This window comes from Centroberyx affinis, unplaced genomic scaffold, assembly GCF_046629955.1.
Source record: "Centroberyx affinis isolate AG114_WGS23_722 - 3 ecotype Tasmania unplaced genomic scaffold, CSIRO-AGI_Caff_v1 ptg000067l_1, whole genome shotgun sequence".
NCBI lineage: Eukaryota > Metazoa > Chordata > Actinopteri > Beryciformes > Berycidae > Centroberyx > Centroberyx affinis.
Window position 1 is genome coordinate 1 of NW_027278778.1, and position 123,971 is coordinate 123,971.

Genomic DNA, 123,971 nt, shown 5'->3' on the forward strand with positions numbered 1-123,971 from the left:
CACATTACTGTTGTCAAGTGATGTCCAGTAGATCAGTGCTCTGCAAACTTTTCTCCAGAGACGCAAATTTTCAAAAAAAAAAAAAAAAAACATCCCAAAATTGATCCTGCAGGGCTTTGTGTAGGCTAACAAATTTTTTTTTGGACTGCTGATGTAATAACCTGCAACATTTTATTCAGCCTAGTTTATGTCACACTTAGGAAAGTTCCGACACTGCATCGCCAATTCCATTTAAAACTAAATCGGGGACCAAATTGAATCTCCCAGCGACCCCCGCTGCAACACCACAATCGGCCGCTGAACTGCTGACTCCAGATCAGACTCTCACGAGTTAGAATGGGCTAACAGGGCAGACAGCAGCCAAGAGGAAACCCATCTTGATAGTTCTCACTCTAAAATAGGTCAAATCAAAGTGTCAGACGCTCCCCTCCAGCTCCCTCAGCAAACTGATCTATTGCCATTGATGCCTACAATTTCTTTCTTTCTTTTTTTTTTTTTTTTAAGTCGTTTCATTTTATTATTTCAAGCAACAGGACCCCCCCCAAGACCCCCCCCCCAAAAAACTTGCAAATGTAGCTTTGATTTCTCTTTTGACTGATGCTCGTTTACATGTAGATGATTTTCCGGCTTTGCTAATTGGGTCTTTTTCATTTAAAGCTGTGTCCTTCTCCTCCGGCATGCATTTCACCTCTGTGTCCCACTGTACAGTATAAAGACATGGCAGTATACCGCTGAGTGTAAATAGCGAAAAATCCATCTGCGGAAATGTAATGTAACTCTTGTTCAAATGAAGAGGGGCGTAAAAAAAGGGAAGAGAGAGAGAAAGAAGAGGGTGGGAGGGTCGATGAAGAGAGGAGGGAAATATGTAAATAGTCTGTAAATTATTATTATTGATGCTCAATGTCTGCAGTTACATTGAAGGTGCATTCCCGCTCCCCTCCGATATTTACATAATCATCAACTGCTTCTCTCTGCCTCCAACAATACTGAATTATCATAGGATCTAGAGACGAACAGCCAACTGTTACACGGTTATCACTGCTTCCTCTTCTTCTTCTTCTTCTTCATGTCCTGAGACACTTCCTGTTCTCGCGCACTCGCAGCCCCCGACACTTTGGAAGTCCAAGGGGAAGGGAGGAGTGCTCTCATTTTATTATACATTCAGTTTCTAAGTAGACAAAAAACCCTATTGATGTAAAACTAGTACTGTGACCATGTTGAGAACGCAAAATAAAACGATATACTGTAAAAAAAAAAAAAAAAAAAGGCTGCTTTATTGACTAAGTCATGAACTTGTGGTGTGTGTGTGTGTGGGTGTGCATAGAAGTGTGTGTGACTGCTCTCTCGGTTGTAATCTATATCAGTGATTCTCAACCTGTTTCATATCAAGGACCCATAATTTAGTCCACAATAGAGCCACAAACTCCCCATTCAATGACATTTTTATTGTTAGATATGATTTTGTCCAGAATTCCATGACTATCTGTATTGTAGGTAGAGAGATAACAGAGAACCTATGATCAAAATAGTCATTCTTCTACATTCTCTGATTGTGTTAACTTCTTGTAAATGAAATAATGCTGACGTTTAACAATTTATCAATTTGTTGGGGGCCCCCCTGGAACCCCTTCAAGGACCCCTGGTGGACCCCGGAACCCATGTTGAGAACCACCGATCTATATCCATTGCGTACAGGCCGAAGCATTCTAATTACATGCCGCATCGATATTTTCTGAAGGTGATGACTCCCATCGAAGGACAAAACAGCAGCTGGATTGATTTCACATTCTTCCTGGCCTCTGACTGCATCATCCACATTGTTATTGTAATTCTAACCCGGAGCTCAGCAAAGCACACTTGGGCCGGCCCGTCTGCAGCCACAAGCTGGGCGAGAGTGAGGCAGGTGGTCTGAGTGACAGTTTGTCTGTCTGTAGCCCTTGAGGTCTGGAGCTAAAAATAGATCCCCCAGCTTTGAAGACCACAGTCCTCAATGTCAGCGGGACTGCGTCATCAGGCTGATGGGAGGGACAGACTGTAGGCCTGGACCTTCATTATTTACCACCCAGGCATGATGTGCACTACAGCACTGCCATTCAGGTTTGTCCATTCATTCAATAATATTTCAATAGACATTTATAGACTACAGTTTGATGTATTTGTTTTCTGTTTTGTTACTGCCATTCATGGCCACAATAATACTACAGTGTACATTTATAGGTTTTATTTATAGTTCTCCCTCTGTTTCTATATATTTTTTTATTTTGAAGCTTGGGTGATAGATTGTTCTTAAGTAAATAACGCCACCAAGTGGTGTGATGGCAAAGTTGTAATGCTGCCTTCACGTGCTGTCGGAAATATCGTAGGGTAATTACCCGTTCAGCGCACATGAAAGGCCCGGCAAAAGCAACAAATACAGCCGGGAGATTCTGAATTTTCAACAACGTTATGTTTTCCTGCAAACAAAATTCTCTTCAGTCTCCTTTTGTTGTCACGTTTTGTTTGAATAAATCATTTAAAATATCGACAACAAGCCTACTGCATATTTTTTTGACTCTTCATTCTTCCGCTGTAGGACAAAGTATCTCTGTGAGGCTTGATTTAAAATAAAAGCATATAAAATAAAATAAAACAACACCCATCAGAAAAACTACTTTTGCCACATCATGGTTCATTTTGTTATTTCCAACCAAAAGCGCTAGAGTTTACGAGGAGCACTTGAAGGCAGCATTATCTAACGTTCTCTGTACGTCATCAGCATGAGACAGAATCAGGTGAAAGGTACCTACATCGTAACCCCGGGGTGTACGAGTTAGCAATTTATGTCAGAGCGATGAATATAAACAGAATTATCGTCCTTTCCAAACCTGTTCAACTCGGAAAGCGTTTACTCACCTGTAATGTCCGGCATACAGGGAAACAAGTCTTTCAGCTGCAACATCGTCGGACTATTAAAACCCATGCAAGGAACCTCGCATATGCCAAGGATTTGTTCCTTGGTCAAGTAAACAAGGTAAGTGTTTTTGTTTTGTTATTTACTAAAAGACGAATGGGCTTATCGTAGTTTATATCATGCTTAAACTAGCCACGACACATTCCGTTCTCTCTTGAATGGAGAGAACTGTTAGCCAAAGTCCTTCAAAAATCTGTCAGTTTAAATTTGCCTTACGTTTCGGCAAAAGGTACACACCTCCTACAACATGACTTAAGGCATTTTACCAATTAGTTGGATCCACTCTTCGGTTCGGCGTACATTCAGTACAACAAACAGCACTTATTTCAATAAAATTTCAACATTTTGGCTTGGTTTGCCTGCTATTCCCTGCTATTATTTTCCTCTACTAAAATACACCGTATTGGGCGGTAGCGGGCAGTGTGAACCAATTATAAAAGCTGAAATTCTGTTAAGTTCCCTTGTATGCATAAGGATCCCTTTTATGCCGAAATTACCATAGGACCCTCATAATTCCTAAAATGGTCTTAATTAGGTTCTACCATCTTTGCCGACAGATTTTTGAATGGAATTTGGTTTGACTGTCTCTCCATTGGGTATGAGGTATGGAGACAAGGACATATTCATGTTGGGTTTCCCGAATTATTCTAACTGTCAGCATTGTGGAAATGTAACTTATTCCCTTTGTCAAACTCTCCCTCTGGTTGTCAGTAGAATGAAACAAATGTAGAATTCCAGGCTACTTCCTGGTGTAAATGATGTCACCTACACTCAGATTTGAATGAATGCTCTGATTGGTCGACAGTTTGCATTCAGCAGGCTTATTCACTTCCACTAGCATTTAAATCAAAAGATCCCTAGTTTCATTTGTCAGAGTTAATTGTTAAGTTAATCAGTGGCTCTAATGATAAGAAATCTTGACTGCCAGAGCTGTTTTTTTTTGCATTCTTTTGCATCCTTCGAGTGTTGTCAGAAATAGAGTTGAGTGCACATAAACAACCCAACAATGTGGGACACACAACTGGGACAGTGGGGAATTTTCTATGACACCCGAGTTGCTGAGACGTGACATTTAGGTGATGGAGAGCGTCAAGGCAGTGTCACCAGTTGCTAAAAGTGAGGTATACAACAACTTTTGGCTATTAAATTAAGTAAAAAGATCAAGATGTGAAATTTCTCCTCTTCAGTTTGCCGCTGCAGCACAAAGTAGCTTTGTGCCACCTGATTTCTACAATAAAACAACAGCCAACTACTAACATTACTTTTGTTACAGCGTCCATTTGTTATTACTTTTGAGCAAAAACACTTGATGGCAAGTTGTATTTATAACTTCCAAACTCTGAAGGAAGAGCTTACCAGGAACACTTGAAGACATCATGTCCTTTGAAGCCCAGCAAACTACCCCAAACTTTTCCGTTTAAGAGCTGTTTACATTTCTTTAATATTTAATCTCTTCCAGGCCGAGGTCTTCCCTTATCCAGAAATTGGAAATGAAGAATTGGAGGAGATCAATCAGTTTGTCGCCCCGGTGGAAAGATTCTTCAACGAGGATGGTGAGAGAGGAGACCTCGATGAATGCAAGAGTTGCATGAAAATAGTGGGAGGGTTTTTGCATACATCCGCCTGGATAAATTTAGGTCATGCAATCTATGCCCTTTGATGAATTTCATGATTTGGCGATGAAAGGCTGGTCTTTGTGATTTCAGTTGACTCGAAAAGGATTGACCACGAAGCCAAAATCCCTCCAGAGACCCTGAATGGGTTGAAAGAGCTTGGGCTGTTTGGAATCCAGGTTCCTGAGGAGTATGGTAAGGTGATTTACACATATGCAATATATAAACCCTGGAAGACTGTCATTTGCTCTTAGACGCTTCAATAAACTCATCAAACTGATACTTGTTCATTGGAGAGTAGCGTGCTGTAATATTCATGAGCGGAGAGACACAAGTGACAAGGCAATCAGAAAATGTTACAGCTAGATTATTGGCTTTGAACGCCTCAGCCACTTTCAGTAAGTAAACTTTAGAAAATGCTCTAGCCTGCAGCCTCAGTGGTATCACCTATTTCTGTACTAATAGACTTGTTCTTATGAATCCACACTGTCATTTCTCCCTTATTTTTTTTTACCCAGCTGTTCTCCCTTGCTGTCATTTCCCCTGATGCTCTGCAGTTAATTTAGCTATTAAATGTATTGAATTACTGAGACAATTATCTCACTTTGTTCTCTTATTCCATATCTGATCATCTGGGTGAGGTGGGCTTTTGCCTATTCACTTGACTTGATGCACATTAAGTATTATAATAAATTGATTATTACACAAATGAACTAAGAATGCAACTATTCTTAAGGTATTCCAATTATGCATGCACATGTTCCCCGCACACAACCCCACCAAGTTAAAGGAATAGTTCACCCAAAAATGAAAATTCTGTCATCATCTCCTCACCCTCATGCCAAATGAAACACAGGTGAAGTTTGTTAGTCCATATAACACACAGGGAGGTTGCCAGCACAACTTGGTAGCAGCCTTCTCCAAAACAACTGAAGTCAATGGGGACCTGTTCTTTAGAGTTCCAAAACAAAAACAGCCAAACAATCACACTGTGAATAGAAAGACCTATACACCATTATTTGTTGCAAATCAATCAGCTGTAGTTAAGATTTGCACTAAATGATGGTGTAAATATACTGTAGGTCTTTTTGGAACTCTGAAGAACTGGTCCCCACTGACTTCAGTTGTTTTGGAGAAGGCTGCTATGGAGTTGTGCTGGCAGCCTCCCTGTGTGTTATATGGACAAACTTCACCTGTGTTTCAACTGGCATGAGGGTGAGTAGACGATGACAGGATTTTCATTTTTGGGTGAACTATTCCTTTAAAATGCCACCGCAAATGTTTCTCTCACGCGCCCAAACATGACAAAAATGACTTTGACAGTCTTGTCGTGTCTGTCAGCCCCAAGTTTGAAGTCAAAGAAAACGGACATTGTCTTTTTCCCCAGGGGGACTCGGACTGTCCAACACCATGTACGCGCGACTGGGGGAGATCATCTCACTGGACGGCTCTATCGCCGTAACACTGGCTGCACACCAAGCCATTGGGCTGAAGGTAAAACTAAATAAATAAGGTTTTTTTGCTCGATCGGCAGAACATCCATCACGCTGGCGAGCACACGGCCTGAGGGGTTGAGAGTAGGAGGACGCTGTAGTCTTTGCTAGCGTAATCGCTATCTGCAACGTTTAATTAGATTATTCGGGACGAGGCCCCCGATGTGATTTGTTAACAGGTGTTTGGTGTTCCAGGGGATTCTGATAGCGGGGAATGAAGCCCAGAAGCAGAAGTATCTGCCCAAACTGTCCTCAGGAGAACACATAGCAGCCTTCTGTCTGACAGAGCCTGGAAGGTAAAGGCCTGGAAACCCTGCTTAAGATTGTCCTTAGTCACCATTTCACAATCTCTTCCAGCAAACTATGTCATTCACTGTGCCACTCTGTTTCTCTGCATCAGTTACGCTCATGCATGAGTAATTAGGATCATTTGGCCCTATTATCTGCTTCGTAATATGTGTCTGAATGTTTTGCACAGTACGCATAATTGCATTAGCTCATCTTGTAATTGTGTGTGATGGTTTCAGCGGAAGCGATGCCGCCTCCATTCAGACCCGCGCCACTCTGTCGGACGATGGAAAACACTACCTGCTCAGCGGCTCCAAGGTGAGAAGCGGCATCGTCGCATTTTCTTGGGTTATTTTCTGTTTGCTTCGAACTTTCCAAGGTGTTGATCCCCAAGTTTTTTTTTTTCAATTTGTGCTATCAGATTTGGATTTCCAACGGAGGCATGGCGGATATAATGACGGTCTTTGCGAGGACCGAGGTGGTTGACAAAGACGGCGCGAAGAAGGATAAGATTTCCGCGTTTATCGTGGAGAGGGCTTTTGGGGGCATTACCAGTGGCAAGCCTGAGGACAAACTGGGCATCCGGGGCTCCAACAGTAAGGCCTTCTCTCACTGTCGGATAACATGGCAGACTCTTGGAATAGTCTGTTTTTTTTTAAAATGGTTGTAACCTGTTACTTTGTTGTCTTCCAGCTTGTGAAGTGACCTTTGACAGCGTCCCAGTGCCGGTGGAGAACGTAATAGGGGAAGTTGGTAGTGGATTTAAGGTAACATTTGTCTCGTATTGTACATTACTGCATATATGCAAGGTTATGGTGATTTTAACACCAAACCACCACAACAACAGCTTTTCTTATGGCATCATGTCTCTGGACAGGTTGCTATGAACATCCTCAACTCAGGGAGGTTCAGCATGGGCAGCGCCGGGGCTGGAATGATCAAAAAACTCATAGGTAAAGACGAGTTGCCATTACTGAACAAGAGGATACATGTGGCTCTAAGCGAATATCTGCAGTTTAGTGTTGTGTCTCTCTCACTTTTTGTAGAACTGACAGCAGAGTACGCTGCCACCAGGAAGCAGTTCAACAAACGCCTGAGTGAATTCGGTATGATTCAGGTATGCTCCGCTTGCCCTTGCAGAATCCAGAACAAACGACGCTACTCGGGTCTGGTCTAGAAATGAACACGGTTTGTCCTTGCCCTGTTCCCTATTGTAGGAGAAGTTTGCAGTGATGGCCCAGAATGCCTTTGTGATGGAGAGCATGGCTTACCTGACAGCGGGGATGATGGACAGACCGGGGGTGCCAGACTGTTCTCTAGAGGCTGCCATGGTCAAGGTTAGAGAACTTCGTCATCAGTGTAAAACAAATACGACACGACGAATCTAGCTATTGGAGAAAAGTTCCCCCAGAGGTCTTGCTATGTGTTTTCTCAGTCTTTTTGTGTCGCTGTGTGGCAGGTGTTCAGCTCGGAGGGAGGCTGGATATGCGTCAGCGAGGCTCTCCAGATCCTCGGGGGTCTGGGTTACACCAAGAACTACCCCTACGAGCGCTACCTGAGGGACTGCCGCATCCTGCTCATCTTCGAGGTATTCCAATAAAAGCATTAGAATATCAGGCACTGGAGTTTGTTAAGGCAGCCTGTTCTAGAGGTGGCCACCAGAGGGCATATGACTCTTTGAAATACTGTATGTCTCTTTTGTCTCAGATTACATGAAGTAAACTGGTGACTCTTTGGTGGTTCAGTCTTACTCCCTGTAGTCCGGGAATAAAATGGACTGAACAGACAAGTAGCTGATTGGCTTTCCTTGAGCAGATCTGCAGCTCATTGCAACATTGCCTGCAACATCCTCCTCTCTATATGTGTGTGATAAGGTGTAAATCAAACCTGAATATTGAAGAAAACTTGCATCAACCAAATTTGGTGATTTTATAATGTAATTTTGCATGGTTTTAGGACAGTTACCTGCTATTGGTGAGGTGGCCATTTTGAATTTTACCAATTTTGGCATGTCACTTCCTGGTAGAGAATAGATATTATTAGACATCTCCTAATAAGCAAGTACACCATGTAATTTTTATCTATTGTTTGTCTACAGGGGACCAATGAAATCCTGAGGATGTACATTGCTCTGACTGGAATGCAGTATGCTGGCAAAATTCTGACAGGGAAAATAAAGTAAGAGGATGAAAGTTGCACCACTCAATAAAACCTCAAGAAGAATCTTAGTCAGCCAAGACTCTTCTGGAAGTTTTTAGACTTTTATTTTATACTCTTTAGTTCTTTCGACTTCAGGTCTCTGAGACCTTTCTCTGCTCTGCCCCCAGGGAGATGAAGAAAGGCAATGTGGGTCTGGCTTTGGGCATGCTGGGGAAGAAACTGAAGACCTCTCTGGGAGCTACGGTGGACCTTGGTCTGACTGGCAAAGATGGAGTGGTGCATCCCAGCATGGCGGTAAGAACTGGAGAAATGCCCTGCTAGCCTCAGACGCACGCTTTTACAAACACACCAATTGTTTTCAGGCGGCCCAATACTCATTCGAAGCACCGGGCCACACATCAAACCTCCTTGACACGTCTGCTCTGAACTTGATTTGGTTTTGGAGCATCAATAGAGGACTAAAATAACTCTTTGTTGAGAGGTTTCTAAGTCTGTAGTGACCACTGACCTATTTTTAGGTAAAAGGACATGACGCTACTCAGGATGTTTAGGTCAAGAAGTAGCCTGCAGGAAGGCAAGACATGGATGAGGAAAAGCTAAGGAGCAAAATCCTAACAGCCCTGTAATATATGAGCAAACTAATGGGGTAATTTAGCTAGTCGCATATAATTGTTCAGGAGTTTGAACAATATGAGCAGGATGTCAGCTGGTCTTATAGCAAATATATGAAGTAGGAGGTAGAATCGGGCATGGAACAGAAATGTCATACAATTGCTGTGTAGGAATACAGGAACTTTCTCTTATCATATCCAGTGTGTTTGAGCCTCCATGTATCAGTGGAAAACATCGTATTCACTGCAAGCTTACCGCCCTCTGCTCTGTTCACAGGATAGTGCAAAGAAATTAGAACAAAACATCTTCCTTTTTGGATCAACTGTGGAGAGCCTGCTCTACAGATATGGAAAGGTAAAGTGATTTATTTTACCTTTCCCCCTTTTTAGCACAGGTGGAAAAAAACGGCTGTGGGATTTTCAGCTCCTGCTCAAATATCAAAAATTCCCATTTGTGTCACATGGATGAATGCACAATATGTTTCTTACTCATTGGGTCTCTACTGTACTGTTTTGTACAGTAGAGACCTATTCACATCCTCCACTCGCTGTATCACTGAGGTAATGTTCATCTGCTGGACAGCTGGTCCAAAGTGTCCTTTTTTTTCTCCCTCCAAATGAGCTTCTATGTGACTGCGCTATTGTAATCAAGGCCTTCCCAGAGTAGCAATAAACCGCTTGGAAACACGTCAGGTTTCCAAATCTTGTCTTCCTGTGTGATTTGACTGCATTTTGATCCATTACATGGGGGGTTTGTCTTCGGAAGGCTTTAATCAAACTGGAATCTCTAGCAGCTGAGGACCGAGACCTTGAACAGTTTAGTTAGAAACGCTGAAATACGACCAAACACATCCTGTAAGCTTAATGGTTTTGGTTACAGGAATGCATGTAAAACAAGAGAAAGAAAGAAATGTCAAGAATGTTTTTTTCTTAAAATCTGCTATTCAAGCGTCAGTATTAATCATGGAGTCCTAATGTTACAAGCTTGAAGAAGGAAGGGTTTTGGGTGGTTGGACGCAGGGGTGGGGGGTAGACTTATTGTACATGCTGTATTATAATATTATAATTCAGTTCCTCCAATGGATTCCAGACCAAGGAGGCACACTGAATTAGGGGATTTTATATTTAGTCATTGCCGATGCTGGAGATGATTGATAAGTGTCCATATTTTGTATCCATATATGTTGTCAGACGATAGTGGATGAGCAGCTTGTCCTGAAGAGAGTAGCAGATGTGCTGATCAACCTCTATGCCATGACGGCTGTCCTGTCCAGAGCCAGCCGCTCCATCAGCATCGGCCTCAGGAACCATGACCATGAGGTACACACACACACACACACACACATACACCCACCAGAGCTTTGATCAAGTGCTAAAATTTGGGCCCAGCTTGAACTGGCCTGGGAGAAGTGAGGCCAAAGCACGATCTGCCTCTAATCTTGTCTAAAACATAATGGGCCTAGTTAACAAAAAAAACAAAAAAACATCCAGTGTGTACATTGTTCCAAAGCAGTGGAGTGAAGGAGTAGAGGAAGTTTGTCCTTATAGGCCATATGGGCCCCCTTTACACCTGGTGTTAACATGCATCCCGTATCCACATTGTGTCTAGATCTGATGTAGCTGACATGCCTTCATCACCCATAATCCATACTGCTCCATCTTTCATGGAGAAAGCATTTTTTATCAAGAGTGAATTGAGGTGGCTCTGTGGGGGGGAAAAAAGGTTGTGAACCCCTGGATGGCAGAGAGTAAACAGTTACTATAGAACGGTCCTGTATATAATCAGAAACACTCATGTAGAACAAGGGAGAGAGCAAAAAAAGAGAGATTAAAGAGCAGCAGTGGATGCTTTGTGTTATACTGTTTTGATTCTCTTCTGTTTGTTTAAAATGGACAAGCCTGAGCTCTGTCCGTTCCTATCCTCAGTGGCTTCGGGCGTGTGTGTCAGGCTCCAGCAAACACAACAGAGAGCCACCTCCGCATTTTATGCAAAACACACACTGCTTGTTCTAATCCTCTCCAGCAGCCCTCCATTCCATAGATACCTCTCCTTTTTCCTTTTTAAGCCTGCAATGTTTTGCCTTAGGTTCACTAAGTTACATGAGATTCAAGACAAAATCCATTTTTTTCTGAAGCAAACTTTAATGCTCTCATCTAATTTAGTTCCAATGTGGTTAGAAACTGTTGTTTTTTGCCAATTGAGATGTAATATACAAGTGTGTGCTTGTACTGCGTATATATATATGTAGCTTTGAATTGGGTATATTGTTTCAAATTTGTGTGTGTATGTACCCGCAGATCAAAATAGAATTCAACATATGGTTGCAATTGTCTCACTTCACATTTGATTACTTGTTGAAGTTTATTGCTTTTGCGTTTGATGCCTGCGCCGCATTTTGTGTTCATTTCTCTCAGCTCTGTTTTACAGTTGGGTTCACGGGGCTGCAGGTTTTGATGAATGGCTGTGTTCTCCAATTTTCTAGGTGCTGCTCGCAAACACGTTTTGCAGCGACGCTTACTTCAAGAACAATTACTTGATGACTCAGTTGCAAAAACGTAAGTACAACACAAAACGGTAATTGGGAACAGCCCCCGCGCCCTTTTTATTGCATCTCGGTACAAAAGACTTGCATGTGTTGCGGAATTTCCCCACTAAACCCGCATACCAACAGCCAGGCTCCCCCGTTGCGTTCGAATTGCACATTGTGGGAGTTGTTTTAATTAGCGGGACGTAATGCACAGTTATCCAGAGAGGGGAGATGTCACGTTTTCGTATTTGACAAATGGAACCGGCTCGTTTTGTAATTCAGATTCCTATCCGTTCCAGATTCCCCGGAGAACAACGACGCCAGCATCAAGAAGATTGCCCAGGAGGTCCTGGAGAACAGGGCCTACATCTGCTCTCACCCTCTCGACAGAACATACTGAGCCTCTCCCAGGCGACCGTAACACTCAAGTCTCCTGCGTTCCGATTGGACGAGGCGGGGGAAACCGCTCCACATCCTGTACTCTTGAGTCCTAATGGTTTGTCCGTTCTAAAGCAGCACTTGTTTGGCATTAATTTAATGATGTACATTCAGTTTCTAACTTAACATACAAGATCTGCTTTAATAGGTATTTTATTAGCCATGGCGTCAAAGATAATAAACAGAGGTCGTCGGATACTGGATGTTGGGTCTCTTCTAATGGTATTATATTAAGTTCAATCCGAAGTGCACCTTATCTTTAGCAGTGTGGTGTGATATCGCACAAGCCTCCACTTGAGTGAGATATAGAGGGTTTATTGCTTATCGGGCTGTTGAGCAGACACTGGGCAGTCTTCGTTGGTTCTGACCTCTACGACGTTTCTGAACGGTCGGACAGCTGCATGCGTCTTCTCGTTAGGAGCGTGACTCTGAAACGTGTGGATGCTCCTCTCCTCCTCTGTCAGGGGCAAGGCTGTCCGCTTGTACCGGAGCGACCGCTGCTCACAGAATCCCCTGCAGAAAGCAACACAACATGCCGTTTTAACGCACCATAACTTTGTTTTTGTTCTAGTTTTTTTTTTTTCTTTCAATAAAAGTTGCTAAGTCGAACTGACGTGAAGTGGTACTTCTTGTACAGGGAGTTATGTCGGGGGATGGCGTTGTTTTTGCAGGTGAGGTTGCGGTCCACGAAGGGGCCGGGAGCCAGAGCGACGCTTTCCTCTTTCTCGACGTCGTCATCATCGCCTGAGTTGATCACCGACAGTACAGGCAAGGGCTGCAACACAGAACACAGCCGGCTCACCACCTAAAGGTTGTTACACTGTATACTGCAATTAGAATCATGACTGAGACTAGAAAGATTTCATGAGGTAAGAAAGTCTTCAAGCTTGTGAATTGGAAAATAATCCCGTCTGTTGGGGTGGAAATTAGCATATGAAATGCTGAAGTATCAAGATAGGTTACACGTTTCTACATATTATTCCACATTTTAGACTTTTGGCTGCATGCTAAAAATAATAACTACTTAGAATAAAATCTTAAACTGCCGGCTAAAAATGGATATGTCCCAAAATACACTTCAACATTGTCATCGGGTCGTTTCACATCCAAAATATTGGCACAGAGTCAAAGCATCTGAAAATGTGCTGCCGTCCAAATATTCTTGGGGCTCATAGTGTGTTAAGTGCGTGTCCATTATGTCATCTGCACTACTCAAAAGCTAGTCACCACTTTGACTGACTGACTGACTGGCCATACCTTTAGCACCATGCCTGGTTTCCTCAGCGTATACTTCTTGGGTTCATCTTTCAGTATTTCCTGAAACTTCCCTGAATTTCCTCCCATGTGACACTTGAACTCCGGGATCTGGCCGCTGCCTGGTGGGGCGCCGCTGCCTGGGAGCAGCTTCCTCAGCCACCGATTGTGCTGAGCTCTGGCTGCCTGGAGCTGTTCCTGCTGCAAAGCCTCTCCTGAGGATGAACAAAAGAGCCACACACACAGTCGACAACTCTAAAACATCCGGAAGTGTTTTAGAGAGAGAAAAGCCCAGATGATTATCACAGCGTTTGTTTTGCTACTCATAGGACTGATGAACTAAACAGGCATGTGAGTGTTTTTCCTTCAGAGTAGGGTTAGACAGATATATCAAGCTGATATTGGCTTTTTGGTATTACTACTTATTAGTATTATTCGATATCGTGGAGGTTCCTCCCTGATCGAAGTGTGAACTCCTGTTTTGGATGGGAGTACTGTATGTAACTCAACAGTTTCGGGGGTGTCAGCCTGTAAAACCTGCCTCGCCCTAAACGTGTTGTTTTGCATTCTGGTCTATTAAGGCTAATGTTGATGGAAAAATGGATATTTCTGCCTCTTCTACGATGGATTTCACCCTGTATGGTTGTTGAACATCAGTGCAAAATGGTGAATCTTTGATTCCCAGGGGCTGACACCAACACCTGATGTTTACTATTGATGTTTTACAAGGCTAAAATATTTTTTGCTATCAAACTCCATTGTAGCTGTGCTGGAAATATCTCACCGTGACATGACATTGTCTATGGTTTGGCCAGTACACCACCAAACGACACAATTGGTCCAGAAATGCAAGACACATCACTAATAGCTGTTTTCGAACAGTGTTAAAGTGTTCTAGAGTAGATTTCCCCTTTAAGAGTTGATGCAGTACAGCCTAACGTAGCCATACCAGCCAGGTGAATGGTGACAGGAGCCGGGCTGAAGAGATGAGGAGGTTTGCCGTAGAGCAGAAAGTCTTGGGCGCGTTGGCCCCAGGCCCATGTGTCCCGTGTCAGCATGGGCTTCAAAGTGTTGGCATGTAGGATGTTCTCTCTCCATGGCTGGAGGCACACCAGACAGTAGTATTATCAACACCACCGTTTACAGCCCGTCAAAAATACTATAAACACAAGCTATCATTGGATACTTCTGGAGAATAACCAGATGCTTCAAATTGTTTTAAAGATTTGCTTTTGCTGCCATGGGGGCAATAAATTATTGCGCGGCCACAGCAACTGAGGCAACAACAAGGCTGATATTTTACAGCTATGAATCAATCTATATTAGTCATGTCATATTATATGCTACTCTATATCTCCCTTAAACTCAGTGGATCATAGGTGAAGAGGACCAAGTAAGAAAACAGCAATAAAACCCAATCCCTGTGCCCAGATTCTAGGAATGCCTATAAATTTAACATTCCTCTACGGGGACTTAGGTGAAATCCCACACTGCTGGAGGTTGAAGAGTGACATCACCTTCCTCAGCTCTGCCACACGTGCTTCGTCTGGGCGTCTAGGGTGCTCACCGGGCCTGTTGTTGCTCATGCTTGTGAACCAATGGGAAGGGCCAGTGGTGGATTGAGACCCATGTTTATCGCCTGGCTCCACCGTAGCACTGTGATACAGCTGACTGTAGGTGAACCTCCGACCTGGCACCTGAAAATATGTCCAGAGAAGCTTGATACGTTAGAACACAGTCATTGTCTCTACCTACTTAATCCCTTTCAGGGTCATGGGAGATTGGAACCTGTCCCAGCATACATTGGGCAGAAGGGGAAACACAGAAAGACTCACATTTATACCTATGGACAATTTAGAGTGTCCAATCCACCTTACTTGCATGTCTTTGGAATGTGAGAGGAAACCTGGTGAACGCAGGGAGAACTTGTAAACTTCACACAAAAAGGTCTGGGAATTGAATCCAGGTCCTTGTTGCTCTGAGGCAACAGTGCTAACCACCCAGTCACCCTGTCCCCTAGATGCATTAAAATGTCTGTAAAAAAGTACATCATGCCCTGCAAAGCTTTTCAAACCTGGGCCATCTCCTTGCGCAGCAGTTCCTTAGCTTGCTCGTTTGAGTTGAAGGTCTGGATGCTGTAGTTGTGGGCTGGCTTGTTTGCAGCCTGTTCAACCCTCAATACAGTGGCCATTGGCTTCTGCAGCAGCACACTTGCCTTTTCCACGTCTTTAATATTGGCCTGCAATATTATGTAACACATGAGTGGCTATATGTATGGAGTTAAATCAGATCATAGTCAATCTTATTTAGGCTTACAGACCTGAATGAAGTCCTTGGTGTGTTTGAGTAGCAGCTGCTGGTTGATGTGTTGCTTCCCTCTGATGAATTCTCTGTTGTGTGTCTCAAGTGGTATATGTCTTTTCTCGGAGACAGGCGGAGAGGACATGTCTGCCTCCTCCTGGGTGTTTGCTTTGAGCTTTTGCTCCCACTGCCCAGGCACTGTGCCAAATTCCTTGCTCATGCTGAGAACCATGTCAGCGGAGGGGAACAGGTTATTCCGCACTACATCTTTGAGTTGCCTCACTTGACACAGCTGGCTTAACCTAGGAAAAGATTGAAGATGCTTCACAGAAGAGAATTGTGACAGTGGACAGGAGAATTATATCATACCCATATTACATATTTTTACCTAATCATAAGCATGGGCTTTCGTATAAAAAGAAAACTAGGTCTTTACAGATTTATTCAAGAGCTTGAGGCCACTGTAATCTCACTGTGTATATAAATACCGTGACAAAGCTTGGAAGCAGGAGTGGGGGACCATGTCTCTAACATAGACCAGAGGCTGTTTCATGATGGTCTCCAGGGACTCACAAAGATGGACAGGGCTCAGGCCCGCATCTAGCGAGTCATAGATGCGCTTGAAGAAACTCAGGCTGGAATTGTAGAGGACTATCACCTGCTCCTCCTCACTCCCACTTAGCCTGCAATACATCACAAAACCACTGGTTTCTCATTGGAATTTGACCTCAACACTCTAGCCAAATGGACAGCACAGCTGAAAACTGTTAACATGAGCTGTTAGGGCAAGATAGTGTTCATAGGCTTACTTCATAGGAACTGTCTCCCAAAGTCTCTTCACTGCTTTATGTTTTAGCCCTTCAAGAACAAAGACGTGCATGCTCTTATCTAGCATGTGGAATCCTGTAACAAAATCCAGATCCTTGCTCTCCCCCTGCTTGAAATTCATTTTGTAATTTGATAGGACTCTCGCAGTATTTTCCAGGGAGTGTGAGCCTAGATGGAAAGCTGCCGCGTTGATTCTCAGAATCTCTGCCCTCAGCTTGGCCATCACAGAGACATTGCTGTACCTGAAGAGGTAGATGACGCGTCCAAACGGACCTTCTGAGGAGCCCAATTCACAGCTATCACTCGCAACATTCAGTGGACAAGCTATTTCAATCTTGACTTTGAGTTGAGAATTGGCATCAAAGTAATGGCCCTGTTGCATGGGCTGTTTGCTGGATATATAAGCAGCAGCTGGCGTGTTCATCATCTTCCTCTCCCATCCACTTATCGCCCTATCCAACAGGTGAGGTGGAGGGGAGCATTTGATCGCTAGGTGTAGCTTGAGACTCCGCTGCCCAAGCAACAGCTCAGAGAGGTTGAGGCTTGCAATACCAAAGGAGTTATATACCTTCGTCTTCTGTTTCGAGGGATTATAATCGCTGCGTTTCCCACTGACCAGCGTTACATTACTCGGCTTGTCATCATCTGGCCCCGTGCCGAGTATCGAAGTGGTTTTGGATGGTTTCTCCACCTTCTTGTCGCGATCATGAACTTCTATCTCCAGAGGAGGACCTGCGAGGAACTCCTGGAGTTCCCCAGGACTCATCAAGCCGGTCAGAATCACATTCACATCCTTGAAGTAGACATTGGCACCATGCTGTTGATAATTTGTCCTGTGCGTTTTCAAGTTGTGGAACTTGTACTGGCAATACACAGGCAGACATTTCTCCTGGGAAAAAGAATACAATATTTAAACTGTGTCTTACATCGAAGCATGCAAATCAAATTGTATCTAATTATTCATAACATGTAAAGTATGTATCACTGTAACTTTGCTGCTAATGAGATGAAATTCACACCTCCAGGACATCAAAAGGGACTGGCGATGAAGGCATTGAGTTGGCTGACAAAATGGTGATGACCAACGGATTGAGCTCAGCCTTCAGTTGATCAGATATTAATGGTCTGTCCAGAGAGATGTTGCACATGGCCTCGCATACCCCGGATGAACATATAGAGAAGCAGTCAGTCAGTGAGATCTCACCTGGTAGAAATAACAGACCACATGATGGATGTTTGATCTCATGGATAACATACGTGTAAAAGTGTGAAATTTGTGTAAAATGCTATAATCTCACAGTCTAAATATCTTTTTCCCTTGTTTCTCAGTAATCCTATAAGTAATCCCCTACATTTTCAAATGCATCTTATTACTTCCTCCCTAACCTAGATGGCATGCTGCTACCTATATAGACAGCATGGTTGATTCCTTTGGAGAGAATTCCTTAACATTTGTTTTGGATGCTGTGACAGCCATCAGCCGCATTTGACATATTTTTGGGTTAATAAAAACCCTTACTTTTTGCACTTTATTTTTGCCTCTTGTGTCCTACCTGCTCAGTCCCTCACAGATGCTATTCGTGTAAATAAAGGGTTGACTCACCTGCCAACAAATGCATTGGACTGATTTCAGCTGAAGCAATGCCATTCCTTTTGATATTCTCAAGGTCAGGAGCATCGATTGTAGGTTGTTGGAAGCCTCTTTTCTTCGGTTCAGCCAACTTTGTGTCCATGTCCTTTGTGTCTATGAAAAGTGTTGTTTTAATATCTTAGAAGCACGTCAGTATGATGGCTGGCACAGATATAAAATCAAATAACTTGTGTTACTTTAAATTGCGTAAATCAAAATGTCATTACATACAGATGACTGTTTTACCGGCTGTGACATGATTCTTCTCTTGTTTTTGAGGCTTGTCAGGTCTACTTCCATCAACTGAGCACAAGTCCTGTTCCAGTCCAGTGACAGATCTGAATAACACAGGCTTGTTGATTATGCATTACACTAATCAGAGTGTACTGAGAGTATCATTCATTATCATTTCCCTGTCCCATTATTGGTGGTATACAAAATGATTTATACTGTAATTTACAATTTCTCTCTCAACTGGACAAAACGTGTTCAGACGGAATGCATGTCTAGTTCTTCGACATGGATTATTCCATGAAAAACTGCTAAATGGTATGATAAATAGTGTTCAAAAGGCCATAAAATTCAGCCAAACTGTCTTCTCTTCAGTGTCTTAAAGAAAAGTATTGAGCAACAATCTGATCAATTTACACTGAGATTTGATACACACAACAAGAGGAAAGTTGAGCGGCAGGGTGGCCTGGTGGTTTGAGAGACAGCTTTGTACCCAAAGGGTCATGTGATCAATCCCCAGCCAATGTCTCCATCAGCTGTGTACTGTCTTTAGAAGAGTCTTTGAGCCAAGACACTCAGCCCCTACCTGCTCACTCTTTTTAAGTCACTCTGAGTAAAAACAGCTAAATGGCTTAATTTACCTCGCATGCACAGCAGTGGAGGATGGCATCTTCTCATTGGCTGCCAGATCTAACCTTGAGGCTTTGGGTTCAGCTGCTGGTGAGGCTTTAGGATCCACTGTTGGAGGTTAAAGATTGGAGTGAACAGAATCACATTTGTGTGAATCACATCTTACGATACCTTCATTGTTGCAGTAAAAGGGCCTGCTTTACATACAGAATTGGCTATGTTTGTCATGCAGTACTATATAAGACAAAACATTTTACATTTACCTGTTGTGGTGCCCGCTTCAGGATTGTGTTTCAACAGCATTGCATTTCTGTGCTTTTTTGATGTGTTTGATTTCTCCTCCTCAAACACAGTTCTCAGCCTGTATACCATATTCTTGATACCACCTTATAGGGAAGATGTCATTTTGTATTTCATGCAAGAAGCACCAAATGGTTATTATTTTTGTTGGCTTTTTCCAAGCACAAAGTGGCACAGCGACACGCAATTTGATCTTTTTTTTTCCTCAATATGGCGATTTTCACAGAGCTCATATACTATGTGATCAGTGATTTCCTTTAAAAAAAATAATATTTCACTATTAGAATTAGATGTGCATCAGAATAAGGATTGCATACCAAAGACTTTAAGAATCCAATCTGAATCACAAATGTGATTTAAGCTGTCATGTATATTATATTTGATTTTTACTTCAGTTTAATATTACATCACACCTCATCCAATGCACAAAAAACCCCCAGAAATATCATGGCATAAATACAGGTTTGAGTGATATGGGGGACAGCAGGACCTGATGCTCACCACACATGTGCGTTGCGTCCTCGGATTGAGCCTGCGGCAGCCTGAAGGCCTTGGGTCTGTCATACCGGGCCTTGCTGGACACTTTGTCCTTGCCGTTCCAGATCCGGAGCCAGATCTTATGAGAGAGCAGCTTGATCAACAATTCTCTGTCGACTCTGACATCGAAAGACTGAGTCCAACCGACCCATGTCCGATCTCCCTCGTGCCACGGTCTCAAAATCTGTCCGAAAGTTCACACATTTATCATTAGATCTATTCACAATAGGACGATATATTGAAATTCAATATATTGCAATACAAAAATGTAAATGAATGGTGATATTAGCTCCATTTTATTCCGCTGTAGTAATCACAGATGAGACGCTTGACCATCACAGTTTCACAAGCTCTCCATCCAAATTATATTACTGTCACTTTGTAATGACATTTTTAAATTGTTGTTTACATTCTAGCGAGCCAATGGCATTGCTAGAAAGATTTGTGGCTCAGAAATAAACGGAATTCTGCACAGTCAGACTTTGTTGTCACTGATCATATCGTGAGATAAGCATATCATCCCATCCCTAGTGCTATGTAAATAAAGTTTATTATTATTATTATTATTATTATTATTATTATCATTGTTCATGCAGGGAACACACACACACACACACACATCTCCATCATCAAGTGGTGGTTACCTTCGACTCATTTTCTTTGTATATTTTTGCTGCCGGCCCAAACATCACTAGGTCCACTTTGGCCTTCTCTGTGTCCCCCGGCAGCAGAATGTATTCAATATGATAGTAGCCTTGAGCTTTGGGGTTTTCCAGCAGAACACTGGATGAGACTTTCTTCAGCTTTTTCTTGGCTACATGGCTCTCCTCTTCTTCTTCTTCTAAAAAAGAGAATATATCTTTGTGAATGAGATCGAGGATGAAAGCAAAGCTCTGATGTCTGTTACTAAGATTATGAATTAGAATATCAGCAATTCAGCACACTGATCCTGGTACAGTGATGCTGCCCACACCCAGATCCTGCGCTCACAGACAAACTCGTGTTCGTCTATCATACATGAAATATGGGAATTTACCTCTTGGAAGAGCTATTGCAATGTAAACTGTCCATGTGACGTTATAGGAGCCATCATCGAGCTCAGCAGGTGGACTCGATCCATTTGCCAAGTCCTGCACCACAGATGGCAGATCAGTCTGAGAGAGAAGGATAGCTTCTTGTCCTTTAGCAGAAACGCCACTATCTGTGTCACCTCCAATATCACACTCTGACCCTGAATTACAGAGATGCTTCTCTGAGATGCTTGTCCTGGGGTCTGATTCCACTGTAATGGTTTCCATAGAGATCACTATATGAAAAAAGATAAAGAAAAAGGATGCCATGACTTTCCCTTGTGCAGAATAGCACTCTTTTAGACTAAAAACCAACTGTAAACCTATATTCTGCATTCATTTTACAGTGATTCTTAACAACTGGGACAGAATGTGTCCAACACAAAAGTTAAAAAATAAATAAATGATGAAAAAGTGACTACAATTTTACAACAGGGAATTTTGCTCTGCATATTTCTTTCTTTCTCAGATCTTTTTATTGATTTTGCACCAGTGTTGTAGACAACAAACAGTGACATATCCAAGATGTATGAGTGAACTGGTTTCTGATTTGACAGACAAGACATATAAACAAGAACGTGAACCAACCCTCAGTTCTATTAACTCCTACCCAACCTTCACATACTCATTAACCCTTCCCACCAAAAATTCCTCCCACTTGCTCTGCATATTTGTTTTTTCGCCATAATATTGGATTTGAAGTCTGGCCCACACACGTAAAAGGCTATTAATCACAATTTCAAACTTTCCAAACAAAAAAAAAAGTTAAATACTTCATAGATTTTGTAATTGAATATATTAGGTGAGAGAGAGGCATGAGCAGTAGCCTAAACTATAAATGCAGTGAATGTTTATGGCTCTAGAAACATACTATAGCCATGAAATCTCAACTTCATATTGGTGTTTCACGCCATAACACACATCACTTTACGTTTCTTTCTGTGTGCCCACCTTGAGTCCTGTTTGTCTGGAGTGTTCAAAGTCCTCCTGAACTGGACAATTCAGTGTGAACGGTGTCGGATAGTTCCAGGATTTAGTTTAGTTTCAGTTTGTTTAGCTGAATCGAGTGTTGAATCAAATGTTTCGCATTAAACTCTTTAAACCCATGACTAAACTGCTGGAGTAAGCCAGGCTGTCACTCGGAATGCAATGCGTCGCCATGGCAACCACTGTCCTGAAGAGGAAGTGAGGTATGGGTATGTATGGGTCGCTGCCTTCAAGTGCTGTTGGAAATATCAGCATTACCCTCGACCTCACCTGAACGATCCGACAAAGTGTCTAAATTCAACGGGGAAAATCGGATGTTTTTTATTGACAACAAAACAAGTTCTGAGTACAAAAAAGTACCAGGTAAAACAATTTATAAATATTATATATGCCCTAAATCAAAACTATTCAGCCTTTATTTTATTCCTTGCCTGCCCAACATAGTGCTGTAATGTTTAATTTCATTAATAAAATTGTAAAGTTAGGTTTCGAGTCAGTCCATGTATTCTTGCGGATATGGAAATTTCCTATAATTTTTTAATAACAGTTAAGTTATCAATATGTTTATGTAGGCTACAAAATAATTCATTTCCAGATGTATTATCAGAATTTAAAAGTTGCCGAGATGTGACATGGTAGCGTGGGTAAAAGTTATGTATTTTATTATTAGGCTTGTTGTTTGAATTCTATATAAATAATGAGTAGGATATTGTTGTATGTTCCTGTTTTCATGCTTTGTTGAATTTCTTGCTGTCACACATTTGGTTTTGATACATGAATCAAAACATCAGCTATTCTTAAGTACTTTCTCTCTCCACTTTGTTATTCATTCCAGCCAAAAGCACCGTGTGCTATTTACGACCCCAGCAATTCGGAGAAAGGAACTTACGAGGAGCACTTGAAGGCAGCATAGTGCACCGTGGAGCGATGCTGAACTTTCCATTACTTTAGTAAAGTTTTGCACTGATAGATTTCCACGGAGGCAGACGGCCTACAAGCTCCATGCACATTCATTTGAATGTTAATGAGCTGAAAAGTAGATAGACTAACAGGCTATTAACTATTGAGATGAGTTATATAGTTATAATATATACTGTAGATAAAAATCGAGATATAGTGATCGCAAAAAGCAGAGAGTTGGACATAGCAACATAAATAAAGGTGCTACAATGCTACTTACAGGTAAACTACAAGGTTGTTTTACCTGATTCACATAAGTAGCCTAGCCTATACATTCCAGTTCAAAGGCATGTATGCAAATGTGCATCACTAACTGTTCACAAGTGACTGTGGCCATATATAAGGAACTTGTGCAAATAGGGCAAACTGTGCAAATAGCCAGCATCAAAATATGTGGGCCAGAGAAAAATAAATGTTTCATTCCAGCTTTCAGACCATGCTGTAAAAAAAAAAAAGCATCTTAGGCAAATTACATCTTAACAAGATGAATGACAAAAGTAACATGGAGCAAATAGCTGTGGTTTACACACCTGGTGGCAATTAGGCTCGTGCAAACAGCAGTTCGAGACCGTTATATGTCTGTGTTATTGAATTCTGGATAGCACCCCTACTTTTGGATTTGGGGGGCAGTGCTAAAATTCAAATGTGCTCCGTGCCCAGCACACGCCTCGTTTCAGCCCGAGCCGCTCTCAGTCTGTGGAGTGCTGCTGGGAGGATGGAGATGCGAAGTACACGGTGTTGTTAAAAAGAAAGAGGAACTGTCATAAGTTTGCGGAGGTAGAATAGGATGTTGCTCATTGGAAATAATGGATAAAGCAGACTTCAATGATCCATACGGCCGACCAGCGCGCAGAACACAATGGATAGTCAGCACTCTGGCGTACCATTACGGACTGGACCGGGGAGTGGAGAACGAAATCATAGTTTTGGCCACCGGACTGGATCAATACCTACAGGAGATTTTCCATCATATGGACTATCAAGGAGGCGGCAAGATCCCCGTCGAGGACTTTAACATCTTGTGCGAAATTCTGGGTTTGAACAAAGACCTGGAAGACTCGGAGTGCGCCGGAATTTTGGACAGTTTACCCGGCGAGTTCACCTTCAGACAATTTCACGCCAAGCTGTGCGGGCAATTCAGCACCAAGGCGGGGTGCCAGTATGAGAACGGCAGGCTGCTGGTGGGGAAAGAGAGCGAGCACATCGAGACCCAGATCCGCCTCAGGAGCCCGCTGAGGCGGCGAGAGAAGCTGCTGTCCGCCGGGGTGAGCGGCGGCTCCTCGCCCACCTCGGAGCGGCACGTCTCCGGCTGCAGGCTCGGCTCCTGCACCAGGGAGTGTTACGAGGAGATAGTCGCACTCGAAGAGGCCGAGGACAGAGTGGCAAAGCTGGAGGACGAGAACGCAAGTTTGAGGGAGTTGATCGAGGACATGCGCGCCGCGCTTCAGAGCAGCGATGCCCGCTGCTTGGCTCTGCAGGTGAGTCTGGTGCTGGTGATGCTGGCACGATTGCGTAGCAGTGTGTGATGTTCTGGCAGATATAGTGCACACCTACAATCATATTTAAGCTTTCAGTGTGAATCACATGGGGAATGTCTTTATATGGGATGATGTTATGCACATATCACAGGAAAAGTAAGTACAGGATTATTATAGGGCTATTATAAGAATATTATGGTGATATCAGTTGGATCATAAAAGTCCCTATTGGGTTATTATAGGAATATTACAGTGATACCATAGGAGATGAAAAAGATACCAAATATAAGGATACTGTAAACTCATTATTGAGTACCATAGGTACACCATAAGTCCCTGTAGGAATATAAAAGGAACAGTGGTGCTGCTAGGAATTCTAGGCTCCCTGACAAGATGTGATGTGGGCCCCCCCATCCCACCCCACCCCACCCCTGTGAATCTGATTTAGTACAGTATCACATCACCTGTCTGAAGGGCCTCATCTTGCTTGGGACCCCCTATAAGTTCTCTCTTCCAGTGATTTTTCACTGGAGTATATCTTCCATAGCCTGGTTTCTGATGCAGTCCCTTCTCGTCACCTGCTGCTCTTTACTTCAGGTAGGACTGTGGAAAAGCCACTCCAAACATAAACCAGAGGAAGGCTGCTTCATCGCCCACCAGAAGCAAGCCGCCCAGAAAAGCATAAGCAACGTGAAAAGCAGTGCCTACAGCGACCTGCAGAGTCTGCAGAGCATCATCCACGAGATAGAACTGCTGCGGAGCTCCAGAGACCGGCAGGTGGAGGAAGCTATGCTCTGTAATCAGAGACTGGAGAAGGAGCTGCGGAGCTCTAAGGAGGCCGTGGTGGCTCTGGAGGACTGCAACCGAGCTCTGAAGAGAGAGCAGGTGGGGATGAGGAGGAAGGTGGAGGAGGCCAGGCAGGCGCTGCTCAGCGGCCTGGGCAAGGTGAAGGAACTGGAATCCAAAGCCAGTCACGTGCCAGCACTCCAGAGACACGTCCTCCAGCTGGAGTCAGAGCTCCTCTACTACAGGTAAGAACATGGGGTGTTGGCTTCAAGGCTTTACGTGTAGCATTTTAACATAATAAATCATCACCACATTCATTTTGAGACATTGGTATGATGATCGTACACAAACGAGACCATCGCTGAGAAGATTGGCAGCCTCTACTGGCCTCTATACTGTATTTTACATTAGACTGCACCCTATACTTCCACTGGACTATCTTGACATAACAGTTATGACAATTGTCGCCTCCACATCAATTCATTTGGATTGACATATCATATCACAATAGTTTTATGTGATTGATATAAGTGTATTTGTTGTATGGCCATTTGGTAATTCTTTAATCAAGAATTGTTTAATTCTTTTCAACTTTTTACACAGGAAAAAAGATACAGCTCGTACATTTTTCTAATGGTTTTAGCTTGGTGGTGTTGACACAGGAATACTGCGCTATGGTCACAGAGGGAGCAGAGTGTATTCTCCTCTTACCTATCCATTAGGCCCAATCAGCCGTTAAACCCAATGCAAAACAAGTGGTCAGAACCGTGTTTGGCTGTGTACGGTACAATGAGAACGAAGGGCTTGTTTTGGCAACTTGTTGCATTAGGAAGGCCTCTGTGGCTAGAATGAACCATAATGAATTATAATTCCTCCTGGAATAAAAAACGACTCCCTGTTTACTTCTGGCTCCGTGCCTGGAAAACTCTGCCATGCTATTTATGAAGGTTTGATGTGGTTAACTATTCCAATTTTCAGCCTTGTTTTGTTTGGGTTTGTTTAACAGGCGTCGTGTGTGGCAAGCCGGTCCTGCTTGAGCTCCGCTACCGTCGGGAACTATTCATTTTCATGGAAGCTTAGCTCTTCAGGGTGTAATTGGACATTTAAAGTACAAAGCCATTGGTTTAATGTTTACCTTTGTGTCTGTTGTGCCTGTTCTCACCATATAATCAATGTCTGCAGGTCTGGCTTATTTAGATAGCAGATGTCTCTAAACGGTTGTAACATCTGAATAGCGCTGTTATTATAGACTCTAAGTAAGACCTGCGAGACGCGGTCCTGCACCAGCAGAGCCAAAGCCTACCTATGAGATTATAGTCCGCCCTAATACCTGCTTCAAACTGATTCCAAATAACAAATTTTGCAACCACAGTGCCACTTCATAACCCTAAACTCGCTAATCTATGCAGACTCTGAAGACTGTTGTTGGAAAAGTCTTTTCACTAGCCGTCCATTGATACCCTAATGCCAAATAATTCAACGCCACAAAGGGTCTGACTTGTCAAGAGAGAGCTCCATTGAGCGAGGACCTCAACAGACTGACCATTCCCATCAATCTCCACTCTGTTCTTTCACTCCGGCCCACGAAGGAACAATACCAGATCGGCACCCCCGTCCTATGGATCTTAGCAACCGGGCTCCATGAATATTCCCACTGAAAGCCTCAATGCTTGCTCAGCCACGTCTCATCGGGGGGCGGGGGGGTTGGTGGTGGTGGCATTGTTTTAACATTTCTATCCTCAACGAGCGCTATAATATTATTCATCCAAACATGAAAAACCCCAAACTCTATATACTCAGGCTGTTCATTACGTTCAAAGACCCAGCTAGAGCAAGGTGTCAGGGGAAGAACTCAAATAAAAATGTCTCAATCTCATTTCATATTTGAAGGATAGAGGGTTTTTTTTTTCCATATCTCATTTTACCTCTTGCTCCTAAGCTGTCTCTGATCTTTGCTCATCACATAAAGGCTTGTCTTGTTCTTTTCCCCACAAGTAAAAACTTTAAGTTAACTGAAAATGAAGTCGTTACTGTTTGGACATGCTGTGTCAGTGTCAGATGGCTGGGATTCTAATGTGGTCGATCTAGAGATGCAGCAGTCTGTCGAGGGATCTGGTGAAATTATCGGCCGTAACCTTATCTCCGCGGCTTACTTTTAAACCGCTGTGAACGGTAATGGGATTAACTCTGAGATGTTGGTCGGATCTCAGAGATACAGAGTTACAAAATTGGAGGGGGGGGGGGTTCTGCTTCATTGGATTGCACACAGTGGATAGTGACAGTAAAGATGGCCCACAATAACAAGAGTGTCTGGTATAAGCCTTAACAGGACGCCCGTGAGAATATTATCAAAATGTTTGCTTTCCTTTATTTTTTGCATCTGTGTGCTTTGATGTAATCCAACGCTCTCGTCCAGGAAATCCACCGATAATGCATTTCTCAGTTCTCCATCATCGTCCCGGTGGAAGTCGTTGTAAAAAAAAAAAAAAAAAAAAAAAATGTGGTCTTCGGCCTGAAACTCAAGATGCGGGGGTGTTGTTGCATAACGCGTCTGTGATGTCTTTGGACCGTATGCTGCAACGGAGCAGAGGGCAAGACTCAGATGGGAGCCGCCCCCCCCCCCTTCCAACGGGACCCGATGAGCGCAGGAATGAACGCCCAAGTGCACTGCCATGAAAAACCTGGACGGTCGACCAAATGTTGCTCTTAGTTCTGTCCTTTATTTTTTGGGAGGGGGGAACTCCAGAAGGTAAAGGGAGTCTAAATCAGTCACTGTAGCCTATAGAGCTCTGTGGGCCAGAGGCGTAGACAATGGGGAGCACAGCGAGAGGAACAAAAAGAGAAGAGGGGGGGAGGAAAGTCTACCATCTGGAGGAAGAGGCAAACACCCGACTGTTTGTTCACGAAATGACAGACATGTTTTCCGAGGCCCAGAAGAGAGGGACGGCCTCATTCGTCTTTCTGTCTTTCTTTTTGTGCCTCGAAGAATAGATACAGAGTGGAAATACAAAATCGCTCTCGGTGCCACGAAAACAACCCGGGTCGCCTTTTCGTCTAGGATTCTTTTTTTTTTTTCGTTTTATTCCCTCGCTTGAGTCCGGGGCGTCTCTCTCGACATACCCCAGCTATTTCCAGATAGCACATACGAGCACATGGTTAAAGCGGGCTGGTTTAAAACTCGCTTTTTTTTTCGTTTTAACAGCGCCTCTGCAGACATCTCCTCTGTATGCCTCTAACCCTTGGCCCTCTGATGCCGGGCCCCGGGGGAGGCATAATCTCCCAGCCTTTTCATGCTCTCTGCGTGGCGCCCGAGAGAGAGAGAGAGAGAGAGAGAGAGGGTAGGGGAGGGGAGGGGGACGAAGGCCCTGCAGACCATTTATCTGCCTCCGCACAAGAGCCGGAGCATTGTGAGGAGCAGGTGCTGCCACGGCATTCCTGCCCCTCTTTTAAATAATACGGAAAGGAAAGGACACACTCGAGGGACGTCTGGGACCCGGCGCTCCCTCTGCCGCCTCGCTGTTGTTCTTGAACAGCCTTCCAAAAAAAAAGCCCACACTGCCAAGTGGGCTCGTTTTTTCGCTCTGAACCGCCGCCCCGCTCTCCCTCTCTCCCTCTCTCTGGTTTGGAGGTATTCTCGCTCCGCTGACATCAGCAGAACTACATCACACACAAAATATCTTCTGAAACGTATGCCACCCACCCTCGTAGGAGGTTGGAGCTCTCTTCCTCTACTTTTAATCCCCCAGTGTGCTTTACTTTCGGGGGGTTTCTTTGCACCTTGCTCACTCGGGAAAGCTTAACCCCCCCCCTCTGTAAATGTTACAGGCCTCGTTTTTTTTTTTTTTTTTTGGTGGATTAAGCCCTCGGCCTTTACTAAATAATCACCAAATGAGAGGCACCTCGCTTCCCTGAAAGCACAGTCGCTTTATGTGTATCCCAGGAACCAGCCCATTGTACATAAGAGGACTTGATTAATAACCGTCAGCTATGTAAACACCCCCACCCTCCCCCATGCTGCGGGGCACCCACAAAGCAGGGAACTTCAAGTTCAAGCTCAGGTCTACTGCGCGCCCTGGTTTTTAACCTCTGCAGAACAGGAGACCTGTCATTGACCGATGACACCTGAAAGAGGAAACTACTCTTTGGGGAGTGTGGGAGGGGGAATGGTGATGGTGGGTGAGTGTGTGTGTGTGTGTGTGTGGATGGAAAGTTCACTTCAGCACTGCGCTGTGATAAACACAGGAAGTACTCTGGGTGTCCTGACTCTAACCACAAACAGCTGGACTGCCCCCCCCCCCACCCCCCCCGCAGGCCAAAAGAATGGGTTCAGACTGTTGTTAATAGGGCAGAATACAAGATCCTTTTGATTACAAAATATCCTGACATAGCACAGTGGAGCACATCATGTTTTAGATATAATTTGACTCCTTCGTGTGCGTCTTGAGGAATGTAATAATGATTAGGCCTACATTACACAGGCTAGGAATTGCTTCCACACATTAAATTATGCTATTAGTGCATTTTTACTGCCAACAGCTTAAAGGTCCCATATTGTACAAAACAGTTTTTTCCTTGCCCTTCCATGTGTAAGCATTTTGTCGTTGTATCTAACAGCCAAGATCATGTGAAATCTGAAACTCCTCCCGTTTTGCCATAGTTTCCTTATTTAAAAGTCGTGTGATTCTACAAGCCGTCTGGATTTGGAGCCATTAGTGACATCACTCGCTGACAATCTGCATTTGACCGACCCAAGGTGAATAACCACTCCCACAGCCGGAAGCCCAACCTTCCAATGAGGCGGCCAATCAGAGTAGTGGTTCATTAGCATAAAATCAATAGCCACAGAAAACAGCCTGTTGAACACAAACCACAAAAGCTGGATTTAGGTGGGGTTTTTTTGCTATACACTTCACAAATGTTTTATAAAGACCACAGGGAACTGTGTTAAATTGCTAAGAAAGAATAAAATATGGGACCTTTCAATGGCAAGTTAATATCATACCAGGCTAGGAGGATAGCTCCCTCCTCAGTTGTGAAAGACAGTGTAATATATAATCACATGCAAGGCAGCCTACAGAGAGAGTAACTCAAATACTTCTGTTTTCCACAATAAATGCTGTCTGGAGACATGATGTTATCCTGAAGGGCATAGGGTTCATAATTTTGACCAGAGATGAGCCAAGAGGTTCCTTTGATACAGGAGCCAATGGAATCTGAACAAATTGAGAGGGGGGGGGCATACAGACAGTTCAGGAAATGTTAAATTGATTATCTAGGGCTGCCCAGCTAGTATGGGACTCCCAGGATAACAGTAGCTAGAGTGGTCCAGAAATCACGGCTTTGAGGTCAGTTTCAAGTTTCCTATAGAACATACAGTATATCAGTAAATTCAGAGGTATGCCATAGAAAATCAGTTCCCAACAGTCTGTTTAAAACAACGTTCTTACAGTATGCTGCACCTACTGAATGGGACAATATTCAAATAACACAAAAAGTCCTTTCTGTGCACAAAATGGAAATAAGGATCATCTTACTAGTTTGTGGGAAAGATTAAAGATTTTCATTGGTGTGTATGGTGAACCTGTGCAATATGCAAAGATAGATTCTGAATCCTACTTATGATTGTCATTACAGTACCTAATATATATATATGATATGATACCTGCACTGATGGAAGTGGAGTTCATACTGTAAAATCACTCATTAACATTGACACACATGCAACACATTCAGAAGTTCTTAATTAACCCAAAACTATTGCAGGTTTCGACGATATGTAAAAGCGTTTCACCATCGGGGTATTTAATTTTCTCCCATTCAGCAAAATAAATAAATGAGCAGATATTTTTCATCTTCGCTCCAAAATCCATCCGTGCTGCTTTTCCATTGGTACGTTGGCGAGAACTCCGGTGCCTGTCTCATGAAAACACGGCTCGAATTTATGTCTACGTCTGCTGTATCCCGCAGTCCACAACCACCGTCCAGGATGTCTGCCTGGAGTACTTTCAGGTGTCTGTGCTCATCTAGCTGGATTTCCCATGCTCAGCACCCACCGCCGAGCGCGTACTCGCCGCTCCCAGTCACTTTCACCGCTGAACCGTGAGATGAGGTCCCCGCCTCGAGCAGCATTAATCTCATACACAATCATAATCCCCCCCCCCCAAAACCAGTTTTCACGACAACCGCCAAGTTCGTTTTTTTTTTTTTGTCTCTCGAGACTAAAAGCCGGCACCGTTCTTTTCACCTCCATGTCAAGAGCCGGAGCCAGAAGCCGCGGCCTTGATACAGTATTCACTGGACCCAGGCTACAACTTCGGTCCAACCACTGTCAATTAAAGTGCAATTAGTCACACCAAAGCCCCCCCATTTGAAAAAGCCCTCCACCAGTTCATTCCAGAGTCAATGCGTTTCCACAGCAACCAGCAAGGTTTTTTTGTGTGTGTGTGTGTGTGTGTGTGTGCGTGCACGTCCGCGCCCCACTTGCACGTTGCTCCAATCGCAGCTGCGGGTCCTCATGAACCAGCTCCCTCTCTCCTCCGCTGTGGCCCCCAATAACTTAAACATGTCTCCCCGTCCTCTCTGATTGATTGCCTGAAACCATGCTGCAATTATTGACCTTCACTGAAGTCACTATTTTCAGCCCCAGTTCTGCACAAAGAAACCTATAGTATACAGATGCAGAGTATAATGTTGTCTTACGGCATAGCCTGCCTCGCGCCAGCAGGATATAAGCATGAGTGCTTCTTGACTGGATTTTTTTTTTTTTTTTTTTTTTGCAGTGAGCCAGGCTGGTGAAAACCTTTTTCAAGATTTTCTTCTTTTTTTTTTTTTTTTCTTTTTTTTTTTTCCCCGGCAAGACATCATCATCTGGAAACACTTATTCTGTGATTTACGAAGGCCCCCTATCGGATTTCCCCCAACACAAAAGACCAGACAGCAGGAGAAACCTAGAAAATTCAAACCATTAAGAAACGATTGATCTGCACAAACTGCAGTCTCAGTCTTTTTGGAGTAACAAATGTTTAAACGTGTCTTAGACGCAAAGGAAAGAACAAGACAAATAGACCTGCGCGTCTTTTCATCTGCAGATCACATTAGAAGAGCGTACGAAAAAGTGTTCACGCACTCGACATTTTCCCTACTCTCATTCTGCTCCAACCAATGTCAGTCAGTGTGTTTTACCTCACATCTTGCAGGCTCACTCCTGCAAACTAATAGCGCCATTCTACCACTGACCCACTTTACTGTGAAAATGCCTTAAAGATGCAATGTCTGGCTTCAATTACCCCTCCCAGATTTGGCGTACTATATCACAGGCTTCTATAAAATTATCATGGTGGTTGTAGATGTGGCTTAATATGCACTGCCTCATGTTACTCGATACGTTCACTTTGATGTTGGCAATTGGCTCGGATTGAATAGTTCTTCCTCTGTGCAAATTTGAAGAGCGCTCTCAGTCCCTTAGGCAGTGTCAAGTTTGTGCGCGGATAGATTCATAGCAGCGTGAATGAGGACATGCGCTCGGAGAGAACGTGCTGTCAAGCGGCTAAACAGGCCGTACTCCCTTTCAGGTCAGAGGTGTCCAAACTACAACTCCCAAGCAGCACCAGGGCAGAGCAGCGGTCGATCGGTGGGGGCGGCGGCGGGCCGGGCCAGAGTTGCTGCTCGGACTCCCAGCGTGACCGGCGTTCCCCGACGGGGCGCGCCGAGACGACCCCGGACAAAAGTAAGACGTCTTCCTCATAAAAACCACAGAACGCTGCGCTGCTGTCCAAGCCGTGACTGTGCAATGATGAGGAGGATTATGAGGTTGTTGAGGATTTTGCTTTTTTTACCCTTATTTATCTAGTAGGGATGGGACAATAAAGGGATTTCGTGAGATAAGCATATCGTCTCAACCCTATTATCTAGGGCAGTGGTTCTCAACCTTCTTGGCTCGTGACCCCATAAAACCACTTGATGCCTACTGGTGACCCCCGTTACAGGAGCATATAGAGGAAGAACGATATAAAGGATGTTTTATCTTTTTTCAGCTTGTTTCAATGAAAGCTGTTTAGTATTTCTGCTTAGTTTAGTATTGCTAAAAAAGCAAAAAAGTTGACAAAAAAAAAAAATGAAAAAATAGACATGATAATAATATAGTATCTATGTAGTATGTATAGTAGAAATAGATTTTTTCCCCCCTATCCCATAAATCATCTTGCGACCCCTGAAAATTATCTCCCGACCCCCAGGTTGAGAACCACTGATCTAGGGAAAGCCGAATGAGCAACGCCTTGCTTCACATTCTAACAGTTCCACACATTCACACTGGGAGCTGCCCAGTACAACCACAGTCTACCGTTGGCCACTGAGCAGCTCCACTGAAGCAGGTGGGGGGGGGGGTTTCAGTGTCTTGCTCAACAGCACATCGGCAGTAGTCGACGGAGACTGTTACTCGTTCACTTTGCCCCACCACATTTTCCCCCACCCGTCTGTTCACAAGCACGCGTCTCGTCTCTAACCCTCTGGGCTTCCGCCACCCCATGATAACGGCGATGGCTGATGATGTGTTGTGTGGTCTAGTGGAGGAGCAGCTGTTCCGCTCGGTGGAGGGCCAGGCGGCGTCCGACGAGGAGGAGGACAAGTGGACCGGAGACCAGCAGAGGCAGGTAGACGAGGTGAAGAGGATCCTGACCAGGCTGTCCTGCTGCGGGGAAAGGTACGACAGAGGCATCTCGTCACTGCACCGACTCGCGGTAGGCTAGTTTGCGAACAGCTGCACCTCCATTCATTGTCTTAGAGGAACGATAATCGAGTGCGCATGGCATGATGGGATAGGTAGTGATGTGTATCAGGCCTGCGATGTGGTGGGAAAGGTTTGCATTCATCTTTGAATAGAAGATGAAGGAAGAATTACTACTAGATTATTACGAGAATGTCTCAGGGTTTCACAAATTACATAAATGAAATAAATACCACATACACAGAGGTGAAACTACTAGCCTTCTTACTACTACTAGCCAGGCTTCTTGTTGCCCAACCATGAGTTGATGAAAGACTATTTGCCAGAAAGTTGGTGTATACCTTTAATACTGAATATGATCACATGTACACGCAACAGAAAAGCTATAACTGCTCCACCCCACAGACCTTCTATCTCTTAAAATGTGTCCTCCATCAGGTGCGACGACAAGGCGTTCAAGAAGCTGATGTCTAATTTCGGGAGCTCGAGGGGCGAGGAGAGCCGCAGCGCCGTCATGGAGCTCCTGGAGCGGGTGACCCGACTGAATAAGCAGCTGGAGCTGAAGGAGAGCCAGGCGGAGATAGACATGGACCAGGTACCAACCGCCGCGCACCTCCGTCCCACCCGGGTGGGCGACCATACTCTGCCACGCTCTGCCGGACCCATTTACACAAGACCGTTTCTCCCTGGACAATGTTTTGTCTCGCTTTACATCACAAGTACATTTCGAGGCTGTGTGTGTGTGTGTGTGTGTGTGTGTGTGGTGTTCAACTAGATTAGAGAGGACTGGTGAAGGTTGTAATGAAAGTGGAGGGCTTCAAAGGGAAACCACAGCTAGTGGCACGGCCCTGGAGCTTCCACTTAACCAAACCGCCAGCAGAGACTCCCTGTGTGTGTGTGTGTGTGGGTGCAGCTGTTTCTCACAGGAGCTGACCACAGAAACAACCCCCCCCACCCCACCCTTGCCCTGCATGACACTTAGGAATATCATAAATTAAAGCTGGCCTGTTACAGTCCAGTAGTATTTTCAACAACACAGGAAGACGGGCAGATGGGGGACCGTGACGTAACGCGTTCCCAGAATGTCTCAGCGCTCCGAGAGGAAGGCTGAAACTAAACAAACTCATCACTGTGAGGCTTTGTTAATGTGCAGGACGTATGGGGTGAGACCTTTGTCCTCGAGTCCTTTCTGACGTAATGACACGCTGCAGGGATTTCCAGCATTTTGTTTTTGGCAGGCGAATCTATAGCGTGGTCAGAAAAGTGTAAAGACGATGTTTTTATTTATGACAGAAATCCAGCTGCTTTCATGAGGCTGTCAAACTGTTGGCTGTGCACTGCGAAAAATGCCGATATTTACAACATGATTACATTTAATCTTGTCTTGAGTCCTAGTTTCACGTGTTTCAAGAATTCAGTCAAGGGTCTTCTTGATGTCTTCTTGAATCAAGTGTTTTCTTGACATGAGTGGAGTCTGGCTCGTCCAATGCAGACATTTACACTTTGACATTTGACATTGTCAAACTGCATTGGAAGCAAGTGGAATTATCTCACCTCAATGGCACAATTGTTCACTTGTCTCAAGAAAAATAAGATTCGACTCAACATTAAATGACTTAAGATGGATATTTTTTGCATCATAAATTAAACTAACAAGCTAGTACCAGAGTCTAATTTAGAGTGACTGGACTTTTCAAGGGATCGCGCGTTAATGTGAGGGGAAGAGACCGGTACCCTTTAGGCTGAATGGCTGTGTTGGGTCTTCCAGATGAAGGACTCTCTGGTGCAGGAGCTGCAGCAGAAGGCGGAGGAGACGGAGCTGCTTCAGATGGAGCTGCAGATGCTGGAGACGGAGAGGGTGCGTCTGTCCCTGGTCGAGGAGAAACTCCTGGACGTCCTGCAGCTCCTCCAGCAGCTCCGAGACCTGGTCAGTCACAGTTACACCGCTCAGTCGAGTCCGATGTCAACACCTTATTAGAAAGAACTCTTATGAAAAAGAACTATAATAATCCTATAAAAGTAAAAGTTATATAATATGCTATAGGAATATAAATGTGATACCAATAGAATTTTTTTTAAAATGCCATAAAGTAGGATAAAGTGACTATAAAATCATTATTGAGTAGTGAGAGGGTTGATTGTTGGTTCAACCAATATAGGCTGAAAATACCAGTGTTTTTGGATTGAAGCTTCTGATAGCAAATATTTTGTGCCGATATTCAATATCTTTACCATTTTCAGGAACAAAAATTAATATTTTTTTTATTCTTGGCACAGTGGAAAAGCCTCTGGAACAGCATCTAGACCATCATGTGAACTAAAACTGTCCACTAAAGCCCATAGTAATGAAATTCTTTTTGCTGGGTTGGCAGTTGAGTAAAATCCTCCCACACCACACTGGAATGATTTCTCTGGTTCTCCGGTCAGCCATCTTAAATAAAAACTTAGAATGAAAACATATTCACTAGCCGCGGTCAGGGAGGAACCTCCATCATATGGACAACATCGACTGGCTGATATCTCATTTTGAAATTAAAGGCCCATATCGGCCCGTTATACCAGCAAACCGATATCTCGGTCTAACCTACCGTAGGAATATTCTAGACGTATTATGGTGATGTTTCATTTTGATTTTTTGGATTTTGTAGGCTACATTATTCTGATGGCCTAGGACCAGAGAAAAGCTTTCATTTGTCTCCTAGCGCTAACAATGTTAATGATTAGGGATTTGAGAGCAGATTTGTTTCACTTGTTGAACATGTGTTAGGGCTTTTCTGGTTACAAGAGTCTGATTGCCTGTTAATTGCCTGACAGCCATCTGAGAATAGCTCTCTCTTGTTTCAGAATGTCTCCCGGAGGTCTCTGGGGAAAATCTTGCTCAGCACTTTGGAGGCTTGTAGCGACCCGCAACATGGTTAGTAGAACTCACACACACCCAATAAAATCAATAAAGTGTGTCTGTGAAACGTGATAATGAAAATGGACAATTACGCAGGGGCGGGGGGGGGGGATTGGATTAAGTTCTCGTAGGGTCGTCTTTAACGCGATTCCCCCACAGCGGTCACATCTGTTCCCTTTTTGCACAGGGAAAGCCCACATTCTGGAGGTGCTCAACGCTCTCTACCATGAGCTGGCAGCCTGTGAGGTTCTGTCCTCCGGTGGCCCTCTGGAGCGAGCCCAGAGCCACCAGTCTCTCAACGCCCTCATCATCTCCTGCTGAACAAGCCTGCCTCCTGCTGGGCCGAGGACGCTCCAGCACGTCTGTGTGGGAGTCAACAGCTTCTCTTCTTCATAGAGGACACTGAATATGAATGGCCACAACAATAACACAAGACAAAGGCCATTTGATTTTTGTATATAATGTATCATACTGTAGCTCATATATTCCTCAGGCCCTTCATGTCTATAAAGTGAAATGACTTCTTCCTCTTTAGCCTAGAATGTTAATTATTGTAGGCAAGGGCTTGACTCCTCATAGAGAAGATACTTGCTCTCATATGTTTGTTTTTTTTCCAGGGCGTTTATTGCACATAACTCTGTATGGTCCACTATGGTAATATTTTCTGAATTTGTCGCAATAGAGTTCTGAATGTGAAAATGTTGAAATAAGCTTAAGCTTAAAGGGGCATTAAGTAATCTATGACCTTACCAATAGGAATCACAACATTGATAGAACTCGTCTCCTTCTACAAAAGCCTCTACCACAGCCTCCCCTCCCACTGATCATTTCTGATCATTTTGTGCTAAAATCTTACTTAATGCCCCTTTAAAAATGGTTGGCATTGTCTTCGTCTGGGCATGTGTTTCTATGTATGTACAGTCATTTACGGCATATAGCTATACTGCTGAATTATGAAATGTGTTTGTTTCAAGGGAACAAAAACCCTAACGCTTTGAATGGTTTAGGAAAGGAAGTTGAGTCATGGCTGGTCTCAGATCACCAAATGTACAAGACTTGTGCAGCCTCCGGCCCACACAAGTGCAACAACTGTATTATGTTATAAACTATAATACAAGTTAACACATGGTTACTGCCTCACAACTGAAGGCTCATTTTGAAGCAAGAAACTCATTGCTCTCTTGAAATCAGGATGTTGACATGACAAAAACTAGTGTTGAGTCATGCCAATAAAGTCTTCAACTTAACCATTCTTGTTTGCTCTGCATTTTTATTTAGTTATGTCAATGATGAGACTGCAGCGATTTCTTTCATTCATTCATTTATTGATGTGTATATACACCTTCCCAACATTTTAGCCGTTAATCAAAGTTTGAAAGGTAACAAATATCAGAATAGTTAAAAATATGACAGTGAAATAAAGGGAAAACATAGATAAGTTTAGTAAGAAAGTGAAAAGAAAACAAGTAATCTAGAAGTTGGCAGACATCTTGCTGATATCTTGGTTCAGGTCCACAATGTGCGTCTCGATTCTCTTGTGTAGCTCATCCAGCGAGGTGGACACGTTGTCGTACAGAGCCTGGACACAGTGAATGAAATGGTTAGTCTCCCATCGCGGGTGCAGCAATAACAGATCTGGGCTGCGTGCCTGACATGTTGATGCAGAACCACCCTCCTACCTGTGCGTTCTCTGTCTCTTTGCTGCAAACGTCCCTCAGGCTCTGCATCTTGGCCTTCAGCTGCTGGGTCTCCCTGGAGATCTCTTGGATTTGGTCGGCCATCTCCTCACGCTTCTGATGGACCTGGTCACACCGCCTGAAGGACAGTTGGGTGAGGGCGGGTCCATGAGCGCGTTTCACGAGAGCCAGTTCAATACATGGGACACAATGAAAGCAAGTTCCCATTGTGATTTTGATGCAAAATACCTAGACTTATACGTGACTTTCCCTAACAATGTCGGAGCACTTTCGTGACCAAGATTTTTTATTCCTTCCTGGTTTGTTAAAGCTGCGTTAGACAGATTTTTATGTAAAAACACACCTGTCTTATCAGCCTAAATGACAAGGTGGGGCTACAACAGAGAAGAGCGTCCCATCACCCCTAATTGAGATGCCATAGATTCACCCTATTTGCCAAAGTGATGGTGTTGGATATGGTCACTTCTCCACCCATAGGGAGTGACTAATTGCTGTTTAGGAGACAGTTTGGATTTCAGTGAGCAGCGCTCCGTCCAGAGAAAGCTGGACTCACCAACGTTAGACCTTTTGTCTCTCATTTTGTTGGTTTCCTTTGGAATTAAGCATCACAGACCAGTCAGGTTGGAAAACATGAGTGTGCTGTGTGCAGTTTACTGATGTGTTGTTAAGTGATTTCTGGGTATTGAAGTTCAAGCAGTTTTCACAACAAACAGCTACTTCTCGCTGCCATTTGAAGCCACCAACATGCAAAGTATACAATGAATGTGTGAAGCAAGTTGGAAAATACATTCTAGTAGAATCCTGTAAAGTGACCCATTTGTAAAATTTCCTGATAATTCCTGATTTCCCTGTCTGGAATACACCTTCAAAATTCATTCCGTGACCAGTGGGAACCCTGTGCAGGACAGCTACTCTAGGCTACTTCAAGGGAAGATTCTTCATCTAGAAGAACCATAAGTTATGTCCTCTGTGTAACAAATAGTAGAGCATATTGTATAGTATGCCACTGAAGTAATACCCCAACACATCCTGAACGTGATGCTCCTTCATCTCCTTCTTCTTCTGCCTGCGGATCTGCTGTTTGGACTCCTTGTCCAGCTTCATGCCCAGAGCCCTCTTTAACTGGCCTTCCTCGAGGCCCAGGTTCTTCAGCTCCTTCTGCTGCTTCTCATACTGAGCTGCCAGCTCTTGGACCTACGCACACACAGGAACACACAAGCGCATGCATTAATGTACAATGAAGAAACAGGGCTTCTCAAACGTTTTCATTTTTGAATTTGGTAGTAATTGGGCAGCCAATCAGGAGTCTGTTTGATACAGAGCCATTGTTTTGCTTTGATTTGATTGGCTCACAGTGTACGATGGTCAGCAGGGACAGAGTTTGAGAACAGGCAAAAACCAAAGACTGTATAACTGAGGCATTAGCATGTTATCGTCTCAAAAAGTGAGCGGCCAGAGTGGCGGGTGACCCCTATTGATTTATCCACCATAGACAAACTACTGGCATTTGGTGCCTGGTGAAACCTAGGATTAGAACAATCCTTCCTATACATTCTCTCATTTAGATCATTTCTAATGAATTAACGCTATCAAGCTATGGACAGTTTCTGACTTAGAGGGCAGCCTTCATTATATTATTGGAGTTCGAGACAAACTTTCATTCCACTTCCACTCTCCCCACGGCGGTGCTGTCTTTTACACACTGCTCTCTGAGCGGTTTTCCTCCCCACTGGCAGGAAAAGTTGGTCATGTCCGATCCAATCATCGTCACGCTCCCCGTCGGGGTACAATCACAAACCGCTCACTTCTCCATCTCAGTTCACTCACCTTTCGTGTCAAGTCACATCAATATCACCGCCTCATTCTCCTCTAGTTGAAATCGAGTACAGTGTGTTCTGTGTTCACCCCACTACTGTAGAACCAAAGATGATACATGTGTTGCATTTATAAACCTTACCCCAATAAGCTAATTTACAAACTAACATGTTCACTTTTTTAGCTACTGCAGAACAAGCACCAGTTTCAGTTGCTTTGAGCTGGCCCACATTTCACCCAGAATACGTACTGCATCTAGTTTTTATTATTCTATTACTTATTTAGAGCTTCACCCTTCTTCTTGCTCGCTACCTCATACATACTTGATTACAGAACTCTAATTCAAGAGTTTTTTGCTAGTATACTAGTAGTTTTTTGCACTAGTATTTTGAGTCTCTATATTTAAAGAATGGAAACCTTTTCAAGTATTTATGCTAAAAACTCTTTTTTTATATATACTGTATATATATAGGCTACACACAATAAACACTGAATAATACTGAATAACACTAAAACTGGAGAATACGCCATTGTGTATATTATGCAAATAAAAACAACAGGTGCTTATGGCTATACCTGTTTCATTCTAGGAGTTGTAAAATACATGGTGGCTTATGGAGTTCATATTTATAGACTATTGTATAGTCTATTATAGACTAATATAGACTATTGTATGTATTACTCAGTCAATCTGTATGCTTGAAATGATCTTCACATTTCAACCTGCTCTATGTGGTACGGTGCTATGGAGCACCAAAAACGCCCGTCTTTAAGGACAGGACGGCAGTTGTGGTACTTATGCCTAATGCTTCATTTATCACATGCATGCTCCACTCCAGCCTTACTTCTACTTTAATGTATCTACAGTTTTCAGAAAGCCAAATTTAAGACATTTTAAGAGCTCTTTTTAATGCCAATTATAATTGAATTTAAGACCAATTAAAAACCACACTAAAGAAACAAAGCTGGCAAACCAGGCCATTTTAATTGAACATTGTTTAATGAAACTTTTAAATAAGAGCACTTTAAAAAAAAAAAAAAAAAAAGGTATAAGAAAAGTATAAAAAGGACAAAAATAAATTCTGTTTACTAAAGCAGACACACAAAAAAATTGCACCTAAACTTGTTCTGTATTGATCTAAGAGTGGGCATGCAGAGAAAAAAGAAACTTTAATACTTTTTAAAGCCTTCAGGTTAGATAATTTATTTTAAAACTTGTTTCCGTTTGTGGATACCTTGATTTTTTTCCCCTTCGAGCTAGTCAGCATCTTTTTATTATGAAGCCAAACTTGAATATGCCCGCACATTCTGAATTTGATGAACCTATACTTCACTATATTATTAATTTTGACTCTTAAAAGTTGAAATAAGTAGGATTTTTACTCTTCCATAGCACATGACCATAATACATCTGCAGGGGAGTTTGACAGGGTTGTTGATGTGTCCTTATCCTTTAATTTACCCTATTTAATATTGCGCTTCAAATACTAGTTATTCATTCTCCTTTTCTGGTCCCAGGTTTTGAACACAGAGCTGGACACACAGCAGTAGCAGGTTGTTCGTACCTCCTCCTGTCGCTGCTTGGTGTTGTTCATGCCGCTCTGCAGGTCCTGCAGCAGGTTGTACATCAGCTGGATCTCGGCCTCGCTGTGGGTCACAACCTGCACCGCGTTCTGCAGCTCCACTACGCGCTCGTCCGTGTGTTCCTGGTACCACAAATACAACCGGTTAATAACGGTAGTGTTCAAAGACAGGTTTCAACCGGCATGGGTTTTTCAAAGCCAGTATAAGACTTTTGGATTGTAGCTGCTGATATTAGATATCTTTAAAGTTGACCATTCTTGTGCCAAAAACTAAAATTAAAAGTATTCTGTGTTTTACCCCATAACTTGTATTTGTGGAAAAGCCTCTGAAATGGCATTTAGAGCATGGGACACTAAAACTCTTCATTGAAACCCAGGAGGAGGAGGAAGAGGAAGACAGAGAGGAATGGGAGGAGGAAGAAGAGGAAGAGGAACAACAACAACAAATAATTCAGGTATGTGGATTCTGTTCAAAATGTTGCATTAGAAGCAATTCAGGTTCATGGCTTCCCATAGACAACCAGTGTAGTATTCATTAATTCTACAATAAATATGTAATCACACCATCATATGAGAGGTGGACGACATTGACTGGACCAGATCTGATGTTTAATACACGGCCAGCAACGGCCCGATACATCTGTCTAACCCTATATATGAAAATGCCAGGTTAGGGGGCCAAAGATCTCCCCGTTTCCTTTTCTACTCACGATGGAGATCTTGATGTTCTTCACATTCTCCCTCATCTTCTCCATCTGGCTCTTCAGCTCCTCCGGAGACTCCACGATCTGAGACTTCAGCTTGCCGATGTCTTCCTTCAGGGTGCTGAGGTCCACCTTCAGCTGGGCCTGGCGCACACATTCAAACAGCACTGAACAGTGTTGAAAAGGCCTTGCACCGATTAGACTGCCACTGGTGTCCGGTGTTATTTCATGGTGCGTACTGTGCGTATTTTCGTTTTGTCTCCCAGAAACTATGGAACATGATTTCTGCGGCTTGGGAGTATTTTTGTGGTCCGGAAACAATATTTTACATGATTAAAAAAAACGATATACATATAGTCTGCATGCCAGAACAAAGTCCCATATAATATTGCATGCAATGAGATAAAAAAGCAGTTAAATACACTGCATCACCATCACATACCACTTTCTGAGTCCTCTCTGCAATTGTGGTTTTCCACTCCGCGATGGCGTCGTTTATTCCATTCTGGAAGGAAATATGTTTGTTTCAGCCTGACTGACAGCACAACACAAGGACAGGGATCGTGTGATGATCATGTGGCATTTTTTTTTATCACTTCCTACCACTTCCTGGTATTCGTGCATGGTGGCGGTCTGGAGGTCAGAGAGCGCGGCTGCCAGCTCCTTGGCCTCGGCCTGCTGCTCCGGTGGGATGGTCCTGAACGCAGAGGGAGAAAAGCCGGTACGCATCTTAATGTGCAAGTCTCCCGTTTTATCTTCCGTTTCGAGATAACCGCCATGCAATATTTTATTTAACTAAGACGAGCAATAACAACGGCTCTATGTTCTATAGCCGTTTTATCTTTCATGTCCAGATTTAAAGATGAGTTACGTAAGATTTTAATGTAAAAATACATTTGTCTTATCAGCTTAAATCACAGCATAGGACTGCAACTATTTCAGACTCCCAGCAAAAACAGCAATAGTTCCATTTTACTCTAGTTTAATTCACAAGAAATGACACAAATTACAGAATGTACTAGAATGACTGTTGTAATCCGAGTCTCATTCTTGCCACTATTATCTCTGCATGTTCAGTGTATATGTTTTTTCTGCTAGGATTTGAATGCCTCACCAGAACTCATTTTACAGCAATATACCAATTAGAAGATGATCTCACGTCTGTAATGCAACACTTACGTCAGCGTCTCGATCTTCTTCTCCGCTTCTTTTATGCCTTTGGTGCAAGTTTGCAACATGTCCATATCGGCCCTCTGACAAAAGAAAGAGCAACTGTTACGGTATGCACAAATCCAGATACACACGGATTCACGAGTTGTAAAAGTGTCTGAAAATTTAAATAGAACATTAAGTGAAAAATGTGCAGTGAAGACATTTCTCTAGACTACAGCATCAGCTCCATCAGCTTTATTTAACCTTTATTCAGGGAAAGGTTTAGTGAGCATGAATCCTCTTTTTCAGCATCAGGGATTTGAACTGTCGACCTTCTGGTTACAAGCCTGTTGCTCTAACTTTAAGCCCATCACCAACCAAACACCCCCCTCCCCCCCGGCTGTGCCTATGCGGGAAGATATAACATACAAATCTGGCCTGCTGCTCCAAGACCATCTCCATCCGCTGCTTCCTGAAGTGAAGAAAGTTCATGATTCCACTTAGAACAATGAGAGTTTTCTTCGTTTCTGTAAAGGAACAGGCAAGACAATTATTTAAGGGCTGGTTGAATGTGGCTTAACCAATAATATAATAATAACTTTAGCAAAACTCAGAAAATCATATGCTTACTTGGAGCCAGAAGGTCATTGAGTGAGAAGTCATACACATAGCACATAGGCAGAAACTGCTGCCTGAAAAAGATCATGCACAATGCTGTTCAATAGGACTGTATAAAACAGTGTAGAAAAATACATATCGTGCATAGGATCATGTTGAAGTCCAGTTCCATCAGAATTGGTTGATATTATATCCATGAAGGAAAGCCAGAATACTCACATGCGCAGGTAAACACTCATGATCGCAGTTGACCCCTCGTGAAATGCCGGATACTGAATGTTTTCCAACAGCGGAACCTGTTGGAAACCAAAAACGAACTCAAACACTCAACAAAAAAGGCAAAGAGAATAAATAGGCGCAATGTGGGGATGAGTCTGCACACAGCATTCACCGTGGAAATGATAGGTGGAGGGGGTGACATTACAATGCCAGACAAACAGGAATTGACATGATTGCTCTGTGGAAATCTGAAATCTTATTGAAATTAAGTGATCCTTATTTGATTGGATATATGCCGAAATGAGGAGAGAGACCATATCTATTAAAATTACAAGTCTCAAGTCATGTTGTGGCAGGTAGGCTACTATGCACGCTTGGATGTGACACAATACTTACCATGGAGTGACACTCCGGTCTGAAACGATACAGGAGATGCAGTATCCTCATGTATAACCTTTGGACCGACTCTGGCTAAAAGTGAGAAAAATCAATGAGCTTCATTCTGTTGGAGTTAACTGACCAAAGAGGAATGACTGCCTGCAGATGATACAGTAAACCCCGATACGTGCCGTTCCCTCTTGTGTGATCCAGCACTTTTACAGTTGTTTCCCATTCGCCACCGCGGTCTATTTTGGTGGAAGAATGTGGGGAATGACAGGCGAATCAATTTTACAGTGCTGCTTGGTGTATTGGGCGTATGCCGAATTCAAGAGTGGGTCCTATCCGATCCGTAAAGGGTATTAAATCTTGTTCAAACAGGTATTTAATTTTACCGATAAGCAAAGCAACAATAAACAGTCAGATTGTTCAATGGGGTTTGGCGTGACGTCCTCTCCACACGAGAAATTGGAACGTAACGGGGCTAATCCCTAACGTCAGTCATTGATAAAGCGCTAACACTACAACGGTGATATTTCGCTGATATAATTTAGCTACTCTATGAGCTCTCTCTACTCCCATTATGCTATTATAAAATATTCAGAGATAAGAAACCTTACACATTACCTTTGGAGTAGGAGTCAGATCACTCTTCGTGAAATGTTTTGCCTCTTGACCAGTAAGGACTTCAGTTCGGTAAAAGTTTACTATTGCATCCACCTTATAGACTGGGAAAGTGTTTTCCGTCATTGTTGCTATTTAGTGACGATAAAAATCAAAAGTTTTACTGAGACAAACTACTCCTTAAGACAGCAAATCAATTTTTGTATCTCAACGACGATACAAAATTGGCGCCTTAAAATGACTTCCTTGTTGTGGTTGATTCAGACCATTTGATTGGTCAATTTGTCCTTCTTCTGTTGTTAGTTAGATTGCATAGAATGGTCACTAGCGCCCCCTACCGTGGTAGGGGGCGCTAGTGGCGTACAGCAGCAGAGAGTCTAGTCGGACTGTGCTTATCCTCACATTCTCACAACTCGTTTAATTTATAGACTTGTTTGTATGTACTTTTTTATTTTACTCACTTTTTATTCTTGTGCTGTTGTATATGGTTTTATGTTATTAATGTATTATTAGTATATTTTCACTGCCCTTTCTTTTAAATGTGTTTCCTAATTCTTATGTCCTTTTAATATATTTTACTATTTTTGTTTTGTGCCGTTTTGTAAACTACTTTGTAAATTCTAATTTCAAATAAGAGCTAAATAAGAGCTATAAAATGTATTATTATTATTAGTAGTAATAGAGTAATAGTAGTAGTGGTAGTTGTAGTAGCTGTAGTAGTTACTCATAATTATTTATGTTGCTCCTAAGGATTTTTGAACAATATTCATCTTTCAAAATGTCTCAGGTCTTTCTTTCTAACAAGCCATCAACATATCTGTTCAATGCAACTGGGATGCAATGGGATTTAAGGGTGCAGGGTGAACTCTCTTTTAGTATAATAAAGCACAGAATATGTGGGTTCCTTACTACTTTGCATAGCATCTGAGTCCAGTTTCAGAGATTTTGATGGAAAAATATGAACCATCACACTCTCTTGTCACTATATGGGAAAGTAGAGAGCTTTGCATTGCAATCGAATTGCCCCTTTTGCTGTTAAAGTGGATTGTGGAAGTCAACAGAGATTCTCACTGAAGAGTGGGTCAACTGAGTTAATGTGGGTTAAAAATGAAGAGCAAATTCCTTTAGTCTTGCAATCTGTTAATCAATTCTCTAAAGCAGCAGGTCTACAATTAAATTTAAACAAATGTGAGCTATTGGCCTTATGATCAACCATTACAACTATCATATAACATACAGGTGAAAAGTTAAGTACAGGTGAAGTTAAGTATTTGGGTATCTTTTTCAGCAAAGATAAAGAATCAAGAGAAAAGGCTAACATTCAGAAAAATGTCATGTAAACCAATATGAAATCATTGGCTACAGAGAGATATAACCATATTTGGAAGGGCTTTACTGTAAAAAATGGAGGGTTTGTCTAAAATGATAAAAAAAAATAAAAAAAAATAAGATTAACAGTTTTATCTGGAGAAACAAATGTCTAAGAAAAAATGATAGGCTATGTTATTAAGTTATGAAGATGGGGGAGTAAGTGCAATAGAGTTTGACATCATGAATGGGGTTCTTCAATTGAAGTGGTTAAACTCATTTATGAGGCATGGCAACTCATTTTGATTTACCATTCCCAATGCAATAAAAAAAAAAAATCGGGGGTATAGACTTACTTTTGCGGTTTGACTACGATGTAACCAAACTGCCTGTGATATAGTCTGATTTCCTTTATTGGAAGTTAATCTATAAACATAACTTTACCCTATATATTAGAACACAGGGATCTGTCAGAGATACAAGAAAATAGATGTGAGGATGCCAAAATGATAAGGAAAAGATTCTTTCCCACAATTCTACATGACATGTAATGTAAGAATAGAATAAAAAAGCCCTACGTTTTCTCTTTACTATGTCAATTTGTTTGTTTAATATGACCACTGTTTATGCAATGCATAGTAAGTAAGCAAGTAGGATATTTTTGTACATTTCTATATTCCATGAAGATTGTGTATGTATTTATATGTCCTAATTACTTGAACTTTTAACTTGTTTGCGATTGCACCAGTAGACTATATACTGTCTCCTGTGTCTGCATGTCTCTCTGATGAAGGTTTTAATATCAAAACCTTAATACATTTTCACCGGCTATGCAAAAGTGCAGTGTTACTTTATTTAAACAAAGCTCTAAAAAAAAAAAAAAAAAAAGCTCTATTTTAATTGGGGTGTTTTCACATTGGACAAGATAACAGCGTGTCAATGGTAGAAAGTTTGTGTAATAACCTTGCCAGCAGTTCTGTTTTTTTTCTGTACCAAATATCATGCATCACATATGCTTCATATTTATATGGTGCTGCTGGCACTGTCCATACATCTTCAGTATAAATGTATAAAATATGTTCTGATCATGAGAGTGTTCAATTTTTTACATGTGCCTTAATGTCACTAAGGGTTCCTCCTTCTACATACCCACACATACCCAAAGCTGCTTGTCTATACATATTACCTACACCTGTAAAGTGAAGTGAATATATCTGGAAGGTGTATAGTTTACTCAACACACATCTGCATAGATCCATTGTGAATACAAGCACATTTCTGCACATCCTCCATATATTCTGTTTTCATACTTCTCTCATTGTTATATATATACAATGTTGATATATGCTGATACTACTGATGCTATTTTGCAAATTTTTATTCATACATTTACTCCATTGCGTATGTTTACTTGCTCTATTGTTCTTTATATGCTATTTTTCTTTTATGTTTCCCATTACTACTTGCTGCTGCAGGTCTACAAATATTGATGATCTGTTTCATTTGAACTGAGATCCTTGCAGAACTAAAATGCATAGATTGGTGATCATTTAGCTTCTGATCATCAATTTATGCTTCTAAGTGTTGCCCTGCTGCATAGCTGTAGGCTGAAGCACTCAATTGATAAGTCGCCTCAAAACTATGGTGTGTGTGTGTGTGTGTGTATGTGTTGCATGTGCACTCTATAAGTAAAACTAGCAGAAGTGAATATACTCTCCTGTGAAAACATAAAATACTGACAACAGGACAACTCTGAATTAGTTTTTGAATGAATGGGTTTATTTTTGAAGGGAGAATTAATTAATTCATTCATTTTCTTTTACATTTATTCCTCCTCAGGGTTAAAGGGCTATACTGACTTTTGGTTTGACCCATTGGCCACCTTAAGCTGGGGACACATTAAAAGATTTTTCCAATCATAGATGACAATGAAAGGATTGAGCAGCGCACATTTACCAACTGAAATTTGCAGATGTCCAGTCTCTTGTGATGCACACACACATCATGGCTGTCTCTGAGGAGCACAAATCAAAAGACCATAGCTCGTATACAAAAGACTGAGAATAAGCGGCCACAGTTCTACACGAGAATGTTTTTTTTCATGGTACACCTGCACTGGCGAGAATGTATTTTAAGCCCAGTGAAAGCAGGGGCTCTATGGATCGGTCGGTGGCTCTGTCACTCTGTTCACCACATTATGGTCATGTGGGTGAAAGTGTGCTGCAGGGAGTTAGACTGCAGACTCTTAATCAGGAGACCCAAGTTTGATTTTCTATGAGAATTCAACGTCACGGGGCTGTTAGACTCTTGTTCTGCGATATTTTGATACCAAAACACACATGCAGCCCATAAGGCTCGCAGCAAATATAGTTTGTGCTGCAATTTGCATGGAAAAAAGACTGAGAACACGTTCAGATGTCTTTTTCTGTCCCGGCTTAGCCATCGTGCACGTGGGATCTTGCGTTTACACTTACGTCTTTTTTCCCTCTTGCCGCGTCTGTCGCAATCTCCATTTTCATTGGCTGTTGAAAATTGCCGCTATGATGCGAGTCACTGACGAGCGCAAACCACACGATCATGCAAAGACGAGCCCCGATAAAATCAAACATGTTTGATCTAATTGTGACATTGCCGATTGGGATCATATAGGAGAGAGATTTGAGTCTTTCACTTCAACACACATAACAATTACAGGTCCGACCAAACAACGCGACTACCTGGGACTACCCTGGACTACCCAGAACTACCCTGGACTACCGCTGACTCTGCCTGATCTCAAGTTGTTGCTAAATCGGGCTTCAGAAACGTGTGATGTGTCCCAGTCGTTACCCAATATGTAGCAAGAGGAGGAGTGCTGCAGGCTATCTCAGCATTTAGATTTATGGACAATTAAGAGTCAGCCTGATCTGCATGTCTTTGGACTGTGGGAGGAAACCGGAGTACCCGGAGGAAACCCACGCAAACACGGGGAGAACATGCAAACTCCACACAGAAAGGAACTCGTATCCTTCCTGTGAGGCGACAGTGCTAACCACTGAGCCTCCGTGCTGCCCACACAGAGAACTACGAAGGTTTTTAGCAAAACTCCTGAGAACTTGCATGATGGATTTTACACTCAGAAAAATACTGAGCCGTCCGTGTTCTTAATCTGACGTCACAGAAAAGATCGACTTTTTTGTCCAGTATTGAATCGGACAAAATGGCAGCCTCACAAGTATATCGCTATCGAGCTTGTTTTCGACTTGGTGATGCTAAAAGTATTTACATCAAATGAGCTAAAGTTTCATGAGGGAAGTTACGACTGGTGTGGTAAGTAAAGAGACAAATGGACACCAAGCCTAACTTGCATATGAAGTACATTCCACATTGCCAATGAAGACCGCTGTCCATGGCAGTTAGCTAAGATCGCATTTTATGGTAATGTTAGCTAAGTGCCATTTATTTGGAAATGTGCAATGTGCTTAATATGCAAGTTAAGCTTGTTGTCCATTTTTCTCCTGTCTGTGTGACACCAGTGGTAAGTTCCCTTATTAGACTTTAGCTCATTTGATGTAAATGTTTTTTAATGGAATCACCAAGTCAAACTAATTTAATAGCTAAATGTGACTTCTCCCAACATTAGCTGTTATGGGCATGAACCCTGACATTGCTGCGGCTTGTAGCGATAGCCTATTTCAAATATTGACCTTTTCTGTGACTTCAGAGTGTTTTCTGAGTGTAAAATCCGTCACGCAAGTTCTCAGGTGTGTAGCTAAAAAACCTTCATAGTAAGCTTCACTCCACATCATTGTCCTTGCGCCCAAAGCTGTTGCGAAGTGCCTTCATCATTCTGGAGAAGAAGCGCCGGATTCCATTCTTCTTCTTCTTCTTCTTCTTGGGCTGGCTGACCTCTGAAAATCAAAAGAACACAGTCAATGCCTCATCCGACCTTAAAGGATAAGGCCGGTGTTTTTTAATGCATTTCTTACCGTCAACAAATCCTATGAAAATAACAAAAGCAGCAATGATTTTGTTTTGCCAACAAGTCTCGTCCATGTAGCCGGTGCCCAATGCAGCCATGTCCCAGCAGCCATAGAACTCCATTGTATTAGAAAAAAATATTAAAAACCTGTCACAGAGCCATGCTGCTGCTCTGGCAGCATATTTCATCATCACGATGCACCTCAAACAACTTAATAAGCCGGCTGTAAACACGTTTTCCATCTCAAGAAAGTAGTTCCGTAGCACCGAAAATAGTCCCCGGCGTAATGAAGAATTCGTTCCCATTTGAATTTGATTTGGTAATAACTACAACAGCCTGACTTTTCGTGGTAACATTTTTTTTTTAAAAGACAGTAAGACGGTAAGAAATGCATTAAAAAACACCAGCGTTATCCTTTAATGCAATTAACTTCAGTGTGGAAGGACTTGGTAATTCAGACACAAGTGGAGGTGAATATCTCCTACCAGATGTGGTGTGAGAGGACTTGTTGTTGTCCAGGTGGTCCATCTGGTTCAGAGCAGCGGCTGCAGCAGCGCTGCTCAGGGGAACCGATGTGGTGTCCACAGAGTCAGAGACCTGAGAAGAAGTTGTTAGTATTAACAATAATCCCATTCATTATTGGTTGAGTCCATTTTTCTACTGTTCAATATTGCTAATATATGAATCACACTCAGCAAGCGGTGATTCCTACCTCTGTGGCGTTCAGTGAGGGAGTCGCCTCAGTCATGGCAGTGGCCATGTCAGGTTCACTGAGGGACTCCAACTTGAGCGGCACGGCAACAGCCATGGCAGATTCACTGAGACACACGGCAGCAGCCATGTCAGCTTCAGTGACAGACTCCAACTTCAGAGACATGTCAGCAGCAGCCATGTCAGTTTCAGTGACAGATTCCAACTTGATACTACTATCACCCACAATCTCAGGACAGCTGGAGGTCTTGTTTAGAGCAGTCTGGGGGCTAAACACACGCACACACACACACACACACACACACACAGTCACTGTTTGTCCATACAAGTTCTTTACCAGAGTAGAGGGAAAATGATCTCATCTTGTTAGGAGTAACTTGGTGTTAGTGGGCATGCTTGCCCTAATAGTGGCGGACAAAACACTGTTCACATACTATTCCTTAAAATGTTATTTGTCACAACGCCTTATAACAATTGTGCAAATTTCCCACATAAATGCACATATTCCCTATCTGCTCACATTATGGCCTAACTTGTCCATTTCCCTCTTCCACCCTTATCTGAGGGATGACTGGAGTGATCAGAGGAAATAATCTTACCGAATTTGGTGGTTGTCACTCTGCTCTTTTGTAGCCCCATCCTCCTGCATGGGCATGGGCTGGACCAAGATGACATGTGGCTGTGGCGTTGTGGAAGTTCTACCAGTGCTGACAAATGAAAACACATGCAGTTAACATATACTACTCCCTCAAATCTGTTGTTCAGGTACATTCATCAGTTCAGCAATGGATTCAGCAACATGAAAAGGTTTGAATCTTATAATAAAGCAACTGTGGCCTCTACACACATCTAGCAGCAGCAGGCAAATAGAAAAATGGACCAACACCTACCAGTCATCAGCCTTGGTCTTCTTCTGGTCTTGGGATCTAGCCTGGGCCTGGTTCCTGCTGGGTTCCAGGGCTGCAGGCTGAGACTTTTCTTTATCCACAGTCTCACCGTCTCTCTGCTCGGTGGTGGCAGGGCGCAGAGCTTCACAGCTGCCAAACCACAAACTCACACTGTTATACTCAGGAAACAGGACTTACCACTGAACAAAGTGTGTCAATCAATGAACCAATTGATCAATTTATAAATTATTACAGACAGTGCCTGTTGTTGTCTGATAACCTATACGCAAAGCAGAAATATAAGGACTTGCACGCACGCCACACAACACAGAAAGACACTTACTGAGATCTGTGGCGGGAGCTGTTGAGGTGGCTCATTGTAATGAATGGATGGGCGAGGACTTCACTGGGGGTAATCCTCATCCCGGCATCCACCTGAAGCATTTGCTTCAGTAAATCAACAAACTCCCTTCTGTCCTCGGCACTGTTCTCTTCACCCAGGCTCTCCTAAATTTGGAGACAAGCAAATTCCAACAGAAAATCAGACAAATCATCATCCTGACTGATGAAAAGGGAGTCGGTGAAAGTCACAAATTCAGCCAATGCTATGTCTTGTCTTTTCAGCAGCTTCCACCTACTTGACCACCTACCTCCTTCAGTCCATCCAGAGATTGGAATTTGTAGCGCCTGGTGTCTGTGAACAGCATGTCTGGAATCTAAAAGAACATAAAGTCTATTTGAGATACCTCTTAATCACTTTAGTGTATTTACTGTTTTATAACTACAAATAATCTTAAACAGAGAGGAAAATGTTGAAGAGAAAATGATAGCCAAAGAAGGGGCGTTGTGGTACCTGGAGCATCCAGCGTTGGTTGCAAACAAAGAAAGGAGTTCTGCTGAAAAACTGCTTTGTTTTTAGCCCAGCGTCCAGAAGATGGTCTGCAGGCTGACCCAGGAGGTCAACAATGAATCGCATCTGGAAACAAAACACAGCATCATCTTTCTAGACTATCAAGACTTCATACACATTTGGTGATTTGTCTATTGTGATCATCATCTGCTGCTCTTATAATAGCTACTGTAATCAATAATGAACATCTAGACCCAGTCATCCTTTACATAGTGAACTGAGCCTGGCCTTTCAGGAAGAGTATATGTGGATGCAGCAGAACTAGATGTATTACGAATCCAGCTATAGTAAGGTACTGACCACATCATGTTCACACATCCCAGGGAAGAGTCGAACGCCAAGAAACATGTAGGACATCACACAGCCCAGCGACCACATGTCAATAGCCTCTGAAAATGGCAGACCCAAAATGACTTCCGGAGACCTGAGTGTGGAAGAACAGCAACACACAAAATGCAAAACATTGTCATGTTCTGAAGAAAAAGAATAGAACATAGGAGATGGCAGAATCCCTCAAAAACAAGAATGCACAGCGTCAGTACAAGGTTGTCCCAGCAACTGAGAATTATGGAGCCCTGAATGCATCATTTGTCCTAACAAGTATGGACAGGAAACACACACTCTGCTACTTATTTACAGTAGAACTGAGAAACTACACACTCCTGTAGAGGAGTGATCCATGTTTCTGTAGACCTCACCTCCAGCTAAGGGGCTGAATAAGAGCGCCAGTCTCGACTTCGCTCGTCTCAATGGCCAAGCCGAAGTCAATCAGCTTGACCTTGAAGGGCTTCCTCAGATGATCCACCAGCATGATGTTGTCCGGTTTCAGATCAGTGTGGATCACTCCGACGCTCTTCAGGGCGTCGAAGGCTGTGGCCAGCTGCAAGTACAAAGTCGGTGATAAAATATAGAGCGTGTGCCACAGCTGAACATTTGAATTTGGCTTTCTATCTGATTAGTATCTGTACCTGTTGGATGATGGGTCTGATGTCATCTAAAGGCAGAGGGGCCAATTCTCTGAGCTCCATGTATTCGTCCAGGCTGATGTCCAACGCCTCGAACACCAGACTAGTGCCAGACTCCGTAAAGAAGAACTCATGAAATTTCACGATGTGGCATTTCTCAGGGTCCAAACCACTGAGCTTTTGCAGCATGGACACCTGGGAGCACATGACAAGTTTGACATGCTTATGTTATCAAAACACAGTTCATGTGTTACATAGTAAATTTTAAATGGCTAAGGCGAAATCTGAGTGTAAACATTAAAATCAATAAAGTAGCCCACCTCTCTTAGGGCGATGCTGCGTCGCTGTGCGTTTCTTATGGTCTTTACAGCCACATTCTCGCCGGTGTCCTGTTTCAAGCATAGGGCCACTGTTCCAAAGGCCCCCGCTCCCAGCTCGTCCAGTTCCAAATAGTTATTGGACCTGCCGCAGCAGCCGCTGGAGCCCGGGAGGGGAGGAGGGGCCAGGGGGTGACCCGGAGGTGAATTCTCCATCGCGTCTTGCATGAACTATTTCTCTTTGCGCAGAAAGCTGAGAGGAAAATAGGGAGAAAAGAGAGAACAGAGGTTGCTACTTTCAATCCCTACTACTTTCAGTCCTTTTAATTAGACTATCATCCATTTATCATGTCATTTTACATTCAGATAAAATATTGTGTTTGCCTATCACTGCCCTAAAACCATCATTTAAGATAGATAAACCTCATTATCTATCTATCTATCCCTAACTACCTACACACCTACAACTCCCGACCTACCTACCTCCCTTTTAAGTTAGCAGTTTATAGTTCTAATACAATAACAGTGTTAAGTAGGCTAATAAGTTTAACTGCATGTTGGGGGCTGATGTTAGCCAAGTAGAACGACGTTTTGTTTTTTGCTCTGCGTTTTTTCTGGAGTAACGTGTTCCAGGCTCTACCACTGCGGCCCTAATTGCATAGGAAGAAACAACGCTGGCTTTAATGAGGAGATTAGTTCAATTCCAAAATTAACTCTGTAGTTTTCGTTTTTTCCCCCTTTCAGATCGTTTTCATTGCCTTTTAGAAGCATTTACAATGACTGGAATGATTTAATTAGCATCTAGGGCGTCTCGAGCATAGTTTTAAGTTTAGGAAGTACTTGTCTAAACACAGCCTATTAGGCTACATTTTCATCATTTAGTAATGTAGGCTAACGTTACACCACTAAAGGTATATTTCACCTTTCTTTCCACCTCTGGTTCAGCATCACTGGACCTTAGATAAAAGTATCTACGGTCCAGTGATGCTACATTAAAGAAGAAAACCATTGACTTACCTTAACCAGTTGCAACAGTAAAATGAGAAAAATCCACATCTAGCACACCTGATGCATTAGTTCCACAATAGCTTTATGATGCAATAATCTACAAATTCTCTTTTGATTGGGCAATGACAATTGGTTCCAACCAGCAGGCTAAGACAGTATCCTCACACCAAGATCACATTTAGTCCAATAATAATGTAGTAAACCATCTACTTAATTTACAATACGTTAACACGATTAAAGAATGTAGAATGACCATTTTACATAGTTTCACAGAAATCTCTGTACCTACTCCACAGATAGTCATGGAATTCTGGACAAAATCATATCTAACAATAAAAAATATTCTCAGATTTAGGTCAGAGAGACAAATTCTCATCAAATGGGGGTCTGTGGCCCTAATGTGGACTAAATTAAGGGTCCATGTCTGAAAAAGGTCGAGAACCACTGCTGTAAGGTATAAAATGTCATATAACAGTCAGCTACAGAACATACAGGGGGTGCACACAATAATGTAAACATTTGGGTAAATTATATGGGTTGCCTTGTCCTTGTATTGTTGGGGTACTCTCATCCTCCAATACGGCATGGGCAGTGCTAACCACTACATAATTATCTTTAATGACTTCTTTCCTGCTGTCCAAGACCCCCAATGCCCCATATTTACAGTGCTACATAAACAGTATTGTCTGAAAGGCAATTTCAATGTATATTTGGCCATGTGTTGATTAACTCATGAGGTGGAATGGTGTTGCCTACATAATTTCAGATGCTGGTAGAGTCTGTTCCATAAATACTACCAGCATCTGAAATTATATAGGAGGGATGAAACATCATTCCACCTCATGAACATTAATCAACATACAAAATCTACATAGAAAATGCTTTTTACACAATAATGTTCATGTAACCCACTAGATGTCTTCTTACAATCATGTCCTGGTTAACACCAACTATGTATAACACCAACAAGTGTTTACATTATTTTGCACACCCCCATGTATTAGACTGATTTACTGATTTAAAGAATATTGCAATCAAATTGTCTATACAGTCCTTACCCTTGCACACCAAGCAGGTGAAAGCTGTTTTTACTTTCTCCACATGGACTTCAGTCAAGGTGTTGGTAGTCCTTGAACTGATGGTCTCATCATCCTTCCCACTTGACAGATACAATGCAATTGTCATTATCAGATTTAGTGATTGATTGATTGATTTCATTTTATTATAGTGTCATACACCATACTGGTGCCCAGCCCACATAGGCTTCCAAGACACTGTAAATGAAACAGAGTTATCAAACAAACGTACAGTGATCACAACATAGAGTACATGTTATCCATCTACAATTCACTTTCAAAGGAGTTTGGTATCATGGTATCCAATATGTCATTCAGGATTCAAAATAAATAAGGATTCCTTCCATGTATCGGGCAGTGTCAAAGTCATAGTTTCTAAACAGGTATTCAAGTCTTTGACTGTCTTCTATCAGAAATAAATCACAATGAATTAGCTTATCACACAACTCAATTCTCAACTCATTATATAGAGGGCAATAAAACAAAGTGAATTTCATTTTCAATCTCATTTAAACGACAGAGTGAACACAGTCGCTCTCCCTCCGGAGTAGTGAAGTATTACACAATTTCAATCAGGAAGACTACTTATCATTCATTCATGCTTTCTCTTTACCCAATCAGAGTTGGTGAACACTTTCCCTCTTTTTCCAGAGAACCAATCAGAGTTAGCCGTCACTTCCCACTCTTTTTCAAAGAGTCACTCGTCTTAATTGATGGGAGTATAAACACGTCACCTACTATGCTATTGCCCTTCTCTCAGATCTATGCCGTATGCTGCTGTCATTCCAGTCGCTGTGCTTACCTTCATCCCTCCTCCACCCCATCACCACCAGGGTCCAGGCTCCAGAGGAACTCCCCAGGGGGACAGAGCCTCCCGATTCCTACGTCCATCCCGGATGTACTCCTAACTTCACGAATGGGAAGTTTCCATCATGTTTCCTGTCATGAATAAAGTTTTTCATTTGAGCATTCATCCTAGTCTCTCCTGACTGAATTCATGTATCGTCCAGTTTCAATAGCGAGAGGTAATGTGCCCGATCTTAACTGTGCACATAATGATCTTTAACCTTTCGTTAGATTGTGAGTAACATATGGTTCAGGTGCAAACTGGTGCTTAATGAGACTGTATGTCTTAAGTTTAGGCTTTGTCCAAACATCTGAAAATATAACTAAGACCAGCCTCCTTAAAAATACCTACCACTTTTTTAGCCCAAGAGAACTTGTGTGGAACATCCCATTGAAACATTTTCTTTGTGAGTCTGTCTTCAGACATGCGAACCAATCTATTCCACAGCCGCTGCATGTTTCCCTTATGCCTTAAACTACAGTACATGGCTCCCAGCCCATATCTCCATTAATGGCTAGAGTTGGGGTAAGCCTGTGGCTCTGTTTTGGATTACATTACATTGGGCATGCTCTTTAAATCCCCAGATCCAAGATCTTTCCACACAATTCATCTTCTTCACAACTCCTCCCAGAGCCCTACCTGCAGATTCTGAAAGAGATTGACACCTGCCTTGTCCTTGTATTGTTGGGGTACTCTCATCCTCCAATACGGCATGGGCAGTGCTAACCACTACATAATTATCTTTAATGACTTCTTTCCTGCTGTCCAAGACCCCCAATGCCCCATATTTACAGTGCTACATAAACAGTATTGTCTGAAAGGCAATTTCAATGTATATTTGGCCATGTGTTGATTAACTCATGAGGTGGAATGGTGTTGCCTACATAATTTCAGATGCTGGTAGAGTCTGTTCCATAAATACTACCAGCATCTGAAATTATATAGGAGGGATGAAACATCATTCCACCTCATGAACATTAATCAACATACAAAATCTACATAGAAAATGCTTTTTACACAATAATGTTCATGTAACCCACTAGATGTCTTCTTACAATCATGTCCTGGTTAACACCAACTATGTATAACACCAACAAGTGTTTACATTATTTTGCACACCCCCATGTATTAGACTGATTTACTGATTTAAAGAATATTGCAATCAAATAGTCTATACAGTCCTTACCCTTGCACACCAAGCAGGTGAAAGCTGTTTTTACTTTCTCCACATGGACTTCAGTCAAGGTGTTGGTAGTCCTTGAACTGATGGACATCTCAGACAGTTCTTTGATAGCTGAGATTACTTGCTGAAGGTCCTGAGAAGCCAGCACCACCTCCTCTATCCTGTCACAGACGTCCTGCAGGCCTGAGGTCTCATCATCCTTCCCACTTGACAGATACAATGCAATTGTCATTATCAGATTTAGTGATTGATTGATTGATTTCATTTTATTATAGTGTCATACACCATACTGGTGCCCAGCCCACATAGGCTTCCAAGACACTGTAAATGAAACAGAGTTATCAAACAAACGTACAGTGATCACAACATAGAGTACATGTTATCCATCTACAATTCACTTTCAAAGGAGTTTGGTATCATGGTATCCAATATGTCATTCAGGATTCAAAATAAATAAGGATTCCTTCCATGTATCGGGCAGTGTCAAAGTCATAGTTTCTAAACAGGTATTCAAGTCTTTGACTGTCTTCTATCAGAAATAAATCACAATGAATTAGCTTATCACACAACTCAATTCTCAACTCATTATATAGAGGGCAATAAAACAAAGTGAATTTCATTTTCAATCTCATTTAAACGACAGAGTGAACACAGTCGCTCTCCCTCCGGAGTAGTGAAGTATTACACAATTTCAATCAGGAAGACTACTTATCATTCATTCATGCTTTCTCTTTACCCAATCAGAGTTGGTGAACACTTTCCCTCTTTTTCCAGAGAACCAATCAGAGTTAGCCGTCACTTCCCACTCTTTTTCAAAGAGTCACTCGTCTTAATTGATGGGAGTATAAACACGTCACCTACTATGCTATTGCCCTTCTCTCAGATCTATGCCGTATGCTGCTGTCATTCCAGTCGCTGTGCTTACCTTCATCCCTCCTCCACCCCATCACCACCAGGGTCCAGGCTCCAGAGGAACTCCCCAGGGGGACAGAGCCTCCCGATTCCTACGTCCATCCCGGATGTACTCCTAACTTCACGGATGGGAGGAGTCCAAAGTTTCCATCATGTTTCCTGTCATGAATAAAGTTTTTCATTTGAGCATTCATCCTAGTCTCTCCTGATTGAATTCATGTATCGTCCAGTTTCAATAGCGAGAGGTAATGTGCCCGATCTTAACTGTGCACATAATGATCTTTAACCTTTCGTTAGATTGTGAGTAACATATGGTTCAGGTGCAAACTGGTGCTTAATGAGACTGTATGTCTTAAGTTTAGGCTTTGTCCAAACATCTGAAAATATAACTAAGACCAGCCTCCTTAAAAATACCTACCACTTTTTTAGCCCAAGAGAACTTATGTGGAACATCCCATTGAAACATTTTCTTTGTGAGTCTGTCTTCAGACATGCGAACCAATCTATTCCACAGCCGCAGCATGTTGCCCTTAAACTACAGTACATGGCTCCCAGCCCATATCTCCATTAATGGCTAGAGTTGGGGTAAGCCTGTGGCTCTGTTTTGGATTACATTACATTGGGCATGCTCTTTAAATCCCCAGATCCAAGATCTTTCCACACAATTCATCTTCTTCACAACTCCTCCCAGAGCCCTACCTGCAGATTCTGAAAGAGATTGACACCTGCCTCATAACTCAGAAATTAATATAAAGTAAAACCTAGATATTTATATGTTGTACAACAAGATAATTCACATTCTTCAGTAGTCTTTAGTATTGACTAGGTGAGAATAGTATATAGTACAAAGGTTGGTATTGTACCTTGTTCTTGTACTCTTGTTCCTCTTGCTGCCTTGGAACTCAGCAAAATCTTGCTTTTCTATGGTAAAAACCTTGCAGGCATTCTGCTTCCAATATATGGAACCTGAGAATAGAAGAATAGAAAACTTTAATGTCCTCATTGAGGCGATTTGTTTTGCAGCTTAAAAACAATCACAGCAGACAACACTTATTTCAACATTCAGCACACACACACACAGATATCACATGGTAAAAGTGGAATCACCTTTTATGATAAAAAGCATACTGTGCAGTACTAATTATACTAATACTAATACAGTTTCAGAGTTTCAGTGCTTTGTTGTTAACATCCCTCAGTCCGAAGCTATCTCACCAGCATCCATGTTGATATCAGGGGCAGACTGGGGCAAAGCTACTGGCTCCGAGATCCCCTCTTCTGTCTGCACCTCTGCCATCGAGCTTCCGGCAGCCATGCATTCCGCTAGAGAAGAAAACAGAAATGAAATGGAGACATCTACATCTAAACATGGAAGAAAACTGGTTTAATAGCTCCCAAATTGAGGTTTTATCAAGTCTGCAGAACAGCAAAAGGAGTAATGAACGAGACAGTTTCCAAAAAATAATGCATGCAATCCGGAACAGAAACAGAAGATGCAAGGTAGTTACTGTTATTATCAGCGCTCATAATGAGATACTGATAGCCACTGATGTAGTTGAATGTTTATGAGAGTATGACCTGATGTTTCCTCCAGTAATTAAGAGATGGATGTGTGCATTTTCCTCTTGCAGTGGACTGGGACTTGACACTGCAGTCTGGAAATATCTGGCCGGTGACATTTTTTTTTTTTTTTTTGTCTGTACTCCAGCATATTGGATTTGAAATGAGACATTGACTATGAGGTTGAGGTGCAGACTGTAAGCTGCAATTGGAGGTACTGAAATACACAGTACACTGATACAAATTTACTTGAAATGTTCTCAAAATTCACGCTGATCATACCTCTACCAACCAACTCCTAGATAACATTTTTATCTAAGGAGGTGAATAGAAAGGATCCATGTCTATGTCTCTCTTGCTGTGTGTGTGTGTGTGTGTGTGTGGCGGGGGGCTATGACTCTTTGTCATAGTAAACTGCTTTTGGAATAATGATTTAACTGAATATCATCTACTGCAAGTGCTCAACAGCAGTCAAGTGATGGAGCAGAATTTGAATATATAGTATTTTTGGAAACAACTGTTATGCTAAGTGGTATGTACCTTGCAGTGGTGGAAAGTAACTAAGTACATTTACGCAAGTACTGTACTTAAGTACAATTTTGAGATACTTGTACTTTACTTGAGTATTTCCATTTGATGCTACTTTATACTTCCACTCCACTACATTTCAGAGGGAAATATTGTACTTTCTACTCCACTACATTTATTTGACAGCTTTAGTTACTTTGCAGATGGAGATTTGACACAATGGATAATATAACAAGCTTTTAAAATACAACACATTGTTAAAGATGAAACCAGTGGTTTTGTCTATGTTTGGGCTTTTGACATCTTACAATAAGCAGTGTGTAGTCGGGTCACATTTCAGATGTCTATGAGTTGTTAACAGCTCCACCAAACAGTGATTTTCCCTCTAATGGTTTCATTTCAATAAATGTTCAAATGATCCAATATTTCAGCAAAAATCAAAGATTAGAGAAAAAGTCCAAAAACTGAAAACAGATTTGTGTATCAGAACTTTGTTTTTTCTTCTTTCCTCTCCCATTAATCATCTCATGACCCCTCAGATTTATCTGGTGACACTTTGGAGGGGCCCGAGCCCTAGGTTAGGAACCACTGGACTAAACTAGCTAACTGTATGTAAAGTAGTTCAAACTAGCTCCACCTTCAGCAGTTACAACAGTAACATGCTGCTTATACACTGATGCTTCAGTATTAATAATCTAATGTCATATATAATAAAATATCAGTCAGAGGGACCAAACCACTACTTTTGCTTTAATACTTTAACTACATTTTGCTGTTAATACTTATGTACTTTTACTTAAGTAGAATTTTTCATGCTACCTTGTAGGGCAAAATACTATCAATGAAAAACAGATCAGTCAAACCTTGCATATAAGTTCCATAGATTTTGGTCATCAATTTAATTATTCTGAGGGCAATGTTCTCAGTCTGCCACTGAGATAATGATGCTCAGATAAACTTCACACAGCCGCCGTTTTGAATATTTGGAGCGGGAAACTCTACCCGGAAGATTGGCATATCTAAAATTAACGTAGCATTTCTTAAACTCATAAGTGGGGAGAACATACAGATAAACCTAACCGTTACCGAATTAGGAGAACAACAACAACAACGACTTTTTGAATTTAGCAGGGAAGTTAGTTAAGCTACTAGCTAGCTTGATAGCTCGCAATAATGGACTAAATATATTAAAACTTCATTCATTAAAGCTACATTCATTTCAAATATGTTTGTCAGTGGCGAATCTGTGAAATGATAAATGTTAGTATGATAGGAATAGACTCGCTCTTCCAGGTAGAGTTTCCTACCCTAAGTATTCAAAATGGCCGCAGTGTGAATATGGTCAAGTTCGTGTGCCATATCAGTTGAGGAGTTTTTCAGTGCGTACCACCAGGCCTGAAAAAATATTAGGGGAAACACTGAAGTTTAATGTAATGTCAATTCTCACCATCCATCCCATGACGTTATTCCAAGTGCTGATCTGAGAAGAGAATAACAAAGACATGGTTTTGTGGGACACATTTGATGTACTGTGTATGGAGATTTGTAAAGAGAAAAGAGCAGTGTGTCCTAAGAGAAAGTTAACAGAGGTAAGCAGAAATCATACAGGGTGTGTTGTGTAGAGTGGGTAAAATGGGGGTGAACCTACTTACAAAAAACAGCAGGGGGCGATAATGCGCCTGAGCGTTCGATGCCAGCTATCGTAAGGCAAGTAAGAAGCACATGACACAACACATGACACAACACGGAAGTCATTGGAATGGTACCTGAATGTTTGTGAATGTGCAAAATACTTGTATGTCGGGTTACAATAACAGTTTAATGTGTGCAATGAAATTATATTTTGGTACACAGCATATTAAACTATTATACTGTCGATTAAGGTAAGGACTTTGACCTGAAAGCGTGAATGAGTTGGTATTTTGCACGTCGCCGAGGTGTAGGGGTTGACTCTTGATAATGGCAGTGAATTGGGCCGAGAGGATCGCCGCTTTCTCCCGCAGTCCATCCGATTTCCTCTCCTGTACAACCGCGGATGGTTTCCTCGCCGAGCTGCTGCGTGAGCTCCGAGATGACAGAGCCAGTTATAATGTCAAGGTAAAACATGTTAATATACAGCAAGATAGCCCCGAAACGCGGGGTTCTCAGTCGTATGGACTATGGAGAAAACGTTATGCCACACTCTATTCCAAAATCTGTCAGTTTAATATTGACTTGCTTATCGCAAAGATACACACCTGATATAAAATGAACCTAAGACCTTTTACGAATAAGTATGAGCCACTCTTCAATTCGGCATGAATCCAATATATAAAGCAGCACTTACTTCAATAAAACATCAACTTTTAGAATCGAGTCACCCGTTATTTCTTCGAGCCTCTTCCATCAAAATACACCGTGGAGGGTGGTGGCGTGCATTACAAATTAATTCTATAAATGGATATTTTATTGAAAAAGTGCTGCTTGGTGGATTATCTATATGCCGAAATTACCAAAAGTCCCTAATGATTTGTAATCTCTTCAGTGATGTTGTACGACATGTGAACGTTTGCCGATAAGCAAGTCAACATTAAATTGCCAGATTTTTGAATGGAACTTGGTGTGATGTTCTCTCCATAAAATACTCATAGGGGTGAATAGAAGTATACACGCCAAGAAAGTGCACTGATAACGTGAACAACTTGCAGTCCATATTTGCATGCCTGTACACACTTCTGTGTTCTGCCATCTGTACCCCTGATAATGTGAATAACTAGTGATGCACACTTCCTCTCCAACCCTGTCAATGAAGATGCTGTATCTATTTTTTGCATTATTCTCAACATGTTTGATTCTTGTAATAACTTGTCATATTTTCTTCAGTATTCTCCTCCTGTCTTAGTGTCTTGTTTAACCTAATCCTACACAATGTCTCTGTTTTCTAGTTTTGTAATTATTAATGGGGCTGTGGTTCTCTTCTTTTCCCCATCTCAGGTCCTGCTGCTGTCCCCGCTATGTGAGTACCCGACGCTGCTGTGCCCCTCCGTCTCTGTGGGTGAGGAGACAGCGCTGGAGCTCATGTCTGTGTTCGCCCAGTGTCCTCCCAAGTCCCTACAGTTTCAGTGTCACCTCCTCCTGGCCCTTACCTCTGTGCTCCTCTGCTCTTCCTGTCTGAGCACGCGCTCCCGCGCATCTCAAGACTTCCTGGACCTCCTCCTTCAGATAGCCCAGGACACCAGTGACCTCCATGGTGACGGAGCTCAGCGCTCCTTAAGGGCCACGGCTTGTGACTGCCTACGGGAGCTGGAGGCCTGCTGCCCGGGCCTTCTCTCCCAGCGCCTGGAGCTCCTGAGTGGGCTTAGGCAGCAGGAAACCTCCAGGCTTCACCAGGCCTATGCGGGACTCCATACTCTGGCATTAAGAAACGCCGTGTATGTGCTCGCCCAGCAAACAGGAGCTGGTGCTGAGGATCTTAAGGCTCTTCTTGGGGGCAATGCGGCGGTCGCGTGGGAAGCAGACCCAGACTCGCCCCTGCCGTCTCCCCTCGTCCTGGGCCCCATGGGTAGAGTGCCGACCCTCCAGACCGGACCGGATTGCAAGGAGTTGCGCTCCCTCCTCTCCTCCCTCCTCGAGGAGTCCTACCTCCTCACCCCTCTGTGTCAAGCTGCACTGCTACATGGACTGATAGAGGTGGTTGTGATGGTGCCCGGTTTCTCGCCAGCCATTTTCAGAGCTCAGCTGCTGCGACTATTGGGCACAAGCGAGGTTGGTTTCAAATGGGATGAAGTAGAAATGCTTGGGTCTACAGAGCCCCGATACATTCTGTTCTCTTTTGTATTGAGAGAGTGTCATGCCTAACTCCTTGTTAAAGCTGCACAAGGCAACTTTGTATATTTGTACATCACCAAATTATCTCATTGACCCAGCCTCAGTATAAAGAGTTTATTGGCAAACTGGGGTATGGGGTAGTAGTAAGCACATTTTCCTGTGGTGTGCCAGAAAGTGGAAAAGACGATGGAATTTCAAGCAACACAAATACAAAAGTTGAGATATTATTGATTTTATTTTTGTGAATCACTTGTAAGCTGAATTTGAGTTTGGTGTGACGTTCTCTCAATACGAGAGAACTGCATGTATTTGGGCTAGAGCCTGCTGCGAATGACAGGCTTTGAGTACATGTTTAATGCTATATTTTGATTTTGCCCATACATATTTGACTCCTTGCGAAATTCAGAAAGTAGTAGAATTCAGAAACCTTTCTTTATCTCATTTCAGGTTTGCCTCCTCCACACCACTCTGCTGATGAAGGCCGCGTTCACGGACAGCCTGTTCAGCGCCGAGGACGAGGCGTTCCTCCTCAAGCGGCTGGTCGGGCTCTCCCAGCACCCGCTGCTGAGCACGCCCGAGAAGCTCTTCTACATGGACTGCATCCTGCACTTCCCCGAGAACCGGCCCATCAGCGGCGGCGACGGCGACGAGACCCTCCCCGTGCTGCTGACCCCCCGGCTGGCGGCGGCCCTGGTGCCCACCGTGTTCAACGACAGCGCCACCATGCTGGCCCGCCTCAACCTGCTGTCGCTGGTCTACCTGGAGGAGGGGGAGGAAGGGGAGGGCGAGGGAGGCCGAGGGCTGGCCTACCTCTACGACCACCTCGCCTCGCTGCTGCGCATCGTGGAGAACCGGGGCGGCCGGGAGACGGTGGTGACCTTCTTCCGAGCCTCCTTCCTCTTCCTCTTCCACTTCTGCCACGTGGAGCGCTACTCCCGCGACCTGACGGAGAAGCTGTGCGCGCTCTACCTCCGGCACACCCGGCTGGCCCCGCACCTGATCAACCTGGCCGACCGGACCCAGGAGAGGCTGGGGGAGTCGGGCTGGGCCGCGGGGCTCCTCGGGGCCCTGCAGGGGGCCGTCACAGAGGCCCCGCTGACCCGGCTCACCTTAAAAGACCTCAGCTGGCACCTCAAGGTCCTGGCTCGAGCGGCGGAGGAAGGGGAACTCTCCCAGCGGGGCGCCCTCGGCTTCCTGTTCAGCGTCATCACCTCCTCCTCCTCGTCGCTGTGCGTGAGCGGCGACTGGCGCCTGGGGAACGGCGTGCTGGGGGTCTGTCGGCGGCTGCTGGTGCACCCCGGCCTGGACTCGCTCCTCATCCCTCTGGGCGACGTCCTGCAGCATCTCACCCGCCACTACGGAGACACGGACATCCAGGACCACGCCCGCCTCTACTACGCCCTCCTCACCACGCTGTCCCGGGAGAAGCTGGGCGGGGTGTTAGCCCAGGGCGCCACCGAGGGAGGGCGGCAGGTCAAGAAGCGCACGCTGTCCTCCATCATGGCCGAGAGCGAGGAGCTGACCAGTGCGCTAGCCGTCCACCGGACAGAGAGGCCGGTGTTCAAGCTGGTGGAGCTGGACAATCACAAACCACCACAGGGAATAGAAAGTGAACGAAACATCGATCTAAAGCCAAACCAGAGGGAGAGCTGCCCGGGTGAGGAGAGCGCGGCACTGGAAGCCTACAGAGCTCAGTTTCACAGCCCCGGCTTTGCCTCGGAAATAACCTTAAACTACCAGCTGACTCACACCGAGGCTCGCGACTCCCGCTTCGATCAGCTCTTCAGCATCCGCCTGCACTTCGAGCTCACCGACGACCACTACGAGGAGCTGGGCGACATCAGCGTTCCCTGTCTGTTCAGAGAGAGGGCGCCGCCGCCGCCACAGGTGAGGCTGAGTCTGAAGCCCAGGCGGCCGTACCCCACCGCCCTCCACGCCAGCGCCATCTTCACCAGCCAGGACGGCCTCACCTGGCACGCCGTCCTGCCGGACGTCCGCGTGGCTTTTCAGCAGACCTTCGTGCCCCTGCCCGCTCCCCCGGCCTGGGGAGCAGAAGGCAAGCGGAGGGTGTTCGAGGGGTTATGGGGTGAAATCTGCTCCGGGAAGTGCGGGGAGGAGGATCCAGCAGAGTGCGCCGCCAGCCTGTTCTGCAGCCAGCTGGAGGAGGCGGCTCTGGTCGCCTTGGTGGAGAAACACTTTCTCCCATACCTAATATCGGAGCCGTCCGATAACGAAGAGTATAAAGTGCTTTTCTTCCTCCCGCCGCGGTCTCACGTGCTGCTGAGGATCAGGTCAGAGGAGGATGCTGTGCAGTTCAACATCGCCACAGATAACTGGCAGCTTTTGCCTCACATCAATTCTTTTCTACTGACGATTACCGAGTCTTCACAGCAAGAAATTGTCGATAGTTGACATTGAACGTTATGGATCCTCCTGGCTTGTTTTTACTGATAGCTGAATTTTAACAAAATTGTTGTTTTCTTCTGACAGTGCCTTCATGAGTTCAATTCTACTTTTAAATAAATTAAATTACTGAAGACAGATGTAACATTGATTTAAAATAAATACTTATTGCACTTTGATTTCCCTGACTGGAAAAGAAACTCGTGTGAAAAATAAAATATTTTGTAATTTATTTCCCAAATAAAGTCAAAACATTTGACTACATCTTGGTCATTGTCTATAAATAAATGACAAAATACATACGTTGCTTTATTAGTTGCACAGGACATCACTGATCACTAGATGGCTCAACAGCAGTTGTATTACCCTCTGTATGCTCTACAAAATCAATATTCAAAGTCAGATGAACACACTGAGAAAACGGCATTTGGGTCCTAGGAAATGCATTGAACCTCAACTGTATGATGAATATCGGTGAGATACTACAATGACTGTTAAAATAAAGTCTTGGATACGGTGGTTAAAACAAACATTTTAAAACCTCGTTTGGTGAAATGTCCATCCACATGCCTGTCAGAATCCCCAAATCTGATCTTTCGACATTTTGGAAATATGTCCTTTAGGTTTTGACTAAAATAACTGAATATTTGTCAGGTTACCTTGTGTGTAATACAGTAATACATTATGGCTTAAGGCAGTGTGCGAAAGTCACTGAACCTCTGTGTAAAGGATGGTTTGATAGCAGCAGCTCCAAGCTATGTATGGATTTTTCACAGTTCAAATTGCTAAATCTGACTCTTAGCATCCATTAAGACTAGAGTTAACGTCCCTCCATGTGGCCTTTTTAAAAAAAATCTGCCCCAGTTCAGTCCAGTTGCACCAGTCCTTCACTTGGAGAGGCCCTCGAAGTTGGGCTCTGTGCAAGGTGGCAGGGCGCTTTGCTGGCTGAGAAGTTTGTCCATGATGGCGATCTCTGCGTCCCTCTTCTCCACCTCCTCTATGGGGGTCCAGGACATGTCGTGTTGAAGTTTGTACGCACCGACAAATGGGTGAGGGCAGCTTGGACCCCATTCCTTCAAAAGAGAGGAGGAAGAGGGAGAGGAAAATCAGATACAGCAAAATGTTTTAATGCTATTCAGTCATTTCAGACCGAACATTTCCCTCCTATAAATCAGATCAATTAGTTATCTGTTTACAAACTCATGCAGTTCTCTTCTGTGTGTGTGTGTGTGTGCTTACATCACTTCTCAACCAGGATATGTACAAAATTTCATAATTAAGTTGGAGCACTATAATTGCTTCTTGGTTTGTTTATGTTGTTTTTCAGCTCATAAAAGTTCTAAAGGGGTAAACAGTCTGGGGTTTGCTTCCCTAGAGAATTTATCAAACATTCCCTGACTTTCCCTGTCTGGAATAACACACACCAGTCCAATCCAACCTGAACCGCCTCTGGTCACTATCACTTCCCCCCGGGGTTACATGTAGACTTTGAACACCCAACTCCCTCAACTCACAGCATTATGTAAACATTATGTGCTTGTAGGTGTTAGGTTAGCCTGTTTTTCTCGTGTCATCTTCTTGGGACTCTCCCCGAGGGAAATGTTAAGTAATAGCAACAGATACCGTATGCAGACACTACTATCATTTTGTAACATTTCCTGTCCATACAAAATGATAAAACTTATAAAACAGCTGAATGCTCTAGCATCATTTCACTGTACTTGTTCAATGTACACTCAACGCACTCAAACCAAGTTGTTCAGTACAATGCCAACCTTAGGGGAGATGATAGAGAAGTATTTCTGTCCGGACGGTCGCTGGTAAAGGTAATACATGGTCCCTGGTTTTTTCACAATGTTACAGGCAGCATGGTGGAGGTCGGCATCCTTTTTGGCATCTTCCAAAACCTGGACAGAGTGAGAGAGAACAGTGCAAATGTACAGACTGAAAGCATATCTTTTCATTTGATGTCTGACACACTCAAATGCCAATATGTACAATTATCTATTGCCGCAGTTGCGCTTCTCTTTTCAATTAGCCTTGTTATCATCCAATCATGCCAGGAAACACAAACAAGGCAGATCTGAACATTCCCAAATCGGATTTTGCTCGCATTAAAATCGGATGAGCTCAGCCACCTTGGGATATCTGGTCTGGCTTATTGGATCACAATGCAAGCAAAATCTGATTTGGGAATCTTCAAACGTGCCCAGTTTATGTGTCCTGGTGTAACCAGGTGATAAAAGTTACACTGACAAAACAAGTATAATTGTGACATTTATTTCCATACCACTTTATTAACAACGGCCCATGTGTACTGGTGCTTCAGTTGATGGCCTTACCTTTCTGGCCTGTTGCTGTAGGTATCTGATCTGGTCAGCAATAACTGTCAGCTTGTTGGAAGCGTTGGCTTTAACAAAATCATCTCCCTAAAAAAACAACAGAGAAATAAATGCATCTAAATAAATATAGAGAAATAAATGTTCTTATATTCATCCCCACCAAGAAATATGTCTGTGCACAATCCTGACAGTCACAGAAGGTAAATCAGATAAAAATCTCAGTCCGTACCCTCTGTACTTGTGTTGCCAAGGCGACCAGATCCATGGGGTCTCCGACTCTGTTGGTCTGGTAGGAGCTGACCAGCTCCAGCCCACTGGGGGCGCTGCTGCTCTCCACCAGGGTCACTGCAAACACCCAGTCAGACAGGTTGAGTCACATTACATTCATACCACAGCTGACTGAGTCCACCACGAATACTACTACTACTAGATCATCTAATACTACTACAACAGGAGTAGTAGTTGTCATAGTATGTATAACTTATAGGGTTAGGTTATAAATAACTTCTACTGCTACTAGTACCACCATTACCATAACAAATGCTGATAATACCATACACACTACTACTAATAAAAATGCACTTCATAAAACTAAGCTCCACCGTAAAATAAAAGGAGCATAACTAGCAATGAGCTATAAAATAATAAAAAGAAGACTTGCACTCTCAGGCCATTTAGCTTGTTAAGACTGACTCAACAAACCATATGGACTCCAACAAAACAAATTATTGTCATTTCCACTACAGCATAAACAAGGCAAAAACATCTACGCAGGTGAATGCAAATTAATACATTTTACTTTCCAGTTGTTTCTTAACAGAATGTTTGCTGGGTTTGTAGTGGTTTACAGTGTAGCTGCAGTACAATGTATACAGTTGCTACGAATGTGATAGCTTGGTTTCCCTGACCTGGTGCAGGATATACGACGAAATATATAGAGCCAAAGTCTTAAGTCTACCGAGGCTTAGTGGAATAAGCTAAAAAAAAAAACTAAAAAAATAATAATCTTGAAACTGTTCAGGAAGGACAGGTTTAATAAGAGCATGGTGCAGAGTAGGTGCAGAGCAGGTTACCCAATATAAGTTCATGTTACCTGTGGTGGTTTTGTCAGGCTGATTGGGAAGGCTAACAGTTCTGTCCATTTTCTTCTCTGTCAGTTGCTACTGTTATAGTACAAACTCCTTTCTTGAGTGATTTTATCTTATGCAATCCCTCTGTCTGTCAGCTCTATGGTTTTGTAATAAGCGAATGTTTGACCAAATGTGGAGGGTCCTGAATCTCCTCCCCGTTTTGCCTACAATTGTTGGTTTTATTTGTGCCTGTATAAAATATATTGAAACAACTCAACTTATTCAATTTGATTTATGTTTTCGGATTTAAACATCTACACATATGATTTTGTATGCTTATTTACATTGGAACTAATATTTCCGGTGGTGTATTTGTGCTTTTTTTTCTATTTCATTCTCCTTCTGACTTGGCTTTCTTGTCGGATACACCAAGGCAGCCTCGTCTCAGAACATTTAAATACGAGCAGAGATGTCACCAGTTGGAAGTCAAAAGGGGATAACATAACTGTCTTAGCAAAGATGGCGTTGATACAAAAATAGAGTTCTGAGTTGGTCTATTCGTCATTAAAAAGTGTTTTTTTAATCGAAATTACGACAAGGCACGCGTTGAGAATATCGCGTATTCCAGAAAACACAGACTTTATTGGGAACAACAGGAAAAACAACCGTATGGGTGCTGATTTCTTTACTTTTCGAAGCGTAAACAGTATTCCCAAGCAAGTGCCCCAAAGAACACCCAGGACATGGTTTCCCCCATGATGCATTGCGTGAGCCCAGCTGAGATTGACAAACGCGTTGCGGCTACTTCTAGCTGGTCGGCGCTCTTTCCTTCATGGCTCTTTGGCATTATACTTTATGCAACTAGTTTGTGTCCCTACATGTGAGTGTCTATCCCAAGAAGGTTCTATATTAACTGGAGGATGAACGGAAAAATGTCCGCCCATTCATTTGAATCTGAACGCAAACTGCTCATCCCGTTAATATAGAACCTCCTTGGTCTGGACCGGCATGACATACAGCCCAGAGCGTTTTAGTCGACTTATTTACAGTCTCCATCACTGGCTCCAGAACTTCTGCACTGCAACAGGTTACAGCTACATCAGCCACTTTGACTCTTTCTGGACCAAAATGGATTTATTCAGAATGGATGGTCTCCAATCCAAACAAGAAGGGGACAAAGCTGCTTATTTCAAATTTCATCAATTTTATTGCTAATAACCTACCCTGACATGTATCCCAGCAAGCACTTAATGTTAGGTCCCACATCTATCCCACACATCTGCCTGGATTTAATTAGGCCTATGTCCTACAACTTTGACTTCCTTATGTTGTGTTAAACATGGCTTAGTGATGGTGACTGTTCCTCTAATTGAATCCTCACCTCCAAAGTTCTAATTTTTTAATCAGCCTAAGTCATCTGGTAGGGGTGGGGGTTTATCAGTTATTTATAATAATAGTTTTAATATTGTCAATCTGGATGATTTCTCATCTTTTGAATGTCAGTTTTATAATCAAGGGAAAACTCCAGATCCTTTGTATTGTTATCTATAGACCTCCTAAATCTGTTGTTGGAATCCTATGTTGGTTTTGCTATTGGAATTGCTATCTTTTATTTGTATTATTTTATTTTATTGTGTTAAGCACTTGTAACCTTGTTTTGAAAAGTGCTATACAAATGAAATGAACAAGGACGTTTGCTTAATTGAAGCTTGAAGCTATATTCTTTTAAACAAAAATACAATTAATTGGTCATTATCTACCCAATAATGAGCTGGTGTATCATATTTTCCTATGATCAGCGGATCAAACCTAAGCATGCCCATGATTGTAAAAAACCTCCACCGCCAGACCTCGAGTCTTTGTCCCACACTCATCTTTTCTTCTTCAGCTGAGAGAAAGTGAAAGAGTGATGATGATGATAATGATGATGATGATGATGTGCAACACAAATCACATTTTTACCTGGATAAAAGATGACCAGGAAACAGGGCAGTAAGCCATTATAAGACACGACTCAGGCCTACTCTCATTGTTGCCAGAGTTTAGTTTTTTTTATATTCAAAAAATTTATATTTGCATTTTGGAGAAAAAAATTAAAGGATGTTATCTACTCTCCTTTTGAGGTACTAATTAATTGTGTCCTATCAATCATTTTCTAGCAGTAGGTATCACTGTTTCAAATGTGATATCTCATTTGGAAAGCAACTCTGATGGCTTAGGCCTGAATATATTTACAGCAGGCTATTTTGATGACTGACTTCTTACAAGATTGTATCTCGATTATAAGGGTTTTTCAATCTACAGGCCAACTTATTTGTTTGGTTATATTTTCCACATAGTAGGAAGAAACACTTTACAATAACAGGTGACAATGCTGGACTGGATTTTTCCTTTTCTGCACCTCAAAGATACGAGTTTTAAGTGATTTATTATGTCTGGTTGCCTAGTAGCCCTATTGGTTCAACCATATAAATCAAGGAGAGCCCTTTATATGAAAAAGAACAATATAATCCTAAGGTAATTTTTTGTTAAGGATGCCATACAAATATAGCAATAAAAGTCCTAATAGGAATATTCCCAACACACGTCACATTCAAAGAAAAGTAGAAATATGACAGTTATCCAATAGGAGATAAACACCATCAAATACAGTAAGGTCAGTAAAGACTCCTATTGAAAACCCCACACACAATATAAGTCCCTATTGGAATATTACAGGCACACAGAGGCAGAAGTAAAAAAAAAAAAAAAAAAAAAAAAAAAAGGGGGGGTTGGGTGGAGGGGCTGCACCGGGGACTCTAAACCCCACCTCCAGACAAAAGTTTGCTACCCCCGGATAAAGAAGTTTCACCTCTCCTCACTACCGGCTCCTTCCTTCCCAGGCTGCTGTCCCGTTGCAGAGCCTTCCCCCCCCTCCTCACACACACACACACACACACACACAAACACACACACACACACACGTTTAGCAGAATGGAGCGCCGCTATGCCCTTATGTTTTTGTGCCTTGTTATTCCACTATGCAAGTCCGACATCAATTTCAGCAGCCCCGTCGTTCTGGAGCCGTACGACTTCCTATTCGACACGGCGGTGGAAGCCTACTACAAGGGGGACTGGATGTCGGTCATCCTGAACATGGAGAAGGCGCTGAGGAACAAGGCGACGGTCCGCCGGGTGAAGGCGCACTGCCGGATCAGCTGCGCCAACCGGACCGCGTTCGGCGAGCCTCTGGCCGGCCTGGGTGTTCCCATCCCGGGCGCCGGGGCCGTGGAGGACCTGGGCTTCTTCCAGAAAATCCTGAAACGGGCGGACTGCGTGAAGTCCTGCGAGAGCGAGAAGCTCGGGCCACCGACTCTGCATCTGGTCGGTGCAGAAGTGGAGCTGGAGTTCAGAAAGAGGAGTCCGTATAATTATTTGCAAGTCGCCTATTTCAAGGTATTGTATGGAAATGTGTTTGGATAGTGGCAGACTGGAGGCAGCGAATAAGCTATCATCAGTCTATGCAATAACAAATCTACTGTAAATGCAATAACTGTAAGATGCTTGACTTTCACACATCGCACAAATCATATTTTATTTTTCCCCAGTGTTGTTTTCCTGTGTTCTTGCAGGATAAACACACAGGCCCAGCACTAGAAAACCATTCAATCTCATTCAAACTTTTACCCCATTCTCAAAGTGAAGCTGTGGATAGCTACTGTAAATGCCCCAACCCCCCAAAACCAAGACACTCATGCCACGTCTTAAGGTGGAGTCAGGCTGTGTGTGCAGTCTGACGTTAGACGCAGCTCTTTGGGATCCAGCAGTTAAAGGCCTAATGCTGCTTTCAAGTGCTCCTTAGAAGCTAAAACTTCCTAGTTTCAGAGTCGTAGATGTGCTTTTGTCGAGCGTGCCTTTTTTGAAAAGAAAACAAACGCAGCTTTTATGAGGCTGATGTTTCATTTCAAACAGCACAGAGCCACTGTGAAGCACAATGAAGTGTATCAGTTGTATTCACCATTGTATTGGGTTTGCTCTTCTAAAGTGTGGCATTTCTGACGGTACTTGAAAGCAGCAATAGTATGAGAGCTGGTCCACAAACTTTCAGTCACTATAATACTCCTATATTGAGTTTATAGTAGCTTTATCATACTTAAAGAGGCGAACAGTAAGATTCCCACTGTCCCATAGCACAAAATGACCATAATATAGGCTATCTGCAGGAGGCTTGATAGGGTTGATGACCAATACCAGTGACTCCATGATTACTTAGCCAGGTGCTGAGATTTCAGGCTTTTGAAACGCACTCACTTTGAAACGAATGTGGCGAGGAGCGAAAACTCCTCTTCACTAGATGCTTCTGTTGGATCTCTGATCTATTTAGCTGGCTTACGTGTCTCTATTGTGAAAATGTGACTTTATCGTCTGTGTTAATTACAGGCTGACATAGCTCAAGGGGATGTGAGGGACGAGGGGGGCAGAGACCCGTGTAGGAGAGAAGTTCTATCAATGTTGCAATTCATACTGGTCACCAGTAGAGGTCGATAAAAGTCATAGATCACCTAATGCCCCTTTAATGTTTGTAGTAAGGTGCTGCCTGGGGCTTCGGCCATACAGAGAATGTATTTCTAAAAGGACAGCTGAAGTGCTCAGTCCAGGAACTAAGGCTGATAGCAAAGGGGATAAACAAGATTCAGGACGGCAATTTGATCCCTTCAATCATGTTTATTGGCCTAGAGGTGGGGAAGGACTATACCTACAGCAGCCGATGTCAGCGATTAGCACAGCTTCAACTAACCGCCTCTGTGTTCCGGCAGATCAATAAGCTGGACAAGGCGGTGGCGGCTGCCAACACCTTCTTCCTGGCCAACCCGGACCACATGGAGATGAGACAGAACCTGGACTACTACAGGATGATGGCAGGAGTACACGAGGAAGACTTCAAAGACCTGGAGGCCCGGCCACATATGGTGAGACGGAGAACAAACTCCTGAACGCACTCCTTTTCAGATCATTTTTATGGCATTTTTTTTTTTTTTTAGACAGTATTCATTTTGGATTTTAGGTTGCAGTTTAGTCTTTTGACAAGACTTTTTGACTAAAACGTTTGTTAGATTTATATAGTTTTTATCTCCATTGGCAGGATGCAAGGTGGAGAATAAGCATTTATTCTCTCTTTCTCGAGGCAAAATATACAATTTCATATAAAACAAAGCTTGATTCAATTTAGTGTCCATTTATTTTTTTTTAATGATTCATTTTTGAACTCTAATCTTGTCCTTTTTCATCGACAGAAATGCCAAATTTGATGGTGTCTATAGCTTCCATCCAGTCTTATTGAATGTTTCATGAGGAATATTTTTAGTTTCGGCTTTCAATGACAAAATGAATACTGAGAATAGAGCAACATGAGCGATGGAAGGGAGAGCGGACGTTATGTCAAACAGAGGGATTTGAACTGGAAGTCTTCTATATAATACACAACATCAGGTAGAGGAGACTGTATGGCAGCTCGTTACACACCCACCTGCCCCCCCCCCCCCCCCCCCCAGGCGGAGTTCATGCTGGGGAAGCGCTACTACAGCGACGAGTCCTTCGGCCTGGCCGCCGAACACTTCGAAGTGGCTGTAGACGAGTACTTCACTGCCGATCGGGAGTGCAGAGCGCTGTGCGAGGGGGCCTACGACTACGACGGGTACAACTACATGGAGTACAGCGCCGACCTGTTCCAGTCCATGACAGGTGAGAGACGGCACATCTCTGGTGTGATATGAGACGAAAGTATTAGCATATGGTCTCAGCGGTTCTCAAAGTGGGGTTCGGGGACCCCCAGGGGTCCTTGAGGGGGTTCCAGGGGGTCCCCAGCAAAAAGGGGAATAATTTATTTTCACTATAATTCCATCCATAAGTATAACACAATGACAGAATGTATTATTATGGTCTACTATTTTGGTCATGGGTTTCATACCCTTTCTGTAATAAAACATCTAAAAGTAAAAATCTTATCAGATGGGGGACCCTGGGACAAAATCTTATCAAATGGGGGTCTGTGGTCTAATTTGTGTTAGTTTAGGGGTCCTTGATGTGAAAAAGTTTGAGAACCACTGGTCTAAGGAGGTAGTTGGATTAGAAATGAGTATAGACTTGGGCAATATCCAAAATGGAAAATCGCGATGCTGTCCCGCCAAAATATCGCGATATACGATATTATCGCCATTTTGTTTTTCTTTCATATTTTAAATTACATCAAATGTGATCTCACTATTCAAGCATTGGAGGAAAGAACAGCTATTTGGTGTCATTTGCTCATATGAAACCCATATGAAATAAAATGACCCATTTTTCACTACCACTATGATTATTATTATTTTTTTTTTTACTATCCTATCACTAGATTATAGGTTTATAAGTTTAAAAGTTTGCACAAATGTGATCTAAGTAACACATGGTGGGGTGTGTGTGGGGGGGGTGATATCAGATAATGCGGGAAAATATGATATTTCTGCTCAATATTCAATATTATCGAATATCGGCGCAAGCCTAGAAATAAGTATGACACATGCATGGAGCAAGAGCAAGATCTCACTCCTAGAAAAGAAGTCTTGTTGTACTACAGTGCGCTGACCCCTCTCCCTTGTGTTAATGTGTGTGTGTGTGTTTGTGTGTGTGTGTGTGTGTGTGTGTGTGTGTGTGTGTGTGTGTCAGACCACTACATACAGGTACTGAACTGTAAGCAGCGCTGCTCTGTAGAGTTGGCCTCGAGCGTGGGTAAAGACAAGCCCTTCGAGGACTTCCTCCCCGCACACTTCAACTACCTGCAGTTCTCCTACTACAACAGTGAGTCTCACATGTGCCGACACCATCATCATCATCATCATCATCATCATCATATACAGTGTATCGTTTATGCCATTTGGTGGACACTCTTATCGCCTTACTGTAACGGGAGTGCATACACTTTCAGAATGAGTGGGAATCAAAGCCCCTAATCCACTGAGCTTCACAGGCCCACTTCTTATGATTAGGGTTAGACCGATATATTGGGCCAATATTAGCCTTTTATTAAGTTATCGGCCACTCATGTGGTCCACCGCCAATAAGATGAAGGTTCCTCCCTGACCACAGGAACATAAAAACAGTCTGTAAAACCTGAAATAAAATGTATTTTCTATATTTTCTCTTATTAAGGAGCTCCTAACCACCTAAATTAATTTAATTTGGGTTATAATGGATAATGTAGGTTTTAATGGAGTTTTAGTGTCACTTGATAGTTTGTTTGTTTGTTTGTTTATTAGGATTCCCATTAGCTCACGCCATGACGTCAGCTAGTCTTCCTGGGGTCCGACACAGAAAACACACATTTTAACAAACAATTATATACATTATATACATTCAGACAATACATTACTTACAAAGATCCATCATCAAATCATTAGGCACTACAAAAAAAAAAAAAAAGAAAATCAGCAAGCAAGATAAGTCATCTAGTAAATCCCGTTTCCACCATACCAAGAATAAAATTTCAGGGGAAACTGAATCCTTGTATTTTTTTTGGAATTTCCACTAAATATCATACAAAACTATTGGTATCAGCCTTCAAAAACCCATATCGGTCAAACCCAAATTATGATCACCATCATCATCATCATTGTCACCACAAGCCATCACCACCAACATAGAATATATTTTCTATTATTGATTAAATGTACAAGCACACAGACCATTGATTGCATCTGAACACCAGTGTAACGCATTATTACATTTTAAAATAAGTATAAAATAAAAAAAAGGGAAAATTTGAGCGTGATAGGATTGAAGTGCAGTACGGATGCATTTAGTTCTTCCAGCTTTTGTTTTAGCCAAGTTTTAGTTGTGGAGTGGAAAGTGGTAAAGCCATTAATTTTGTAATGTTTGAAAGTCTTTAATAGAGAATGTGCTTTGGGCAGTGGAGGATCTGTCTGCCATCTGTAGTGCCTCTTGTGTTAGTGCTGTAAGTGTGCTTGAGTCTCGTCATAAATGGATACAAAAATGTATGCAGTCGGTGAAAAATTCAAAAGTGAGCGTGAGGTTATAGTCGTTAACAATCTCATTAGAATTAGAACTAAAAAGAGTAAAACACAAAAGTTCCAAGGCGCTCTTCAGGAAAACATTTAAAAAGCCTTTATTTCAAAAGAACAAAAACAACTCAGTTTCAGTGTTGCATATACTTTGCATCATTTTCCGGTAATTGATGAACATTTAAAATGGACCTTCCCCTGTCCACCATCTTGCTCTTCATGCAGTTTGGTGCGCTGCTCCGCGATTAAGGCCCCAGCATGTCTGGAACACATTGGAGTTGTTTTTATTATGTTCTTTTTAAGTAGCCATGAACTTTGAAAAATTTTGCATGAAGACCAAGGACCATCTAACACGTCCCTTTACACACCAAAACCCATCATCTCTATCCTCTCTTATTTGTATTACTAAAAAAAAGAGTGTACCATCCATTTTGTCAGATGTTCCAATATTTACATCTGAGTCTCATATACGTTCTTCACTATCTAACTTCTTCTGTCACTCTTTTTTTTTTTTTTTTGTCTGCTGTTTTCCTGGTTCCAAGGTGCGAAGTTTGAGCAGGCCATAGAGTGCGCTAAGACCTTCCTGCTGTTCCACCCGGAGGACGAGGTGATGAAGCAGAACCTGGCTTATTACTCTGTCATGCTGGGGGAGGACAAGGCAGAGACCATATCAGCCAGACAGGTGGGTCTCACTTTTCGCCCCAATTTGGTAGAGGCGTTTCTCCAAAGCACCCCACAGGACTGTGAGTGCATTCTTATTTAAGACTGTGTGACCCCAACTCCTTGAGATTTGGTGTAAAGCAGCATGCAGAAAAATGTAGTCAGGGGAAAATAGCCTCAATAATTGCTCAAAATGTACTCAAGTGTAAAGAAATGGCATTAAAAAGCAACAATCTACTCCTGTGCCATTATGGTTTGAGAGTCTAAGACACTGAAAGTTTTGTTGCTTTTTAAAGGGGCAATAAGTGAGATTTTTTTGCTGCCCCATAGTAAATGACAAAGCAGTATTATTATTCCAGTGTTTTGCATTATGATATGTAATCTAAAATCTAAAAAAAATCTAGTGTGATTTTATTGTTCAGAATACGATGTCTGGTTCTGTTAATGTTGTTGCAATTCCTACTGGTCGCCAATAGAAGTTGATAAATTTCATACTTAATACTTTCATGACTTACTTCCCCTTTAACATAGCTTTTTTGCACCACTGTCATGAAACAAAACAGTTTTTGCTTTAATCTTATTTCTGACCCCACCGATGCCTCAATATAAAATTAATTTTTTTTACTATTAGGAACCTTCTACATATCTTTGCTTCCTCTCCAAATTCCTAAAGCACAATCGCACTCTCCCTCTGTCTCTGTGTGTGCCTGCAGGTGGTAAAACAGCACGTCCAACAGTCCTTACTGGAAAAAGAGCTGCTCTACTATGGATATGAAATCTTTGGAATCACCTTTGTCGATCCAGTAGGTGATGTGTTACTCTTCCATCAAACGCTTTTTGTAAAATAAGGTTGGATTTGACTTTCACTGTTATTTTCTATTCAGGACACATGGACTCCTGCAGAAGTCATGCCTCAGAAACTGCGAGAGAAGCAGAAGTAAGATTTCAAAACCCCCGCTACACACACACACACGTTTTGCATAGTGCAGCGCAAGTGCAAATGGTATCATTAAAGCGATCTGTCACTCTTTTGTTCCGACGTGCCTCTGCCTCTCAGGGCGGACAGGGAGACCGCAGCGAGGATCACAGAGGAGATAGGGAACCTCATGAAGGAGATTGAAACCCTGGTGGAGGAGAAGAATAAGGATTCATCAGACCTGAACAAGTTAATGGGCCAGCAGGACGGTGAGCATTTCCCTTACTGTTTAAACAGACGGTCTTGTCTCATGATATGATACGATACGAGATACAAATTCAGTGAAAAGTCTGACTTTGCAGAATTCTGTTGATTTCTGAGCCACAAATCTTTCTAGCGATGACATTGGCTTGCTGGAATGTAAACAACAATTTAAAAATGTCATTACAAAGTGCAAATAATATAATGTGGATGGAGAGCTTGTGAAACTGTGATGGTCAAACCGTCTCATTTGTGATTACTGCAGCAGAATAAAATGGCGCTAATATCACCATTCATTTTTCTGCCCCACGATACGTATTGTCACCTTTTTGTATTAAGATATATTGAATTTCCCACCCACCTCCACCTCCACATGGCAGGCGGTCCCGTGCTGTATGATGGCATCACGGTTGCCATGGCGTCCGACCAGCTGAACGGGTCCCAGCGGGTGCTGCTGGATGGAGTGATCAGTGAGGACGAGTGCAGGGAGCTTCACCGCCTCTCCAATGTGAGTTTTCTGTCCAAAGAGGAAGCTGGTGGTTCATTAGGACTCAGTTGAGTTGGTCAGTTTTGAGCTTTGATAATATTTTGCTACTATAACTACTTTTGTTTCATAAAATATCCAAAACAATCATCAAAATCAACTATAAATAGCTCATTAACACATTTTTATATCAGCTATCTCAAGTACACTGAGACTTTTAACAGCTCTCAAAATTATGCATGCAAAATGCTTTTTACAACAAAAGGTATTCTGATGATGATTCACACATTTTTAGAAGATATTAGCTCATTTGAATATGTTTATAATGAATAAGTCATAATACGAATATTGTTTGTAATTGTGTCCATATTCAACATCATTCTGATAGGATGAAAGACTTTTTTTGTCCTATTCACTTGTGCCTTTCGTTAAGAGTTTTCATTTCCCAGAATTAGATTTTTAACAATCACAATTTAAAAATATATATATATCAATATGTAACAAATGTAAAAATTATAAGTTACACTCCTTATGTAATGTTATTGAAGTTGGTAGCCATGATTACTTTTCCTTATCAACATTATCCAATGAGATTTGAAAGAGTCTCCTAAGCTGAAGGGTCACAAAAGTTTATCAACACTTAGAGGAACATATAAAGTTAAAACATGAAACATTGGAGTTAGGTTTTCACATGACACCAGTGTTATATTACAGTACTAGTCTGTCATTTTGAAATCAGAAGCAATGAATGTGCAAATTTCTTTCCCAAAATGTATTCAATGAAACCACCTGATGTGTGTTTTTTTTCATGCATGTCTGTGTTTTCCATTGTGTCTCTCAGCCCATCGTGTTAGTGTGTTGATGTTGTGCATATTTCCCAGGCGGCGGCTCTGAAAGGCGATGGCTACAGAGGGAGCCCCTCCCCCCACTCCCCCAATGAGATATTCCAGGGAGTCACTGTCCTGAAGGCTGTGAAGGTCTGTAGCCCCACTGACTCTAACCAACAGCTTATACAGGATCAATATAGTTTCCCTAGGCAGCATCATTTGGTTCTAATGGATGGATAAAAAGAATAAACACACTCTTTGATAAACTGTCTTTCTGGTGGAAGCCCCTGTCCATACCGGCCTGCTTTTGAGATAGAAGCGGGCAGCAGTGTGCATCGCTCTCTCGTTGTTTCTTTGTTTAGAGTGGATAACTGATCTTAGTATAACATCAAGCATAAAGACCTATAAGTGCACGAATGATTATATATCCTTTGCCTACTTACCTTCCTCTACCATCCTTTTATAATGTAGCTAACCTACATATGTACTGAAGGAAGACCAATGCACTTAGCTCCCCTCTCCCTCCCTCCACTACCCACTAGCCCAGTAATTCTCAACCTTTTCCATATCAAGGCCACAGACCCCCATTTGATGCGATTTTGTGTCTCGGACCCAAATCTGAGAGTATTTTTATTGTTGGATATGATTTTGTCCAGAATCCCATGACAATTTGTATTGTAGGTAGAGAGATAACAGAGAAACTATGATCAAAACAGTCATTCTTCTACATTCTCTAATTGTGTTGACTTCTTGTAAATTAAATAACGGTGAAGTTTAACAATTCATCAATTTGCTGGGGACCCCCTGGAATCCCCTCAAGGACCTCTGGTGGTCCCCGGACCCTACGTTGAGAACCACTGCACTAGCCAGTAGCAATTGGTGCACAACTGCTTCAGAGTTTGCCTCACTTGGTCAGATGCCCAAGCCTCAAAACTGACTTTGAAAGGAAAATAGCAGAGCGATGATGCTGTCGATATTGTCGAGATGCTGACATATTATCTGACTCGTTTTTGTTCACCCAACATGGGAATTACTCTTGCTGAATTCAAACACAATGGCAACCCATAAAACCTGCCTACAGTGGCTTTAAGATCAAGATCTTACATAGGGTATCTTTAAGAGTCGAAGAGTCTTATTTTGCCAAAAAGTCATTGTATTTCTCTAAAATTCAAAAATGATCTAAAACCCAGTCCCAGCCCAGACCTCTGATGCTTTTGTCCAGTGGAATTCATAATGTGTGATCCATGACCTTCTGATTACAAGATGGTCTCTCTAACCGCTAGGCCTCCCTGCCACATTGTATCTTTATAGTGATGAATTTTGTATCTGCTGGGCTTAGACCAATATCCATGGGGCCGATACGAACACTGAACACAGAATTTTTTGCCATGACAATGCTCAAATTTAAAGATACTAAATATCAGCTATTGGAAAACGCAGTCCAAAAATGATTGGTCTGAAGTGTGCTGTGCCATGTCCCACACAGCTCGGACAGGAGGGGAAGGTCCCGCTGAAGAGCGCTCGCCTCTTCTTCGACCTCAGCGAGAAGGTGAGGAAGGTTCTGGAGTCGTACTTCCGTCTGGACGCTCCGCTCTACTTCTCCTACTCCCACCTGGTCTGCCGCTCCGCCATCGACGGTAAGTCAGGCAGTCACAGTACGCTGGCTCCCCGAGGGGGTCAGTGCTGTCCTTGAGGAAGAGGACATTTTTTGAATCTATATATATAGAGCACTTATTTACCCTTCTCTTAAATACTGCTGCGTATTCAAAACGGAATACTCCAGTTTTTGTCCCCTGTGATGACATTGGCGTCACCTCTTCTGCTTGTTCGTTCATCCGACACCTCGGACACCGCTGATCAGATTTTGATGAAACTTGAAGGAATGATGCATCTCCAGCATTTTTAAAATGACACACACTGGCCCAAGGGGGGGGCGCTACAATTACAAATCAAAACAAGGTGACATATTTGTTACCGACTGGCCCAGAGGGATCCTGCATCATTCTTTGGGGACTACTTTTTTGCTGTCAAAGCACTTAAATGTTCAACCTCTCTCTGTGCGGTCCGTTATGCAGAAAAGCAAAAGGAGCGCGAGGACCTGAGCCACGCCGTTCACGTGGACAACTGCCTGCTGGTGTCCGAGCTCAACGAGTGCATCAAGGAACCTCCCGCATACACACACAGGGACTACAGGTGAGCACACACACACACGAGCATTGGCCTATCATTATCATTAGTGAAGATGACATCCTCATATAGGGAAGGATTAACACGATTACCGCTTTTTCCCCCCCTTCCAGTGCCATCCTTTATCTAAACGATGACTTTGAAGGAGGAGATTTCATTTTCACCGAGTTGGATGCCAAAACAGTCACGGTGAATATGAAAATATTGTTGGCCTAGTCTTTTACACGTGAACAAAAACTTGTTGTAAATTTCAAGTTCCGGCCTTTTTTTTACCCTCACGTCGCATGTTCTGTATCTTCGTTGCCGTTCCGTGTCTCCGGCAGGCCGAGTTGCGTCCTCAGTGCGGTCGCGTGGTCGGGTTCGGCTCGGGGAAGGAGAACCCCCACGGCGTGCGGGCCGTCACCAAGGGCCAGAGGTGTGCCGTCGCCCTGTGGTTCACCCTGGACTCCGCCCACGAGGAGAAGGTACTGTACATCTGTCTAAATTAAGCTTTTCGCCTTTTGCCCTATCCCGACTGGATTAGAATAACTGGGGCAGGTCCTGTAATTTGAATTATTACCAGTCTAGAAGAAGTCTAGAAAGTAGGGATGGGACGATATATCGAAATTCAATAAATCGCAATGCAAAAATGTGACAATCGCGGGGCAGAAAAATGAATCTAAATATTAGCTTCATTTTATTCTGCTGTAGTAATCACAAATGAGACGCTTGAGCATCACAGTTTCACAAGCGCTCCATCCAAATTCTATTATTTGCACTTTTGTAATGACATTTTTCCCTACCAGATAGTATAAAAAGCAATGTACCTACTGTTTTGCAGCAAACTCAGAGGTCATCTGATAGTAGCAATAATCCAGTTTGAATTTACATGACTGTAACGTACCAGCAACACACTGTGTAGACCCATACAAAAGAGGAATAAAAATAAATGCAATCCCTTTGGAGATTGAACTCTCGCAACTTTATGAGATTCGGTTTGGTAAGTCTAATGTCACAGACAATGGAGCATTTGTTCCTGCAAAGGAAAATGATTGTTGGTTATAGTAAAATAATGCTTGTTTGATCGACCAGCATGTGCATATAAGCAGAAGTGTGGATCATAACTTTTATCCGGTATAAATGTTCTTCTGGAATCGTGTAAAAGCCTCCCTCAGTAATACTAATCCAGTTCGAATAGGGCTTTTGTCTCTCCCCGGCCCTGGCATTTTGATCCTTAATCGGTTTATTTTGCATTCTGTTTTTCCCAAATGTTTGCTTTTGTTCTCTAGGAGAGGATCCAAGCTCAGGAGATGTTGAAGATGTTTGCGACCCCCGTGGACGCGGAGTTCAGCAAAGCGGAGGCGGAGGCCCCCTCAGAGCCCCAGCCCCCGACGCCAGAAAGACCCGCCGCCACCGTCCAGCAGCCAGAAACACCCGCTGCCACTGTCCGGCAGCCGGCAGACAGCAGACCAGACGACAAAAAAGCAACAGAGGAGAAGCCGGACGGAAAAGCCGACACGCCTGCGGAAAAAACGGCCGACGCGCCGAAGGACAAAGCGGAGGGAAAACCGGTCGCCAAATCGACGAACACAAAAGCTAAACCGGCCCCTAAAGCGAAGGCCAAAGCCGGAGACCAAGCGAAGGCCAAAGCCGGAGACCAAGCGAAGGCCAAAGCCGGAGACCAAGCGAAGGCCAAAGCCGGAGACCAAGCGAAGGCCAAAGCCGTCAAATCGAAACCCGCCGCGAAAACGGACGGCAAACAGACGGTCAAAACGAAAAGCAAGCCGGCGGACACAAAGGAGGCGAAGCCGGCCGCGAAAAAGACAGCGAAGGCCGCTGCCAAAAAGGACTCCAAGGACCCTAAGGCCGCCGCCGCGTCGGCCTCGGACTCTCAGAAAGACAAGGAGGAGCTGTGATGAGGACAGTTTCTACATTTGGTGTCTATTTTTCTACTGTTTGGGAGTATTTTGTTAAAAGGTTTTCTCTGTGGGAGCGCTGAGTGAAAATGTAAAGTTGTGTTATTAAAATATGAAATGTCTTTCAGTGAAGTGGTCATGATGGACCACGGTGTTATGTTGAAAATTGAAGCCATACTGAAATAACAAGGGACTGCTGTATTGTTGCGGATGTCGCTCAAATCATTTCTCCAGTATTAGTTTTGTTGACAATCTTACTGTAACCATCTTTACATGGCATCCGAAGCTTCATATCCATAGAGACTGTGTTGTTTTCATCTCACTTTTCAAGATTTTAGAATTTCCATTTTGCTGTTTTGTCTTTCTTCTTTTGTGTTTGTTGTTGCCTCCGTGATGGAGAGAGAGCAAGGGGGCAGAATGACTGTTTTTCTGAGGAGGAACGCCTCTCAAATCAACTGCGTGAATCAATGAAATAAAAGTGATGTTTACAAAAGGTGGCGAGTCTTCATTTCGAATAATGTGGAGATCATGCGTTACCTCAAACTAACACCGGGTGGCAGGATGGAAGCATTAGAATTTGTCCCGCTCCCACTCTTCATTCAACAAGCCCCAGCAAGTTCACCTTTAACAGAAATCCTCAGGTTGTGCGTTTAAGTTTTTTGAGGAATCCTGCTGTGATTCGACTTTAAACTTGACCAATTAAAAACCCTTCTGTTATCATTTTAGTTCCTTTAGGCTCAGGACATTTCAACATGGTGTTTTTTTTTTTTTATGAATCTCAATGCCTACTTGGACAATTTCTACCATGGGTGCGTTTGTTAGTATGAGTGTGTGTGTGTGTGTGTGTGTGTGCCCCAGCTGATGCATCTCTATGTTTTCTCTTGGGACACGTCTCTTTGGTTTTCTATTTAGATTCAAACTCTACTCCACCCCAAAGATCATCGCAATTTAGATAGTTAAGATTTCTGCCACCATTCCAAATCCACTTTATTTTTAACATGGGCTGGTCCATGTCTGTATTTGTCTGTATTATCTCTCACATACCCTCTCTACCTCTGCTTTTCACTCTGTATTGTGCGGTAACATTGGTAAGCAATGCTGTGAAACGTTCTTGCGGTTCCCTTTATAAAGGTCTGTTCTATCTGTTGTATTTCTTTGCCGATGCCCCGCCTGGAGTCTGTGGGTGCAGCAGCTCTGACACTGAGATATGTGATGCGATGTCTGTGTAGGTTTAGCATGTGGATGAAGTCATGCCAACACCAGAGAGGCCATCTGCACACTCACACACACACACACACACACACACACTGTCAAACTATGGCAGTCCAAATAATAAGCACCAGCACAGCTAAACAGGCTGAGACATCCTAGTTATTCAGAAAGCAATAGAGGACGTGTTTGTCAGTTCCATTGCTGCCCTATATATCAAGCCCATGTACAGATCCACGTGTGTGTGTGTGTGTGTGTGTGTGTCTCGGTGCGTCTGTGTGTGTGTGTACGTCTATTTTACGTCAAATGTTTAGTGAAACATTCCTTCCCCTCTGTGCAAACACTGCAGACAGAGCTGACACAGAGCCTTGTCTCTGCGTGTCATGCAAATCTACACACCGACACACACACACACACACACACACACACCCACCCGTCCACCGACACACACCCACTCGCACATATTCCATGCAGAATATGTGACATAGACGCATACAGAGACTGTCAAACAGTCAATTGAGTCCCGTCTCGTCCCAGATAAGGATCAGAGCAGAGTGTCCCAGTGTGACAAATGTTGATTTGTCCCGAGAAAATGCCCATTTTTAATTTGAGGAAGGCCATAATCTGGTTGATGCTAATGCGAAGGGCAGATGGACTTGTGGCAGCTGTAATGCATAAACCAACTCCCGACCTCCCACAGCACAAGAAGACATGAACAGGTCCCCTCTGCTCTGGTGTGTGTACGTGCATGTGTGTGTGTGTGTGTGTGTGTGTGTACTGTCAGTGCTTCCTTTGTACCTCCCTGTATTCCACTCTTGTGCGATTCAGAGTGAGAGAAAGCCACACACTGGCCACTTTGTTTTTCTGTGTATTTGTGGTGTATGGATTTGGCCATTGTTTCTCCGAAAGAGAGTGGGAGAGAGAGAGAGAGAGAGGGAGAGAGAGAGAAAAGAGAGAGAGAAGAGTACAGTAGACATAGAGAACTAATTCGTGATTGGTACAGCTGTCTCTGACTGTTCTTCCTACAGCCACACACCACATTTCACTGAATTTTTCCTGTGTATCAAAGTCACAATTTCTTTATTTTCTCAGCAATCAACAAAAAGTGTATGTGCGCGTGCGGAATTCTATGCCTCCGTGTGTGTGTGTGTGTGAGTGCCACATGGTCTTTCCTTGTTGCCATGGAGACGTGGCGGGCATGGAGACGGCGGTGGCAGGTTCGGGTCAGGCACAGTGGGACGCAAGCGCTGAGATTAACTGTGACTCTGGCTCTGGAGAGAGGAGAATAAAACAGCGGGCTAACAAGGACTGACATGGCCTCCCTCTCTCTCTCTGCTCCTCTGGCTGCGACCGGCAGATCCAAAGGAAACTTTTCATTGTCCGGCGTTTGGCCGCAAGGCCCGTTTCTAGCCCTTCACTTATCCCTGTAAACCCTCGCTCAACGCACTGGGAGATGTGTGGGTGTGTGTGTGTGTGTGTGTGTGTGTGTCCGTGTGAGTTTGCGTGTGGTACGCTCGCTCTTTTTATGCAGCCGTGTGCATTAACAGCTAAGCCTGAGTTTTTTAGGCAAAGAAACAGGGACAGATTTCAGTGTTGTATTATATGGATAGTAACATTACATTATGTCATTTAGCAGACGCTTTTGTCCAAAGCGACTTACAATAAGTTCATTTTGTCAGCAGGCAAACCAACCGTATAACGCAGTCTTCATCAGCTAAGCATTTGTAGAATCTGAGTTTTTTTTATTTTTTATTTTTTTATTAAGAGTAAAAGGGGGGAACAAATTTTACATGATAAGTTAATTCAAGTGGGGTCCAGGTAATAAGCTTTTAATGGGAATGTTTAACTGCATCATCACACATCAAGAGAGCATCTTTGTCACTTCCACCTCCTGCTGCTGGTCACAGCTGTAGTCTCCAGCACAGATCAGTGTGGTCCTGAGAAGGTACACCCTCAGCATCACACCAGCTCGCTCTGAACCACTGTAAGGCGTTACAGTCAAAGACAAGGTCGTACTGTAGCTGTCAGTTCCATTGCTGTCCGACCTCTTGTCTAAAACCAACCTTGTGTTAGCGGGACAGAGGGGTCCATTGTTTTGGTGGCTGTTCTGACGGATGCCTGGCTGATGACTTCAGCTCTGCCATGAACTGTCTCCTTATTCTCCTATAAGACTGGGATCACAGCCGTGCCGGTCTGGGCATGGGACCACAGCGGAGGAGCCAGAGGTCCGGTATGGGGGGCTGGGCATGGGGCTGTATAGCTGTGGAGATGGGGCCAGTATGTATGGGAGACACCAGTTGTATGGATAGGGTCACCATTTGGAGTTAAAGGAGTACACCAAGGTTTTGGGAGCCTGACCCGTTGTTAAACTTGCGAGGTAAAGTGTTAGCTCCATGCAAAAGCTTTAGCATATACTATGTCTGGCCACTAGCATTCCAAAGTAATAAGACTAACCTTACAGTAATAATGAGTGGGGTTTTTTTTTATTATATGGCCTGTAGATTCAAAATTAAAAAAAAAAAAGAAATATCATTAACTCAGTATAGCTGAAACACTATTTTAGGTGAGTAATCACACATACTTTTATGTAATTTTCTGTGTAAATGTTTTACCAATTTCCTACACAAAACTGACAGATGCAGCCCCATATCATATACAATGATTTACCATTTAGCTTTAGAGTATAACTAAAGTAACATAGTGTAGGCTATGCTAAAGTATTAGCATGGAGCCTCAATCAACACAGTGTATTCTCAAGTGTTAGCAAGGACCCTACAACATAGTGCTAAGGACATGGTGTTAATACTGGAGAAGCTTTTGATTGGTAGAGAGAAGTGAAGACAGAGACCACATTTCATACTGATGCAGACAAAGCATTTTTCTTACTCAACTGGTAAGTTAGCTCTCTAGCTAGTCTAGCCATGTTTGTGTTACAATCCCATATTGAGCTGGAAATTCTAGTAAATGATGTGTCCCGAGGGGTGAAGTTGCCAGTGTGGTTACCTGAAACGCCTGCAACTCAGTCCCTCAATCACATAAAGGGACGGAGCCTCCTCTCCTGCACTGAGATCCGGATGTGAACACTGTAGCCCTGTAAACTTAAAAACTTAATACTTTCCAAAATGTCTTTGAAAGTAATACATTTATTCAACATAGTGATTAGGGGTCTGACAACATACTCTATGTCTGTCTTTTTACATGGAATTCTCTGTTGTTCATCTTTAACGTCTAAGTTCACCATGAGGCCAATCTCCCAAAAACGTATTCCTTTCAATAGTATTATTATAGTATTATCCCCCCCCCCCGCCCTTCCTGCTCCATACACTTTTAATCCGATTGGTAATGAACCAGACACTCTGACAGCCGTGAAACCAGCTGCCAGAAATGCGAGAGGAATCTTACAAGCTGACATAGTGCTGCCTTTTTATTTTTTACTTATTTTATGATTAGAATTTTGGCTTTATTTGATTTTTGAAGCACTTGCTATTATTCTTAAAGAGTTGTTCAGGAGTGCGGGTGATGCTGTAGTCGGGGGATCTGGTTAAGGTTATGTGTCTGGCGAGGGATGAGCTTGAATGGTTGTTTTGAGCTAAGCGGATGAGCTAATGGGGGCGAAAACACAGTCCAAAAGGGCTGAGCGACATATTTATTGACCCTCATAAAAAAGGATGTAGAAATGAGGACTCTTTATGAATTCCATGCGCTCCAGGTAATCACATGGATCCATCCATTTCGCTGTGAGTGAAAGCAGGGTTCCAGCAGAATGTGTGTGTGTGTGTGTGTGCGGAGGGGTCGGCCACACGCTAAGCATCGGGATCCATAACATGTTACCCACCGTGAGAAGGCATTAACGGCTCTTTAGGGAACAGGTTCACGGTGCGAGGGGGGTGTTTCGGGGAGGTTAAACGCCAGGTTGATATATAGCGCTACTACTTCCAGGAATTGCACCCCCCCCCCCCCCCCCCCGGCTCCCTTCCCAAATCTTGAATCTCTCAGCCCATAGGCCCGCTGGCTAGCACCCATAAGCCCCTGGGAGAGCAGCAGTGATTCTTGGAGGCCCTTTTGTCCCATCAAATGAAGATGTCTCTGCCGGTTGTTATGGTGAAAGCAGGCCGGGGCGATGCTTGGCTCGCTGCCACCAACTTACAGGGAGACAGATGGGAGGAAAAAAAGGTGGCGAGAGAGAGAGAGAGAGAGAGAGAGGGGAAAGGAGTGGATTTGGGGGGGAGATGAAAGTCAGGTAGCGAAAAAATGATGCGGAGAAGATGTTAGCGTGAGGAGAGAGAGAGAGAGGAGCACATAGGATAGAGGTATTTTTACGTGTGATTAATGGTGTGCAATTCAGTGGGAATGAGAGCAAATGAAGAAAGAAAGAGCGAGGGGGAGAGAGAGAGAGAGAGAGAGAGAGAGAGAAAGAGAGTGGTAGAGGGAGAGACTCTCCTTCACGAGACAGCAGGTACATGACACATTTTTGGAATAGCAGCCAATAAAAAGGCAGGAAAGAGTGTGAGAAAGGTTTTGTAGACACTATAACTATACGCTGGGCTAGCTGCACCATGGCAGTTAGTGTGAGTGGCAACACCTTGTCCTTGGCAGGGTGGAACTGCCTTGCATTAGTCCCTGAGTCAAATCTATTGTTGTTTTCATGTGAGCTGCAAGCCCAATTTTGATGTTTCATTCTTTTATTTGACTTTGAACTATTTGACTTTTACATCACCCTTTCATCCCATCCCAAAACCTTTCGAAACGCTTTCAAACCTAGGACCCAAAACCTTTCGAAACACACCATTCATTCGTTTTATTGACTCATTGCTGTATCATCTTGTTGTTTTTTTATCATCTTTCCAGGGGGAGTTCCTCACCTCGTCTCCCCTCTTGGATTTTCTTACATCCACTGGACATTTCCTCTCAAATCTACACTTTCCTCTTGTATAATCCGGCAGATTTGTGTGCCAGCAAACTGCATTTTATTCTTGCCCAGTCATACTTCTCTAGGTGTTTTACCTTCCTTCTATATTTGTATTGGATCTAGACCTTGGCCGTCCCACTGGAGTCGTGACCCCTGGGTGTTTACATCCAGCATAAAACATGGAGTCCCTGGCCAGGGATTGGTGGGTGTGGGAAAGGGGGCTGGGCTCAGGCAGGTGACACATATGTGAATATGACCAGTGAGGAATTCAACCCACTTCTCCCACGATGGGAAAAGAAGGAAAGTGGAGAGGAGGGGAGAGGGGTGATTGGGGGATGTAAGTCGGTGGTTCTCAAACTGGGGTCCTTGCAGGTGTCTTAGTTTCATTTCATGGGGTTTGACTTGTAGCGTATTCAGAAAATGCATAAGCATGATTCATTTGATCATAGGTTTCACTTTCTGCCCTGTTATCTAGGCCTATATACCTAATGTAAAGAGTTGTGGAATTCTTCACTAAACATCAAAACTCTTTTCAGGTGGGGGTTCCTGGGACAAACCCTTAGCAAATGGGGGTCCATGGCCTAATCTATCTATTTGAGCTTCTTGTCATCCTTTTGCTGGGTAAAATCAAAGCAGTGGGATACTTCCACCCAGAAAGTCAACTTTTTTTTTCTCATCTGAACTAGCTGAGAGGTGATGACTCATTTTGATGAAAACGAATTGGTGGATGAGCTGGGTTACAATATTTGGATGAGCCAACAACCCACTTCGAAGCCCACTTCTAACATTAAGGCTGCACCGCCATCCCATTCTTATTTTTCATAGTTTCGATTGTTGATTGTTATACTGAAAATGACAAAAAGCAATGCATTACTCGACTTGTGGGTGGAGGCAGAGGAGGTTTGAGGGGTGCAGGGCCGGAGTGGATGAGGGTCGAGGGCCTGCTCAGTGTTTGGTTAAGGCCAGATGGCAGGAGAATGGCGTCTGTAGCCCCTGGTCTGTGTGCTGCGTAGCGAGGGCTGGGAGGAATGCTCGTCTTTTCTTTGCTCTCTCGGTGAGTGGAGACTCAGAGGACCGCTGTATAATAGTGGATTAGGTCCCACATTCCCTTTTTAATCTCTCTATTCTCACCCTCAGCTGTTCTCCCTCAGGCCTCTGCTCCTCTACCTCCCACTGCCTGTCTGTTGACGTTGGGCTACCATACAGTATACACACACACACACACAGACACACAGACACAGACAGCAAACTATAACTCAACCACTTAGGTGGATCTATAAGCCACATGTTCTAAACTCTACAGCATGGTTTCTCAAACTATGGGATTGAGTAGGATTCACTGAAGATGATCATCTAAATGAAATGTTTGCTGCGCTGCACTTTTTTTTGATAGCGTGCAGGTTTCCTCAGACTTGAACACATGAACTACGGCACAAAACAGGAGAGAAACTGAATTGTTCATATTGGGTTTTAGCTTAAGAACTGTGGTGTGAGAGTATTCACCAAACAAAAAAAAAATCTAACAAACATTTACCATTGCATCCTTTTCTGATTTCCCACCACCTCCCATTTCGTTTCCCCTCTTTCTTCTTTATGGCTACGCTTCCATCCAATTGTCATGCAAAGTTTAAGGCGGATGTTCAGAAAAGTCGTGAAACATGAAAATGCAAATCAGGCGCGTCTCCATCAGGTAGGCTGAAGCAAATAAATAGGTGTCCTGAACAGCGCTAACAACATTTCTGGGAGGTTGTGGTGAACAGATGAGTGTCATTATTTATTGAACAAATGTGTTCCCATCACTATTTATCACATCATTTATTCAGTGAAAAAAAGAAAACATTTCCACATCAAGCGAGCATAAAGACGTTTGAGATATTGAGACCGTTTTTGCGAAGTAAGCCGTTTCCATGCGGTCTTTCTAATTCGATTCATTATAATTGGCATAAAAATAAGTGGTATGGAAACCCAGCTTGTGTCCCTCAAATCCCTCAAACTTTGTTTCCCCAGGTGGGACTACTCCAGAGTGGGAGAGGGCTCCACTGGTTTAGAGGAACAGGGGACTCAGGGGCCCCACTCCAGACCAAAAAGACCTTTTCTGGGGACCAGGTCTAAAGCGTGCATTTTCCAGACTCCTGGGTGAACCACAAGCTACAATAAAGCTCCTTCTGTCTCCAGATAAATGCACCCCCCCCCCCCCCCCCCATTAGAGGAGCCCATCCCATTACCACCAGCATCGCACCACCAAAGGGTCCCTGCTCTCGTCTCTTCTCCCCTTTCCCCCCCCCTTTTTTTTTCTCCTTCCCCCCTCACTTCCTTGATTTTCTTTGAGGGGTTAGATGTGCAGAGCGCTCTCAGGAATTCGGGGAAACCGGATGGAGTGTGGACATGCAGGTGCAGGAGATTTGGCTCCAGTGACTGGATGGTAGAGGAGGAGACGGGTAATAAGGTGCCAGGAGGCGGAGGGCAGGAAGGGAAGATTGAGGGAGTGAGAAAAGAGGTGAGGGAGTATAGGGTGGATGATTAGAAGTTTTATGCTATGGAGAGAAGGGATGGGTCTGCATGGTGAAGACAGAATGAGGGCGAAAATGGGCAAACAAGTGACATACAAAACACAACAAAACAAAAGAGCATCAGTAGAGACTCATTAAACCATTTTGTTTTTTTCATTTATCCTCAAGAGTCTAATTCAGGTCAGTCAGTCAGTTGAGACACTTTGGGTTACAGCGCTTGAGAAACTCATTTTCTACAAATTGTGTCCGTTCTTTATTCCATTTGGCATTTTTCCACTTAATCGGCACACTTTAGCTACAACTTTTCTACAAACTCCCACAATTTTTTCTATGGGACTGAACAGAATCTGTTCTTGTTTCCCAATAACAAAACCATCAAGCTTGCATCTACTCTCATCTATGGTAGATATAGAAACAGAACATATCATTGTCGTCAGATGAAAACCTTATATCTCATTTCTCCACAAAGTGGTTCTGTGGGTCTCAGTGGGTAGAACATGGCATAAGCACTACCAGAGTTAGGGGTTTGATTCCCACTGGGGCCACCTGTGCTAAAAATGCATGCATGTGCTCACGGTACTGTCAGGTGTTATGGATAACAGCGTCAACCAAATGGCTTATGCTAAGTTAGGTTTTCAGAAGTTAGGGCTACAGTATATACAGTATGCACAGTTGGAGGAATGTAGAGGAAAAAGGTCGTGGAGGACAAAAGAAGAAACGGGGAACAAAGGGAGGAGGAAGAGGAGGGAATGCCTGCTAGGGCTAATTAGAGTGATAATAGGGCACCAGAGCATGCAGAGGCAACTGGAAGGGGTTGACGTGATGAGAAGAGTAGTAGAAGGAGAAGAAGGAGGGGGTTGGGGGGGGTAGGGGAGAGGGAGGAGAGTGGTGGGAACAGGGCCTGGGCCTTCCCCACTCTGGGGGAATGCTGGGTAATGGAGGGTGGCTTTCTCTGTAGACTTAAAATCACTAGAGCGGGCCAGCGAAATATCCCAAGGACCTGGGTTTGGTCTCCAGAAGAATAAACATGTATTCTCAGGAAAATAGAAAGCCATCTTTACTTCCATCACACCGCTACTCATGCAGACACACAGCCAGTGTGTAAAAACAAGCTCAGGTCCCTTAATGTCCATTCTAGTTACAGTAGGTCTATGGCAGTGGAACCCCCTGGGAGGTCCTGTGTCGTTGGGAACTCTCGTCTCTCGTTAGCCACTACATGGCTCTGGTCTTTGATCAGCTCAGCTGACTCCTAAGCTCAGCTTAGTGCTGCAGGGGTCTGGAAAATGTGGGGAGAGGGAGAGAGGTGAGAGGTGGGGAGAGACGGATGGAGAGAGGGAATGGTGGAGGGCGCCCAATGAACCATGGCTCTTTTGGTGAGGAGTTCGGAGAGGGAAGGAAGAGGAGCAAAAGATGGAGAGACAGGAGAGGGACCTTAGGTGGGGCGGGGGATAAGTGGGTTTGAGGGTCAACGGGTAGAGAGGTGGGAAACAGGGGAAGGAAAAAGGGAGGGACTCCTGCCATCCTTCCCATGACGTCCAGGCACTCACACGCTTCATGACCACCATCAGCAGAAGGAGCTGACCCAACGGCTGAGCTGAAGCCAGGCATGAAAGGGAGGTCGACTATAGTGAGTTTAGACAACACCGGGATGAAAGAGTTCGCAGAAGGCGCTGCCTCTCTGTGCCATTAGATGTCCAAGACTTCGGAACATTCTTGGAAAGTGCTCCCATAGATTTCACAAAGTAGATTTCGGACGGCTTCCAAAATGACATAATCAAGGCAATTAGGACATCAGTCAACAACAATAACCTCGCCAGCCATTCAAGCCTCAAAATGTGGGTTCAACATTTTTTTTCCTCAATGTTTCTTTTTTGTAAGTCTAACAGCACTTGATGCTGCTCTCTATATTAGGGGGAAAGGAGCACCGTTCAACTCCATAATGAGCAGAGCCAACAGTCTCTTCAGGGGTACTTGAGCTTGACCAGAGGAGCTCTCCTTGGGGCACAGACATACATTATTCATTTCCGTGCTTAGTTAGCATCCATTCAGACGTGACCTTCTAATGTGCGCTCTGTCCGGGTGAAAAACATTAACAGGAAAGGCTTGACGTAAATGTGATTTATTGAAGAGCACTACAGTCTCAGGGAATTCTCCTAACTCATATATGGATATTTGCATCCTAAGTGATGTCAATTATAGCCTATCTTCCAGAGATATGACTGCAAACAGATTTGGTTGATATGCTACATTCAAATAAAACCGCTTCATTCAATAATCTCTGTGAGGTAGTTCAGCGAGGCGAACCCACCGGCACCCCCCGACCTGCCTGCAGACCTGGCCTGGTTACGTTACATAATTCTCCTCCAATACTGTTTACATGTCCACATGTGCCTCGCGGTAACCCTGACAACGCTGGCTAATCTGATAGGCCACTGATGCCTTAATTGTGTGTGCATGGGTATGAGACTGTGCTAACTACGTTTACTGGTTTCCTGTTTGAGGGGAAGTCAAATCAAAAAGATAAGAGCTGAGAATAGTGAACGGGTGTATCCACACTGGTGAGGGCGGTGGGGCCGGGACCGGCAGTAGCGGGAACTTTGGAGGAAGTTTGACCAAGGTGATGAACTTTCTCTGAATTGTAACAGGTTCAGCAGCATCAAGCTCAATTCTCTTTATAGAAGAGGATTTTCTTCAGAATTCAAACACTGGAACTCTATTGCTGTAAAGGTCTAGCTTTTTAATTGCGCTTGTATCCATTTCTTTTACCCAGAAGCAATAGTGGCTTCCTACTGTTTTTCGGTTTTTCATCAAGCGGCTACAGCAACCTAGTCTGCTGAAATTTTCAAGAAATGAACACCCAGTTTTAAATTGCAAATGACATGATCCATGCAGGAGAAGTGAGAGAAATATGTTTCCCCTCCATGAAAGGATTTCCCCAACACAAAAGGAGACTCGACAAGAAACAGGCAGTAGTTTGACATTGAAACAGCACAGTGGAATTTAAGGGTATGAATGTTGGGGGGATGGATGGGCGGATACATTTACCTTGAACTCAGAACTCAGACTTTCTTTCAGTGTCTAATTTGTGCTTTTGTCACATAATCCATTTGCGGTGGAGGAACGTAATCTTCACATTATTTGTGTCAACTACACGCAATCTACTTGTAGCATAGTTCGTGCTCATTTCACACTTTTAAGGAACTGTTGGGCTGCAGTAGCCCCTCCAATGGGAGTATGTTGTTATGATTCAAAACCAGAAAGACCTCCCAACCTCCCCCCCACCCCCCGTCTTGGCACCTGAGCACTTGTTTTGCTTCTCTTTCATCTCTGTTTCTGCTTTCCTCTCAGTCTCAGCTGACCTCCGTACTCTGACCACAACCCCCCCCCCCACATCAAGCCCCTCATTAGACACCACGAACCTGAACACAGCATGGTTACCATTACACGACCCACCCCCATCTCTTCATTCAGAGCTACAGCGAGAGAATAGGTGGGGTGGGGGTGTGTGATGGGGGACATATGTGCAGATGGGGGATAGTGTGGAGGAGAAAGGCTTGGAGGAAACTGGGGAGAGTTCCAAACCCAGGTAAAACCCTCATGTATGGATTATGGCCTCCTTTCTGAGTGCCATCCATATATGGGGAGGTTTCAAAGACACGCTTGGTGCTTGGATAAGTGAGGTCACATGCATGTTCACATGTTCTGGTGTTTTCTTTTTTTATGTTATGGGGTCGATCAAGTTGAAGCGCAAGTTCAAGGTTGAATTGGCAGGGGGGGAGTAAGGAAAGAAACAAAGCGCAAGAAATCAAGTGAGACAAAGTGGAGAGAAATGGAAATCCACCAAAGCAGCACAGTTCATTAGGCTTTACCCAGTCTCGCAGTCTTTTAAAGAGAGTATAGGCAAGAACATGCTTGTTGCGTGGGTAGACTATGTGTGTGTGTGTGTGTGTGTGTGTGTGTGTGTGTGCAGGGAGGGGGTGAGAGATGTCTCTTACAGATGTGAGAAAACGGTCATGTCCCTGAGAGAGTGTGTCAACGGTCTAATTGGCAGAGTGGAATTATTGAATTAGACTGAAGTGAATTGAAAAGTAAGTGAATGAGTTCCGATAGATGAGAGTGCGCGACTGTGGGAAACAGTTACTCTCACGGGTTTTGCACTCTCCACGAGACACAAAAGCCCGGAGTGTGTCTGCATTTATAGCTCATAAGGATGGTACAGTGAACTCTCTCCTTCTCTCTCTCTCTCCGACTCCAGAGGATTCATTTGTTGAGGTTGCCATGGTGATGACTGAGCCTTGCCTCGGCGGCCCATAATTTCCAGAGTGCCTGTCTGGGTGTGACACGTCCTTTTCAGCCAGGCATTGTTTAGATGCTGATTTACGCGTGTTTGTTGCACTTTACCACCTCCAACCACCACGCTGAACGAGACTTTTAAAGGGTCAATCTGCATCGAGATCCAATACCTGAGAAAAACAGCAGATCAGTGTTTTGTTTACTGAATGATATCCTGCTGTACAAAGTCATCATGTGGATTGGAACAACTTTGCAAGCTAAATGTGTCATGTTGTTTGAGGGTTTCTTGTTAACACTCCTGGCTTTACCTATGGTGTTTTCTCTCCTCACCTACAGCTGTTTCTCTTTCTTTCCCTCTCCGTTTGAAACAGTCTTTATTTTCCCAGCCAGCCCCTCCCTCTCCCCTCCCAGTGGGCGTTCCCACAACTCAGAGCCACCCAATCACAAGCCAGCCCTTTACCCCATCCCTTTGTGGTCAGCTTTTTGTGTTCATATGTTTTTTTTGTTTTTTTTACTTTTCTTTTTTTCCCTTCTACCCCTCATTCAGCCACTTGAGCCCGGAGCAGATGGAAAGACTGTAGTGGGGGGGAAAGAAAGCGAGCAGCAGAGAGAGAGAGAGAGAGAGAGAGAGAGAGAGAGAGAGAACTGGAAGAAGCCATGCAGAGAGTGAGGCAGCCCAGCGACGGAGCTCGATGAACTGAACCGCTGACCGCCGCCAAGCCTCTTGTTCCACTTTGACCCAAGCCCCCGCAAGACACCCAGGACTCAGACGGGACAACCTGGGTCGACACCAGCCCCCGGGGACGCGGAGAGAGAAAGAAAGAGTTCTAGAGACAAACAGAGAGAGAGAGACAGAGGGGACATCTCCAGATGAGAGTTGAAGCAGAGAGAGAGAGGGAGATGCTCAGAGGGACCAGATAGTGAAGAGAAAGGAGACACACGTATAAACCCCCTGCCAGGATTTGCTACAGGTGTTTTTCCCCGTGGAGACGGCTCAAGGGAAGGGACGACACAAAAAGGGTCACCCACACAGAGGCTGCTGCGAGTGAAACAGGGAGAGAAAGTGAGCGAGAGCAGATCATAGTAGAGAGAGAGAGAAAGCTAGATAATAATGGCCAATTCAGGTCTCCAGTTGTTGGGTTACTTCCTGGCGTTGGGCGGCTGGATAGGCATCATCTCCACCACCGCCTTGCCCCAGTGGAAGCAGTCATCGTACGCCGGCGATGCCATCATCACGGCCGTGGGTCTGTACGAGGGGCTGTGGATGAGCTGTGCCTCGCAGAGCACAGGACAGGTGCAGTGCAAGATCTTTGACTCCATGCTCTCGCTGGACAGTGAGTACAATGTTTGCCTTTGACTCGCTAACCGTGGCTTGTACTTTGCAGTTTTCTCTGGCCGTTGCTCACTCTTCGACCGTTGTTTCTCCAGTGAAATTCCTACCAAAGTGGTGACACTTTAAGTGGTGCTCATAAGGCATTATAAGGCATCATAAGCGCATTATGAGCATATTGTGAGTGCGTGAGTTTTAATAATCAGAGCACAATATAATACACATAATATGCAAAAACTTTAAGGGGTTGATTACTTTATGGGGCAACTGTGTAGTTAATGAAATGTGTTAAATTTAATGTTTGTCTGATGGTGTTTGTCTGATGATTATATTGTGGAAAAAGTTAATTTATGCCTCTAATGGGCTTATGATCTGCTTGTGATGCATCACAGTGCACCTCTAGTAAAGTTTTGCCAATTTCTTTTTATCACTCTCTGCTTCATTCTTTTACTTTATTCTTACCTTCTTTCTTATATGGTGAAATGACTTTCTTTCCTGGCTGCCCCTATATTATTTCTTTAATACTGATGATTTTTTTTTTCTTGGTATGTCTGTGATGTGATGTGGAGGTGATAATGTATGATTCATTTGCCATGATAACAGAAACATGTGTTGCACAAGAGAGAAGTAGCAGAAATCGATTTACTTGTGTGCTGTCGCTTTTGTCTTTCACAAATGATAAAGTTCACAATGGACTATCAATGGTATTGTTTTAATTAAAAAGGCTGTTGTGGTTAGCCCAAATGTACGGATCAGCAGCAGAAACAGAAGGAAAACAACTCCCAAAGCCCCTTCTATCTGGGACACATTAAATTCAGAAGCATAAATCTCACTTAAAATGTTGCTGTTAGCATGTTTAATGAAATTCAATTCGGCCTTGAAACTCAAAAACATCATCAAACTGAATGTGTGAGGAGTGAGGGGTGGGGGTGGGGTGGGGGGGATTGAGGAATGTGGGGTTCAGACATAAATTAGCTCGGAATATGAGCTTCCTGTCATCTCCAATCTGTAAGTAGGACCTACTGACTCATAATTAATGGCACGCAGATTATATGAATCCATCCATCTACTGTCTGCCTAAATCATCCTATTAGGGTTTCTAATGAAAGACTACAGGGGGTGGGCTCGGTCAAAACCAATTTCCATGAAACAATTGAAAGCTTGCTCTTTGAGTTTCTGTTTTTCTCTGCGGTTTGTCCATTAAGACTTGATGCGCCCGATTAATCCCGGTGTGGCACAACTGGCCTCGGAGCAACAAACCGGGGCACTTTGCAAACATTTTGGTGCCTTTGGTGAGTCATTAGGCCCATATCAAAACATTTTCTGTGGCTTTCTGTGTGAGGGGTGCATGCGCTGAACGGCCATCTCCTTTGGCTCATCGCAGCCATAAGAACAGCGTATTGTCCTTGCGGATGAATAGGGGTTGTTTGGAGAAGAAAAGAGCAGTGTTGAGCCAAACACCAGAGATATTCCCAGAATGCGCTCTGTCTTCCCCACACGCGCACATTGTTCCACTTGTCCACTAACACACCCAGTGAGTGTTGAGATTCAGGCTGAGGGCAAACACAAAGGTTTCCCATTAAAACCACAACGGCTAATACCACTTTGTCAAACTGCTTATATGACAGGGAATATTCTTTTACTTTGGATTCCACTGCTACTGTGTTGACCTGGAGGTCTAGGGAGTAGCTAATGATTAAAAGGTTGTTGGTACAATTCCCAGCACTGATTGCAAGGTGTAAGATGGTAAACGAAGATTGGCTGGTATTGCATCCACTGCTTGGATGTTTCTGAGCAAGGCACTGAACCCTAAGATGTTCCACTTTGACCTCTGACCTTACTGAGGACTTGCATATATGTATGGGACTATATGTCTGTATCTAGGAATGATATAGACTTCTATGGTCAAATTTCGCAAAAGAGGCCTGCATTAGCTCCATGTACTGTATGTGATGATGCAAGTAACTGTATGTTCCGCATGAACAGTGGACCGAAAAGGCGTGGCCAAGCTTCAAATCATTCGCTCCATGCCCCACGATCAATCAGAAGTTCACTCAGGTGCTGCTCCAGACAGACAGGACTATTACGCAATGGAGCAGAGCAACATCCAATAACGATGGGGAGGGGGCCGGTGGACCGAACCCCCACCGAACACCCCTTGATCCAGCAGGTCGACCATCAGCAGCACGGAGCTGAATTCGGAGTGAACTCTCCTCCCTGGCTAAATTCGCAGCGGGGGCAACATGTGATGGTTGGTGTAATTGTTCACCAGACTGTGCTGGGCTCTAACTGATGCGGCCAAGCAACTGTAGTGGAAACTGCTGGATCTTCTCCTTGCAGGTTTGCTGAGCACATAGCTCAAAAAGGAGACGATGATCAGCACATTACATGGTTGGGAGAGTCGGTTGTTATTGTTCAAAGAGGATTTTTTGGAGTGTGGATGGTGGTGCTGAAAGGACAGTTCTTGTCTGTGTTTCAGAGCTAGAGATGTGGTATCAGAGCCTGGCAGATGTTAATTCGGATGTATGATGTAGAGCCATGTTACATTGTTGTACTGTACACTTTGTCCACTTTGAATGGTTTTGCTGCTGGTCCATATTGTCATAATGTATTCACAGAAGCGGATATTCAAGTTATTTCCTCTTGCTTGGAAACTTTGGTTCTGTAATGGATCTTAATGTAGAAGTATACGAGGGATTCTGCTTGCTAAATTTAGTTTGAGATACAGGAGATCAGGACACTGTGCACAGCAAAATCACCTGTGTTAATTTAACTCCGGGGTGTAAAAATTAAGTTAAAAGTTAATTTAACACTTTAGATAGTTTTGAGCAGCCGGCCCAGAGCCATATCAGCTCTATGAATGGACAAACAACTCTCCAATCAATCAATTCTCACTGAAAAATCAACCCTTCTTAACACTTGGAGAACTGGCTGTGCCTATTCATGAGAACCACCACTATGGCAGACCTACTGTATATCAGTGTGGGTTTACTATCTGTGTTACAAACAGTAAGAATCCGAGGCTTCCCACCCACATAAGCAGATGAGATGGTGTGATGCGTCTCCCTCCCCATCCCGACCTCCCAGCCTGCTTATCGCCTGTTTCCCTGCCCTGTGATGAGGTCACCAGAGGGGATAGCAGCAGCTATGTGCTCGCCTTGGGATGGTCCGGCAGCCTCCTACTGGCACACATTGTTCCTCTCTCTCTCTCTCTCTCTGTCTCTCTCTCTCTCTCTAATGCCTTTTTTTATCTTAGTCATTGGCTTAAAGAATTTGATCTCAGCTAGATAAGATAGTGGGATTACCACCATGTACACTTCAAGTGAACTCACTAATTGGTTCAGGAAATTCAATTGGTGTCAATTGATTTAAGTGCGGTAATAATATAGAGGACAAAATGTTAGTGTGTTTGTGCTTTGAGTTGTTTTGTTTTTGAGTTTTTGAGTAGGCAAACAGATATTACGTGTGAAAGAGTCACGAGTGACCTCACAATGGGACCTTACAGTGCCCACACACACACACCACACACACGCAAACACACACACGCAAGCACACAAACTCATTGAAAGCTTGTGGCTGGCACTGCCAACCTTGGCACTGGGAAGACAGAGCCTAGTGGGTGAGCCAACTCACACCCACCTCCCTTCTCTAGCCTCTCCTTCACCCCAGAGGCCCTCAAACACCCCTTTGGGGTTTGTCACCGACTGAACCGGTCAGAATGGTGTCATTTAGCGCCAGCCTAAGCCCCCCCACGCACACACACACACACTCTCAGAAGAAGAGAAGAATGGCCAGAGTGGATGAAAGAACAGAAAATCAAACCTCTCTCTGTTGAAAGCCATTAAAATCATCCATCAAACGGAACCCTGGACCCATAAATCAGACTTCAAAGATTGTTCCATCCCCTTTCCCCATCATGAGCTCCTTCAGATCGGCTTCTGAAATGGTACTTCATTGCCCAGCTATGAATGATGGTGTGTGTATTTCTGTCACAATGACGTATGATGACTTTAACTTTCCAGACAACCTATTGCTCAACAACTGCATTTGAAGTGATTGATTTTTTTTTGTACGACCAAATAATCATACTTCTATTCTATCCTATCCTATTCTATTCTATTCTATAGTGTTGTTTGTGGTTTTGACTTACTTTGGTTGATTGGTGCTTCTCTCCTGTGATGTATAAGCGCTGTGGCTTACACTTGAAGCCATTGTTATTTGATGCTGTTGTCTGTGCCCTTAGCTGTTAAACCTATTTGAAACAGCCGTGTTGTGTTTGGCTTTCGCTCTCACCACCAAATTTGTCAGCTTATGTCAGATATCAGACTCTGTATATCGGAATTTGCACGTTCTGGCTTTTGTTAATGCCCTCACATGTGGTAAATAAGAAACACTCCCATCTGTATTTTGACGTTATCAGTAAGCGCTTAGCTTTGCGCTAGCATTAACAGGTCCAGTTGTCTGAGCGGCTGGTGTTTGAGGCAGTAACGTCTGATCGCCGTGACGACAGCCCCGTGAAAACAATCTTGCTTTGTGACAAAGCCACACTAATCCCACTGTGTGAAACATGTAAAGCAGGCCCTCCTACAGCTGCTCCGTGTGAGAGAGAGAGTTGTGTGTTTTATCTGTGTCTGCTCCACCTACAGTCACTGCCTGTGTGCGTAGATGCGTACATTCGTGTATTTGTATGCATGTGTGTGTGTGTAAATATGTGTAACTATGTCCCTCCCACTGAGTTATGTGTGTGCTGAGGCCTATGTGGGCGCGCACATTAGATTTCCGAGGAGCGAAACCACTGTGGAATGATCTGGAGAAGATCTGGGGAATGGTTTAAGGTTCCCCCGGAGCCGGCCAAGTTACCTCTGGGCTGAAGCTGGAATTACCCTGCCCCGGAAAACAGGACAGTGGTGGAGCGTTGTAAATGCATGTGGTCTCCCTTCAATGATTGATTCGATGATTTATGTTGTTTCATGTCCAACGATGGCATTCCATGTGAGACTAAAAAGACTTTCTTTGTCTTTTGTCTGCCCTATCTCTCATTGTCTTTGCTCTCGTCTTGCTTTCATACTTTCTCTCCGATCTCTCTCTTGGATTCTGTCATTATCACCCGCCTTCCTCTGTCTCCTCTGTCCTCCTCCTCCTCTGTCCAGTCCACATCCAGACATGCCGCGCCCTCATGGTGGTGTCAGTGCTGCTGGGCTTTATCGGCATCATCGTCAGCGTGGTGGGCATGAAGTGCACTAAGGTGGGAGATAACAACCCCGCCACTAAGACCCGCATCGCCGTGTCCGGGGGAGCCCTCTTCCTGCTTGCAGGTGAGATTTCTGCACTCCTGGTCGTCTCAAAACTCTGTGCAGTGTTCTATTTGTGTATCTCCAAAATGAACGGGGGCTTTGGTTTGGTTTGCGACCGACAATATAGACTTGCGGTTGTTTGTATCTTCTGCAATCAGCGCATTCAGCGAGAGCGGTCTGACATTCCTCTGGCCAGAAACTCTCACCAGGGGTCTTCGGGGTAATTAGTGTCCCTGCTGTAAACAGGAAGTGGTGATTTTGAACACATTAGACATCGAGCCACGAGCCCGGGGGAGAAAAACAATTTTTTTGCAAGCCGCATGTGTGTGTTAGTCTTGACAGTTAGCTACTACAGCGCACAGAGAACTAATTTACTCGTATTACGGTCTCCCTCCTCAGGTCTATGTACGCTGGTCTCTGTGTCCTGGTATGCCACTCAGGTGTCCTATCAGTTCTTCAACCCAAATACGCCGCTCAACGCCAGGTACGTACACCTGGTATCAGTGGAAATCGAATGACTCTTACTCTCCCACAAGTGAAAGCGAAACCCTCCATCTTTTTGGCCTTTGCTTTGAATCAGAACACTGCTGCCTTCAAGTACTGTCAGAATTACTATAAGTCATTACTTTTCGAATGCACATCAACAAAGAAGAAAATGCAACTGGGAATTTTGTATCATACTCAAGTTGCCCATACAGTATGTGATGTTTAGGGGACGAAGAGCATGGAAACCAGGTCAATAATTGATAGTAAAAGGGAAATTATTGTTATTATTGTTATTATCTGGTACTGTTGGGCATTCTTTGTATATGCTTAGTATTGTTATATGTTTCTATATTCAGTCGGAGCTCTGTGCCACTTGATTTCTTAAGTAAAACAAACAAAAAACTACTTTTGTTACATGGTCCATTTGGTTATGATTTGGGACCAAAAGCTGGAAGTCATATTTTTGAGCGTATCAGGAGCACATGAAAGCAGCATATGTCATAGTCACCTCGCCTGTTCATATGACAGTTCAATGAAACTGTGAAACCTCTGACATCTTTCAAGTCATCCTTCTAGTTTGTCTTCTTATGTTATTCTTATGTTATTCTTCTTATTCTCCTCCCCCTGTCCCGTACAGGTATGAGTTTGGCTCCGCCCTGTTCGTGGGATGGGCGGCGGCCAGTCTGACGGTACTGGGCGGCTCCTTCCTGTGCTGCTCCTGCTCCAACGAGGACAGGCGAGGGCAGCAATATTACCGCCAATCACAGCCTTCCACAGCCAGGGAGTACGTGTAAACCCCACCCCCTTCCAGCAGCCACCCAAACAGAGAGCAGAGGACACGCTTGGCTCCACCCCCCTTTTTTTTTTACCCAGATTATGTCTCTTAAAATAAAACACAAAAAAAAAAAGACTATCATGCACACACGTACACACTCATGTAGCACACACACACACTATCCACCAAATGTAATATTGTGGATACAAAAGCTTTTACTGATAATGTACAAACTTTCATAACTTATTTGTGAGCAGACAACCTACATATTTCATGCAGATCATGGTGATCTAGCTCACTTATTTTTGTAGCTTGTGTTGTGAGCCTTTCATGCGCCTTAAAGTCATTATTTAACCTCCTCCAAATCATTGCCGCTGCTTCAATCGGAACCTAAAACATTCCAAACAGCCACTTGCTCTGTTTGCACACTTCTCTAGTGATACAAAGAAAACCAATCACATTATCTGCTTATCGGTACGGCAAAACTAACTTTAAAGTGAATTGAAAGGCAAAGTATGAGGTGTAGGTACAGCTAGGTACCCTAGCTAGAAGATTGGCAAAATGAGGTTTGGCCTGTACATGAAATAGAATCTACAATGATTAGCCTGTCCTATGCTTCCTGGTTGGAGCTGCATCTTGTGTGTTGCCTCCATATTACTTTTGTCTATTCACACTCCACTGGTGCAGTTAGGTTGTGTGAGGAAGAGCCCGAGCCACTCAATTCATGGGCTCCTCCTCTATTGTAGGAGAAGCACATATTGGCTTATACAGTCTCAGCCAGAAAAACATGTCAATTTAGGCCGTGATCAGATACGACGCTTATTTCTGCCGCTCAAACCCCAAGTGCAGCTGTGAGCATCGCCGGTAATAAAGAGAGCTAAAAGGACGCTAAAGTTAACGTTAACTTACCGGGAAAACTGTAGCAGGTGGCTTACTTCCCTTCAGGCACTGCTAATTTTTATAATGCTAATTTCACATAAAGCACTGTGCAGCTCAAGGTGAGACTTGTTCAGCTATTAAACAAAAAAACATGTGCCTCACATATTGTACTTAAGTTGGGAACATCTATATCTAGCTAACCAGCTATGGAATTTCTCCAAGACCTGCGAAACATTTGATTAAAAAACACAAAGCATTAAAACAAAAGTCCTGTGTGATCACGGCCTTAGGGAGCCATTTTGTAACAGCTGAAGCTAGTTAGGCTTCTTTGATGTAGCCCTGTGTCCTACAACAATCACTTGACACTAGTTGCACATCAGCACACTAACTGAACTGCAGCAGTGGAGGTGAATTGTCAGTTAAAGGTGTACCAATGCTGAGTATGAATGCTGTTAATGACCATTTCACCATTTTACTAAGAAAAAGGGGAGATGCCCATCAACGCGCACATCTCACGCTCCATTAACTAACACCTTCATTCAAGACCCATACACTATATCATTTCATAATCTTTTTGTAGAACCAAAGTAAACATGTATTTTTGAATAAACAGGATCCGCAGTTCAAAGGAATTTCATGTACTTCTCACAGAACTGTAATCCAACCGGGGATCATAAGCTATAAGCCGCTAATACAGTAATAGAGATTACTTTGTAGTGGGCCGTGAGCTAGCATGGCACTGTAAAAACAGAGTTGTAAATAAAATATAAACCGCGTTACATTTAACGTTGTCGCTGTAGACCCCGTGTGAATTTATTCCATATACAGTGACCACAGACCGCTACAGGCCAATAAACCATGAAGTCCAATATATCCCAGCAGCGTTTTTTATTTACCCACGTCTACCATGTTAAGTGCCTGCGAAACTCAGCAGTAGTTTTAAATTGGCCCTTGAGTGGCCCCTTGACGTGCCCACTTTACTATACCTTCATTTGTGCCTGCTGAAAGAGCTGGTCCATCACTGTTCCAGATAATAAAGCCATTAACTTTTCTTAGAATTGCCCCCCCCCCCCCAATTTCCCAGTCATACGGCCTCTCTTCTCGGTAGACGCTTGTTTGTGGAGTGTTCCATTATTCTCAGAGTGGGGGGTGTGCAGGTCTATAGGACATTCGTTATCCCCTTTAAATAAAGGGGGGAAGTCACGGGCCTGTCAGTAGCAGCTGTGCTGTAAATCAGTGATTCTCAACCTTTTTCATATCAAGGACCCCTAATTTAGTCCACATAGAGCCACGGACCCCCATTTGATGAGATTTTGTTTCTCGCACCCAAATCTGAGAATATTTTTATTGTCAGATATGATTTTGTCCAGAATTCCATGACTATCTGTACTGTAGGTAGAGAGATAATGAAACTATGATAAAAAAAAGTAATTCTTCTACATTCTCTAATTGTGTTGACTTCTTGTAAATGAAATAATGAAGTTTCACAATTCATCAATTTGCTGGGGACCCCCTGGAACCCCCTCAAGGACCCCTAGTGGTCCCCAGACCCCAGGTTGAGAACCACTGCTGTCAATGATTCCTCAACAACAAGCATGATAAAAAACTACCTGTAGAGCTATGTCCAAAGAAAAGAAAATGTACATTTAATCAGCGTATGTTTCAGCAACAGCTAACTAAGGCAGAAAAATCAGACATGTCTTATTACCTCATGAATGGCATGATAGTGCTGTAGCTTATTATATTCCTCAGCTTCCTCTGACCTGTAACCATCACCAGCCAATGAGCATTCAACCTCTATCAATCACATTTACTAATTTTTCTGTGCAGCATGTAATCTCTTCCCACTTGTATTGATTACTGGCCAGCCGACATGTAGCATCATCCCCTCTTCCTCCTCCTCCTCCTCCTCCTCCTCCTCCTCCTTCCACTTTGCACTCTTAACGCCTTTACGGTCCCAATCATCAAGCGGCTCCCGCTGGCTCACTAACACCTCAGAGCTGTTGTGAGAATCAGAGAGAGGTCTTGATGTGGTCTTTGATTTCTCTCCCCCCCCACCACCTGTCCGCTAATCCTGTTCTTCTCTGACTCTCTCTTCTTCTTCTTCTCTCCTCTAATTCAGGGCAGAGTTGTTGAGTGAAACTAGTTTCCCTGACTGATCAGCCCCCGCCTTTTTATCGAGGACTGTCCGACTTCCCACCACTGTCTCCCCCCCCCCCCCACTCTTTTTACCTCCTAGACCCCCCGAAATTTGGACCCCTGCAATAGAATATGCACATGTCGCCCACCCCCACACCCCCCCTCCCCTTTTCCTAAGTATGTCTGCACCTTATCGGTATTTCGTGGGACACTAAGATGTCTTGTCTCCTCCCATATTGCCCCACCCACTGAGCCTTGTCTGTAAACATGGACTCTTAAAGGATATGTACGGTCAGATGGTTGTAGACCTTCTCTTTAAGGGGCGAGGTGAACCCTCTGCTAGACTCCCCCCCCCCCCCCCCTCTGTCCCACTATTGACCGAACGTTAACTGTACACAAGACATCGCCGCGTTGTTTTATGATTTCACTCATATCCTATGACTTCTGGGTTTTTTTTTTTTTGTGTGTAGATGCGCCTTTCTGGGAGTTTTGTTTTGTTCTCAGTGATATATGACGTTGACTGAAACATGTTTTTTTTTCCCTTTTGAATTGCAGACCAAATGTTAAAAGTACCCCACCAGAGAAAAGGGAGCAGTACTTGTAGTTTGGGAGAGTCTTCTGGCCTTTACCATGGTTTAGATTCTGGCAACAGACAAAAAAACCCTCTCACTGAGAAAATCAAAACAGACAAACAGATGCGATTAAAGCAAAAGAAGTTGCACCAACATAAGTCTTATTAAAGTTCATAGGGAAATTGTTTGGAGAGGTGTTATGAAATGTGTTGTTTCAGGGGGATTGATATTTGGATATTCTCTGTCTTGTCTGTTTTGTTGTCTTTGGGAGAGACAGCCATTCAGGGTATGTTTTCTATAACATGTTAAAATGCCCAGGTGTATATACCACCTATTCTATTCTTTTTTTTTTTTTTTTTTTTTTTTACTACATATATAATGTTTTACTACAGTGCCTTATAACACGTGTTTGTGCACATGTATGTTTTTGACTACATGGATTCCAATAGTGTCCCATCCCGTCTGAGGGATGCGTGTCCATAGTTCCTCTGCAAGCAGTTATGTATGCCTTTTTCTATTGTATTACATATATCATGTCGGCGTTCTGTTGGATATCTGGAAATGAATGTGTAGAATGTGTAAACAACAAAGACATACACGCAGTAGATCTTCAACACGATGCCTAACGCCACACCTTGTAAACAAGCTGTGTGCCTTATTTCCAAGTAGCCTGGACTGAGGATATACCGAATACATTCCTTTTGTTTTAAAGTGCCAATATGATTTTGTGTGAATGAGAGGATCGTCGTATTATTGACTCTCGAGGATGTACTGTACTGTGTGCTGTCTCCTGTTCAAGTCCTGTACTAAGGAACGCCAGTTTGCTGAGTGTAATCGGTTCAAATGTCCTTTCTGATGCCTACATTTATTTACCATTGCCATTCCTTTCTCTAATATTTACCTCCTTGATGTTGTGTATCATCTCATTTACAGTATACCCATGTCTGTTTTCTTTTAGAATAAAGTAAACAGAGACAAAAAAACAAAAAAAACAACAACCTTTGGCTGTGAATCAATGCTTTGTCAGATGTTTCCTAACTTTTCACCCTTGCCTGACTTTCACCCCCCCCCCCCCCCCCCCCTCACCTCCCCCCCACTATTCCTCCCTTCCACCTCAAATACTTCTTTTGCACCCCGTTGTTCGATAATTGCAGACGTGGAATTCCACTTCTGCTTCAGTGGAGTGTGGCACATTCTCAAAGGCACACTCGCAAAGTTAACATGCACACCACTGCTTCAGCTGGGAACACAGAATTCTTTTTTGTTGTTGTTGTTTTGTTGAATTATGAACTATAAAACACTTTGTCAAATCGTGAGGTGGGAATTATAAGTGTCTGTCTGGGTGGAGTGCAGTTCTGGGATATTGAGCATCAAAGATTTGACAAAACTGTTATGTGCTTTCTATCTTTTTAAAATACTGAACACCCAAAAATTCTGAAGTAACATTCGAAGATCATGAATATGTGGATGACTCAACTTAAAAAAAAGTCAGATCCAACCTTATAATTCCATGCTCATGAAATGCCAAATGCGCATCAAATTACTCCACAAGAGAGACAGATCAAGTGGAACAGAACATGTCAGACCTGCAGGTGAACCACTCATTCAGTGCAAACACGGTATACCACGGACTTCTTCTGCTGCTCTAATAAACGGTCTAATTTACCAAAGAGGAAGATTATCCGCATGCCGTTGCTGCTGAGTTTGTATACAGAGTGAAAAAGAGGCTGTTTGAGGCAAATCCACACCGATGGAGGTAGAGATCGGTGGTGGGAGCAGAGTGCGGATGTGAAATCTCACACGCGCCCGACATGTACGGACGCACCACCTAGCTACGACTATATAGTCTGTTCGACAATAGCGCGGGGTGTCATTTTTGAACCAAGATTCAAGCAAGAAAAACAGCTGCATGGACATATCCCGCTAATGCCCCAGCTGTAAACCGTGTATCCACAGTAGCATTTTACAACAACTATAACTCATAGCACATTCATAACATTTGCACAAGCGCTCCATGCACTGGGTTCACTTCCACATACAGTATACATATCCTCATCTGTGCAGTGTTTTGTCGCATTTTTTTGGCGAACCTCAAGCAAATGCGAGAAATAATTGCGCGCCGCAAAATCCAAGATATATCTTTACTGACAATGAGATATTCCACGGCTTAAGTAAATAAGCAAAGAGAGAGAGGATGTTACTTAAGCGATGAACCCGATGACCCAGCGCTAACCAAATCAGCATAGTAAACGCTGGAATGTGCCTTCCCACTTTTAGCACTCTGCATGATGGATTATGTCTTGCATATGCTTTCGATTGCAACTTGGACATCTTGTTAATTTAGGAATGCGAGAGTGGAAACCGGAGCCATCTCCTTTGTTGATACGCTGTAAACATCATTGCAACGACGTAACGTGCGCAAAAGTCGAGTCAGGTTCTATGTGAATGTAAAGATTTTAGATTTTAAAGCTGCAACTTCGCTGATTGGCGGCTCCAAATGCCAGCGAGAGGTAACCGTTTGGAAAATTTGAACTTCCACACATACACTCATATAGGGAGAATCTACAGCTTCTCAATCAGTGGGGACGGGACGCTTTTCTCTGTTGCAGCCCCACTTTGTGATTTAGGCTGATAGGACGGGTGCATTTTTACATAAAAATCTCGCCTAGTGCAGCTTTAAATGTAAGTTTGTGGCGATGTGGTGTTGGGTGCATCCTGATGACATCACTATTAGGCAGAGGTGGGAGTAAGTCACACATGTGCAAGTCACAAGCAAGTCCCAAGTTACTGTGGTGAGAATCAAGCAAGTCAAGTCGAGTCCCTGCTGTAAGTCAAGTCATACGAAATTCTGATGATCTACCCCAGTTTCCACATTTAAATCAGTTAAAAGACAGCGGTCATAAAAAGTTGTTTGAGTTTTATTTTCAACATTAACGAAAACTGTTGCAGTCTGCTTACATCTTATAAATCTTACTGATATTTGACATTTTGTGGCAATCAATAACAAGCCTCCTAAATGAACAACAAGTAAATATTTAATAAAAAAAAAAAAAGTCAAGTCCTTTCAAGTCATCTGTCTCAAGTCTAAGTCAAGTCTCAAGTCATGGATACCAAGTCAAAGTCAAGTCCAGTCTTTCATCAATGTTAGTCAAGCAAGTCTCAAGTCCTCAAATTTGCGACTCGAGTCAAGTCATGTGACTCGAGTCCCCCACCTCTGCTATTAGGAGACACATTTATGATCAGGTAAAAGAGCAGATCACGCCTCCTACCGCCAACCAGTAGGAAAGACCAAACTCGTACGTTATCCCTGGCATCCCAAAAGAAAGGGATAGAAACAATGCGATTATTAGTGTAAACACGACTTAAAGGCACAGGAAACTTACATCTGTGCTTACTCTGATGTTCTCCTGTTACCTTTGAGGGTATCTTCAGAAATCCAATAAGTGTGAGTCCAAAATGGATACTACAATTTCAAGAAAAGTCAAAGATTGGTCTTTTTCCTTTACCTTGAGTGCCTGGTCTGATAAAAGCTCATCGTGAACACCACAAAAAAAAAAAAACTGCTGCAGGCTTACATTCTCTCCCTCTTTGAGACTTTTCCCTGTGAATTCCTCTCTGCCTGCTAGCTACATTAGTTGGCAGTCTAACTGGACCATCGCTCTTTTAAGTTATTTTAGCTTAACTTGGCAGCCTTGTCTCTGAACTGTCTCTTCACTTTTTTTTTTTTTTTGCCTGCGAGCAAAACGCTTCGTTCGACTGTCACACAGCGGATCCAGCAGCATGATGTTCGGTTGTAACCGGGACGGGGTCATGACTGCTCTGGTTTATTAGGGATAACAATACAGCAACACAGGCTTATTAATACGACAGTATTCGCTTAATTGTGGCGTCTTCTTTTGTTTTCATCAGCTCAGTTCATGGAAGTTCACTGTTGATTTGCATATTAATGAATTTGCAATTCACACCCCCTTGCAAGAAGACTCCTAGTTACATTTCCCCTAAGAGCGTTTAATTACAGTAAATGATGTTATTTGTCACTCAAATCTTGGTGGATGGTTAAAGTGATAGTTATCGCTGGTATGATATGCAAATAAAGAAGCAGCTTGAAAGGAACCTAATGCTGAAATTTGCCCAGAGTGAAGATATCGAACCGCTGTGAGGAGCGGGTGCGTTTCACTAGCCGAGTTGTCTTCTCCTTGTGAAAGGTGGCAGAGTGAGAAGGGGATGGTGAGCTGTGAGAAGTAGGTCAGCTGATGAAACACAGCCTCGCTCCCCAAAATCTACATTAAAAAAAAAAAAAGCCTCACACAGTCTCACGGGGAACGAAGCGACGACACCTGCTCCCCCCCGTCTGTATCGGCCTGTTAAGTGTCACCGTACCACACCGGGCTGCTTCACTAACACCCTGATATGGGGTCAGGAGTTCAACGTCAGAGCTACACCGCTACACGCAGCGTCAACAACAACAAACCGTCAGTTGTGTCTAAACCGGAGAATGCCATGAATCCGAAGTAGCCGCTCAGTGCACCGCAGCCACCACCACGCGCCAAATGAAGCGCCTCAGACTGGTTTTCATTACAGTGAGGGTGGTGGGTTTTTTTTTAGAGAACGCATGCAGTACCGGCCTCCGCGCAGAGAGAGGGCGCCAGAGAGCCACGTCCTGTGTCCTGGGAACTGGGGGGGATTAGGCTTGTGCACCTCAGGATCAGGGAATCAGGATCAGGATGGAGACCGCAGACCACAGCGTGCACATCCCCCACCAACACGACTCTCACAGCCAACATATCAGCAAGAGTGTTTCAGCATGTACAGTGGCAGGGCACATTCCATTTTTTTTTAAGTGCGTCTGATATTAAAATAATCCATTTCTATCCAAACTGCTTTCACTTTGTGAACTCTTTTAAAAGAATGTGAAAGCACCCTCTTTTCCGAAGACAAGGCAATGAATGACACCCAAAATAAAATGGTTACTGTTCCTGTGACTATAAGCAGAATCTTTGTCTTTGAAAGGTAAGTCTTTGGGAGTTTGTTCTCCAAGTGTCAGAATCACTCTAAGTATTACTGACACAGAGTAACAGGAGCTCAAACACAGTGGAAATTGAATGTTGTTTTTCGCCTAAAAGAAAATACATTTTTCGAGTGTAAACAGCTGCCTGTGGCTGTGCTATTTCAGCCTAGGAACTCAATGGAGCCACAGGCCTGACCAAACAGTAGTTCAAAGGTGACAGCAATTCCGCTCCAAATGGACTCTTGGTAACCAAATGATATTATGGGTCTTTAGACTACATGTTTTTGCATATTTCAATAAAACCATGCCAAATACTCGCAAAAACATGTTTTCTTTTTTGGGTTTTTTGGGGGTTTTTTTAGAATGTGTTTCTTGTCACCTCTCCTGAAAGAATGTACTTTCACTTCCACATGAATCATTTTAATACTCCTACTTTTACTTGAGCATTTGTTGTTGTTGTTGTTGTTTTTTTACCTTTCCACATAAGAGCACTGAGTCAGTGGAGGTTTGCTTTTTCACAGCAAAACAAAGCCTTTCTGGGCTGCACCTTGGAAAATACTCCTAGCTTTGTTGACGTGATTAAAAAGGGATTATTGCCAAATCTTGGTGTATTGGGGGGGAGGGATTTTTGTCAGAAATGTTTGTGCTACATTTTGGAGTGACTCTTTCACTCACTCACTTCTATTTGATTAGAACTTTTTAGAAAAACAACAAGTAACAATCTGACTTTTCCACCTCCTCTGACAAAAGGCCTCAAGGGAGAAATATTCATTGGTAATTTGCCTCCTGTGTCGGTGGGAGGTGAGATAACAGGATCCTAGCGGGTGTGTTGTTTACCTGTCCTCGGGCCCACCAGGTTGTCACGAACACACTCGCCCCGCAGGCCTTGACAACGGGAGCTCAGGGCCACTGAGGTGAACCGGTCCGTCGCACCTCACTGGATTGTGTAGAGACATGAAAGTTTGATCCAACACTACACACCATCAGTGAACAGCCTGATCCAGCAGGGTGATAATGACTAAAGTTAGTGAAGACTGTGAGGTTGTGTGGTGTGTAGAGATGTAGTGGAGGCTACACCCACCTAAACTCAGCTTACCGGAACAGAGTTCATCACCTTTTTAATGATGTAAGTTCATACTGGACATCATAGTAAGAAGAAACTAATGTAAGTTATATGAGGATAGGGACTTTTAAGGGAAAATGAATGCTTTTCCAAAAATATAACTGATTTTTGTTGATCTCATGTGCTGATCACCAGCTAGAGGTCATAGTTGACCCTCCTCTGTATTTACCACTGCATCACTGCTGATGCAGTGAGATAGGCTACACAGTAGTGCAGCCTAGTGGTTACTACACACTATTTCTACATGTAAGGGTAGACGATTGCAAATGGGGAGTGGAGGATGATGATGATGATGATGATGATGATGATGATGATGGTGATGATGTCATTTGCAGCAGCAGGCCAGTCATGGCTGTCAGCAGCCCCAGCACCTCAGTCTGCCCTCTGCTCATCCTGTCCCCCGGCAGCCAGCCAGTGGACCAATCACAACGCAGTTTGCCCAGATCAGAAGTGACATTCCAAATGTTGGATCAGTGTGAAACAGCAGGGAATATTCAAGTAGGTTGTTGGTTTCAGGTGAAAGCTTTGTATCTCCATACAGGCCAGTTTTTCAGTAACGAAGAAAAACTTATTTTGCCTTATTTTCAGATTGACTAGCATGCATTTTTGACATAATGAGTTTTAAATGGACTTAATGGGCCATGGGCCTGTGAAAGCTACTCAGCATATAATACACAAAGTAAAATCTATATGTTTCCAAGTATAGAAACATGAAGATCACCCAAATATCAGGTATGCTATGATAGAGAATTTATGTACAGTATATATGTATACCTGAATGTGGATGAATAGAGATCAGTGGACCAGAGAAGAGATATTATAGACAAATAGAAGTAAAAAAAGAAAATTATTGCCATATGTGAGTGAGCAAAAAAGCTCATGGTGTGATATTATACAACTCCAAAAAGTCATTAATTTCAAAATATAAAAAGAATATGTTACCCCATTTACAGATAATTCCCCTAATTTCAAGATGAGAAAACACTTATTTGAAATAACCAATTTTGTTTCAAACTCTTCTTTTCTTTCATTCCAAGGCGACGCTTTGAAACAAGCTACATTATCTTTTAACAAGCAACATTTCTTATGTAAAATTATCTGCCCATGGGGTGAAATTGTATGGCGTTAAGTATCTTGAAATAAGCCTGCGACTTTGAGAAGAAAAATAAAATAATAATAATCTTGCCAATTGACCAGAGGGCAATGAGAAGTGAATCTACTGAAAAGCACTTACCTCTTAGAAATATCTTTTTTTTTTTTTTTTTCAAGGACTGTTTCTCTAAGTTCCTCCGCTCAGTTCCCGAAGAAAGAAACATGGGTGAAATTTGGTGACGAGGCATTTCCTCAGTGCAGTGTGTGTGTGTGTGTGTGTGTGTGTGTGTGTGTGTTGGCCCCTGGATCATTTTCAAATGAAGCGGAGTAGGCCCGTGTCAGCGGAGTTTGGCAAAAGGTTGAAATTAAGAATATAAACACATTAACCACGCATGACCTTCATCACTGCGCTGTGACTTTTTCGGAGCTGTTTTGGAGAAGTTTCACCCCCTCCTTCTCGCAACTTTGGCTTAAAAAAAAAAAAAAAAAAAAAACTTTCTCTCCTCAAAGGGACAGAACATTTGCTTCATTCCGAGACATTTTCTGCCATTTAACACTTCGTTTCAGATGCGGCGAGATAATATTTTACGTCGAGATGAGACGAGATAAAGAGGGAGGAAACATTTTAAATACATCAGAGGCAAAGGAGAGAGCGTGAGAGACAAAGAGAGAGAGAGAGAGAGAGAGAGAGAGAGAAGACACACGGAGATGTTCAAATGGATTATTGTTGAATTCAGATGCTGTCGGGGCTCACTGCCAGCTCCCTCCTTGCTGCAGAGAGGCTGAAGAGGGCAGTGTGCGTCTTCCCAGCGCACCTTAACATGGAAAAGATTGGAGTTGTTATAAAGCAAAAAAAAAAAAAAAATGCTCTTATCCATAATTACTTCCAACGACGTATACTGAATCCAGGAAGCTCTCTGCATATTAATACAGAGTATTAATAGGCTGGAAAATAATTAAACGTGCAAAAAAAACAACATTTAGAAATTATAAAGATTAGTTCAGGTCTTATAAATAATTGTGCTTTATAGGGAGGGATTTGGTGGCAAGGGTTTCTACTGGGGTGGTCATTAGTAATGGAGTTGAACAGAGAGATGGTGCTGAGGTCACAGTGACAACATGAGAGAGAGAGAGAGAGAGAGAAAGAGAGAGAGAGATAGAGAGAGAGAGTGCTTCTGTGTGAATGTTTGCAGGCACTTGTGTGGTATTTGTGTGTGTGTGTGTGTCCGTGTGTGCATGTATGCATTTGTGCATGTCTCTGTTTGCAGGTGTTAGCATGGGTTGAGCTGTTTGTATGTGTGTGTGTGTGTGTGCGTGTGCATGTGAATGTTAGCAGGCTTTTGCATGGCATTTGTGTGTGTGTGTGTGTTTGCCTTATTTCTATCTGTGTGCGTGCGTGTATAATGTGTGAACTTTGGCTGTCATTGGTGCAGGTGTGTGTGTGTGTCTGATTGTGAGTGTCTGTGTATGTGTGTGTGAGAATGTTGGCAGTCATTAGTGTGGGTGTGTGTCTGCCTGAGTGTGTGTGTGTGTGTGTGTGTGTGTGTATTTGGGTCCAACCTATATTTTCAAGCCTCGCTCCCTCCCTCTCCTCTGCCTGCATTACTACATCTCATCTCCTAACTATATGGCTTAAACTCCTCATAATCGCCTATTGATTCCTCATCATCATTACGGCAGTTAGCGGTCTTGGCGGAGCGGAGTCTGAGCGGAGTCTGAGGCCGGGCGGCAGGACCATCGCACTCCGGCTTTGATTTGAACAAGGTCAGAAGAATCGATTCCCTTTGATCGGAGACTCACACAGAGAAACAACAATTTCCAGCAAGTGCACACCGGCTACAGCTCCAGATCACACTGATGGGTGTGCGTGTGTGTGTGTGTGTATGGTATATGTCTGCTTGTGCAAGACTATACATGCAAATAAAAGATCTTGTCCTGCAGCAGCCCTGTGTGTGTTTTTATTGGTTTTTGCCTCCAGTTCCCATGAGTCCTTCCCCAATCCATATGTTCACTTAAGTGATGGAGCTGCAATCTTCACACTGCTAATAATGATTGATAGGAATTTAAGTAAAAAACTGGCTAATATCAGCTTTTTTTTTATGTCCATAGGCAAAATTGTAATGTAAGAATACCAGTGGTGGAAAGAGCACTAGAATGTCCTACTCAAGTATGTTACTTTCCTGATATTATACTTAAGTAGAAGTAAAATTACCGGTGTAAAAATATACTGAAGTAAAAAGTAGCTAATTTAAAATATGAGCAAAAGTTACTGAGTTACTTTTTAGAAAAGAGAACACTGTTGCAGCATAGCTACTCCAGTTGCCTTTCTGTTCCATCCGTTTGGGTCGCAAGGGTGGGATCAGATACACAGCCTTTGACTTCAATGCAACCTGCAACCTGCAACCTGCAACCTGCAACCAGGTTGACGGGTCTGCTGACTGGAGCCGGACCGGAGCCGCAACTCTGGAGATACACAAGACTTCTGTTTCTGACGGACTACGCATCCGTCTGTTCCGTATTTTAGCCGTATAAATGTATATAAATGCCAATATTTTGCTTATTGTAGTCATTTATCACCATGTTAGTTAAAACAGAGGATACATGAACCAATGTCACTTAAATACATTTTGGAGATGAGATTATCCACGGAAAGCTTCTATTTGGCAACACGCATGCTGTGTAGCTCTGGGGTCAGCTGTGATCTTTTCCATGTGATTCTAAAAGGACAAGAGGACAGAGTTCAAACTCACTTATTTTACTGTAAATTGGAAAATTTGGAAATGACAAAATAAAGTGCACAAAGTAAAGTCAGATTAGTCTTCTCCTCTTTGCTGACTGACTGCTCACTGAGAATCGCACCACAATTTGTTAATTTACGTTGGTCCCTTTTTTAAATTGATTTAAAATGGAGTTAAGTAAAAATGTACTTAAGTAAAAGTAAAATTACTGACTTAAAAAAGTACACAAAAAAGTACTCAATTACAGTAAGGTGAGTAAATGTGATTAGCTACTTCCAACCTAATTGCGATATCGTAGATTTGCCCGATTTGCCCATATTAATTTTAGGTGTCTGGTTCAGGTTTGGTCATAAATCTCCACCCCCACCAGCACCCAAGAAGAACACAGTTAGAGGAGTCAGAACTGATGTCACATTACATGATTTCTGGGTAATGAAGTCCTTCAAACGTTGAGAAATTCAAACAGTTACCTCCAGCTGCCACTCGGGGGCACCAAAGTACGAAGTTGGCCGAGTGCATCTTTTAAAAAAAAAACCCAAATCCATGTCTGCTGTTGCATCGGTTCTGCTGCCTCGCCGCTCTTTGATGTCTCTCCAACGAGTAAAGGCAGCGCTGATGTTTATTCTTGTTTTATTGCGCTGCTTATCACTCTCCTTTTTTGGCTCGGAGACTTTCCAGAGATCGAATTTGGGGTTTATTTCTGAATGGCTGAAGGCAGAGCTGCTTCTGCCACGCTGCTCTGCACCTACTACACAACAACTTAGACTGAAAACAAGGCGATATGTTTCCACGCAAACGTCGCATGAAACGGATCTTTAATAATCATAATTCTCACACAGTTCTGCTGCTGCCAAAGCTGCTTCTCGCTGTGAAGTTGGCTGAACTCATGGGATCGCTTTGCATTTTCTTTCCTCAGGTTTGTGTGCTGCTGTTGCCGTCGACTCCCGGGACTCCGTCATTACATGAACTCCAACACAAGTGATTACTTCCAGCAGCAATCACCGGAATCAAACGTTGGCACACACTCGTGCACAGATGCGTACGCACACACACACACACACACACACACAATTGAACCCACAATGAGTCAGAGATCCAGTTGAAAGTGTGTTTCGGAGATCTCCACAGCTGCATGCCTACCAGCTGACAGCTGGAGTGTTCAGGGATGGAGAGAGAGAGAGAGAGAGAGAAGAGAGAGAGAGAGAGAGAAAGTAGTTGTCAGTGCATGTGATTTGTGTGTGTGAGTGTGCGCAATGATAAGCCGCGAGTGATTATCATTGTAGTTGTATCGCAGTTTATCACACCGCAGGAGAACGGTTAGACTCACCTGGCCATGTTTTTCCTGGAAGCGTCATTCTGATACACACGCGCACACACGCACACACACCCACACACACACTCACGCATACACACACACACAGGCGCAAAACTTAATCTAATCTGTGTGTTTTCTCTCCACTGCAATAATACAGCGGCCTAATTGGCTCTGACAACTTGGCCAACTCAATTCCAGCCAGCCTCGTCCAGAATGCCTCTCTATGTCTCTAATTAGGTCCAATCAGTCGGAGTGATATTTATCGATTCACCTCATCTCTATCTATCTCTCTCTCACTCTCTCTCTCTCTCTGAGCCTCCCTCTCCTCTCTTTCTGAAGGAGACTGCGTCCCCCCCCCCCCCCCCCCTCTCTCTCTCTCTCTCTCTCTCCGGCTAATTTTAGTATGAGTAAAATAATTATGATTGATGCAGGTGCCTCTCTCTTCCTTCAAAGCCTTTTAAACAGATAAAACAAAAAAGAGAAAAAAAAAAGAAAAAAAAGAAAAAAGAGAGACGAAGCAAGAAGCTAATTAGCGTGCGAGGATGAGCGAGGAGAGGGGCCTTATCGAGCCGTTATCAGCCCGCCTGCCCCACAGCTTTAAACATCATATTAGATATCTTAATCGTTCATTCTGACAGGGGCGTCAGGGACAAAACTTTCTCATTTTCCCGGCCAATTGATGTGCTCTATTTTTCCTAACTGTTTTTTTTTTTTTTTTTTTTTTCCAAGGGACACACACGGCCTTCGGCGACGTGTCGGGAATGCTCGACGCGCTAATTCACCCGCGCAACCTTTTTAGCGATGCTGCGTTCGAGAGTCCGGGCCGAAGTCGGAAGAAACCCAGAATGCCCAGAATGACACTGGAGCTCAGCGTGTTTGTCGTTTTGCTCCTTTGATTCTGTGATGGGAGGATGGCGAGATGAAGAGACAAAAGAAAAAGAAGGGCAGCAGAAAGACTTACCGCACATATAGCGTGGCATCGAGGAGGTAGCGGCGTTTCTCATGTGATGTTTAAAGCTATATAATCTGTTTTCATGTAAGCACATATTCTTGTTGTGCTGCTCTCTATTGATGACTGATATAACACAATAGTGATATGATGATGATCAACCTCTTGCCAGTTCATGAAAGTTGATTTTTTTGATGTTTTAAATAGGGCTGGACGATAATTCAATATTATCGCTTATCGTCTTTCAGTGGGATTATATTGTGATGATATGGTGATTTTGGGATATCGAGACGCACAATTCTGCTGTCTGACCTGATGAGAACAAGCTCATTTTATTTAGAAACTCAGACAAAATGAAGTATGGTAGGAATATTATGTGAAAAGTGATGTCAAAGTTTAGTTTGACATCACACCAAATATTACCATTCGGTTCAATATGATGAACATTCATTTGATTATTTAACGTGATTTCGCTTATGTGAGCCATATCGTCATATATATCGATATCGGAAAAAATCCTTATGATTGTCGTGATATTGATTTCAACCATATCGTCCAGCCCTAGTTTTAAATAGAAGAAGAACTGGGTAGTTAGCATGAGCAGCGATAGCCACCATGGCTGAACACGCAAAAAAAAAGAGAAACAGAAAATCCAAGCTCCGCCCACACTGCTTGATTGACAGGTGATCTCCGGGAAGTGCAGTGCAGAAACTGAGCACCGAAGATGCAGGCAAAATAAAAAATACAAATAAAAAAATCGCACTTATTGCCACTTTACCAGGATAAATACTGACCGAGTGAG

The 123,971-nt window shown here is 43.3% G+C and overlaps 7 protein-coding genes across 7 annotated transcripts; 5 read left to right on the forward strand and 2 right to left on the reverse strand.

Moving 5' to 3' along the window:
- The first annotated feature begins 2,783 nt into the window (after window positions 1-2,783).
- Window positions 2,784-12,383, forward strand: LOC139645087 (complex I assembly factor ACAD9, mitochondrial-like). The gene is made up of 18 exons (XM_071520696.1): window positions 2,784-3,010; window positions 4,410-4,503; window positions 4,657-4,758; window positions 5,951-6,057; window positions 6,252-6,352; window positions 6,584-6,662; window positions 6,766-6,940; window positions 7,038-7,111; window positions 7,222-7,297; window positions 7,391-7,461; window positions 7,562-7,681; window positions 7,804-7,932; window positions 8,443-8,522; window positions 8,672-8,798; window positions 9,393-9,470; window positions 10,307-10,435; window positions 11,599-11,671; window positions 11,943-12,383. The coding sequence occupies exons 1-18, from the start codon at window positions 2,831-2,833 to the stop codon at window positions 12,041-12,043; spliced, it is 1,896 nt and encodes a 631-aa protein (XP_071376797.1). The 5' UTR covers window positions 2,784-2,830; the 3' UTR covers window positions 12,044-12,383.
- Window positions 12,384-23,615: 11,232 nt separating this feature from the next.
- On the forward strand, window positions 23,616-37,018 carry efcc1 (EF-hand and coiled-coil domain containing 1). Its single transcript, XM_071520769.1, has 8 exons — window positions 23,616-24,287; window positions 24,885-25,318; window positions 32,645-32,799; window positions 33,639-33,774; window positions 34,237-34,393; window positions 35,567-35,725; window positions 36,643-36,712; window positions 36,885-37,018. Exons 1-8 carry the CDS (start codon window positions 23,616-23,618, stop codon window positions 37,016-37,018), a joined length of 1,917 nt encoding a protein of 638 aa, XP_071376870.1.
- Window positions 37,019-38,032: 1,014 nt separating this feature from the next.
- nuf2 (UF2 component of NDC80 kinetochore complex) lies at window positions 38,033-45,683 on the reverse strand. Its single transcript, XM_071520758.1, has 13 exons — window positions 45,491-45,683; window positions 44,882-44,956; window positions 44,486-44,562; window positions 44,279-44,340; window positions 44,078-44,175; window positions 43,676-43,749; window positions 43,100-43,193; window positions 42,939-43,001; window positions 42,503-42,640; window positions 41,775-41,915; window positions 39,413-39,588; window positions 38,377-38,512; window positions 38,033-38,276 (listed from the first exon to the last, which is right to left on the reverse strand). The coding sequence occupies exons 1-13, from the start codon at window positions 45,611-45,613 to the stop codon at window positions 38,169-38,171; spliced, it is 1,365 nt and encodes a 454-aa protein (XP_071376859.1). The 5' UTR covers window positions 45,614-45,683; the 3' UTR covers window positions 38,033-38,168.
- Window positions 45,684-63,409: 17,726 nt separating this feature from the next.
- On the forward strand, window positions 63,410-67,930 carry ap5b1 (adaptor related protein complex 5 subunit beta 1). The gene is made up of 3 exons (XM_071520708.1): window positions 63,410-63,757; window positions 64,634-65,404; window positions 65,915-67,930. The coding sequence occupies exons 1-3, from the start codon at window positions 63,620-63,622 to the stop codon at window positions 67,877-67,879; spliced, it is 2,874 nt and encodes a 957-aa protein (XP_071376809.1). The 5' UTR covers window positions 63,410-63,619; the 3' UTR covers window positions 67,880-67,930.
- A 176-nt stretch (window positions 67,931-68,106) lies between these two features.
- On the reverse strand, window positions 68,107-71,441 carry cunh1orf50 (chromosome unknown C1orf50 homolog). Its single transcript, XM_071520732.1, has 5 exons — window positions 71,306-71,441; window positions 70,442-70,557; window positions 70,213-70,299; window positions 69,646-69,777; window positions 68,107-68,943 (listed from the first exon to the last, which is right to left on the reverse strand). Exons 1-5 carry the CDS (start codon window positions 71,352-71,354, stop codon window positions 68,758-68,760), a joined length of 570 nt encoding a protein of 189 aa, XP_071376833.1. The 5' UTR covers window positions 71,355-71,441; the 3' UTR covers window positions 68,107-68,757.
- Window positions 71,442-73,893: 2,452 nt separating this feature from the next.
- p3h1 (prolyl 3-hydroxylase 1) lies at window positions 73,894-87,021 on the forward strand. The gene is made up of 15 exons (XM_071520720.1): window positions 73,894-74,717; window positions 76,079-76,231; window positions 76,814-77,003; window positions 77,967-78,098; window positions 79,861-80,000; window positions 80,692-80,781; window positions 80,863-80,915; window positions 81,036-81,163; window positions 81,536-81,663; window positions 82,521-82,616; window positions 83,953-84,103; window positions 84,542-84,659; window positions 84,767-84,842; window positions 84,977-85,117; window positions 85,922-87,021. Exons 1-15 carry the CDS (start codon window positions 74,256-74,258, stop codon window positions 86,546-86,548), a joined length of 2,685 nt encoding a protein of 894 aa, XP_071376821.1. The 5' UTR covers window positions 73,894-74,255; the 3' UTR covers window positions 86,549-87,021.
- Window positions 87,022-100,036: 13,015 nt separating this feature from the next.
- On the forward strand, window positions 100,037-111,929 carry cldn19 (claudin 19). The gene is made up of 5 exons (XM_071520745.1): window positions 100,037-100,803; window positions 105,950-106,114; window positions 106,493-106,577; window positions 107,217-107,363; window positions 110,928-111,929. Exons 1-5 carry the CDS (start codon window positions 100,581-100,583, stop codon window positions 110,974-110,976), a joined length of 669 nt encoding a protein of 222 aa, XP_071376846.1. The 5' UTR covers window positions 100,037-100,580; the 3' UTR covers window positions 110,977-111,929.
- The last annotated feature ends 12,042 nt before the right edge of the window (window positions 111,930-123,971 follow it).

Bases quoted from the DNA above. Each gene is read 5' to 3' on its own strand.
- LOC139645087 (XM_071520696.1), top strand. From the start codon at position 2,831: ATGAATATAAACAGAATTATCGTCCTTTCCAAACCTGTTCAACTCGGA. The intron at 6,663-6,765 runs GTGAGAAGCGGC...TTGTGCTATCAG, and splicing joins ACCTGCTCAGCGGCTCCAAG to ATTTGGATTTCCAACGGAGG. The intron at 9,471-10,306 runs GTAAAGTGATTT...ATATGTTGTCAG, and splicing joins TGCTCTACAGATATGGAAAG to ACGATAGTGGATGAGCAGCT.
- efcc1 (XM_071520769.1), top strand. From the start codon at position 23,616: ATGGATAAAGCAGACTTCAATGATCCATACGGCCGACCAGCGCGCAGA. The intron at 32,800-33,638 runs GTAAGACGTCTT...TGTGTGGTCTAG, and splicing joins CGAGACGACCCCGGACAAAA to TGGAGGAGCAGCTGTTCCGC. The intron at 35,726-36,642 runs GTCAGTCACAGT...CTCTTGTTTCAG, and splicing joins TCCAGCAGCTCCGAGACCTG to AATGTCTCCCGGAGGTCTCT.
- nuf2 (XM_071520758.1), bottom strand. From the start codon at position 45,613: ATGACGGAAAACACTTTCCCAGTCTATAAGGTGGATGCAATAGTAAAC. The intron at 44,341-44,485 runs GTGAGTATTCTG...GATCTTTTTCAG, and splicing joins ATGAGTGTTTACCTGCGCAT to GCAGCAGTTTCTGCCTATGT. The intron at 38,513-39,412 runs GTATTACTTCAG...ACTGTCCTTCAG, and splicing joins CACGTTCAGGATGTGTTGGG to GCGGTGTGACCAGGTCCATC.
- ap5b1 (XM_071520708.1), top strand. From the start codon at position 63,620: ATGGCAGTGAATTGGGCCGAGAGGATCGCCGCTTTCTCCCGCAGTCCA. The intron at 63,758-64,633 runs GTAAAACATGTT...TCCCCATCTCAG, and splicing joins GAGCCAGTTATAATGTCAAG to GTCCTGCTGCTGTCCCCGCT. The intron at 65,405-65,914 runs GTTGGTTTCAAA...ATCTCATTTCAG, and splicing joins GACTATTGGGCACAAGCGAG to GTTTGCCTCCTCCACACCAC.
- cunh1orf50 (XM_071520732.1), bottom strand. From the start codon at position 71,354: ATGGACAGAACTGTTAGCCTTCCCAATCAGCCTGACAAAACCACCACA. The intron at 70,300-70,441 runs GTACGGACTGAG...TTGTTTTTTTAG, and splicing joins TGGCAACACAAGTACAGAGG to GGAGATGATTTTGTTAAAGC. The intron at 69,778-70,212 runs GTAAGGCCATCA...CACTCTGTCCAG, and splicing joins TACAGCAACAGGCCAGAAAG to GTTTTGGAAGATGCCAAAAA.
- p3h1 (XM_071520720.1), top strand. From the start codon at position 74,256: ATGGAGCGCCGCTATGCCCTTATGTTTTTGTGCCTTGTTATTCCACTA. The intron at 80,001-80,691 runs GTGGGTCTCACT...GTGTGCCTGCAG, and splicing joins AGACCATATCAGCCAGACAG to GTGGTAAAACAGCACGTCCA. The intron at 84,660-84,766 runs GTGAGCACACAC...CCCCCCTTCCAG, and splicing joins TACACACACAGGGACTACAG to TGCCATCCTTTATCTAAACG.
- cldn19 (XM_071520745.1), top strand. From the start codon at position 100,581: ATGGCCAATTCAGGTCTCCAGTTGTTGGGTTACTTCCTGGCGTTGGGC. The intron at 106,115-106,492 runs GTGAGATTTCTG...CTCCCTCCTCAG, and splicing joins AGCCCTCTTCCTGCTTGCAG to GTCTATGTACGCTGGTCTCT. The intron at 106,578-107,216 runs GTACGTACACCT...TGTCCCGTACAG, and splicing joins AATACGCCGCTCAACGCCAG to GTATGAGTTTGGCTCCGCCC.